This window comes from Armigeres subalbatus, chromosome 1 (assembly GCF_024139115.2).
Source record: "Armigeres subalbatus isolate Guangzhou_Male chromosome 1, GZ_Asu_2, whole genome shotgun sequence".
NCBI lineage: Eukaryota > Metazoa > Arthropoda > Insecta > Diptera > Culicidae > Armigeres > Armigeres subalbatus.
This window is the reverse complement of record NC_085139.1, coordinates 233,098,738-233,206,416: the sequence shown is the minus strand read 5'-3', so window position 1 is coordinate 233,206,416 and position 107,679 is coordinate 233,098,738. Positions and strand designations below refer to the sequence as shown.

The following is a 107,679-nucleotide window of genomic DNA, read 5'->3' as shown; positions in this document are numbered from 1 at the left end:
TGCAGACATATGATGAATTCAACAAAATTTGAAAGTCGTTTGTTGTAAGCATCAAATATCATAATATTATGATTTAATTTATGTTTTGTTCGAACGACTTGCTTGAAGAAATCCTAACGTGCAAATTTATTACAAATGTTCAGCTTCTGAATAATAAAATAATAAATTAACAATCATTTGTCATAAACTCAAGAATTTTGTAGAACAACGACTTTTGGGGGAAACAGTATTTTTATGCACTTAAAACGTTGAAAATCACTTTAACATGGACAAAACGTGAACGGAACGAATCGCAATGTTCACAAGACTTGTAGAGCACACCAAAAGCTTCCGTATAGAGGTTGTTGCGATAGTTTTCGACGTTTATATCTCTTGTTAGATTTTTTCTAAAATTGAAAATAGCCCAAAAACACTAAATCAACTTGAGCCACCTCGAAATTTTATCCGAATTAGCTAAAAAAAATTTGACAGGAGACTTATTTTAGCATAAGAATTGTGATTCTTGGCTGACCGGTTGAATTTTTGATACTATTTGAAAACATGAAGAGGTATAATATTTTTGTACGTTGCGTTGTATCATCCCTCGGAAACATGTTTGCTTCGGTTAGCAACTAACAACATATAAAGGTACTAGCAGTAACTCATGAGGTGGTGGTGTTAACATGACAACAAAAATGAACTCTAGTTAGACAGTGGATAAGCCTTCGATTAGCGATTAACAATTTGCATATGTAGATGAGCTTTTAGTTGTCATTCAGCAACAGCTACAGTTGTGAGGGGTGGATACCAGCCCATAGGCATTTCATAACAGTAAATATTATTGCAGAATAGAAAAACTGGTATATTGTAATATATACCGCGTGCTGCAAAAATATCGTAAATACGTTGTTGATATCGTTGTAATATTTATCATTGGCCAGAGCTGCTAATTCCAAGCGACATAAGATTAATGTCATAATAATGTTGATCTGAAAAACTTTGATAAAATTAACAATTAGATATTCACCTCTCATCATTTTGATATTGATTTTCGATAACAAAATAAAAACACAGTTCTATATTATATCTTATGTCATACAATTTAAAAACGAGATCGAAATATTTGATGAATCATGATGATTCATATTTGAACACAAATTATTAATTCAATTTGATTTCAACATTTAAATATGTTTTCTATATGCTCTCATATTGTTTCCAGACATGTTTTGCTGTATAGTAATGGAAGTTATGTAATTTATATCTGTGATGGTACATAATCAGATCGTGGATTTCTAAATTGATATGACATCAAACTGATAACTTATTTTGTTAACGAAAACTAACATCATTGGTTTTAAATTGGCTTTCATCGACAGCAGAAATAGTTTTTGATTTGATGTGACAGTAATATTTTTCTGCTATAGATTTTGATCTTTTAACCGTTAAAACGACTAAACGGATATCATTATTATTTTTCATTTATTTAGTCTACATCTAAACAGATAACACTGAATCAACAATTTGACGCCACAATACACGGTTCGAGGCCGCTCCACGCTCGCCAAGTCGTTTTGTATCTGGTCTGCCCATCTCGCTCGCTGCGCTCCACGTCGTATCGTACCTGCCGGATCGGAAGCGAACACCATCTTTGCAGGGTTGCTGTCCGGCATTCTTACAACATGCCCTGCCCATCGTACCTTTCCGGTGGCCGTCTACGAAGCCGGCTTGATAACTTCTTACAAACTCATTCACTAATGGTGACAGACGACGGAAGATGATCTGGGATATCACTTTGTAGGCGGCATTAAGGATGGTGATCGCTCGAAAGTTCTCACACTCCAGCTTGTTGCCTTTCTTGTAGATGGGGCATTAGGGTGCGGCTTATTTTTCGAATGTTTCCGAAACCTGGAATTCGTTTGCTTAAACACTTTTTTATGGCAAAAAAAAGAGTAGCCTCAGAATCTCAGGCCAAAATATTGAAGTTTAGAGGTCGCGCAAAGGCCTTTAAGGTGATTTTTTGTCCATCAACTTAAGACTTTCATAAAAATAATCATAACTTTGTCAATTTTCATCAAATTTACAATCTATTGTAATTTATCTCTTCAGTATTAAATTTATGAAAACTTTGTGGAACATCATATTTCTTGAAATCAGCTCCAAATGATGGTAATATGCAGATTTTGATAATAATTTCTTTTTTTTTTAGGAAAATCAGTTTTACAAATATCAGCCGAATCCGGATATTTTTATATGAAATCAAAGAGAAATTTGTATTCTAATTTTTCGTAGAACAAACTGAGTTTCTAAAAACATTATTTGGCAATGTTTTAGACCAAATGCTGTACCAATTTTTCAATTGAACAAAAACGCCCCATAGTAGGCCATAATTTTATTATTTTTAAATCAAATTTTATAGTTTCTTTCCATATGAAATTATACCGTTGTCGTATAAAACTGTTTTAGCATTGTTAATTTACTAGAAAACTGCATTACCTGTAAAAATTTCATTATGTTTTATTGCTTTGACGTATTAACAATGTTATGCCATAATGAAAAGCTGTTTAGAATGAGAGCTTACCCTTATAATAATTACCGTTCTTCAATCAGTTAAAAATTAGAAGACCTGTTTACTATTTTCAAGTATTCCAGATTCAAAGTGTCACCCCTCCATTTTAATGGTCGGGCAGCTTGAAAGAAATCTCGCGGACAATTTTAAGCCAATTCCATGAAGATTTAAAGGTGCATTACATGAGATTTGTGTTTTTTAGACTTTCAAGTTCTTCGAACACCTACATGTTTCAGCGATTACATCTACCTTAATAAATCTAGACCAACTGATTATTCGTCTACATATAAAGCTATATATGTGAACAAAGAATCAGAAGGAATAATTTTTGGCTATTACGCCCTTTTCAAATGTTAGTCTAGAAATGAGGATAACTTATTATTGACGGTCAATCTTATATTGATAGAATTCTTCCTATAAAATATATGTCAAAATTACCTTTTCAAACGGAGAACATTCTTAACAAACCGTTGCTCATACAGTCCGGCTTATTGAAACAGTAGTCACTATGATCAAAACATTGCCGAAATACAATGCAGTTCAGTAAACATTTTTGATTAAGGTACAACTATTATGAATCTACTGTCCCGGATCTACCATGAGTAAATCGAGCCTTCCAGCATAATTATTTACCGTTCTTCGTACAGCTACAAATAGAACGCGGATATGTTTGACCTATTAACACTAAGAACAATAAACGGTTGTCCACAAGGGGGTGTGCTTTCTCCTCTATTGTGGTCATTACTAGTGGACGAACTACTATCAAACCTTGAAGCGCTTGGATTCGAAATAATAGGATTTGCAGATGATATAGTAATTATAGTACGTGGTAAATTCGAACAAGTGATTAGAGATAGGATGCAATACGCTTTAAATTTAACTCTTGCATAGTGTAAAAACGAGGGGTTATCCATAGATCCTCATTTCATTTCATTTATTTAGTTAACATCTAAACAGATAACACTGAATCAACAATTTGACGCCACAATGCACGGTTCGAGGCCGCATCTCTCCATCCTCGGATACGCCCCACGCTCGCCAAGTCGTTCTGCACCTGGTCTGCCCATCTCGCTCGCTGCGCTCCACGCCGTCTCGTACCTGCCGGATCGGAAGCGAACACCATCTTTGCAGGGTTGCTGTCCGGCATTCTTGCAACATGTCCTGCCCATCGTACCCTTCCGGCTTTAGCTACCTTCTGGATACTGGGTTCGCCGTAGAGTTGGGCGAGCTCATGGTTCATTCTTCGCCGCCACACACCGTCTTCTTGCACACCGCCAAAGATGGTCCTAAGCACCCGTCTCTCGAATACTCCGAGTGCTTGCAAGTCCTCCTCGAGCATTGTCCATGTTTCATGTCCGTAGAGGACTACCGGTCTTATTAACGTCTTGTACATGACACATTTGGTGCGGTGGCGAATCTTTTCGACCGCAGTTTCTTCTGGAGCCCGTAGTAGGCCCGACTTCCACAGATGATGCGCCTTCGTATTTCACGACTAACGTTGTTGTCAGCCGTTAGCAAGGATCCTAGGTAGACGAATTCCTCGACCACCTCGAAGGTATCCCCGTCTATCGTAACACTGCTTCCCAGGCGGGCCCTGTCGCGCTCGGTTCCGCCCACAAGCATGTACTTTGTCTTTGACGCATTCACCACCAGTCCAACTTTTGTTGCTTCACGTTTCAGGCGGGTGTACAGTTCTGCCACCTTTGCAAATGTTCGGCCGACAATGTCCATGTCATCCGCGAAGCAAATAAATTGACTGGATCTGTTGAAAATCGTACCCCGGCTGTTACACCCGGCTCTCCGCATGACACCTTCTAGCGCAATGTTGAACAACAGGCACGAAAGTCCATCACCTTGTCTTAGTCCCCGGCGCGATTCGAACGAACTGGAGTGTTCGCCCGAAATCTTCACACAGTTTTGCACACCATCCACCGTTGCTTTGATCAGTCTGGTAAGCTTCCCAGGGAAGCTGTTCTCGTCCATAATTTTCCTCCTTTCCATAATAGATCCTCATAAAACTGCTATTATTCCTTTTACACAACAAAGGAAAGATAACATACCTGATATTTTCATAGAAGACACAAAAATTCTGCTGTGTTTAAAGGTTCAATATCTGGGAGTTACTCTTGATAGCAAACTAAACTGGAACGCACACTTAGATCAAATATTGAGTAAGGCCACAAACGCTTAATAGATAAATAAGAAAACCTTTGGTAATACATGGGGACTTAAGCCAAAAATGATCCACTGGATATATACGGCTATTGTAAGACCCAGAATAACATATGCATCATTAATTTGGTGGCCAAAAACTAAAGCTAAATTCATTCAAAAGAAGTTGGAAAAGCTCCAAAGATTGGTCATCTTAGTATTTTGAAAGATTTTAAAATCAATCCTTTAGTCACTCATGAAGACTGGCTGAAGAGGAGATATAATTTCGAACGACTCTTTAATGTGACTTTCCCAAGTCGTGCTGAGTGGGAATCTGGGGGGCCCACTGTTCGACCAGGTTCAGTAATTTTTTTACAGATGGCTCCAAAATGAATGACAGGGTTGGAGCTGGTGTCACAGGCCCTGGAGTTACCATATCAATATCTATGGGTAGATATCCGACTGTATTTCAGGAAGAAATACAAGCAATTATTGAATGTGCCTCTGTCTGTTTACAGCGTAACTATAGAAATGCAAACGTATGTATATATTGTGACAGTCAAGCTGCCCTAGAAGCATTAAAATCTTTTACATGTACTTCTAAACTAGTTTGGGAATGTATTCAATTACTACACCAGGTGGCTAAGAATAGTTCAGTAAATCTATTTTGGGTACCTGGGCACTGTGGAATTGAAAGTAACGAAAAAGCAGATTGTTTAGCAAGACTTGGATCATCAAAACCTTTCCTAGAATCAGAACCATTTTGTGGGGCCTCAAAATGTACCCTCAAAATGAAACTAAAAACCTGGGAAAAAAATGTGATTGATGAAATCTGGGAAAAAACAATAACAGCAAGACAACATAAAAGGTTTATATCACCCAACAAAACTGTTACTCAAAAACTGCTAAGTCTATCTAAAAAAGATTTAAATACCTTCTGCGGTTTAATAACAGGACACTGCCCGAGTAAATATTATTTGAAACAACTATGTAAAGTTCAAGATGATACCTGTCGTTTCTGCGAAAGGGACACGGAAGATTCGGAACATTTATTGTGTACCTGGGAAGCACTTTTCCAAAAAAGGCGCAAATTTTTCGATAAAGGACTAATACAACCATCAGATGTATGGATGACTTCTCCCAGTAAGGCAATACATTTCATAAGATATGTTATACCTTATTGGGAAAATGCCTACAATCAGCAAGTGAAAGTCACTCAAATTCATAGTGATATGACACACTGACAAGGCACAAACATTAAAACATGGCCTGCCACAATAGATCAACCAACTGGTCGCAGTGGAAAATGTACCCAACAAGGAAAAAAAAAACACTGAGTTCTTCAAACAATACAAATTTATGGAAAACTCTTGCATTAATCTAAACCAATGAGGTTTACGGTCTTCTTCCAAAAATGTATAAAGAAAATCAGACTACAACGAAAATCAGACTACAGCGTGGAATGTAAACTACATTGTGGAATGTAAACCGTTTCTATCATAGTTAAGCTATCGCTTTAAATTGCGAGCTTACGACCTTTATGAAATAAAGACTTCCAGAGAGGGCTATTTGTTGATTTTAATTCAAATGGTAAGTAGATTTACTTCAAAAGATTTTTCAGAAAAATAGTTCGTCACCAATTTAATAAGATTATTTATAATTACAATTAACTCGTTTCAAAATTTCACTCGTGCTATAATCATCATTGTAGATAACATTTCATTATATCATATAACATTGTTAAAACTGCAAAACAGTGAAGCATAATGAAATTCTTACAGATAATTCAGTTTTCTGCTAATTTACTGTAATTTTTTTTTTGACGTAGGACTTACGTCTCTCTTTACTATACCGGGTGTCATTTCAAATTTTTCAAATCGACCGCGTTACGCTGTGTTGAAAGATTTCAAACGTAAATAGCTTGTGCCCTATTGAACAGTTTTCTGCAGTTAACCACTCAATCAACAGCTTTCAAGTATGCCTTTCATATTCATGCTTGATAATATCCGAAAACTTGTTTCAATAGGCCGAAAACTGTTTTCAAAGCAAAATATTGCATTCACGAGAACCTATAAATATGAGTACCGCATCATTCTTGCATCATTCCATTGCCACGCTCTGATTGGTGCAGACGTCAGCGAATGAGCTCTCGCTAGGTCAGGAAGGCATAAAAAAGCGCAGCACGATTTTTTTCCTCTCAATCTGACCCTGAGATCTGACAAGAACAGGCAAAGCAACCGCATCGCCAGAACTTTTGAAGTGTTGCTCCATCGTCTCAGCCACGCAATCGCAAACTTAAGCTTTCTCCAGAGCAAGGCAGAATCGTCAGCATCATCGGCATTTTCGGTCCGGCATTGTCGAGGCCACCGCACAAAGGAGAAGCCTACCGGACAGTAAGCGCGGCTCGGCGGTGTGACGATAGACTGTCAATGACAACACTGATCAAGATGAATTATTGACAGTGGCTGATTTTCTACCCACCACTTTCACAGCCAGGCGCTATCGTATATACGCAAATAGCCGGCATGAGTTAACCTCCAGAAATTGATATGGCGATTGGCGAAAGACATCTAACGCGGGTTTTCTCAAAATTAGGAACTTTTCATGAAAAACTTTATGGTACCGGTTATGATGGATGGTGTTCGCTAGTACGCCTACCAAATATTTTTGACGTAGGACTTACGTCTATCTTTACTATACCGGATGTCATTTTAAAATATTCAAATCGACCGCGTTACGCTGTGTTGAAAGATTTTAAACGTTAATAGCGTTCGTCTCAGTGGACGAATTTCTGCGGTTAGCCCCTCAATCGACAGATTTCAAGTATGCCTTTCATGTCCATGCTTGATAAGACCCGAAAAACTTGTTTCAATAGGCATGAAACTGTTTTCAATGAAAAACATTGAGCTTAAGGGAACCTATAAATATGGGTACCGCATAATTCTTGCATTATTCCATTACCACGTTCTGATTGGTGCAGACACCAGCGAATGAGCAGCCGGTGGGTCTGCCGAGAAGCCATAAAATAGCGCAACGCGATTTTTTCCTTTCATTCTGCCCGGGACAAGCGAAGCAACTGCATCATTGATTGAACAGCACTTTTAATAGGTAATGAAGTGTGCACCGACCGCTTTTCGGCTCGTCACCATCGAAGCGACCATCATCATCCGAAACCTAGCCAGCACATCAGCAGTCCACCCTACAGACCCGACAAAGCAGCAATGCTGAGCAGATACCGGCAGCAGCAGCAGAGTCGAGACGAGACCGGCTGGCATCGGTGCTGAGCCGAGACAGGCTGAAGAAAGCCACATGATGCAGCATGTATGTCCAAAAACAAACGGTTTTTCAGAGAGCCAATAATAGTGATCAATATCAATGCTTTCAATACCCTTCAGGATAGAAATTGTACTTGGGTGCCAAATCCAATATTCTAGAGATAAAATTTTATGCGTGATTTTCATAAATAGCGTCAAAACTAACAGTAGATAATTTTTCTGATTTAACCGCGAAGTGGACGAAGGACTTCGCTTGACCATGCCTTTAAAGATTCATAAGATGTCCAAATCTCTCACATAATCTTATTTGGATAAAGAAAACACCGATTACAGCTAAAACATTAATAAACTATCAATCGATTTTTCATCAAATGTTGGATTTTTTGGCATTGATCAAGAAATATCTAGATAAACATTGTTTGCTACTGACCGCACACAAAGCGAACGTGACTGAATGATCGTCCCATGTTACCAATTCTAAATCTTATCACTCGAAATCCCATGTCCGGGTGTTTCCTTCCTTCTACTACTAACAATGTTGTCTCAGAAAAGAACACGTACTTCTCACCTGAACTGCAATTCCAAGCTCGCTTTCCCGGCTTATTGGCCTATATCTAGCGAAAAGTCCCGTTAGGAAATAGACGCCAGCAGCGAGCAACAAGCGTAAAAAAGAAGAAGCCCTTCTCGAACGCGTTGATGATGATGACGCTTTGGCTGACAAAGAAGCGGGATACAAGACACTAGCTGATTGGCCCACCAATTGGGAAGCAGAGAAGATTCAAAATAAGGTATAAAAGAAAAGTGCATTCGCTCGCAGAGCATTCAGTCTTTTTTATACCACCACTAGAAATTTGCGGTTATTTGAAAAGATCGTTTTCTTACTTTTTGCACTTAGCTGAAGCAAACAGCCTTTTTCAAGGCTCTAAGCGTGAAAAATAATGTTCTCCTCCAGTCGCTATCGCTTTTGGATTAGAGGGCCCTTCAGTGGAAGGGCTGAGATACAGTCTACATCCCCTGCTGAGCCAACTTCAGTTGGTTTATTTCAGGCAGTCCTGAGAAGGTTGCCAGATACTTCCTGAATTTTGTTTGATGATTCTTGTTCGAGGTAGATTTGATTTCTGTGTCGGTTTGATGAGAAGATTTTGCCAAGGAATGGTATGCAACGCCGATTATTTATCCAAAATAGTTGATGTGATAAATTTGGACATATTATGTATCTTAAAGGCATGGTCAAGTCAAATCCTACGTCCACTTAGCGGTTATGTCATAGACATTACCCACTGTTCGTTTTTAACTAATTCTATTTGCTAATTATCTAATACATGCATTCATCTCTTAGACTAGGTGTTCCGTGTCTTCTTAACACTATCATCCTTATTTGCTATGTCATATTTTTAGTTATTATTAATACATTTCAATTGCCTCTGGCAGTTAGATTTTTTTCCTCTGGTTGAATTGAACCATGTATGGAATTACAATGTTTTCAACTTAAACTAAACTTAACCTATTTTATACTAAGGGTACAAGGAGTTAATCATTGCAATAGAAGATTGCAACGATTTTTGTCTAAAATTGGAAATTATTTTGTTGGACATTTGTTGCAATGTCTCAATATTAGAAATTCTATGAAGTTCATTGGTACTATACCACGGAGGCAACTTCATTTTCAAAATTTTATTTTGAATCCTCTGAAGTGCCTTCTTTCTGGTATTGCAGCAACTAGTCCATATTGGTACAGCATACAACATGGCAGGTCTAAAAATTTGTTTGTAAATCAAAAGTTTGTTCTTAAGACAAAGTTTTGATTTTCTGTTTATAAATGGATATATACACTTAATATATTTGTTACATTTGGCTTGAAGGCCTTCAATGTGATTTTTAAAAGTTAATTTTTGATCTAGTAGAAGTCCTAAATATTTAGCTTCGCTAGACCAATTAATTGGAACTCCATTCATAGTGACAATATGTCTGCTAGAAGGTTTCAAATAAGAAGCTCTCGGCTTATGTGGAAAAATTATAAGCTGAGTTTTGGAAGCATTCGAGGAAACTTTCCATTTTTGCAAGTAAGTGGAGAAAATATCCAAACTTTTTTGCAATCTACTACAAATGACACGAAGGCTTCGCCCTTTGGCTGAGAGACCTGTGTCATCTGCGAACAAAGATTTTTGACACCCTGGTGGTAAATCAGGTAAGTCAGAAGTAAAAATGTTATACAATATGAACCCCAGTATGCTGCCTTGGGGGACACCAGCCCTTACAGGTAGTCTATCAGATTTAGAATTCTGATAGTTTAGTGAGCGATCTGATAAATAATTTTGGATCAGTTTAATGATGTACAGAGGAAAATTAAAATTCATCAATTTTACAATCAAACCTTCATGCCAAACACTGTCAAATACTTTCTCTATATCAAGAAGAGCAACTCCAGTCGAATATCCTTCAGATTTGTTGAGCCGAATTAAATTCGTTACTCTTAATAGCTGATGGGTGGTTGAATGCCCATGGCGAAAACCAAATTGCTCATCAGCAAAAATAGAATTGTCATTAATATGAACCATCATTCTATTTAAAATAATCTTTTCAAACAGTTTGCTCATTGAAGAAAGCAAACTGATTGGGCGATAACTAGAAGCCTCAGCTGGATTTTTGTCCGGCTTCAAAATTGGAACAACTTTGGCGTTTTTCCATTTATCTGGGAAGTATGCCAATTGAAAACATTTGTTAAATAAATTTAACAAAAAGGATAAAGAGCTCTCAGGAAGTTTTTTGATAAATATGTAGAAAATACCATCATCACCCGGGGCTTTCATGTTTTTAAATTTTCTAGTAATAGATCTCATTTCATCCAAATTAGTTCCCAACGAAGGGTCAAAAACATTCTCTTGATTGAGAATGTCTTCGAAGCTCCGTGTAACCTGATCCTCAATTGGACTAGTGAGACCTAGACTAAAATTATGGGCACTCTCGAACTGCTGAGCAAGTTTTTGAGCCTTTTCGCCATTTGTTAATAAAATTTTATTTCTCTCTTTAAGTGCTGGAATTGGCTTTTGAGGTTGTTTAAGAATTTTTGTTAATTTCCAAAAGGGTTTCGAACTGGGATCCAACTTCGAGACATTATTCTCAAAGTTGGTATTTCTCAGAATAGCGAAACGTTTTTTAATTTCATTTTGCAAATCTCGCCAAATAACTTTCAACGCGGGATCGCGAGTTCTTTGGTATTGCCTTCGCCTCACATTTTTAGGACGGATCAGTAGCTGAAGATCGTCGTCAATAATAATGGAGTTGAATTTAATGTCACATTTAGGAATTGCAATGCCTCTGGCTTCGACAATTATATTTGTCAAAGATACGAGAGCATTATCAATATCACTTTTGGTATCGAGAGGAATATCAACATCAAAATTCCTATCGATATACGTTTTATATAAATCCCAATCAGCTCTATGATAATTAAAAGTAGAGCTGATTGGATTATAAATGGTTTTACTGTACTTAATCAGTTCTATACGACTACGGTATAATTACATATGAAAAGGAACTATTATATTCAAAATGTTCTATAAAAATAATAAAATTATGGCCTACTATGTGACGTCCTTGTTCAATAGAAAAATTGTTTTGCAGTATTTGGTCTAAAACATTGACAAATAATGGTTTTAGAAACTCAGTTTGTTCTAAGAAAAATTAGAATACAAATTTCTCTTTGATTTCATATAAAAATATCGTAATTCGGCTGATTTTTGACAAAAAGCGTTTGTAAAACTGCTTTTCCTTAAAAAAGAAGAAATTTTTATCAAAATCTGCATATTAACAACATTTGGAGCTGATTTCAAGAAATATGAAATTCCACAAAGTTTTCATAAATTTAATACTGAAGAGATTAATAATGATAGATTGTAAATCGGATGAAAATTGCCAAAGTTATGATTATTTTTATGAATGGTGATGGTTGACTTGATGGTCAACAAATCACTTTAAGGGCCTTTGCGCGACCTCTAAACTTCAATATTTTGGCCTGAAATTCTGAGGCTACTCTTTTTTTGCCATAAAAAAACGTTTGGGCACATGAATTCAAGGTTTCGAAAACATTCGAAAAATAAGCCGCACCCTTTGGAGCACTCCTTCCACTCCTCCGGTAGCTGTGGGCGCAGTTTAACCATCACCAGATAGTGGTCAGAGTCGATGTTAGCGCCACGATATGTCCTGACGTCGATAATGTCGGAGAAGTGCCGTCCATCAATCAAAACGTGGTCGATTCTCACCCTTATTCTTGTTTACGTACGAACGCGTTTTCGAACGAAAGCTGATGCGCATTCTCGTTTACGCCAGCAAAATCAAATGGGGAGACGATTCGAACGAACCGCATTCGTTCGAAAGTTTCGTTCGTCCGTAAACAAGAATAGGGGTGTCTGTCTGCAGTGGTGATCTCCAGGTGTACCGATACGGGAGGCTATGTTGGAAGTAGGTGCTGCGAATGGCCATATTCTTGGAGGCGGCGAAATCAATTAGTCGTAGGCCGTTTTCGTTCGTCAGCCGGTGAGCGCTGAACTTTCCAATAGTCGGTCTAAACTCCTCCTCTTGGCCAACCTGAGCGTTCAAATCTCCTATGATGATTTTGACGGCGTGGCTTGGGCAGCTGTCGTACTCACGTTCCAGCTGCGCGTGGAATGCGTCTTTATCATCATCAGTGCTTCCGGAGTGTGGGCTATGGACGTTGATTATGCTGAAGTTGAAGAACCGGCCTTTGATCCTCAACCTGCACATTCACTCGTTGATCGGCCTCCACCCGATCACGCGCCTTTGCATATCGCCCATCACTATGAAAGTTGTTCCCAGATCGTGTGTGTTGCCGTAGCTCTGGTAGATGATATGATTACCTCTAAACGTTCGCGCAATTGATCCCTTCCAACAAAGCTCCTGCAGCGCTACGATGCCGAATCCACGGTCCTTGAGCACATCGGCGAGTATGCGTGTGCTCCCGATGAAGTTGAGAGATTTGCAGTTCCACGAACCGAGTTTCCAATCTTCCCTAAGGTTGCTCGGAGTTGCTATTCAGAGACGCATCATGGCAGGAAATCGTACGTACTTTGGACTCCGCAAAACGCTCCGATCGAATAGAGTTCGCCGCCTTACCAAACTGACTATCTACAAAACGCTTATTAGACCGGTAGTTCTCTACGGACACGAGACCTGGACGATGCTCGTGGAGGACCAACGCGCACTGGGAGTTTTCGAAAGGAAAGTGCTGCGTACAATCTATGGTGGAGTGCAGATGGCCGACGGTACGTGGTGGAGGCGAATGAACCACGAGTTGCATCAGCTGTTGGGAGAACCATCCATCGTTCACGCCGCGAAAATCGGAAGACTGCAGTGGGCCGGGCACGTAACCAGAATGTCGGACAGTAATCCGGTGAAAATGGTTCTCGACAACGATCCGGCGGGAACAAGAAGGCGAGATGCACAGCGAGCAAGGTGGATCGATCAGGTCGAGGATGATTTGCGGACCCTCCGCAGACTGCGTGGTTAGCAAAGTGCAGCCATGGACCGAGCTGAATGAAGAACACACTCCGACCTGTCTGGTTTCCGGTCTGGTAAAAAATAAATCATCCATCTTTGAACGACATTATAAAACAGAGAGAATAGTCGTTCTATAGAGTTTGAGATCTTCCGGATGAGTACCCTGTCGTGCTGTCTGCGACTCAAACCACAAAATTAAAACTCAAACCGCAAACACTCAATACGGAAGTAACGCACAACTGTAATTTTTATTATTTCACGCATGCTGCGACGCAGCAAAGCAGAAATAATTAAAAAAATGACAGTTGTGCGTTGCTTCCGTATTGAGTGGTGTGCCCTTGAACACGCGAGTACTTTTGAGTTTGGATTCCGTGAGTAGTGTTCTTAGGCTACTTTAGTTATTCGAGCCGTTATTCGAGGTTATTGGCGCCATAATGCGAGAGTCGACACACAGAATACCACAGTTCGATGGTGGATTAGGATTCCAGAACTGGTGCTACAGAGTGAAGATGTTTCTAGATTCAGTCATCGTGTTGAACACTGTAACAGAGAAATCTCTGGCGGCTGATGCTGAAAGATCGAAGTTTGACGAAGCGAATAAAAACGCTAAGGCCTATATTGTGAGTTTCTTGGCAAACGAAGTACTGGAAGCTGTACCCGAGAAGACCTCAGCAAAAGAGATGTGGAAGGCGCTTAAAAATACATTCACAAAAAAGTCCATTGGCACTCAGAATTTACTACTCCGGAAGCAGTTAAATCGATTGAAGCTATAAGAAGGGAAATCCATGCGAGTCCATTTGTTAGTTTTCGAAGATCTCATCATGCAGTTGAAGACCGCAGGTGCAAAGATCGTTAAAGCAGATGCAGTAATCTCTTTATTTCAAACTCATCCGGTTTCATATGACTTATTAGTAACGGCTTTTTAAAATCGCACTGAGGAAGATCTTACCCTTGAAATTATCAAGCAACGATCATTGGCTGAGGAAATGAAGCAAACCGAACGTCAGGAAGATTATGGAAGACAGCAGCGTTCTCGGGACAAAAAATTATCAAGCCCAAGTATGAACCTAAGAAGTTTCAGGGAAAATGCCACAAATGCGGTATTGTGTACTCTACCTGTACTCGCAATGCACATTGATATTGTGCTCATATATACATAAGCAGTGATGTACTAGACTGAGCCGAGAAGCTATCAATATGAAGATTAATAAATATACTTCAATCTGATTTATAAGTTGAAACCACGCGGTTCATTTAATTTCACCACCTAATACGCTACCTTTACTTATCACGGTTTGAGTCTCCAGCCTTCGGCAAAGAATCTCCATTAACTCCTAAATGCGGACATAAAATGCGGAAAACGTGAAGATTTCAAAAGAAACTGCATGTCAAAACGGGACAATGAAGCAAATGTTGCAATAAAGAACGCAGTGGTTTTTACTGTAGATCGTTCAAATTCAATGGTATGGAAGTGATGATTCGCAATGATTTGGTGAAGGGCATCGAATGCAAACCAGACAATTTGGATTTCTGTGACGTATGTGTTCAAGCGAAGCAGTGTCGTGATCCATTCAATAGAACTCGTGAACGAGCAACAAGACCTTTAGAGCGAATTCATTCAGACGTCTGTGAGCCGGTTCAAGATATTGCGTCTCGTTTATGATGACCATACTCACTTTCCCGTGATATACACATTGAAGAAGAAGAGTGAAGTTTCGAGAGTACGAAGCGATGGTATCAAATACATTCTGGATAAAGATATTGCAGTAGAGCAGCGGTTCTCAACCTGGGGTACATGTACCCCTGGGGGTACCTTTGCCGAACCCAGGGGGTACCTCGGGTAAAAATGCGTAATGGCGGATGAATTACAATTTTAATTAAAACCTGGAAGACTCCTTTCGAGTGACCCGGAAGCCTAAATTTAAGCTGGAAGGGAGCTCTCGATACTGCACATCAAATTAATTATATACTGTCGTCATGCAACAAGTAAATTTTCAACAAGAAAGAACAATCAACGTAGGCGTCACCTGAAAAGACTAAATTCTGTTTTGCGTGTTATTGGTGTTATATTGCTTTCAAAAAATTGCTTGCTAAGAGTTTCATTTTCGGCTCACACTGACAGCTAGATTTCGGTTCGGCTTGACACACACATTTTTCGTATCGGTTTCTCCCTCCCAGATTTCGGTTTCGGTTCGAAAACTTTCTTCCAAGAGGCCCGGAAGCCTTCTTTTTAGCTTTTTCTTTAAACTTTTTTTTTCTTTTATCCTTTTTTTGAGAACCCTCGGAAGACTTTTTTCAAGAGATTCGAAAGGCTCTTTTCAACAGTCTCTAAAGCCCCCTTTTAAGAGACTCGGAAAGCCTGAAAGACTCCTTTCAATGGGTCTGGAAGCCCCCTTTCAAGAAGTTCGGAGGTCTTCTTTTAAGCATTTTCTTTAAACTTTATTTCTTCTTTTCTCCTTTTTTTAAAATCCTCGAAAGGGTGTTTCCAAGAGGCTCGGCTCCTATCAACATGCTCGAAAGCCTTCTCGAAATCCTCCTTTCAAGAGGTTTGGAAGCCTCATTTTAAGAGGTTTGGAAGCCTCCTTTCAAGAGGCCCGGAAGCCTCCTTTCAAGAGGCCCGGAAGCCTCCTTTCAATAGGCCCGGAAGCCTCCTTTAAGAGGCCCGGAAGCCTCCTTTCGAGAGGCCCGGAAGCCTCCTTTCAAGAGGCCCGGAAGCCTCCTTTCAAGAGGCCCGGAAGCCTCCTTTCAAGAGGCCTGGAAGCCTCCTTTCAAGAGGCCCGGAAGCCTCCTTTCAAGAGGCCCGGAAGCCTCCTTTCAAGAGGCCCGGAAGCCTCCTTTCAAGAGGCCCGGAAGCCTCCTTTCAAGAGGCCCGGAAGCCTCCTTTCAAGAGGCCGGAAGCCTCCTTTCAAGAGGCCCGGAAGCCTCCTTTCAAGAGACCCGGAAGCCTCTTTCAAGAGGCCCGGAAGCCTCCTTTCAAGAGGCCGGAAGCCCCCTTCCAAGAGGCCGGAAGCCTCCTTTCAAGAGGGCCGGAAGCCTCCTTTCAAGAGGCCCGGAAGCCTCCTTTCAAGAGGCCGGAAGCCTCCTTTCAAGAGGCCCGTAAGCCTCCTTTCAAGAGGCCCGGAAGCCTCCTTTCAAGAGGCCTGGAAGCCTCCTTTCAAGAGGCCCGGAAGCCTCCTTTCAAGAGCCAGAAGCCTCCTTTCAAGAGGCCCGGAAGCCTCCTTTCAAAGGGCCTGGAAGCCTCCTTTCAAGAGGCCCGGAAGCCTCCTTTCAAGAGGCCTGGAAGCCTCCTTTCAAGAGGCCCGGAAGCCTCCTTTCAAGAGGCCCGGAAGCCTCCTTTCAAGAGGCCCGGAAGCCTCCTTTCAAGAGGCCCGGAAGCCTCCTTTCAAGAGGCCCGGAAGCCTCCTTTCAAGAGGCCCGGAAGCCTCCTTTCAAGAGGCCCGGAAGCCTCCTTTCAAGAGGCCCGGAAGCCTCCTTTCAAGGGGCCCGGAAGCCTCCTTTCAAGGGGCCCGGAAGCCTCCTTTCAAGAGGCCCGGAAGCCTCCTTTCAAGGGGCCCGGAAGTCTCCTTTCAAGAGGACCGAAAACCTTCTTTTAAGCTTATTTCTTTAATCTTTCTTTTTTCTTTTCTCTTTTTTAAGAGGCTCGGTAAGCTCTTTTCAACAGGTTCGAAAAACTCCTTTTAAGAGGCTTGGTTGTCTCATTTCAAGAAGTTCGAAAACCTCCTTTCGGAAGCCACCTTTCAAGATGCTAGGAAACTCTTCCTTAAAGAGGCTCGGAATTATTTTTCCAAGAGGCTTGGAAACATACTTTCAAGCGGCTCATAGGCATCCTTTCATGCTCCTTTTAAGTGACTCGAGAACCGCCTTTCAAGAGACTTGGAAGGTTATTTTTAAGAGGCGTGGAATCTCACTTTCAAAAGGCTCGGAAGCCTCCATTAGCCAAAAAAGTTCTGTAGGAAGCTCGATGTATGACCTTAATTTGAATTGAGAAGTTCCACAAAAAATGAAAATTTCAGCAAAGTTTATGAAGAGCCATATATTTCGTAAGTTTTCATTTTTCATATACAGTAGCCGTTCGATAACTGCAACGCATTCTAGACGTCAAACGGTTGTCAATCGACGTCAGATGCAATAAAAGTGCATCTAAATGTGCATCCCAATGCAGCTGTCATCAAGTCTGACATCAGTTTGAAGTTTAGCGGTCCGATAACTGCAAAACTGTTGCAACTATCGAATTGCAGTTAAAAAGCATTGCAGTTAAATGACTTGCAGTTATCGAACGTCTACTGTACTTATCTTATGAGTTACGCTTTTTTGCATTTACAGCATAAAAACAGAGGGGGTACCTCAATTAATGCAAAAGTTGGAAGGGGTACCTCTCAAGAAAAAGGTTGAGAACCGCTGCAGTAGAGAATCGGTCAAGGGTGTGAGTAACTGTCAAATGTCCAGAAACAATATTATGTGCGGAAAGGAATTCAACTTGAGACGACCGTGGCGTATACACCTCAACAAAATGGGGTTTCTGAACGGTTCAACCGAACCGTTGTGGAGAAGATACGAGCAATGCTGTTTGAATCCAAGGTACCGAAATACATGGTTTATCTTATTAACCGAAGTCCAACCGCCGCTCTTCCGAAGTCTGTATGTCCTACCGAATGCTGGTGCAAACAGAAGCCATTGAGAAGTTCAGAGTTTTTGACTGCAAAGTATTTGCCTGGATCCCAAGTCACCAACAAGGAAAACTAGACCTCATAGGTCGTGAGACTATTATAATCGGGTATGCAGCAAATGGTTACCGTTTATGGGACAAGTCATCAAGACGAATGATTATCGCTCGTGACGTCAAATTCGATGGAACTTGCTTTCCGTACAGCGTAAATATCGAAGATAAACCTGATGCTCCTCTAGCAATTCTACTACTCGACGAACAAGAGGGGGAGAAGTCTCAGATAAACGTGGCAATTACAAATTATGTAACCAATGAAGTAGAAACGGATGAAAGTATTCCTGAAAATAATGAAAGTCTTGAGTCGATCTAAACTCCGTTTATGACTAAGTGTTAATTGGTCGAGGTTCTGTCAATCCGCACCAAGCGGCTTTTTGACTGACTTGTGATATTTTGTTAGCAAAAGGAAAACGGAAAAATATTTCAAGTCAATTCATGAATACATTTGTTGTAGGAGATCTTCAGTTATAGCGTTGAACGATGCCCGACATGATTTGTGATTAAGTGAATCTGTTACACGAAAAGTTTGTTATCTAGTCGACCAAAAAAATCATTTGAACACACAAGCATCCACCACGAGGTCATCCGACCAAATATTTTGCGATTGAACAGTTTTTCACAAACTATGAACACAAAGCGGATGTCAAATTTTCTTACAATTCTGCATCTGACATTCCACTCCCCTTTCTCACAAAAGGGGTTTTCAGCGTCCCGTAAAATCTGTAAGCTAGCGCTGAATTGGAATCCAAATTGTTATTTCATGGCATTTCTTTGGCAAAAAAATACTTAGAATTCAAAGGCAAGAACCAGTTGGAGCAAGTCAAAGATTATTGCGAGCGAAAATATAAGAAATATATTTTTTATTTTTTGTTCAACATTTACAGCAACACAACAGATTTTGCAGCATACAACAGAAAAAGAGCCAGTCTCAAGCAATTGTGCCAAAAATCTTGTCATACAGGTTCGATCGATCTATGCGCAATTTAAAATTCAAATTCCCGTGTGCAGCGAAACCAAAATGAAAATCATAATTTAGACACACCTCTATTTCTAAAGTAAGCCCAAAATCGCATTTAAAGACGCATTTTGAACTGGTTTCCAAAGTTCAAAACCTATCCAACATATTCGGGACCCGATTTTCTTCGGCACACTAACACCAGGGAACTTCAATGAAAGCTTTCTATTTAGGTGAGCTTTTCACCCATCTCCAACGATCCAAACGACGTCGGCCATAACAACACGATCATCCGATCGTGCCGCCCCCACAAGTCCCATCGCGTCCGTTCACATCTCGCTTCTTAAAATCTCCTGTCGTTCCCTCGGGTCCGGTCTGGTCCGGATCAGCGCGCGCGTCGCCCATCGAAACGACGACGACGACGACGAAGTGTGGGCCTTTAAAAGCGCAGCCCGGCTTCGGACGGTGGATTAGTTCAACAGTGGATAGCATCGAAGCGTGTAACGGAAATAGTAGAGCTTTATTTCTTTCGCATCAAGCGGCTCTCAGCTGAAGGAAATTGACAACTATTGACTGTTTCAGTAGCAGTGGTGTATGGTCATCGGAAGGATTGAGGACTGAGTCGCTGATCGCTCAACCAGAAGTGGCGAATTAATTGAACAAGGACTATAAAATGCTAGAGGTTTTCCTGTGTAGCCGAGAATTGTCGGATATTGTAGTAGCTGTCGTCCTCCCTCAATGAATAGTGGATTATTCAGTGATATCTAATTTATGTGAGGCATTCTACGCGTCATTTGTGGCTCGGAAGAGAAAAGTGACTCTGATTAGGAGAAACAAGAGAAAGGTGCAATAGACTGAGCGCAAGCAGTGTAGTGAAGTATATCTGAGGTGCACAATAAAGTCTAAACACCTCGTTAAAAAAGGACCTAGAACTTTTTTAAATTATAAGTTGGTAGACGGAAACCGGCCTAAACAAAACCAGTGTTGGTGACTATGAAAGATTTGAAAGATCTTTCCTCGCTTCAGTTAAATACTCACAACGCAGTCAAAAGCAGTGGAAGCGGTAGTAGCAGCGCCAAACGCACCAAATGGAACGTTCCCATTACTGACTTCGCCCGGCTCACTCACAATCCAATCAGAGCCATTGTCGAAGGTTTGAAGATTGTGCCGAATCCGGACAAGCAACTTATTGCCCTCTCGATTGGTAAGTCTTTACTGCACTGTATCATCAATCTATGTATAATGTGACACCGGCCACACCAGGTAATCACCACTGACGAGTCGGTTCCTCAAAGCTACCGACCGATCGGTCGCAGTCATAATGGTTTCCAGAATGTTCGATCGGCTGGAGGGTACCCCTATAGCAACACATTTATCGGGTGGGCGCTTGGGTCTCGGACATCTCGAAAATATTCCATCCAAACACGACCGGTTTTTATCGATACAAGTAGGTAAATGAGCGACACTCAGCTGGTTGTTCAGTTGATGTCATTTTGATTAGTCCGGTTGAACAGAAAATGCAGTGAATTCGTTTCTACATTAGAAAATACAGAATGTAGATGTAGATTCACAGAATTAAATCTTAACCATCTCTCAACAAGAGTTTCCGATTTTAATGTGGATAGTTGATCCATGTCCTTGAATATTAAAATTTAATTAATGATGCAGTTGTATAACAATTTTATGGGTGTAAAAGGATTAAGAAACAGATTTACTGTTGTGAGACGATCATTGGTTTCCAAGGCGGTCCACATTATACGATAATTATAGAATCTCAATAATCTCCACTGATTTCATGGTATTTTCACATTTGAATAGAAATTCATCAAAGTGATTATCAAAGGATTCGGTTGGATAAGTTTATAGAATATCCCCAAGAAGAATTTACATACGTTATGAAAAAATATTAGCAAATAAATTTTAGCAAAAATATACGCAATCTTCTTCTTCTTATTGGGATTACATCCCCCACTGAGACATTGCCACATCTCAGCTCGAACCCAATCATTGTCAACATAGTCGTGCGCGTATTTTACCGCACGGCTAAAAAGGCTCCACATGACGAAGTATTTCTTTACTTTTCCAATCTTTGCATGATTTAATCAAACAAAACATGGTATATAATACCATACTGGACAATTAGATAATTAGATTAGAATTAGATAACACCTACCTTCAATAATTCTGTGTGCCAAAAATGTCTTCAATGTGGAAAACAAAAGTCTAATTGTTTTTTTAAGAAAACTTGTATAAAATATCAGGAAAAAAAAGTCAGGGAATATGATGAAATAATAGCAGCACGGAAAAATCCGTATATGGATATCAAACTTCATGGCTTGGCGAGACAATGATTACAGAAATATTTTCAATATGATAGTGTCCATTTGCTTTCCTTATATTGGCAGCCTCTGATAAAGGGGTCAGTTTTGAAACCGACCGGAACCATGTGTAACATTTTATGTTTCTGCATATGCATACGCATCAAAGAAATATTTTAGGGACTTACAGCAGACTCTCTCAAATTTACTCAAATTTGTAACAGGTTCCGGATGTCGGGGCCCTCCTTAGCCGTGCGGTAAGACGTGCGGCTACAAAGCAAGACCATGCTGGGGGTGGCTGGGTTCGATTCCCGGTGCCGGTCTAGGCAATTTTTGGATTGGAAATTGTCTCGACTTCCCTGGGCATAAAAGTATCATCGTGTTAGCCTCATGATATACGAATGCAAGAATGGTAACCTGGCTTAAAAACCTCGCAGTTAATAACTGTGGAAGTGCTTAATGAATACTAAGCTGCGAGGCGGCTCTGTCCCAGTGTTGGGGATATAATGCCAATAAGAAGATAAGAAGAAGTCTGTCAAAGTTGCTGAAAATCAACAAATAATTTGCCGAAACCCAGCTAACAAACCTCATTTTTGACGGTATATCAGTTTTTTATTTTGCTGGGCACACGGCTGTGCAGATTTTGCCGAGCTGCAGAAATAAAAACTAGGTATGTGGACTCAGAAGTTATGGCCAAAATACTGTTTTTATACAGTCAACACGCTAAAAAATCTCACTAAATTTATTTTATTAATTCAATACACGAGAATGGCACTTACGCCGCTGGGTAGATTAATCAGGATTTTATGCTGTTTATGGTCAAAAAATGTATTAGTTATTAATGTTTAGACATAAACATAGCCATCTGCTGACATGATTTGTGTGTTATTCCTGAAATGTAAAATTTAACGCAGTTCGAAAAGTTAACAGCAATTACCTCACCATATTTGTTGCCGATTAAATGGAACGCAACATTGTCTTCATCATAGGAGTGTACGGTAGCGTAGTTGCACATAACATATGGGCATCTTTGCCGCAAAATGTGGTCCTTCCATGATTTTGGAACGCTAGCGAACCTAGCAGTGGAAGTCAAGCTTTACTGAACAACGTGCATGAGACAGAGCAGTATCGCATGCTTTGCTGTTTCTTTCTTTCACCTTGGATAAACGGGAGTGCCGTTCGTTGATTGTTGATACATAAAAGCCTACTTTGAAAATTCCAGTTTGTTCTATGATGCCTTCTATGTTGCTTCGTGGGAAATATCAGTGCAACAATGGTCGAAAATTTCAAACGAGCTTTATTATATTTTTCCCCGATAAAATATTTTGAAACAACTCTTAATTGATAGTTTGGAATGTAAACTAACGTTTGGTGAGGAAAAATCCGAGGTGCATTGAAGTTACATAAATAATTTTCCGCTTCGGACACGGCGTGCGCTGTCGATCTTGTGCTGATAACGAATGTAATCAATGTGCGAACAACTGTGCGGCGCTGTGCATTTGTTTCCACATTCGTCAAATTTTAATGATTTTATCACGCCACGTTGACATCACTAGTTGCGTTACCGATGAAATTGAATACGTCTTTTTGCCTTTCTCGTATACTAAGTATACGGAAAGGCTATAGAACTGCTTCAAAACCGAACTTTTTATAGAAGGCTCGGAGACCCATAGTGTTATATACCAATCGACTCAGCTCGACGAATTGAGGTGATGTCTGTATGTGTGTATGTATGTGTGTGTGTGTACAAAAATATGAGACACGTTTTTGGGCATTTAGCATCATCCGATTTGCTCGCAACAAGTTGTAACATGTGGTGTGTCTGTCATTTCGAGATGTGTGAGATTTTCGCGTTTTTGTTCCGTATTATAAATGTAGTAAGACACCAAAAAAACATTTGAATATGCGTGAAGCATCACAACCATCCATCACCCACCGGAAAGGATGCAGCCACACCACAAACCAGTTCCGCTATTAACTACCAGTCGCAGCATCACGGAAAAATGGGCGGCCATTGGGGGGTGGCGTAGAAGGCGCCATGATAAGCGAAAAGTTCGGAGGGGAAATTAACTTGGTCGAGGGTTCTGGAAGGATATGCGCCATTGCTTGGAATCATTTTGAAAGCGATATCCAAACACGACAGACGTCTAAACATTTATAGAAAGCATCAATTAGAAGCACTTTCCCTAATGTGCTCGCAGGACCCCTTTTTGTTCTTCGGTTGGATTTTCCTTACTTGTTACCTGTGTCTCCGGACCGTGTGGACTCGAAGAACGTCCAGTGACGCGTTAGAGTTCCGGCCACAAGTGCGGTAGTAAGTTCCGAGCCGCTATTCCTGCTCGAGAAGGTCCGAAGCAGCCTTGTCCGTGGGAGCCGCCATTTTGCTTGAAGGGCCGTGACGCCGTCGAACCCATCCGCGAGCGACTCGGTCAAGGAGCAGCTCCGCTGCGAAGAGACAAGCGATCATCGCCTGCTTGGAGGAGAAACGGAGGAAAGGCGTGTGAAGGTGGTGAAACGGTGAAGGGGCCCCTTCAACAGAAGAAGCGTAGCAAGAAAGGATAGTGAGAAGGTATGAGATAGCTATTAAGAAAGTGGAAGTTAAGGTACCTGTGTGCTGAATAAAGTGGGTGAATTTGCTAACGGTATTCAGGTGTTTTCTTGGTCGCGAGAGAATCAAGCGCGTATGCCGACCCTGAGGTTATGAGGAGGGGAGTCTCATGTGTGCCGAATTGAGGGCTGCCCCACTAGTTACAAAGTTGCATTCGACGCGTAATGCAGTCCCATTGGATCCTATTTAAAATTAGATCGATCGAACTTTGCGTTTCAGAGTTATGGCCAAAAAACTGTTTTAACGTGCAACAAAAAAAGCAAAATGCTCTGCTCTAGATTCGAACTCGGGACCTCTGAAACGGGAAGCGGTTACTACACCACTGTACCATCGATACACATAACATGTGAGAAGATACGTACAAATATAAATCATCGAATTAGGCATATATTCATTGCCTCTATAAGCAACAAAATTTATCATGCTAGGGTATCGTTTCCTATACTGGAAGTATTAATGGATCGAGAAAAGAAAATATTATTTTTTTCTCGTTGGTTATTAAAATATACAGTTTCAATACATTAACTTAGAACAAAATGCCGTGGTGAGTATAAACCGTTTGGCAGCGCAGTATCATTACCGTCGTTCGGGGTGACATTGGGCCTAGGGGGTAAGATTGGGCCAAAAACGAAAAATGTTTCAACTCCTAATATCTCAGAAACTGTTACGAATTTTGATGAAAACTTCAAACGGTTCGAAAATATATTAAAATTCACGTCTAGGAAATCACAAAACAAATTCCAAGGATTAATTGTGCTTGTACCATAATGCTTGGAATTTGAAGGTAAAACTATTGATCGAATGAACCCGTATTAAAATAGTGTCAGTAATGCCCAACAAATCTATTACATGACTAAATTTTAGATCGATGGATACCTGGTGATCATGTTACGATAATCTGTTTGTTGTTTTATCGAATTTTATGAATATTTATTTAGCGGTCTTGCTTTTTCGTAGCAACGAGCAATGCATGCTAAAAAGGGGTGAGATTGGGCCAAGCCTTTGGTTGATTTGCCATACATAGTTGGTAAAAGCCGTAATGTAGGCAATTATTTTTTTTTTGAACGATTGAATCGTTGCATCGTCACCGCTGAACTTTATTGTATGTGGCCCAATGTCACCCCCTGTGAGGGGTGAGAATGGGCCAATTTTAAACAACATATAACTTTGAAGAATTTCTCTCATTTATTATTTTTTCTCCACACAGTGGTAAATTTATTGTTCAAGCTTGTACCTAACTAATTACAACTTGATTCCAATATTAACTACTAGAGCTTTGTAACATTTACTTGGAGCATACCACATTTTGGCCCAATGACACCCCCGTAGACGGTACTTGACACTTTACCGGTCGCTATTAACGCGCTGCTAAAACAGTAGCGCAACTGACAGGTGATCAAATTTGGTAGCGCGATAACAGCGCTGCTATTTGATGGGCTATTAAACGTCACCGGTACGGAATGCAGCCACCAAAATGATAACCGAAAATAGCGGCACCGGTCGAAAAAGAGTGACTAAACTAAAATGCTAGAGCAGCGAGGGTGATCAAAACACTCGCACCCAGTAATGATGCTCTAATATATAAACTATTGAAACCGCTTGGATATGCTGTTCATTTATTGGAGATAAAAGTAGATTCACTATGATGCGAGGAAATCAATGCAAAATTATAATAACATAATTACATCCAAACTTAAATAAACATATGTGTATAATAATGTGAAATATCAATAAGAAACCCACAGGTTACGGGTGCCCTATGGAAATTACTATCAAGCGCTAAGAAAAGCACAAATACCCTATATAACAGCCTGTAAATAATCCTCATGTAGCAATTTCAAAAAGCATCGTGTTTTGTTCAACACGTTCAACGCTCTCCCGTACGAATGCGCCTAAAAGAAGGAATGGCAATGTGCCGTCGCGCAGTGGTGGTCCCTCATACAAATGCTCGACTAAACCTACGATTGCGCTTAAAATTTAGCAACAGTAAATTTTGTAACGCTGAATTCATTTTGAAATTTAAATAGTTATCCGACATATGCTATGCTATCCAAAGACTTACGGAAGCCCATGACTTAGGATCTGCAGCCACAGTAGCGTCTTAGTTCTAACCTTGAAACAGTAAATCCGCTTTGATGCAGCAAGGCGCAATTCGCCAAACTAACCACTGTTAAGTAGATAAAATATATTTCAATGCATGATATCAGTTTTTTCCGAATCTTTCCCGATAACAAATTTAGTCAAATTTGATTTTCCCATACATATATGTTTAGGAGATACTTTACAGCATCAACTTGAACCAAGTCAGCAAAAATTAAATTTACCAACTACAATTAACAAATTGAGGAATTATCCTTGACTAAATGTGCAAAATTAAAATAATATCAGCTTCACGAAAGAACGATTTGTTTTAGGTTTTGTCTGGGTTTCCGCCACTGTGGATGGATCGGCTTAACCATCGTAGCATCAGCGGCAAGCCGTGCTCCTGTTCTATTTTTACGCAAAGGCGTGCTTCATCCTTTGTGGCGTTCAATCGGTTCAATCAGCATATTGGAGCGCAGCTGGTGTGCGTGAGGACGCTATGCAAGCACATTTCGGCGGGGACGAACGGCACTGCATTCGCTTCAGTATTGCGAGAAAATCAGCCTATTGACATCCTATTGTTTAGCCCATCGCCAAATCGTAGCCAGGATGTCCCGGGCAGCCCGGTGGCATCCCTATCTCACACAATAGGTTTGTTTTGCAGCCAACATTGCGCGACCGTATCCCACTGACAGTTCTGTATCCTAATGAGAATCAAATGTGATGTTTGTAAACAAAACACATACTATCATGAATTTTACACTGAGATGTTGGCTGCAAAAACATGGCGTCGTGCCACCCACCTGGTCCCGGGCTATAATTTTTTTCATACTGCGTTTCAATGATGACAGCGGTCTATGTCTATTGATGATGATGACACCGCGCTTGTCACCGGCTCGGAGAAAATAGAAAAATTCGAACGAGGGTCCGACGGTCGACCGTCGGAAAGTTGTTCCGCAAACGTCAAATCACTTGATGCAAGGAAAATAATGTTGGTTGATTTTTTCGGTGTGAATGTTGATTATTGAAATCAAAGAAAATATGTAACTTTAAACGAGTGTTACGTGCCGCTATACACTACCCGCCAAAAGTATGGAAGCGCAAAAATAAGTATTGCAACACCTGCTTTGAATATTGCAACACTTCGAAAAGTTTAGCATCACTCCGGAACTAACACATTCGTGAAGATTTATCGTCGGATCCATTACATTTAGAATGGTGGAACCTTCCACAAAATTTATCACGGCGATAAGTGCATTGCGAAAGAGGACAATTTAGCTCTTTGGAGTGCCCTGGCCACCAGGTAGACCGCGGATTATCCGGATTCTGAACCACGTGTGAAGTCACCGCTTAATACATTTATTCATTCTAGCGACATGCCAAATGTTCATCATCTTTCGTAATCACAATATGACAGAAAAATCTATTTTGTTTCTGCTAACAATCATTAAAGAAAACTGTTGAGTACATATCGATTCTCAACTTATGTATTTATGTTTCATTTCCTACCTCCATCATCTAAAGTTCAGACCTGAATTCTTTCAAATATTCCAAATAATCAGATGGATTCAATTGCAGAAATGTCATGAATATAAAAAAAACAATACACAGCATTAGGTTCCATTGATTATTAGCATGGGAAATATTAAATACAAAATTTTTTTTGGAGGCGCTTTGAATTTTCTAGTATTCAAAATTTTTCTTGCAATGCGTATTATACCACACACCTAGAAAATATGAGTTTTGAAAAAAAAAAGTAACACGAGGATCGAACGTAAATCCTCTGAATGAGAGCCTATCACGTTACCACTGAGCTATCTTTGTTTCTTGAGAGAGTAGTGTTCGAAGAACAAGAGGCTACGCGATTTGCAATAAATAACTATTTCACTACATCAAGATATAGGCTGCTTGTGCATACGTGCGGTAACGCACCGGGTGCTGTGCTTTGGTTCGGTAGCATATAATCTGACGTTGAAAAATATAAACCGTTTTGACTCAAGTCCCGAAAATGACTCATATTCCGAACACTCGAATTTAAATGGCTATATCAACCTTATTCCCGTGGTTCTTTCCATAGGATATTAATTTCGTTTGTAAAGCACTCGGATTCTGTAGGAGAAACTGAGTTTTGGAAGGATTCTGAGAAAATTTTCTATTTTAGGAAGTCAGTAGAAAAAGTATCCACACTTTTCTATAATCCAAATATGTTTTAGATCATTTAATAGTCTTAGTTCGATCATTGACAAACTACAGTACACTGAAGTTTTTTTTACGCGGTTTTTTTTTGCGCGGTTTTTTTTTACGCGGATATTTTTACGCGGTACCGACGTAAAAAAAAACCGCGTTATTTCAAAAAAACGACGTAAAAAAAAACCGCGCTATTTTAAAAAAACGACGTAAAAAAAAACCTATTGGGGGACTTAGAAAATTTTATATGTTGGTGCCTACTGGGGACTTAGAAGATTTTTTTATGCCGGTGCCTACTGGGGACTTAGAAAATTTTAAATTGGGACTTATAATGGACGGGGCTTCTTCCTATTTGTTTGCTAGGTGTTGTTTGTAGGTCATAGTACGCTAGTATGGATCGTTATATGGTACATGGTTTTTGTGATATGAAACCAAGAATGTGTTCCGATCTATGCTCAAGCTCATCCAAGAATCTCCTGAAATAAGGCCTTGAGATCTATGAAATAAGGCCTTGAGATCTATAAAGATCTGTCCTCTTGTTTCAAATATTTTGCTTGCTCTGTGTGACTAATAGAACAGATTGTGTTCAAAGCCTAAGTTATTGGTCATCCAAATAAATCCCGAAGCAAGGCCTTTAGATCTACACGCGTAACCAAAGATCTGTCCGCCTGTTTCAAATATGGCACATGCTCTGTGTGACTCATAGAATAGATTGTGTTCAGAGCATAAGTTCTTGATCATCCAAAATTTTCCGAAGTAAGAGAGTTCTGGGTCATCCAAAAAAATTCTGTAGTAAGGCCTTTAGATCTATACGCGTAACCAAAGATCTATCAGCCTGTTTCAAATATGGTACAAGCTCTGCGCGACTCATATAATAGATTGAGTTCAAAGCATAAGTTCTAGGTAATCCAAAATTTTCCGAAGTAAGACCTTTGGATCTCTGGATTCTGGAACCCATTTTGATGAGCTCAGCTGCGACACCATCCTTACCAGCTGCTTTATTGGTCTTTAGCTTTCTGATGGCATCCTTAACTTCCCTCAGGGTATGGGCAGAATTCCGGTGTGTAGGCGAAACGGTGATTATGCTTAAGCTGAAGAACCGGTCTTTGATCCTCAACCTGCACATTCTCTCATGAATCCGTCACCACCAGATCGCGCCTTTGAATATCGCCCATCACTATGGGGACAAGAAGGCGAGGTACGCAGCGAGCAAGATAAATCGATCAGTTGAAGATAATTTGACGACCCTCCGTGAACTGTAAGGCTGGCGACGTGCATCTACTGACCGAACTGAATGTAGAAGGATTTTGTGTACATACAATACTTTGTGAACCACAAAAAGACGAGTGGCCTAGTGGCTACCGCTTCTGCCTTATAAGCAGGACGACATGTGTGCATTTCCAGGTTCTTTCGTTTCCGACTGTATTTCTATCTTAGCTGTTTCTGTGTTTCACGTTTTACCAAAACGATTCCTACTGTTATAATCTTCCACATTAACAATTCCAAAAACCGCAAGTGACACACATGGGAGGTCGTCGCTGCATCTTTCTTAAGTAGGTGTTCAACATACCGTCCATCCCCTTCCTCAGCATTCGCAAGGACGTGGCCAAGACAGATCTCGACTATTGGAGAGTGCATTGCTTCCATATAAGAGATAGTGATTAGCCCCAAATCAATATATGTGGTAACGGATGAATGTGAAAGTGCTACTCCTATACAATAGTCCAGGCTTGTACCACCTACGAATTTGTCCGAATTGCTCAATAATAATGCTGATGCTAATAATAAAGCTAATACTACACCACTAAGAGCATGTACCATATATTAAACATGCCGATAGATCTTTGGTTACGCATGTAGATGTCAAGGCCTTACATCGGTACTTTATTGGATGGCCAATAACTTATGCTTTGAACACAGTCTATTCTATGAACCACACAGAGCATGTACCATATTTGAAAGAAGCCGATAGATCTTTGGTTACTCGTGTAAATGTAAAGGACTTACTTTGGAAGTTTTTTGGATGACCAAGAACTTATGCCCTCCTTAGCCGTGCGGTAAGACGCGCACGGCTGGGTTCGATTCCCGGTGCCGGTCTAGACAATTTTCGGATTGGAAATTGTCTCGACTTCCCTGGGCATAAAAGTATCATCGTGTTAGCCTCATGATATACGAATGCAAAAATGGTAACTTGGCTTAGAAACCTCGCAGTTGATAACTGTGGAAGTGCTTAATGAACACTAAGCTGCGAGGCGGCTCTGTCCCAGTGTGGGGATGTAATGCCAATAAGAAGAAGAAGAAGAACTTATGCTTTATACGAGGCGAACCGGTCCAAGGCCGAAAACCTCATTAATAAAGATAATAATAATAAAGAACTTATGCTTTGAAGACAGTCTATTTTATGAACCACGAAAGGCATGTACCATATTTAAAACAGGCTGATAGATCTTTGGTTACGCATGTAGATCTAAAGGCCTTACTTCAAGGATCTCTTGGATGACCAAGAACTTATGCTTTGATTACAATCTATCTTATGAGTCACATATAGCATGTAGCATATTTGAAATAGGTGGTTAAATCTTTGGTTACACGTGTAGATCTGAAGGCCTTACTTCGGAAGTTTTTTGGATGACCAAGAGCTTATGCTTTGAACACAATCTTTTCTATGAGTCACACAGAGCATGTACCGTATTTGAAACAGGCGGACAGATCTTTGGTTACGCGTGTAGATCTAAAGGCCTTGCTTCGGGATTTTTTGGATGACCAAGAACTTAGGCTTTGAACACAATCTATTCTATGAGTCACACAGAGCATGTACCATATTTGAAACAGGCTGATAGATCTTTGGTTACGCGTATAGATCTAAAGGCCTTACTTCGGATTTTTTTTTTGATGATCAATAACTTAGGCTTTGAACACAATCTATTCTATGAGTCACGTAGAGCATGTACCATATTTGAAACAGGCGAACAGATCTTTGGTTATCCGAGTAGATCTAAAGGCCTTGCTTCGGGTTTTTTTTGGATGACCAATAACTTTGGCTTTGAACACAATCTGTTCTATGAGTCACACAGAGCATGTACCATATTTGCAACCGGCGGACGGATCTTTGGTTACGCGTATAGATCCAAAGGCCTTACTTCGGAATTTTTTTGGATGACCATAACTTATGCTTTGAATACAATCTATTCTATGAGTCACGTAGAGCATGTACCATATTTGAAACAGACGGACAGATCTTTGGTTACGCGTGTAGATCTAAAGGCCTTGTTTCGGATTTTTTTTGGATGACCAATAACTTAGGCTTTGAACACAATCTTTTCTATGAGTCACTCAGAGCATGTACCATATTTGAAACAGGCTGATAGATCTTTGGTTACGCGTATAGATCTAAAGGCCTTGTTTCGGATTTTTTTTGTATGACCCAGAACGTATGCTCTGAACACAATCTATTCTATGAGTCACACAGAGCATGTACCATATTTGAAACAGGCGGACAGATCTTTGTTTACGCGTGTAGATCTAAAGGCCTTGCTTCGGGATTTATTTGGATGACCAATAACTTAGGCTTTGAACATAATCTGTTCTATGAGTCACACAGAGCATGAACCATATTTGCAACCGGCGGACGGATCTTTGGTTACGCGTATATATCCAAAGGCCTTGTTTCGGAATTTTTTTGGATGACCATGAACTTATGCTTTGAACACAATCTATTCTATGAGTCACGTAGAGCATGTACACTATTTGAAACAGGCGGACAGATCTTTGGTTACGCGTGTAGATCTAAAGGCCTTGTTTCGGAATTTTTTTGGATGACCAAGAACTTAGGCTTTGAACACAATCTTTTCTATGAGTCACTCAGAGCATGTACCTTATTTGAAACAGGCGGACAGATCTTTGGTTACGCGTGTAGATCTAAAGGCCTTGTTTCGGAATTTATTTGGATGACCAATAACTTAGGCTTTGAACACAATCTGTTCTATGAGTCACACAGAGCAAGCACCATATTTGAAACAAGAGGACAGATCTTTATAGATCTCAAGGCCTTATTTCATAGATCTCAAGGCCTTATTTCAGGAGATTCTTGGATGAGCTTGAGCATAGATCGGAACACATTCTTGGTTTCATATCACAAAAACCATGTACCATATAACGATCCATACTAGCGTACTATGACCTACAAACAACACCTAGCAAACAAATAGGAAGAAGCCCCGTCCATTATAAGTCCCAATTTAAAATTTTCTAAGTCCCCAGTAGGCACCGGCATAAAAAAATCTTCTAGGTTCCCAGTAGGCACCAACATATAAAATTTTCTAAGTCCCCCAATAGGTTTTTTTTACGTCGTTTTTTTAAAATAGCGCGGTTTTTTTTACGTCGTTTTTTTGAAATAACGCGGTTTTTTTTTGCGCGGTTTTTTTTACGCGGTACATGGAGCGACGTAAAAAAAAACCTTAGTGTATACCCCCGCTGATCCGACAAATGTATGGCCGGACTATTGAGGCCCTCCTTAGCCGTGCGGTAAGATGCGCGGCTACAAAGCAAGACCATGCTGAGGGTGGCTGGGTTCGATTCCCGGTGTCGGTCTAGGCAATTTTCGGATTGGAAATTGTCTTGACTTCCCTGGGCATAAAAGTATCATCGTGTTAGCCTCATGATATCTTCTTCTTCTTCTTCTTATTGGCATTACATCCCCACACTGGGACAGAGCCGCCTCGCAGCTTAGTGTTCATTAATCACTTCCACAGTTATTAACTGCGAGGTTTCTTAGCCAGGTTACCATTTTTGCATTCGTATATCATGAGGCTAACACGATGATACTTTTATGCCCAGGGAAGTCGAGACAATTTCCAATCCGAAAATTGCCTAGACCGGCACCGGGAATCGAACCCAGCCACCCTCAGCATGGTCTTGCTTTGTAGCCGTGCGTCTTATCGCACGGCTAAGGAGGGCCCCGAGCCTCATGATATACGAATGCAAAAATGGTAACCTGGCTTAGAAACCTCGCAGTTAATAACTGTGGAAGTGCTTAATGAACACTAAGCTGCGAGGCGGCTCTGTCCCAGTGTGGGGATGTAATGCCAATAAGAAGAAGAAGAAGATGGCCGGACAACCGGGGTTTCTCTCGTTAATCCGACTGTCAAATCCATACAAATGAACCAAAACAAAATCACAGCACAAATTTGAAAACTGACAGCATAATGTGTTTAAATGGGTGTTGATACTTTTTAATCCGGAAAATTCCGAATTAGCGAGATCCGGACTAACGAGTCGTCGGACTAGCGAGGTCCGGATAAGTGGGGGGATACTGTACAATGATTCATTCCAGAGGTTAAATGTCAAAACGTGTTACAGCGGAGTTCTAGTGCGAATATTTTTCTACAGCTCTGCTTAATAGCTCTGTGTTAATAGTTTGTTGTTTTGATTCAACTAATAACAGAGTTAAAGCACTAGTTACTAATACTAAATGATAACAAAATTTCGATCAGTCTCTGTTATAACGCTATAACTCTGTTATTAGTACAGTAGAAACAACAATTAGGCGGAGTTGGAAAAACCTTCGCTCTAGAAGTCCTCCACATATCACGTTTGAAATTTAACCTCTGGAATTAGTTATTGTCAAACTACTAAATTATCGAACCTATATTACTGTACAGCTCATAAAAAATCTACGCCTTCGCGTAGATTTTGGTCGCAACGAAAAATACGCGCCAGGTAGTCGTCTAAGAAAAACATACCTCCAGAAAAAAAGCCAATTCGATATGCTTGGATAGCACGTGCTATTTGTACTGCGGAGAAATTTTTCACATCTTTGAGAGCGTTGGAAAATAATCACGAAAGTTGTCATTTTGTTGCAAGGCATAATACTAAATGATCGAAAACATCCTTGCCACAATCCATAACAAATTACACGAAGGCAAGCAACGATTTTCGATTACTATCAGGTATGTTATCATTACGATATAAATTATTGCATAATATGACCTCAAGAATGCTGCTCGTAATCTATCAGATTTTATACTTGGATAGTTTACCTGTAGAGTGATCTGATTAATATCTTTGGATCAGTTAAGAAATAATAATTTTAAATCAATCATAATCAATTTTAAATATACATTCATACTAATTACTGCGAAATGATTTCCATATAAAGAAAAGCAACCCCAGTAGAATTGTGATCAGATTTTTTTTAAGTTGGATCAAATTTATAAATCTTATTGAAAAGTGTTTGAATGATGATGACAAAAACGGAACTGCTCATCAGCAAAAATTGACCATTCCCGTCAAAAATTTTTATTCGCTTAATCGATTCTTTGGCTTATTTAAGGTCAACATTCCCAATTAACCTATATTTTTTTACGCCTCTAAGTATTTTTTAAATTTAAAACAAAAATCGAAAAAGTGGTGTTTTTTAAGATTGGCCCGATTTTGAACGAACATCGAGTGATTTTTTCCAAGCCGGTTCACACGTGCACATGTTTTCGGTTTTTGTTTTCGATTTAATAGCTAGAGGCTTCAAAAAACCCATATTTTCTTTGGGAAAGTTGACCTTAAATAAGCCAAAGAATCGAGTGAAACAATGAAACGAAATACAATTTTTGACAGGGAAGGTCAACTGAATTTTTATCTATATGAAGAATTATTTTATTCAAAACAACAATTTCAGCTGGATACTGGCTTCAAAACGGAAAGCACTCAAAAGTTAGATAACTGGAAACATTTGTTTTTTCTCACCACCGTTTTTTTGTTTTCTCGTATTCAAAGCAAACGAAACAAACTTTCAGAAGAAGTGTGTGTATGTGCATGTGTGTGTGTGTGTGTGTGTGTGTGTGTGTGTGTGTGTGTGTGTGTGTGTGTGTGTGTGTGTGTGTGTGTGTGTGTGTGTGTTTTTTTTTTCTTCCTAAACAATGGAGGGGGATTCTGCTCAACAGACATCCTGGGTTGACCAGGAAGTGCTGGGTTAGGGGCCACCTCCAATGAGGGAGGCAGGACTGCATCCCCGACCAGCTAAACCGTTTCCATTGCCGCTGCCCATCGTCCCTTCGGTACAACCAGAAAGTAATGCTTCAAAGGGGGCCAGTGCATGACGCACCCTCGAGGTTAGCTGCGTGTCCTTGCAGCTTCGAACATCGTGACTCGCTTTTTTAGAAGAACACCATGGTATCGTGCCAGCGCATTGCCGGCTTTCCAGGTGGCCTTACCACGCCCTATGTCCTCGGAAGGTGGGCAGGGTCGACTTCGCGCCTGCTTCCCTCTGCACGACTGGTATCAAGAATGATGATGCCGCGTGCACCCCAAATTGACCTTTCTGCGATAGGGCCTATTCGCCAGCACACAGAGGGACTTGCTGACGCGAGGCCTACGCCTGCCCCAGCCTTGACGAGAACCCCTTTCCGTCCTCGGGCTCGGAACCCGCCCGGTTGACCGACGCCGCGAAAGCGACGATACCATGTTGTTCTTCGCGCGGCCACTTGTTCGATAAAAGGATCGAGTTCGACCACAGAGCATGACCACCGGTATGACCCATGAAGCCGACTCCGATCCCTTGGACCACCTCTTATTTGCGCCTGAACTAGCCATCCTTGAGTCCACGCGCCACCTTCTGTGTAGCTCCGAGACGATTTGGGCGATAGCCGATAAAACGGCGTTCCAGCCAATTTCATCTTTACACATCCTCCGAACTAGGTTGTCCGGGGTAGTGTCCAGACCACATGTGGCAAGCATGTGGTCACGCATTGCGCGAAAACGTGAGCACACGAACAACACGTGTTCCGCCGTTTCCTCTAAACCTGCGCACACCAAACACTTGGGCGAGGCCGAGCAAGCCAGCTGCGTTACCTGCACTTTGATTTTGCAGCACGCTTAAACGCCGGGCACATCGAACCCCCCATGGGGTGCTTGCTGTTCACAGCTTTGCTGGAACAAATCAAACAATTGGGAGGGTTCGTGCAGCATTGTGCCTTATGTCCCTCAATCCGCAGCGTCGGCAGAGATTGCTTCTGTCAGGGCCTTTGCAGTCCCATTGCTTGTGCCCCGGTTCCAGGCACTTGAAGCAAACTTCGGGTTGCTCGTATATGCGCACAGGGCATACCGACCATCCCACCTTGACGCTCCCTAACTTGACTACCTTGGAGGCGTCCGCTGCAGATAGCCGAGCCAATGCTACCTGCGTCCCTGCCGGACCTTTCCGTAGCCGAACGGCTGCGGTGGTCGTCTCCACTTCACACTGTCGCCGCAGTGCCGTGACGAGCTCTTCGACTTCAGTGATCTCGTCCAGGTCTTTAACCCTTAGATTCACCTCCGTCGTGAGTGCCCTCACCTTGACCGTCTCGCCTAGGACCTCCTCCGTGTGTGTGTGTGTGTGTGTGTGTGTGTGTGTGTTTTTTTTTTTTTTTTTACAAGGGTTAAAGGCCATCAAAAATCTGCGCGACAGACACCTCGAGCATCCACACTATGCTCGAAGGCGAACAGGGATGGGCTCCTCCCGACCTGCTAAAAATGTGCCTCCCGGATAAACCGGGTCCCTTATCTTCCTTGCCTCGATCCCCCCGGGACCACGGGATGCTGCGACTACTTCGGGGGGGGGCTGTGCTCATGCACTTCTTCTAAAATTCCGGCCCTAGCTTAGGCTAGTTCGCCGACTGGCTGACTAATCCACTGCTCCACTGCAACGTAGTCTCGATCCCTCGACGGTCATGCACCGAACTTCCTGACTCGAATCCTCCTGACTCCCCCCGGCGTCGAGGGTGGTCCACCAGTTCCGGTGAAGGAAACTTCCGCACTGGTGGTGCCCCGACTACCGGCGGCTATCGCAGGGGACGCTTTCACGCATTTTCTCGACATCGTCCTCGTCCTTTCTTCTTCTTTCTTCTGCAGGTTGGCTGTTCAAGTGCCGAGGTCGGTCCGACGATTCCGGTTGGCAGAAAACTTCCGGTTCACCGGCGCCGCGACGACCCGAAGCCAAACACTGCTCACTGCGCTGAATACTCCCCAGAATTGGCACTTATTCGCTGATCCCGCCTCCACCTACGCTGCAGCTCCGACAGTATTTGCGTCACCACTCTGTTTACCGAATTCCACGTGTTTTCCTCGTGACACATTTGCTCTGCGATATTATCCGCCCTTGAGACAGGCATTTCTCTACGAATTTCCGCAAACCGCGGACAATAGAACACCACGTGCTCCGGCGTCTCTTCAACATTCTCACATTCTGGACACAGCGGGGAATTGGTGTGTCCGAACCGATGTAAATACTTCCGAAAGCATCCGTGGCCCGACAGGAACTGCGTCATGTAGAAGTTTACTTCGCCATGCTTTCTGTTCATCCACGTCGACAGATTTGGAATGAGCCGGTGGGTCCACCTTCCTTTCTCAGTACTGTCCCACTTCTGCTGCCAAATCGCCATCGAGCGAATTTTCGCCACCTTTCTCATGTTTCCGGTGTCTCTGCACTGGTAGCACTCGATGTCTTCCGCCAGGGTGATGCAAATGGGTACCATCCCGGCGATAACGCATACTGCCTCCGACGATATCGTTCTATACGCACTTGCAACTCGTATGGCCATCAGCCGGAACACACTTTTCAGCTTTTCCCGGTTCCGCTTGGTTTGCAGTGCTTTGCCCCAGGCAGGAACCCCATACCGCAGTATCGATGACGAGACACTAACTAGCAGACGCCTCGTGCTGCTTCGTGGGCCGCCAACGTTTGGCATGATCCTCGCTATTGCGTTCATTGCCTTCGCCGACTTTTCACAGGCGTAGTCAACGTGGCTGTTGAAATTTAGCCGATCGTCGATCATCACTCCCAGGTGCTTCAGTGATCGCTTCGAAGCAATCGCATGTCCTCCGACGACGATTTCCATCCGCTGGATAGCCTTGCAGTTGCTGACTAATAGCACCTGCGTTTTGTGGTGAGCTATTTGTAGCTTAACTCCATTCATCCAGCTCTCGATCGTGGCTATTGCCTCTGTCACAGACGCCTCCACTTCTTCGAGTGTCTCGCCCATCACTGTTAATGACACGTCGTCCGCAAAACCCACGATTTTCACTTTCCTGGGCAGCCGCAATGTCAGGACTCCATCATACATTCCGTTCCAGAGGGTTGGGCCGAGTATGGAGCTCTGAGGAACACCCGCTGTAACACGCATAGACTTTTTCCCTTGGTTCGTGTCGTACACCAGGACTCTGCTCTCAAAGTAGCTCTTCAGGATGCGGCAAAGATATTCAGGAACCCGCATTCTATGCAGCGCAGCGGCAATGGCTTCAAAGCTGGCACTGTTGAACGCGTTCTTTACGTCTATCGTAACCACTGCGCAGTATCGATCTCCTCTTCGCTTCTGTTTAGATGCTTTGTCAGCACTCTCGAGCATCTAAACAGAAGCGAAGAGGAGATCGATACTGCGCAGTGGTTACGATAGACGTAAAGAACGCGTTCAACAGTGCCAGCTTTGAAGCCATTGCCGAATTGCATCCACTGTCGATACTCCTTTGCGGAATCCAAACTGCATGTTGGACAGTCCACGCTCACCCTCCATACACTTCGTCAGTCTGTTTAGGATGATCCTCTCCAGAAGTTTCCCAACTGTGTCTATCAGGCAAATAGGCCTGTACGAGGCCGTATGTCCCGGCGGCTTTCCTGGTTTTGGCAGCAATACCAGCTTCTGGGTCTTCCACATTTCTGGAAAGTTACCCTCGTCTAGGCACTTCTGGAGTACCGTTCTGAACATATCCGGATATGCCAAAATTGCAGCTTTCAGGGCCACGTTTGGTATTCCATCTGGACCGGGTGCTTTCTTCATTTTCAGGCGCTTCGCAGCATCTGCCAGCTCATCATTGGACACTTGCCGACCCTCGGAAATTGCTTCTTCTTCTCCGTACGGTATCGGTGGCCACGTAGTCGGATTGTGTTTCGGGAAGAGACCCTCCACGATTTCCTTCAGCATGTATGGGCACGTTTCAGCTGGCGTCGACGGGCCTTTAATCTTCGCCATTACAACGCGGTACGCGTCGCCCCAGGGATTGGCGTCTGCTTCTCGGCATAGCTCATGGAAGCAATCTGACTTGCTAATCTTGATTGCCCGTTTCAATGCGGTTCTAGCTTCCCGGAACGCCGCCTTGCGCTCCTCTCTCTCTGGTTCCGTCCTCGCTCTCTGTGCCCGCCTCCTGGATCTGAGACAAGCAGCGCGTAGTGCACTGAGCCTCTCGTTCCACCAGTAGGCTGGACGCCGATTGCTCCTAGGCTCCAGTTTTCGCGGCATTGCGGCATCACAAGCCGCTACCATCCTTCTTATCAGTTCGGCCGCATCGTCGTTCTCGAAACTGTTGGCCGGTCGAAGTGCCTCTATAAAGAGGTCCTTGTCGAAGGCTTTCGTCTTCCACTTCTGCTCAGCGGTCACTCTTCTCTGTGTTGTCGCATGGTTTCGTTGCCCAATACAATAGCGAATCGCCTGGTGATCGCTATGGGTGTACTCTTCGCTAACTCTCCAGTTCATGTTCGCCATCAACGAAGGACTGCAGAACGTGACATCGATAATAGACTCCTTCCCGTCTCTCCGAAATGTGCTTACGGAGCCTTCATTGCACAGTCGTACATCTAGCTTCGCCAGAGCTTCCAGGAGAATATACCCTCTCGTATTGGTGACTCTGCTGCCCCACTCCACAGCCCAGGCATTGAAATCACCCCCATAATTACCGGCCTTCTTCCGATCAGGTTGTCGGTTAACCGCTCTAGCATCTGGCTAAACTGCTCCACTGTCCATCTTGGAGGCGCATAGCAACTGCATACGTAAACGCTGCTGATTTTGACGATCACGAATCCTCACATGAACTCTCTACCACTTCTTGGATAGGAAATCTGCCCATAACTTGTATTGCAGCCATTCCCGTTCTATCAGCCACCCAGTTTCCGTTATCAGGAGGAACTCTATACGGCTCTGCAATTATCGCTACGTCACACATCGTTTCTGTTGTTGACTGCCATAACAGTTGCTGTGCGGTATCGCAGTGATTCAGGTTAATCTGAATTATGTCCACTACTGATGACCTGCGATCGCCTTCTGATATACAGGGCATTTGTAGCCACCCGTCTGATGGTCATTTCCGTCCTCTGGTGCAAAGCATGCACTTGGGTCTTTGCGTGCAGTCTTTCGCAAAATGACCTGCTTCTCCGCATTTCCAACACTTGTTGGATCTGTCCGGACCTTTGCAAGCTCCTGCCCGGTGTCCATAGCCCAAACATTTGAAGCATCTCTCCATTTGTTTGTTCACTGGCGGGCGGCTTTCAATGGGCATTTTGACCATCCAACAGTCAGTTTGCCTACCTCCAGAACTTTTTAACAGCGGTTACCGGCAGACGAATCATCGCTGTTTGTGTGCCTCCGTATGCTTTCCTTATTCGGATAGTCATTTGCACCTCACCCAGATTACACTGTGACTTTAGTGCATCCTTGAGCTCCTCTTCCGACGTGATCTCATCTAGATCCCTGCACATTATTACCATCTCTGGAGTCAGGGATTTAACTTCCGCCTCTGCGCCCAGCGATTTTGCAATACGCTCTTGCATAACCGAGCTATCAACCGTAGGGTCCTTCTTTAGCTCGAAGAGCATCTCTCCGGTTTGAGTGCGCCTGGTCCTTACTACGTTCTCGCCTAAGTCCCTCAACTCCGGATCCTCTCTAACCTTCTTCAGGAGCGCTGCATACATCGTAGCGTAGCGGTTTCTGACGCAACGGAGGCTTTCCTTTCTTGTACTGCTCCATTTTTCTCGCCTCTTTTCGCTTCAACTTTCTATTTCTTTTCTCCTTCTGGCCTACTACGGTACTCCACCCTTCTCCCTGTGAAGTAGTGTCTGTTTCTTCGACTGCGTCCTCCCGCGTTTGCCGCTTGAGTCCGCCTGGCCTCCCATCTCCAGGCGAGGTTCTGGCCCTTTTGGGAGTCATGGAGGCTGATGTACTCCCTACTCCTGCCAGTTTCTCTTTCCCTTGCTTTTTGGAGTACAACGGAATTGTGCCGATATGGCCCTGTTCTGGCGGAGCTAAGACAGCAGGAGCCTTAGTCAGCGCTAATGCGCACTCCGCTTCGTCGGCCCTCAGCGCTGCTACATCGAATTCAATCGCTGCCGATACCAGCGCCTTCCGGATCTTGTGAACCATGTCCTTAATCTCCTTATGGACGTTGTTCCTCCCATCCACGAAAGTGTGGAGCTCTTCTACCAATTTCTTCGCTGCCACTATTTTCGGCTTTTGTGAGGGCTTGTTTAACTCACTTTGCCCAGGCCGCTGCTGCTGTTGTTGCTGTAGCACTATTGTCGCTGGTGGCGGTGATCTCACCAACCCACTACTGGCGAACGGGTTCGCCGCTCCTGCATTTGCTTCTGTTTTGTATGTCGAATTACTCATTCTATAAGGTCCTCCTCCAAACCGTTATCTCCACCCGTCGTACGTAGTCGCTTATGATCCATGGATTGTCTTTGAAAGCAGTGAGGTCCATGCTAGGGTTGACACGGGCGCACTTATATGGCCGTGTTCAAAGCCGATCGCGCAATCGGGAGAATCTCAACCGAGCCTAGTACTCACCAATAAGATTGGACGAGTATTGAACGTATTCGGAGGACTGCTAGTTTTTACCGGGACGGAGGCTTCCGTACTGTTAGCCCACTCGCCATTTCAAGCCGGTGTCTCCCTTCCTTACTCAGTAGAACAGCACGACCGTCAGCCCAATGTCGTCGTTTCCAATCCACTATCCAAATTCTGTCCGTTGTCGTAAGCCGTAACCAGTATATCGTAATTAGGACCTTACTGGTATCGATCCTAATGTGCCGGTTGGCACTCCTGTTGATGGGCTGAAGTGCTTTGGAAGCGGCACGGGTCGCTTGTACAGAGCTGCTTATAGACTTGTGGTTTTTTGTAGAGATTCAACAGAGCCCACTGTCAAACCCCCGCCACGTCCCCTAGGCAGATTCCGCTTGGGCTGGCTGGGAACCAGTGAACTGGTACCAGGGCCCGGTCATCTCCCGAGAGAAACGCCGATTGGTGGTTTTTCATTGGCGCTCGGGAACAAGTCCCGAGCTCCCACCTGTGTGTGTGTGTGTGTGTGTGTGTGTGTGTGTGTGTGTGTGTGTGTGTGTGTGTGTGTGTGTGTGTGTGTGTGTGTGTGTGTGTGTGTGTGTGTGTGTGTGTGTGTGTGTGTGTGTGTGTGTGTGTGTATAAAAAAAATCTAACTCGTATTTTGAAATCTTATCCTGAACCGATTTTTCAAACGGGGAATCCTGTCCCATTGTTTCACATAAAAAATCAGGCCGAACTCACTATGGGCTCAAAAGTTATGGCCAAAATACAAATTTTTATACTATGTCTGAAACTCAATTTGTGCAATTGCACAACCTCATCACATTTTCCGGGCACTTAACCTCATCCGATTTGCTTGCAACAAATTGCATCCGGCAGCAATTATTACAATGTGTACAATCTATCTTTTACGAGATTTTCGACCCTAGGCCGGTTCATCTGGTATAAACAAATGTGAAAAATAAGTCTTATTCACCAATTGTTATTTTAGACTTTTCATATATGTTTATCAACCATTTTGAACGAGCGAGAAAGGCATCATCACCGCTAGGTGGATTAATCAGGGTTTTTTAAATAAATCCTGCAGGGCGACGAATTGTTCCACGGCATCAATCTCTGGTTTTTCCTGATCAAACCAATTTCGCAACTCGTCAAGTGCCCGCCCATGTTCTTCGTGCAGTATTCCTTGGCACGCAATTGAGTTCGATAGAGTCAACGACTGTAAACTGCTTTGAAAAGATTGAAAACACTCCTGCAGCATTGTCTGGTAAAAACTGCTCGTCGGTAAAAACTGGACATCCGGATGGTTCCTCATACTGTAGACCTACCTCCTCGAACGATAGAGAGAGCAGAAACCCAGATCCAGATGGTTGATTGTGTTTCACATCCGCCTCGTCGACATTCCCTTTGGTGCACCTGGAGCCACTAGCGTGCTCTCTCACGACAATCGCCGGTGTCTGAGAGGAGAAATCGCATATCATTGAGTTTTGGAACAAACATGACAACATAGGACAAACGGACCAAAGGTTTTCTGGGATATTCAGAATTGCTACCACAATAGCATAAGGATGTTCTTCGGCCTGGAAAATATTGCACCCATCCGGAAGTTTTCCATGGACCTCTTCACTTCATGATGAAATGACGTATTCTTCCAGTTCATTAACCATCATTATTGGCATTTTCTGGCTGTTATTTCGGAAAACATAGTTTTTTTTCCTTAGTGGTTGTTGGCTCACTTCAACGTTTCCTTTCAAGGCCCAATCTATAGACCTACACGATGGTCGGTTTCTTGATCGATTAGCGGCTATTGAACTTAAAAGATATGTGTTCATATATTTCCATAGTGTGTAATTTTCAGAACTCTGTCATCGTCACCGTCTCCCCCCACTCGAAACCCCCGAAGCATGTTTTACCTAAGAATTGTAAAATCATCCTCAGTGGCACGACAGGGAATATGCCAATAAGGCTGACTATCTTGGCTTGACCCTCGACAGCAAACTTATTTTCCGGCAACAGTTTGACAAAACAGTGACGAAGTGTAACGTTTTGTTTAAATTATTGTACTCACTGATCAACAATTGGTCGTCATTTTCCCTGAAAAATAAGCTTGCTATCTACAAGTATATCATCATACCTGTGATCGAATACAGCATGTCGGTCTGTTAAAGCTGTGCAAAATTAATCATCTAAGACTCCAACGTGCTCAAAACAAGTTGCTGAGGGTGTTTCTCAATACTTCTCCCAGGACACAAATTACTGAGGTCCACCGTTTGTCCGAGATCAAAACACTACAAGAGCGCTTTGATGAGTGCACAGATAGGTTTAGGGAGGATTCGTATTTCATTCGTATTTTGTTCCATTCTGTATTCAACCGGGTATCTGACCAGACTTCTACACTCCACATCAAACCTATCGGCTCTGGGTTGCCTCTGTGCAGTGCCTGCAATGTTAGCATTCCTTGTTCCAATCAATTCAGCTGGTCACAAATAATCTGGAGAATGTAACCTTTTCTACATAAATCCCATAGGATTACGATATAGTGGAAAATGGGGCTGATGATAATAACACTGGTCGATTCGGTGCTTTAATTATAATTACATGTACAGTAGAAAATTACAGTTACGAAAAAGTAGATTTGGAACATATTTGCATGCTGCTCATCCAGGGCGTCAAACAAAAAAAAATCGGTGAGCACTTTCACAACACTCTTTGACGAGCTAAAGAGCGATTTGATAGTAGACTTCCAATCGAAATAAAAAGTAAAGAGACCTGAATAAGCACAAATAAAGATGAATCAATTACAAAAGATTTCCATCTTCAAGTGAAAACCAACATGGCTTATACACGCGCACTTCGAAATATTATAGGCGCAAACAAACCTCGAACGACATTCCTTTCGTCTGCTACTAAATTGACCTTCTCCCAACTCTATCAAAGTTGTTTTTCGCATTAAACAACAGCCAGTAACAGCGCCATTTCGCAGTTCGAAAACAAAATCCGCTTATCCTTCGATGCAAATGTTTATAACGTCATCGTCGATCTGTTGACGCCAACATCCACGCGCCGAAGCGCGATTAATATTTGACATCAGGCAAATCATTGCCTTTTCCACCTAACCTCACCTAACCCCTCCGATCCGCAACGCAGCCCGTCACAACAGTGAGAGTGCCGATGAACTCTGATTGGTTGAACTCGAGACGAGCCACCACCCGAGGACCAATGAAAAACGATCAATTTGGACGGGCTCGAGTCTTACGCCAGCACAAAACAGGAATAAAGCATTTCGGAAAAAAAAATTAGCAAACTGGCGAGCACAAGAAACAGGTTCGTTGCCAAAAAAGCATTGAAATCACTGCCCGAGCAACGCAGATGCTTGGTCGGCGAACGAGAAAGCAAAGCGAACGATGTGAACATGTGTGTGCCAAAACACATTCGGCGCCGCCGCAACGCAATGTGAAGCTTTTTTGCCCCAAGTGACAAACATACGAAAGCTCGGGTAAACAAAATACCAGTCGTCTCCACTTGGGAACGGCGGACGCTTGGTAGCTTCCGGATGCTAAATTAAAATCGATTCGTAATAGAACAAGAATTTTGTTGATCTCATGTTGCACTGACTGGAGGAGGCCAATAACAAAATATGTGACCGAGATGTTTACTTGCTACACGCATTCATTGTCCAGATGTGCACCAGCGAGTGTTGTATTCGAAGTAGTATCAATCGACTGGTTATGATAATGAAAGCGACTTGTTTGAATACTACTTTGTCGGGTTTCCGTGAGGCCCTGTGAGGATTTTTTCCATGAACTTCGATCGATGGAAAATTTTTGCACCATTAATTTGTTTACAACAACGGTTTTCTGACTCTGTTTGTGTGCCCTTTGACCTCGATATAGAGTTGTTTATTTATCTTTACAGTAGTTTCTATTCAAATTATTAATATCGATCTCCAAGGTATTCGTTTTTTACCGATCTTATATACATATTTTACGAATGTAGACCTCTATATCTACTTTCATCATTTGAATTGATATTTGGTACTGTCCTGGAACGCAGAAAGATTTTGACTCATTCGTAAGAAACTTATCACGCTAAAAAATAGAAAGTTCGCTGAAGGGAATTAATGAAATTTAAACCGAATCAACAATTATCCCGACAAACAACATCATTATTCAATCTCGGATGAACTTTTTGCTGTCAACCAAAATACATATTTGCATCCCCAAGATGCACTACAAAAAATATCACAAGCAAGCCCCACATCACTATCCCCGAGGAACTTGTTCCCTAAAAACGATGATTCTGCAAGTCATCAAACTTCTGGTCCCGGCTGACGATGGAACTTGTTTTCCTGCGTAAGTGTACCTGTTCGATTTGCGCATCAGGTCATTGGAAGACCTTACTGAATTGGCGTTCGCCTCAGGTAGGTGTAGGTGTCGCCTGGGATCGTGTCGTGCCGTTTTGGCTAGCCGGTTGTCGGGTTGATGCGCGAATCACGCCACTACTGACTGGGAAGTCGGTAGGTACATATGTGCGAAGTGATGCAGCCCATAAGATAGCACCAGCAGAGCTCCATCAACCGGGCTTGATATTTGATTATGGTGATGCGATGGCGGCCAACAGGTTATTAGGCTGGGGACGTCAACCAGACAGAAAACCAAGGCACGTGGAGATTTTTTTTTCTAAATTATATTCCCTGGCAAGATAAATTTACGTAAACCCGAATAACCTGTTCAACACCGAACATCGTCTGCATAGTTTGGCTAGTTGAAATGTATTCAATACGATAAAACAAAAAAAAAAACTTCGTATGCTGCGACAGATAGCTTTTCCATATTTATGCATATTCCTTTGGTAGGTATTCCAATGTTCAAAATGTCAGATAGCGCTAGATGGAATAGTTTCTGGCTCTGGCACACTATGAGAAAGTATTTTTTGGAGAACGAGAAAAGAACCAGTTCTTCGCGGAATGATACCGGTCCCATCCAGTTTGGGGCAACGATTTGCTTAGAATGTCTATTCAGTTCTAAATATGTCCGTCGAAAGCATTATAAGTATCAATCTTGATTCAGATATCCAATGTATTCTAATTACTATAGCAATAGTGGTTGTTACCGGCTAGCAACATACCTTATCAAATAATTCTATACAGTTGAAATTGGTCAAAACTATATATATATAACCTGGGCTGAATAAAATTGATAACATAAATAAGGAAGTGTCTCCGGTTGTGGGCCTAGTTGCGTGTTTCGCTCATAACTTTTTTTTTCATGTCAATATTATGCAGCAATATGAACACCAATGGAAAGCTACAACAGACCTTAGCAAATTTTTCTCCGAAATAACTATATTATTTTTATACAAACGGAAAAAAAATGTGGCTACTTAAATATAAAGTAAAATGCATATGATTCGATGAAAAAACGTTCATTCATTTTAGAAGCCTTCAGTAGTGGTAAAAAACCCATTTCAATGTAGGGAAGTAGGCTCTGAAATTAAAATAACACAATTTTAAAAAAGGGATGAGCCATCCCCGGGCTGAGAGAATAAAAAAAAATTAAAAAACAAACTGCTGCCCAGCAAACCCGAAACTTCAGGTGCCATTTATTCGCGTGTTGGACATAATTGTACCGAAAGTGACTGTGTTTAAATTGCAAATCGCGATCAATAGAGAGGGATCAGCAGAATAAAAGCATAGATATAAATTATATATTGACAAAAGTCATAGGGATCGCTACTCATGGTACGTATTGAATTATTTACAGTGGTAGTCTGGTCAATCGGTTTGCTTCAATTCAAATAATTATTTCAAAAATAGCTGCACGGATTAGGAAGTGCTGATTTTGCTCGTAATGTTATCATAGTTTTGGTTGTTTTCAATGCAATACAGTAGAGCACATAAAAAATAGAGGCTCTCTTGCTCCTGTCTCAATGACGAACGTTCAAAAGGGGTTGGACAGAATGATTGGGACAGGCGAAATTTTTCCAAAATTTAAAAAATGATCATAACTCTGTGAGACATAAACCGATTTCTTTGGTTCGGCCAAGGTTTGACGGGTAAATTTATCTAGTTTTGGGAAACTGTTTTCAATTCATGTTCAGATCGCCGCCGCCCGGATATCGAAAATATTCCGTAATATTTGAGCGCATGTGTAAAAGGCTATTTTTGGTCGTTTTCATTTTCATCATGAAATCCATGAAATCGGTTATGAGCAAAGTTTAGTCCAGCTTAGTTTATTGTGTCTTCAATCAATTTTGTAGACCTAGTTCTAACATTTCATTTGTAGCCTTTCCTAATAATATCTTTGTAAAATAATATTCATGATTAGAAATATTGTAATACATTTGCCTCTCCACATGTCGATATTGAAGGGATCATCGAGATAGTGAGATATCGAGGAATCGAAGAAAACTTGGAAGCCATGAACAGAATAACAAAACATCATATGGACTTGATTGATATAAGGCAGTGGTTCTCAACATTTTTCTTGAATGGTACCCCTTCGAAATTTTGCATTGATTGAGGTACCCACTCTCGAAAGTAGGCTTCCAAGCCTCTTGACGGAAAAAGCTGAGCCCTTTGAAATGAACCTATTCAGAACCTTGAAAGAAGCTTCTGGATATCTTGAAAGTAGGCTTTCGCACCTCTTGATAAGAGCCTTCTAAGTCTCTTGTAGAAAGGCTTTCAAGCCTCTTGAATGGCGGATTTCGAGACACTTAAAAGGAGGCTTCCTTTGAGTCTTAAAAGGACGCATCTGAGCCTCTTGAATATGCTAAAAGCCTCTTGAAAGAAGACTTCAGAGTTTCTTGGAGGGAGGCTTCCAAGCATCTTGAAAGAAAGCTTCCGAACCAGTTGAAAGTAGGCTTCCAAGTCTCTTGAAAGGAGGCTTCCAACCCTCTTGCAAGGAAGCTTCCAAGCCTCTTAAAAGGATGTTTCCAAGCCTCTTGAAAGGAGGCTTCCAAGCTTCTTGAAGGGAGGCTACCAAGCCTCTTGAAAAAAGGCTTCCAAACCTTGAAAGGAGGCTTTCAAGCCTCTTGAAAGAAGGCTTCCAAGGCTCTTGAAAGGAAGCTTCCAAGGCTCTTGAAAGGAGGCTACGAAACCTCTTGAAAGAAGGCATTCAAGCTTCTTTAACGGAGGCTTCCAAGCCTCTTGAAAGTAGAAGGATGCTTCTAATCCTCTTGCAACAAAGCAACCGGGGTCATCTGATAACCTTGCGTGCAAAGGCGTAGGATTGCCAATTCGAAGATGGTGAGTACTCATGAAATGGGGGACATAGAGAGCTTTCAGTTAATAACTGAGGAAATGCTAATAAAATACTAAGTTGAAAACCAGGCCAAGTTCCAGTCCGGAAAAAAATCTTCATGCCTCTTAAACGGAGGCTTCCGAACCTTTAGATTCTAAATTTTAGTTCAAAAGCATAATCTCAACATATTATTCAACATTTCGCTTAGATCAGGTAGATTGCACTGAAGATTTTTAAAATTTGCGCGTTCTACATTTTGTCCGTTTGTTCTTTTGTTCCGCAGCCCTTCATGCACTGTGCTGGTTGTGGAAAGCAGGATTCATTGGCTTTGATTTGCTGATCGACATAAAAAATACACAATTATCAAAACTTTACCAATAAGTTTCCTTTAGAATTGAGGGGGTTAGAAGCAGAGAGATGTAAGTGACATTTTGGTTAAATTTGAGTTGACTATAGCCAAATATGCTCTGGTTTTAGAGCTTTGCGGTATTATGTTGATACAGTTTGTACGTTATTTGTAAACAAATGTGAAAATTCACGGAAAATAAGTAATTTTTTGAAGTTCCATGCGATTTGTATGGGACGAAAAAATATTGAAAAACTTTGCACCCATTTTTCTCAAAACTAAGTTTTTGCCCCTTATACCCCTTTGCGTTTGACCCCCTCAATTGTAATAGTCCGCCATTACGCATTTTTCTCCCAGGTACCCCCTAGGGGGGTATACCCCGTTAGGCATAAGGACGATAGGCATAAGTACGTTAGGCATAATGGACGTTAGGCATAAAATGACCCAAAGAACAGCCTATGACATAAAAAAGTCAGAATTATGCCAAACGTCCATTATGCCTAACGTACATTATGCCTAACGTCCGTTATGCCTAACGTCCATTATGCCTAACGTACTTATGCCAAACGTCTTTATGCCTAACGTACTTATGCCTAACGTCGCGGACCACCTAGGGCCAGCGAAGGTATCCCCAGGGGTACATGTACCCCAGGTTGAGAACCGCTGATATAAGAGATAAAAAGTCAAAAATATCAAAAATTCGCACCAAAATATCATTTAAATATTAAGATATGATATGAATAAGAACTAACTTATGGCACATGCTATTGGTCACTTCTTACAAGAAGCATAACTTGATCTCCTTATGATATTTTAGTGCAAAATTTTGATATTGTCATCTGATCTTTTATCTCTTATATCAATCATGTTCATATCTCATTTTGCTATCTAATCAACATTTGATATTATTGAGCTATTTTCGTATACTCAGGTACTAGATCCAAAAAAGCTCGTTGCTATAAAAATTGACAAAACTATTGTTGTTTATATTTTTGTCTTTGTCCATAATGTTTGAACATATTGACATAGGAGTAAAATCAGCAGTGATTCAAATCGTTCGGGGCTGTACTGTCAGTTTGAATATGAATTTGAAACATTCGTTTTCTGTGCTGCTGTTCTATACGGAACCGCGAAACAACTCACTTTACGGTTCCTTTCATTCAAACCCGCCATCGCATGGAAGACGCCAAAAATAAGTAAAGGTGAGAAATGCGAAAAAAATCGGTGAGTATTTCACCTTTACTCCCGTGTTGAATTTTCACCCACTATGAAGCTCCACCAACTCAAATTTAAGTTATTTTCACTCAACCGGGACTATGGTGAAAACAACTCAAATTTGGCTTCTTCCACGGAACAGCACACGTTGAGTCGGTGCAGCTCTGTTTGTTTATAATAACATTCAAAAGAGAGAGAGTGAGAAAACTACCTACTTTTGAGCTAAAAATTTGAGCTTTGAACTCAAAGTTGAGTTCTTAAAACTTTTTTTTAGGTTCTTTATTTTTTCTGTGTAGATTTATTTTTTGTACCAGTCAACTGTCAAAAAATAAATTAAACTGATATAACGCTCAGTTCTCTTTTCTGCAGATTTGAACTACGAATGAATCACGAGATTCGAATATTTTTCAATTATTTTGGTGTATGAATGCGTCACATTATCTACGGATCAAGCAACGTTGCAATTACTGCACCTTTTTTGACAGCAACATTATTTTTTTCCTTTTTTGTTTGGAAAAGAAGTTTACCATTTTAAGGTGTTTTATGAGATATTGCGAAAAAAGATTCGGCTGCCGGTGGGACTCGAACCCACACTATTCCATTTAGTACACGGACGTATTACGTGGTATTTCCGTAGGTCAGCGATTCTTAACCTGGGGTACATGTACCCCTGGGGTACCATCGATGGCCTCAGGGGGTACCTCGAACAAAAATGCGTAATGGCGGATGCATTACAATCAGGGTAGAAATATTGCACAGTCAATGCAGTAAAAAACATGGATCTCAATATAATCTGCTGTCGCCTTCATCGTCGCCGTGTTGAGTGCGACTGGGTGCAGCCGAAAAATCATTTCCAACACCGACCATTCAATTTCGCATTCAGCTACTCACAAGTCGCTCTGACATGCTGCTCAGTTCGCGCCTTACAGTATGACTGTGAGTGTCCCATTTTCAATTTGCTGGGTGAATGTGTACATTTTGCTGTGGTAAATTTCATCTTCGCGGCGCTGTGGGTGATGTGAGTTATGTTGTTTACTTTTCTGCCTCTCCGGGAATGTGAGGTTGATTTCAAAGCAGGAAGAAAATAAAAAAATATATAAAAACATCACCTTCATTCAGTGCTGCCGAATATTTACAACCCTGATTACAATTCCAATAAAAACTTAAAGTTTGAAAATTTCTTGTTCCAAAAATTTGGGAAAAAAGATCAAAAAGACAAAACGTCGAATGATCAAATTAAAATCTTCAATATAATCTACCTGATCGACACAAAATATTGAATAATATGTTTCAAAACTAAAATCAAGAATCTAAAGGTTCGGAAGCATCCAGTTGAGAGACATGAAGGCCTTTTCCCGAAAAGCTCAGTAGTTTCGTTGCAAGAAGCTTGGAAGCCTCCTTTCAAAAGGCTCCTTCCGAAGCAGCTCGTAAGCCTCTTTTCGTTTCCTGCCAATAGGTTTAGAAGTCTCCGTTCAAGATGCTAGGAAACTTCGTTTCAAGAATTTTTCGGGAATTCTTCTTTCAAGGGGCTTGGAAGCCTCGGAAGTCTCCTTGCTTCTAGGTTTCATGAGGCTAGGATTCTTTTTTTTTTCAAAAGGCTTTCTTCCAAGATGCTCGGAAGCCGCCTTTCAAGAGGCTCAGAAGCTTCCTTTCAAGAAGCTCAGAAGCGTCCTTTCAAAATACTCGAAAGCCATAAGGTTTGGAAGCCTCCTTCCAAGATGCTCGGAATTAATTCAAGATCCTTTCAAAATGCTCCGAAGCCTCCTCTCAAGATGCTCAAAAGCTCTCTTCTAGAAACTCGGAGACCCCTATCAAGAGGCTCGTAATCCTACTTTCAGAAGGCTTGGAAGCCTCCAAAAGTCTTGTGGGAATCTAAGTGTTCGTTTTTAATATATCTTATGAAATACTCTATACCTCAATGAAAACATAAGTTTGAAGGGGTACCTTTCAAGAAAAAGGTTGAGAACCGCTGCGTTAGGTGGTCTGGTCAATCGGTTTGCTTCAATTCAAATAATTATTTCGAAAATAGCTGTTATACAACAGCTGACCTTGCGATAAGTTGTTCCATAACCAGCTAATAACGATGGGATAGCAGTCAATTCATTTCACACCTTTTATCTCTACCCAACAATGTGTATCAGGATTGAACAACAGTCGGTTGCGTTTGAATCATAAACATGTGCTTCTATTTGTCGTATTGAGACGGGTTTGCTTCTGCAACGACAATAGAGGCTCGTTTGCCACTTTGCGTCCGACCAGCTACGGTGTGTGATACTGCATCGTTTGTTATTGATTATACCGTGGAGTAAGAGGGAACTCTACAGTATTGTTTGTTCTTTGTGAGGGGGTTCCCTTGTTTTTCCAACAGGTTATGGGCCCAGCACGGTTCTGGATCTACATCTCAGTGGGATGGATTGACCGTAGACGTTACAGCAGTGGGATATTGGATGAGCCGCTTGATACTAATGACACACTGGTGGTATTCGTACCATGGTACAAGTTGTACCACTAGTGTGTCACCTTGTACCATGCTGGTACAACGTGGAAAACCTTGGTACAATATGTACTAGGTCAGGGTTTGCAGAAATCGCTCTTAATAGATAACGAACAACGATTGAAGAGAGGCAAAAACTGTTCCGAATCATAACAAACCATGATAACAAATTTATCAAACTTGTATACAAGTGCGAAAAAACAAAATCGGATAGACAGCCCTCACAGAAAAATGGTGATTCTCGCTTTGTTTTCGCTCATTCCGTGTGGGTTACTGCACAGCTGTGTAGAACAAGTTGAAATGCATCATCAGAGCCAGTGCTCCCTGAATTTGGAGCTTTCTAAAAGAAATTTATCATGGGGTATAGCCTCCCGAATCAGTTCTCTATCATGACAGCTTGCGAACAAAGTCTCTCGCGGTATGCTACATATCGTATATGTATACAGAGATGATATGTGAGAGACTTGTTCATTCTCTTTAGGATTCAATGCCTGACTATAACCGTGGAACTTGTACACTGGTCAGTGTGTCTTTAGTATAAGTCGTCTGGCGTAGTGGGATCATGGATCAGGCACGTAAGTCGTGTGTAGCGCCGGACGGAATTCATCATCAGGTCGGAACATTCGGTAGGATGTTAGCTGGTCAGCAGGAGTTCAGGAGGAGCTACGAATCGAAACAGGAGCTGATCGGTAAAGCATCGAGAGGCGTCGTATAAGCATCGAAGTCGGGTCACTTGTACGGGCGCATGTACTAGAGAGGTTGGCGTACAGCGAGGGCCATTTGTACGAGGAATTGGACCAGGAATTTCGGCAAAAAGGACAGGAAGTGTGCAACGCTTCGCAGAAGATCTCAGATGAATAAAAAGCAGGCGCCATTTAGTTGTAGTTGCTCTTTGGTATAGATTAAGAAAGTTTGTTATTGATGATTGCATATACCTGTTGTTGAAATAAAGAGAGCTGCAGCTGCTGGCAGAAGTAACTGATACTGATACGGCAGTAGCCTGGTCAACAAAACAGGACAAAGGTCATCAATCTCGGTAGGGGTGAGGGTGAGTTAGTTATCTTCCGCGGTAGGAGTAAACTTTGGACGAGTGGGCAACTGTGACTGTACGGATGTCTTTGAATCCAATGGTTGAGTCGCATTGTTCTCCAGAGTTCTGTCACTGTAGCCAGATAGGAACCCTAACCTTAGCGCATAACATCGATCTATAAAACCGACCGAAAGGGAAACGAAGGACTTCCACAAAAAAACTGTTCGGAGCGGAGGATTTCCGCAATGAACAGATCAGAACGTCAGTTAAACGATGACAATTTGATGACAACGATGACAGGACTTAGTCTGTTGGTATCAAGATGAGGAGACAATGTTATCGAAGTTGGGAAGAAACACCCCCCCCCCTCACCTGACCTTGTTTAGATTATGGTTGACGAGCAGAGGACTTAGGACCCGGTATGGGGAATCGGGTGTGGTCGGTGCGGAGGCGGGAGATAACTTGATGGTCCTTGAGACTGAGCATGTCATTCCAAACTGCCGTAGATGCTTTGAACTTCCGCAATTGTGTGGTTCTGGAAGCAGCGAAATGGGAGGACATCTGCTTCGGCGCAGGCAGTCTCAGTGGGTGTAGAAGGAAGAAGTCCGGAAGCTTTGCGGAGGTATTGGTTGAATACTGGGGAGAGTATGTTGACAAGTTCACAACGTGCTACACAAGTCAGTTCCAGACCGTATAGCAGTCTGCTGTCAATCAGCGCTTGGTCGATACGATACCGAGTTTGAAGGATTTGCCGTACAGTACAGATCTGGTCCGTTGTCGAGCGGCCGTCAACGAAGCTGGCTTGGTAACTTCCCACGAACTCATTCGCTAATGGTGACAGACGACGGAAGATGATCTGGGTATCGCTTTGTAGGCGGCATTAACGATGGTGATCACTCGAAAGTTCTCACACTCTTGTAGATGGGGCATATAACCCCTTCCTTCCACTCCTCCGGTAGCTGTTCATTTTCCCAAATTCTAACGATCAGTTTGTGCAGGCAAGTGGTCAGCTTTTCCGGGCCCATCTTAAAGAGCTCAGCTCCGATACCATCCTCTCCAGCTGCTTTATTGGTCTTTAGCTGTTCGATGGCATCCTCAACTTCCCTTAAGAGGGGGGGCTGGTTGGCTTCCATCATCCGCTGAACTGACGTAGTCATCTCCTCCGCTGCCTTGACGTTCACTTCCTGTACTCTCAGTGCCATTTAAATGTTCCTCATGTTTATATTTTATTAATATTATAGATGTATGATATTCTACAACTTTCTATTAAGGGTCTGTCTCAATTGGATAATTAAACTGAAATTAAACTTAAAAGTGACATTTCAATAATTATCGAATAACCCTGCTCGCAGAGCAAGATCACTTTTGACAGATATCGAATCATTTTCCATCGATGTCCTATTGGAATTGCTGGGTAGCACCAGCCATTCTTATAACGGGGTGATTTTTTAATTTTCGAACTGTCACTTTTAAGTTTGATTCTCCAAATGAGACAGACCCTAAGAACTTGTCAATATAATCACATAGAATATTAAGTTGAAAAGCAAGCAAAGTTCTAGTTGTAATGTCGAGCCATTGAAGAAGATAAAGAATACAAGATAACGAATTTGCTTGTAACCCTTTCTCGCGAATTCATACCACTAATAGAACCTTTTTTTCCTTTATGCTTTCAGGCGATCCCACCACCTTCGGTAACCTCAAACCAGCGCCGGAGATCATCGACGCACTACGCAGCGTGGTAGAGGACGGTTCCCACAACGGTTACGGTCCCAGCACTGGATTCCCGGAGGCTCGTCAAGCCGTCGCCAATTACGTCTCGCATCAGGGAAATGTCACGGCCAACGATGTCATCCTGTGCAGTGGTGCCAGCTGTGCGCTGGACTTGTGTCTCTCCGTTCTAGCTGGACCGGGCCAAAACATACTGATCCCTAGGCCGGGTTTCTCTATCTATCGCACCCTGGCTGAGGGCTTCGGAGTCGAATGCCGCTACTATGACTTGATGCCGGATAGGAACTGGGAAGTGGACCTGGTGCAACTGGAATCGCTGATTGATGCCAACACGGCCGCCTTGATCGTGACAAACCCGAGTAACCCGTGCGGAAGCGTGTTTAGCAAGACCCATCTGGAAGGCATCTTGGACATTGCCGAGAAACATTATTTGCCTATCATTGCCGACGAAATTTACGAACATTTCGTATTCCCGGGCCAGGAGTTCTACGCTGTCAGTTCGTTATCCAAGAAGGTACCGGTACTGTCATGCGGTGGACTGACCAAACGTTTTCTGGTTCCCGGATGGCGCATGGGGTGGATTGTGATTCACGATCGGGATAACTTGTTCAAGGACGTTCGCAAGGGACTGGCTAATCTGTCCGCGCGAATCCTCGGGGCCAACACACTGGTCCAGGGTGCCTTACCGGATATCCTGAAGAACACTCCTCCAGCGTTCTACGATGATTTGGTTTCAACACTTTATGTAAGTATTCTACAATCCAGTTTCATAGTCCATGCCAACTCTTACGCTTCCATTGTTCTCCTCCATAGCGACATGCCGAACTGGCATACAAGTCGATCAAACAAATTCGCGGACTGCACCCCGTCATGCCCGGTGGTGCCATGTACATGATGATTGGCATAGACATCAAACGGTTCCCCGAGTACGAGACAGATCTAGAGTTCGTGCAGGCTCTTGTTGCCGAGCAAAGTGTGTTCTGCCTGCCGGGCCAGTGCTTCGAGTATCCGAACTACATCCGTATCGTGCTCACCGTCCCGGAAGAGATGATCGTCGAAGCGTGTAAGCGCGTGGGAGAGTTCTGCCAGAAGCACTACAAGCTGGACGATGCCATTATGGAACAACAACAGCAAGGTTTTCTTACCAATCTGGAGGAATATTGACGGGCCGCATATTGATCATGAGTGCCATAATGTCTCGGATGGTTTTTTACAACGAATGAACAAATTTTACCCATATTTCTATAGTGCCTTTCAAGATCAATTTTATTAACCTATTACAAATGATTGTAAAACATTTTATTAACTCACAGCATTTTATATTTTTTGTTCAATAAAGGATTTGCACCATCTGGTGTTGTTTTTATTCTTCATATCGTCTGACCATTTATTCATTTAATTTATTTAGCTTACATCTAAACAGATAACACTGAATCAACAATTTGACGCCACAATACACGGTTCGAGGCCGTATCTATCCATCCTCGAATGCGCCCCACGCTCGCTAAGTCGTTTTGCACCTGGTCTGCCAACCTCTCTCGCTGCGCTCCACGCCGTTTCGTACCTGGTGGATCGGAAGCGGACACCATGTTTGCATGGCTGCTGTCCGGCATTCTTGCAACATGCCCTATGTCCTGCTCATCATATCCTTCCGGCTTTAGCTACCTACTGGATATTGGGTTCGCCATAGAGCTGGGCAAGCTCGTGGTCCAACCTTCACCGCCACACACCGTCTTCTTGTACACCGCCAAATATGGCCCTAAGCACCCGTATCTTGAATACTTTGAGTGCTTGCAAGTCCTTTTCGACCATTTTCCAAGTTTCATGTCCGTCGTAGGCCCGACTTCCACAGATGATGCGCCCTCGTATTTCTCGACTAACATTATTGTCAGCCGTTAGTAAGGATCCAAGGTAACGAATTCATCGACCACCTCAAAGGTATCCCCATCTATCGTAATGGGCCAAGCACAATAGATACGTTTGCGTGCGTTTTGACCTTTGTTTTGACAGTTTTTCCATGGAATTCTGTGTGGCTCTTATTACTGCTACCCAGGCGGACCTGTCGTGCTCGGTTCCGCCCACAAGCATGTACATTGTCTTCGCGCATTCGCTACCAATTCAACTTTTGTTGCTTCACGTTTCAGGCAGGTGTGCAGTTCTGCCACCTTTGCTAATGTTCGGCCAACAATGTCCATGTCATCTGAGAAACAAATAAATTGACTGGATCTGTTGAAAATCGTACCACGGTGGTTGCACCCGGTTCTTCGCATGACAACTTCCAGTGCAATGTTGAACAACAGGCACGAAAGTTCGTTACCTTGTCTTAGTCCCGGCGCGAACTGGAGTGTCCGCCCGAGATCTTTACACAATTTTGCACACCACTCAACGTTTTTTTTTTCAGTCTGGTAAGAGCTTCCCAGAGAAGCTGTTCTTGGTCATAATTTTCCATAGCTCTACGCGATCTATATACTGTCGTACTTACTTGATACTTGATGGGCTACAGCTCTTCGATGAACCTACGCCGAATGGAGTATCCTTCTCCACTGGACTCGATCCTGGGCCAATCGCTTCCAGTCGCCCTGAACATTGAGCGCCCTCAGGTCCTCTTCAACTGCAAAAAGCCATCGTGTATGCGGTCTTCCACGGAGCCTGCGGCCTCTTCCGGGTTCTCTACTAAATATTATCTTCACTTGTCGTTCTTCCGGCATACGAACAACGTGACCAGCCCACCGTAGTCTGCCGTGCTGTATAAGCTTAATAATATCCATCCCTTTATACACCTGGTACAATTCGTGATTCATGCGACGCCGCCAGATACCGTTCTTCTGTTTACCGCCGATTATTGTTCGCAGCACCTTACGCTCAAACACCCCGAGAGCTCTCCGATCAGCCTCCTTTAACGTCCATGTCTCATGGCCGTATAAAGCCACCGGAAGAATCAGAGTAGTATACAGCGCGAGTTTTGTTTTCGTTTGTAGACTACGGGACTTATGCTGGTTATGAAGTGCATAATAAGCCCTATTTGCAGCTGCGATTCGCCTTTTCACCTCGCGGGTAACATCATTATCGCACGTCACTAATGCTTCAAGATACACAAATTCTTCTACAACTTCAAATTTTTCACCATCCTGCACCATTTCGCTATCCACGTTGAATCCACGTTGATTGCCAGCGACCATGTCGTTCGTTTTGCTGGCATTGATCGTAAGTCCAATCCACGCTGTCTCCCTCTTAAAAGGCACAAAAGCCTCTTCCACGGCACGGCGACCAATCCCGATAATATCGTCCGCAAATCCCAGGAGCATATGCGATCTTGTGATAATGGTACCGGTTCATTGCACACCAGCTCTCCTATTCGCTCCCTCAAGCGCTATATTGAACAGTAGATTCGAGAGTGCATCACCCTGCTTTAATCCATCTAAGGTAACAAATGACGTCGATATTTCATCCGCAACCCTTACACTTGATTTCGATCCGTCCAACGTTATACGAATCAGCCGTATCATTTTCGCCGGAAAACCATGTTCAAGCATAATTTGCCATAATTCATTCCGTTTCACTGAATCGTACGCCGCCTTGAAATCAATAAACAGATGATGTGTCTGCAAGTTGTACTCCCGGAATTTATCAAGGATTCGTCTCAGGGTAAACATTTGATCCGTCGTTGAACGGCCTTAAGAAAACCTGCTTGGTATTCGCCGACGAAGGACTCTTCAAGCGGTCTCAATCTGTTGAACAGAATACGGGACATAATTTTGTACGCCGAATTAAGGAGGGTTATTCCTCGGTAATTGGCGCACTCCAGTCTGTGCCCTTTCTTAAAGAGAGGGCAAATGAGGCCGTCCAACCAGCTAGCAGGCATTTCCTCGTCTTCCCATATTTTCGACATAATATGGTGCAGAACTTCATAAAGCTGCTCACTGCCATGTTTGAGAAGTTCAGCCGGGAGCTGGTCCTTCCCCGCAGCCTTATTGTTTTTCAGCTCTTTGACAGCTTTTTAACCTCATCTAGTGTAGGTGACTCCACAGCTTGTCCATCGTCGCTAATATTTATTCTGTTCACCGATGCACCGTCACTTCCTCCATTCAACAAAGTCTCGAAGTGTTGCTTCCACCTGGCAGCCACTTCAGTTTTATCTGTCAGCAAATTCCCTTGTTGGTCGTTGCACATGACGGTAGACGGCGCTGTCTTTCTCCGCACGCCATTGACAGACTCATAAAACCTCCACATATCGTTCTGCTCCATTTTTTCCTGCGCCTCACTAATCACTTGTTCTTCGTACTCTTTTTTCTTCCTGCGGTGGGTTCGTTTTTCGGCTGCTCTTGCTTCCTTGTACCGATCTCTATTGGATCGGGTACCTGACACCAACATCCGGCTTCTGGCAACGTTCTTCTCGTCTGTCACTCTCTGGCACTCTACATCGAACCAACCCGTCCTGGGTCGCCTCTGTGCAGTGCCTACCACTTCTCGTGCTGTTGTGCTCACCACTCCATGGATCGACTCCCATAGATCGTTGATGTTGTCGCTAACGTTGATTGCACTTATCCGTTCGTCGAGCTTCTGGCGGTACTCAGCCGATACTCCTTCCGCCGACAATCGCTGGATATTGTAACGCATCGTTCGCTGTGATCTTTCGTTCGATACAGTTGACAACCGTGATCGAATTTTTCTGACAACGAGGTAGTGATCAGAGTCAATGTTCGGACCTCTGAATGTCCGCACATCGATAACATCCGAGAAATGGCGCCCATCCACCAGAACATGGTCTATCTTGTTGTTTGCAAGTTTCACCATTTGGGTGTCTCCAGGTGTGCTTTCGGATGTTCTTTCGTGCAAAGTAGGTGCTACTGATGGCCATCCCTCTGGCAGCAGCAAAATTTACTAGCCGTAGGCCGTTGTCATTGGTAGCGGAGTGAAGGCTCTCCCTACCGATTATGGGACGGAAAAAGTCCTCTCTACCGACCTGGGCGTTAGCGTCTCCGATAACAATTTTCACGTCATGCTTTGGGCACTCTCCATAGGCTTTATCAAGATATTCATAAAACGTGTCCTTCACGTCGTCGGATTTATCGTTTGTTATCAGTTATTGATAAATCAGTGAAATTTGATATTTTCTGAAATGAAAATATTCTTCGTTTTGGACAGTGCAACATATTTTGGACCCCCAAATGTACACATTTTGGACACCCCCAATTTAGTCTCTTCAAAGTCGAATTTCCAATTTACCCTGGCCAATTGAGCCGAAGCCAAGTCTTATCTTTCGATTGGCATCCATCAATGAGAAGATTCCTGCGTTTTAAATTCACAATTTCGACAAAAACTTATTGTGTACGTTCTGAGATTTTCAGTGATGTATACTTTTAAGCGTAACGCATTGTAACGCTCGCCTTCTTGAACAAACTATTTTTTTCGAAATTTCATCTAAATATCGCTTTTTCGCACGGGAAACCAGTGGAACAGATGCTGAACAATATTAATTTCCTGAAGCCAATGGGGGAATTAGCAGCGGCATTGTTTCTAGTTCAGAAATCAGAAAAATGTCGCCAGGAGGGTCCAAAATGTGTAGGGGTCCAAATCAAGTTGGTTACCCTATAACATTTACAACGTAAGACGCTTGTATCGCTTAATATACGAAATGATGATAAGTGTTATTATCATTTAGTATATTAAACAATACTAGCGCTTCACGCTGTAAATATTAGACAAGAAGCAATGCACTGTTAGACAAAGTTGAAAATAAAAATATTGCTAGAAGTTTATCATAAACCATGTCTTGGATTCCAGTTTCGACCTCTGAAATGAGTTTTTGCCTACATACTACATGATAATGAAAAATGAACAGATAAGTTCAATATCCGGTCTATCGTCATGTCATAACGTTGTTTCCATTATGTTTATAAAAACATTGAAAATGCACGTGGTTACCATAATGGTTGAACTTTGGCTTTGTTATATATTCACTATAATTTTCGAATTGCATAGTTGTAAAGTAAGTATTCATTGACGTAATTTTGTTAATATGTACTTATATTTCAAAGCAATACCTAAACTTACTTTAAAACTAATAACTTTGAAAACGTTTAATCTAATTATATCACGTATATTTACCTCTCTGCAAATTATCGGTGGATCCAGATCGACTTGCGTTGATTTGGTGTTAGTTTCAACAGCTTTCAAAAAATCAATCCTGTCTCTTAGTTTAGGAAGTAATTGTTGTAGTTCCGCGGGATTGTTTCGAAGAAATGAAAAGTCGGACAGCTGTATTTCTTGTTGAGCAAAAATGGTCACAAGTCGGTCAAGTCCGTGTAGTTTGAGATAGGAAGATGTTGGAGTCTCAGCCATGGTGATGATTCTAAGAAAAGAATAACGTGAAAAATGGTATGCTATTGTTATAACGATAGTGCGTACATGAACTAAACTAGCATTCATAATGTCCACAGTATACAAAAAAATTATGTCAAATTGTGTGTATGTTAAACTATCTCGAATCAATCAAGGGAACCCGGTTTATAAGAATAAAGTGAACAAAACGCAAAAACCCTGATTAATCTACCTAGCGGTGTTGGTGCCTTTTTCGTGCAAAAAATACTAAAAAAATATAAATGAGTATTTTTTAGCGTGTTCTGGCATACATTTTTTTTTATTTTGGCCACAACTTCTGATCCTATAGTCCGATCTGGCCAATTTTTAATAGCGAACAATGGAACAGGACAAAAAAGTGTTTATACCAAAAACACACACATACACACACAAACACAAACACACACACAGTCGGGGTGACTGCTCCAACGGAGTAGACACAAGAACGGGGAAGACAGTCTCTAGGGGATGAGCTCCCTGGGGGCCGCTCCAAAACGCGGAGGGTTACTACCCCGAACAAGGGTAGTGGGGCTGGGAAGCTGAACCCCGACCAGGTACGTCCAAAACCGGGGGAGGAAGGACCTGGAAAGGTCCGTCCAGCCAGGAAAGACGGTGATAAGGGGTTACGGCAGGCTGAGAGCTCTCAGCCGCACCAGACCAGGGAAATAGAGGGAGATGACGCCTCCTGGACGCAGGTCAAGAACAAGAGGAAACCGAAGACGTCAAGGGCCGAAAAGAAGGCCCAGGCGAATGAGGGTAGCAAGAAAATTAGGGTAGGCGCCAATCGCTCCAGGGGCGATGCCCTAGTCATCAAGACGGACGAGGCTAAGTACTCGGACATCCTGAAGGCAATGAGGAGTGACGTCAAGCTCGGTGAACTCGGCGCCGACGTACGTCGAATAAGACGTATCATGATGGGCGAGATGATTCTCGAGCTGAAGCGGGGCGTCTCGCAAAAGGGCGCCGCCTACAAGAAGTTGGCGGAGGAAGTCCTTGGCGGGACGGTCAAGGTGAGGGCACTCTGGGCAGCCGTTCGGCTACGGAAAGGTCCGGCAGGGACGCAGGTAGCATTGGTTCGGCTATCTGCAGCGGACGCCTCCAAGGTAGCCAAGTTTCGCGAAATCATGAAGTTTGAGACATCGCAAGATGGGTTTCGGATCAAATAAAATAGTGGCCACTTATCCGGGGGAACCAGGTCACCGGAATGTCACGGAACCTGACCAGAACCACTTAGGTACCTCAAATTAGACTCTACTGAGCTTGTTTCACGAAATCATGATGTTTGAGACGTCGCAAGATGGGTTTCGGATCAAATCAAAAAGTGGCCACTCTACCGGGGGAACCAGGTCACCGGAATGCCACGGAACCTGACCAGAACCACTTAGGTACCTCAAATTAGACTCTACTGAGCTTGTTTCGCAAAATCATGAAGTTTGAGACGTCGCAAGATGGGCTTCGGATCAAATCGATAAGTGGCCACTCTACCGGGGGAACCAGGTCACCGGAACCACGGAACCTGACCAGAACCACTTATATACCTCAAATTAGACTCTACTGAGCTTATTTCGCAAAATCATGAAGTTTGAGTCATCGCAAGATGGGTTTCGGATCAAATAAAATAGTGGCCACTTCTCCGGGGAAACCAGGTCCCCGGAATGCCACGGAACCTGACCAGAACCACTTAGGTACCTCAAATTAGACTCTACTGAGCTTGTTTCGCGAAATCATGAAGTTTGAGACGTCGGAAGATGGGTTTCAGATCAAATCGATAAGTGGCCACTCTACCGGGGGAACCAGGTCACCGGAATACCACGGAACCTGACCTGACCTGGCCACTCTACCGGGGGTACCAGGTCCCCGAAATGCCACCTAACCTGACCAGAACCACTTAGGTACCTCAAGTTAGACTCTAATGAGCTTGTTTTGCAAAATCATGAAGTTTGAGACTTCGCAAGATGGATTTCGGATCAAATAAAATAGTGGCCACTTCTCCGGGGAAACCAGGTCACCGGAATACCACGGAACCTGACCAGAACCACTTAGGTACCTCAAATTAGACTCTACTGAGCTTGTTTCGCAAAATCATGAAGTTTGAGACGTCGGAAGATGGGTTTCAGATCAAATCGATAAGTGGCCACTCTACCGGGGGAACCAGGTAACCGGAATACCACGGAACCTGACCAGAACCACTTATATACCCCAAATTAGACTCTACTGAGCTTGTTTCGCAAAATCATGAAGTTTGAGACATCGCAAGATGGGTTTCGGATCAAATAAAAAAGTGGCCACTTCTCCGGGGAAACCAGGTCCCCGGAATGCCGCGGAACCTGACCAGAACCACTTAGGTACCTCAAATTAGACTATATTGAGCTCGTTTCGCAATTTCATGAAATTTGAGACGTCGCAAGATGGGTTTCGGATCAAATCGAAAAGTGGCCACTTCTCCGGGGGAACCAAGCCCCCGGAATGTCACGGAACCTGACCACAACCACTTAGGTACCTCTAGCTCTACTGAGCTTGTTTCGCGAAATCATGAAGTTTGAGACATCGCAAGATGGGTTTCGGATCAAATAAAATAGTGACCACTTCTCCGGGGAAACCAAGTCCCCGGAATGCCACGGAACCTGACCAGAACAACTTAGGGACCTCAAATTAGACTCTACTGAACTTGTTTCACGAAATCATGATGTTTGAGACGTCGCAAGATGGGTTTCGGATCAAATCAAAAAGTGGCCACTCTACCGGGGGAACCAGGTAACCGGAATACCACGGAACCTGACCAGAACCACTTATATACCTCAAATTAGACTCTACTGACCTTGTTTCGCAAAATCATGAAGTTTGAGACATCGCAAGATGGGTTTCGGATCAAATAAAAAAGTGGCCAATTCTCCGGGGAAACCAGATCCCCGGAATGCCACGGAACCTGACCAGAACCACTTAGGTACCTCAAATTAGACTCTACTGAGCTTGTTTCGCAAAATCATGAAGTTTGAGACATCGCAAGATGGGTTTCGGATCAAATAAAAAAGTGGCCACTTATCCGGGGAAACCAGGTCCCCGGAATGCCACGGAACCTGACCAGAACCACTTAGGTACCTCAAATTAGACTATATTGAGCTCGTTTCGCAATTTCATGAAATTTGAGACATCGCAAGATGGGTTTCGGATCAAATCGAAAAGTGGCCACTTCCCGGGGGAACCAAGTCCCCGGAATGTCACGGAACCTGACCAGAACCACTTAGGTACCTCTAGCTCTACTGAGCTTGTTTCGCGAAATCATGAAGTTTGAGGCATCGCAAGATGGGTTTCGGATCAAATAAAATAGTGACCACTTCTCCGGGGAAACCAGGTCCCCGGAATGCCACGGAACCTGACCAGAACCACTTAGGGACCTCAAATTAGACTCTACTGAACTTGTTTCACGAAATCATGATGTTTGAGACGTCGCAAGATGGGTTTCGGATCAAATCAAAAAGTGGCCACTCTACCGGGGGAACCAGGTAACCGGAATACCACGGAACCTGACCAGAACCACTTAGGTACCTCAAATTAGACTCTACTGAGCTTGTTTCGCAAAATCATGAAGTTTGAGACATCGCAAGATGGGTTTCGGATCAAATAGAAAAGTGGCCAATTCTCCGGGGAAACCAGATCCCCGGAATGCCACGGAACCTGACCAGAACCACTTAGGTACCTCAAATTAGACTATATTGAGCTCTTTTCGCAATTTCATGAAGTTTGAGACATCGCACATAGTAGTATCAACTGAAATTATAGTAAAACTCGACAAGAAGTGTCAAAAAGACTCCATAGTAAAATCGACCGCAGTCATGGTCGATTTAAGTATAAGATGTAGTCTGCACAAATCAAGTGGTAAAATGTTTTTAATTTTACCCTCGATTCGGTAGATATTACCATGCCGCTTCTTTCAGTGTAGTTTTTTGCCATAACATTCAAGGTTATTTTTTTACGTGTAAATCGTTTGGAAAAGTATTCGCTCATCTCTCAATATAGGATCCCTATACGGACCACCGGTAATCTTGCTCTTAGAGTGCCATCTAGTTTCAAAATTAGGAAACTACTCTGCCTTTTCCCGCTCTCTCCTTTTCCAAATCGCTTTGCGCTTACACTTTCAAAATCAAAACAAACACATCTTGGGTCAGTAGCATTGAAATTTCAGCTGGTGATATAATACAAATAAATTAGAAAATAAAAACGTATCTATTAAATTGTAGAATATTATTAGTTAAGATTCAACATTATCAAAATGTATAATTGTTTGAATTCTGTTCGAAATCGATTAGTTCTTACCATCCCTTGCTTACGATATGCTTCAAGTGCTGCAAAAGAATCCACTATAGCCCAAAACTACTGCTTGAATCTGGTCAGGTGAAGGTTGTGATCTATTTATAAGAAACGTAAGTTCAAATAATCTTTATCCACTTTTAGGCAATACGATAAGGAAAACTTTCTTTGTACATTGCTGCTGAAAAATCCGGAACGTCGCAGTGCACTGGCTATTCGGGCGTTCAATGTGGAGATCGCTCGAATCACTGGCACCGTATCGGACGACAAGATTGGCCAGATGAGGCTGAAGTTCTGGGAGGAAACAATCGATAAGCTGTTCAAAAATGATCTTAAACACGTTCCGGAGCAGCCGGTCATTCAAGAGTTGAAAACTGCAATCGATGCTCAAAAGTTAACGAAACGCTATTTCCAAAGGTTGATTTCCGCTCGATTAAATGCCAATTTGCGATTTGTGACCACCAAACAAATGGAAGAATATGCGGAGAACTCGGTTTGCAGCGTATTGTATTTGTTGCTGGAAGCTCACGGAGTGCGAAACGTACACGCGGACCATGCGGCCTCACACTTGGGAAAAGCGCAAGGAATCGTAAACTTGCTGCGATCGATTCCCCATCAGGAAAGGCGGAATGTGGTTCCTGTCCCGCAGGAAGTGCTCATGCAGCATGGAGTGAGCCAGGAACGAGTTCTGAGGAATCGAAAGGAAGACAAGGGTGTGGAGGAGGTGATCTTTCAGTTAGCAGGATTGGCGCACCAACATCTGGAAAAGGCGCGAAAATTGGCCGGGTCCGTTCCGAAGCAAGCGAGGCCGGTTCTGTTGCCAGGTGTGGCAGTCGGGCGATACTTAGAGCGACTGAGGAAGGCCAAGTTCCACCTGACAGATTCTAAGTTGCTGCAAAGCGACACGATGCTTCCACTAGTCATTTATTGGAGCCACTTCCTAGGAAAATTTTAATACGGTACGTACATATAATCGACTAATTAAATTACAATCTGTTAGATGATAAGCCAAGGTATTGCTTAGAAAGAATGTCCTTTGCAACTTGGCGTAATTAGCGCCGCGCGTTAATAAATAAAAAAAAAAAAAAATTTAGTTCACCTAGAAGTAATACTACCTTTCTCGCATTTAGCCAAAACACCAACCTTTTTGCATCACACCTACATAATTTTCATGACTTTTTAAAGCAATGGCCGATCGTTATCAAATTCAATATCGATCTATACAAGGCTTTACCATTTTTCAACTGCAACTTGTTGCAAGAAATTCGGTTTACTGTATGCAAAGGTCGTCGAGCTGAGTCGATTGGTATATGAGCCTTCTATCAAAAGTTCGTTTTCGAAGTGAAATGATAGTCTTTTGGTACAACTTTATTGTACGCGAAAGGCAAAAAAAAAACAAATACAGCGAGAATGTTTTGAAAACTTATAAATAGATGAGAGGCAAATATAAATGAGGTATTATGCATTTTATTCGTTGCATACGCATTAAAAGTATTTCTTCAACTTGTAATTTCACTATTATTCTTTTCTTCGTTTCCTCCATTTAGTTCTTCCTGATCCGTTGAATCATTATTTCTATTACAATCTTCTAAAGTTGTGCTGTCAGTAATCATATCACCTTCTTTAGGTTTTGCCCCTTTCCTCATCGGCAGAACCTCCAGTAACGTTTCCTGCCACGGCTTTCCCAGTTGAACTTTCATTAAAATTTCGAACACTAAAATGTACAAAACATTAAATTGGGAAAGATTTGAGTAAAACTAGAAATCAAACATTATACCTTGATTAATAGTCAAAATAGTCCTAGTTTTGATCACAATGTGCTCACTCAGCGGCAACCTCGCATGGCGTATTCCCATGTCAGTAGCCAACCCGTGGCAATGGCCTTTATACTGATTGTGGTCCACCAGCCCGCCAATAACGTAGACATGATCCTTCTCCAACGCGCTCAGCACATTGTCCGACTCGCTGCTCAGGTAAACCAGCTTTTCCTTCTCAAACAAATCAACGAACGATTTCTCACTAAACTTAACATCCCAGTGTTGATAGCCATCGTTCCGCTTCAGGTGCTTCTCGACGGCACCGCCCGCTCGTATACCCGTAAAGTGCAACGGTATTGGCCTCTCCGAGCGTCTGTTCAGCGTGTAGATTCGCAGAAGCTGCTTCACACATTTGGCTACATCCTTGTCGATCATCATTTCGTCAAAGCTCAGATCCACCGCGATCGTAATGTCCGATTTGCTGTAATCGATTTTATTCCGTTTCAGTTCCTTCCTGCTCGGTCCGTTTCGAGTGGGAAGACCTGCTTGGATGGCTTCCAGCTTTCGTTGCTTCATTTTTTCCTTCTCTTTGAGCCGTTTTTCCTTTTTCTTTACTTCCCATTGCTGCAACTTTCTCAGCTTCTTTTGCTTTCGCTTAGACATTGGCTCGTCTGCAGTGACGTTTTCATTTGCTGGCTCGTGGTCTTCCTGGATCGTAGTCCGGTCATCGATGGAACCTAACTCTTCGCCGTCTTCGGTCATTTCCAACAATAATAATCGCAATTAGGTAGAATCTAATAAAAATTTTAAGGAATTGCAAGTTTAATCACACGTGTAGATATCGGCTTGTTTACGAATATTCCCATAAAAATATAGTGCTGTCCAATGAGAGCTCGAAGTAGCTCGAAGTTTCTCCCTGTCCTGCTCATGCCCATTTGTTGACAAAAAAGAACGAGCAGGACGGGAACAACTTCGAGCTACTTCGAGTTGCTCATTGGACAGCCTTTATGTATGTGCATCCAAGGAACTGACTAGACTTTAAAGTCTAGCTCATTGATTGGCCTTTCGCTCTCTTCTCTCTTAAATTTTTGACATCTGTTAGTTCTCTTTAACAATAATCGCGTCACCTAGCGTGAACAGCGTGAATAAGGTACCAGTCAAAACGATTAATGCAAGAGATGGCGTTTTTTTAATGGTAGTAAAATCACAGAGAACAGACGTTCATCGCAGACAGACGTTCAAGCTCGACCAATCAACATGTGTAAAACACATGGCGACCATGTCAGCAAGTGGCAATAAGCAATCAGGTGGCGCCACTGAGCCTACAGAGCAATAGAGGTAATAAACTAGTTTATTACCTCTATTAACAGAGCAGATGTCAAAAGTTTGTTTTGTTTTGATTTTGTTTTTTTTTTCACTTTTCAAAATAAGCACTGCTGGAAGTGTGAATTTTATTTTTGTGGAAATCATCAAGGTATTGTGGATTTACTTGACCAATAGATTCGAAGGTCGGTTCACTTGCCTATTTCAAACGTTCCCTTTTGCAGCAAGGTTTGCCAAAGTCAATAAATGTTTGGTAGATTACCTTGTTTTTTGCTCCTTGTCTATCAAAACAGATGTCAAAACATCGGAAAAAGAAAGAGAAGTCAGCGAAGAAAGGAAACAGCAAAAAGCACGTGGTAGACTTGTCAGTTTTGACAGATTTTACTATGAAAACCGGTGTGAAGGTGAAAACGGCGATTCCAACGACCGTTCAAGGAGCGACTATTTCGAACGGTCGGGTCCAATAGGGAAATCCACGTACAATATTCTATTAAAATAAAGACCTCTTTTTAAAAAAATAGCATGCGTTACGCATAGGGGTGGGGGTGGTTCTGAAAATTGTTACGGATTGATACGAGGGGGGTTCTTAAAAACAACGTTTTTTGCGTTACGTAATATTTGAACAGGCCCAAAACAAAAGTGTGCATAAATTGACTCGCCATAGCAAAAACTCAAAGGTACAGCCCATTCAGGTTGTTCGCAAAGGTGACGTTGAACTACGTAGCTGTATGTAATGTACAGGTTTTCGACTTTTCTGTGCGATGAGACCAAAGCAAGCCTTTGTCAAGCCCAGGATGAATCGCTTCTTTCGTTGTTTATCCTGTGCTCCTGAGGTTGAGTGAGCATTACGAACCCTGGTTATGTATATAATTTTCAGACCATCATTTGAAAAGGAAGATAAAAACAAACAAAAAATTGAATTTTCAAATAATCGAGGATGAACAACACTCTCAAGCGTTCACATATCCAAATTATCAATTGATAAAAACTCGCTAGAGAGTAATGGGTCAAACACAATTGATACGTTTGCGTGCGTTTTGACAGTTTTCCCATGGGAAAACTGTCAAAACGCACGCAAACGTATCAATTGTGTTTGGCCCATAAGAATTGTTCGATAATTGTATCTTGATTCGAAATATTGGTAAATGCTACTTTTAAACTTATTTTCCTATAACACTTATAACACCTAAACACAATGAAAACATCCGATTGAACTTCATTGTTGACATTAAATTGGAGTTAGGTTTACAATAAAATGATAAATTTGTGTTTTTAATCAATGGATTCCAAAAATTGAAAAATGTCGCCGATGACAACTCGCCTACTTTCCACACCTGAGAAGTTATAAAATTAAAATTCCAACAATTATCGTTTGAGAATGATTCAGCACAACCCTGACTGATAAAGCCTCTCCACTAGACTGACCAGCTTAGAATGGGGAGTAAAAAAATTGTCGAATTCCACGGGGCACCCCCAGGATTGTGTCTTAGGTGAGAAAATCAATCTCTCAAAATTTCTGCTCAATCGATTGTTGCATAAGCTGGCGCAATTGATTTGAAGTTTGTATTGGGATTTCAGTCAAAATGTATAAGAAAATACACCTCCGTCACTTTATTCGATCTGGAAATTGGTTCTGATTGCTCGATTGAGCTCAAATTTGCAAAAAGGGCAGTTGGTATGCTACAGAACAATTTCACAGAACGTTGTACGGTGACTAAATGAACTTTTACTTTACTTTCGGCTAATTTATTAAAAGCTGAATTGTGTATTTTTTATTGATAGAATCTTATCAGCCGAAAACTATATAAAAGTTAATTTAATCATCATACAATGTTCTGTAAAAACGTTCTGTAGCATACCAACAGCCGTTTTTGCAATTCTGAGCTCAATCGAGCAATCAGAACCAATTTCCAGATCGAATGATTGACGGAGATGTATTTATCTATACATTTTGACTGAAATCCCCATACAAACTTCAAATCAATTGCGCCAGCTTATGCAACAAGCGATTGAGCTGAAATTTTGAGAGATTGATTTTCTCACCCAAAGACACAATCCTGGGGGGTGCCCCGTGGAATTCGACAACTTTTTGTTAATAAATTAACGTCCAAGTCGGCTGGTTTAATCCCCGGAAATAGGCAATTAACTTTGATTGAACTGAACTTTTTGTTTCCTGGGCCAGTCTACTCTCCACGTTAAATCTCGGAAATCCATCTTCCAGTACGAATTTTTCAAAATTTCAAAAACCACTGACACGATTCAATTTTATAACAGTTGAATCTCTACAATTCATGGGATGTTTTGAGCATGTTTTAGCTCTCGTCCAAATTGATAAAATTGCAACAAATCTCATGGACATTAACAACGTTAACTGGAACAGAAACTAAGCGCCGGCCACTAAGTCAGTCTAAAGCCCCGGTGGCTCATTACAGAAAAGCCCATCGTGAGAGATGGGTTGTCAACGGCGTTTGGTGCTAATCCTATGGAGTAAGTCAGAGCAGACGCAGTAAACAAGTTATAATTATTATTGCTTCACGTGAGTTCCGTCGGACTATGCGTTTACTCCGGTAGACACCTAGGAATCAGCAAAAACGTGCCGAAGTTTCACAGAAAGCATCCACTGCAGCAGCGAAGAAGATTCCGAGCCCCTCTACTGGCATCAATAGACGTAAGCGAGAAGTTGCCGTCAAACGCCACCAAGCTTTCGAGAGAAAACGCGCGTAGCAGAAACGAACTGCACCAGCTAAAAGCCTTGGAAGTTGCATTAATTTGACGTCTAAGCTGGCTTGAAGTTTCCTGTTAGCCTTGCGAACAAAGGCGCAGAATCCAGAGATTGTGAGATAGATTTTTGATTTGATCTAGGATGTTTTCGAGTGGGAAACATTCTCGACACTCTGGGCATAGTGTTTCCATTGACTTTGTCACATACTCATGCAAAGCTTTCAATTTATAACTAAAGAAATGCTAATAGATAATTAAGTTGAAAAGCAGGCCAAGTTTCAGCTGGAATGTAGTGCAATGGGAGCCTGCGAATTGCGATGCACGTACGAGATTTAGCAAGTTTTCAATAGTAAATATTATCATACATAAATATTGTAACACACTGAAGTCGGTTTTTACGCAGGGATATGGACCGCGTAAATTAAAACAACGTGAAAACCCGCGAAATCCCAAAATATGCCTGAATGAACCACGGAAATCCCAAGATTCGAGTGAAAAAAATCGTATAAAAAGCGATTCAAGTAAAAATAACCGCGTAAAAAGCGACTTCAGTGTACATTGGGTATGAAGCGTTGACTCTTCCTTAATCGAATGGTCCAAGAAAATTGAAAATCCACCGAGAAACGGCTGAGATATTAACAGTCAAAGTCTATCATATTTTCGTGACGTTTTTCGATTTTTTGCAATCGTAAAGTGTACCCCAATATAGAAAAGACAGACGTAGTTCTACGTCAAAAGGTGGTCACTCAAGACAAAATGGTCATTCGATTCATGTGCAAACCCACATGGATTTTTGCAATGGGGTTAAACTTATGAAAGGTATGTGTGAATTCAATGGATTACCTCCAATCTTCATTTTCATCAAATTCATTAGTGTAGTAAATGGGATTCATGAAGATGACACATACTTTTGATAGAATCTATAAATGAAATATATTTATTTATCAAATCATTTTAATCGCTGAGTTTTGTTGTATATTTACTATTTTATTATGCAATATACGTTTATGAAAGAACGAACAATATAAACACAGAGAAAAATTTCAATGAATGCAAGACGCATGCTTATTAATGAAAATGAAAAATAAAAGTGTAAAGCCTCAAACACAATGTCAGCGGAACGGAAACGGCAAATTTGACAGTTAGCCCATATATTTTCTGTCAAATTTGCCGTTTCCGTTGCCGTTCCGCTGACATTGTGTTTGGGCCTTAACGCTAATGGTTAAACTTTTTGAATCCGATGAGCACTTCGATCCTCTGGATCAGCTACTGAGGAATTCGGAACAATTTACTGGCAATCCGGAAGTATGACGACGAAACCGAAATTTGGAATACGGTGATTGTGCTTTGCATGATCTGCAAAATGGAAACACGTTTTTTGTTTCCAGCATCCGGGGCAGGAGCTCTTTCTCCGGATCAGCAGCATATTTCAGGACAGAAACATTGGACGATGGAATTCCGAAGTGCTTCCTGTTTACCAACAGCTAACTCCATCGGCGGATTTTCACGAAGCACTGTGTGAGTACAATTGTATATTATGGTCGCTTCCTTCATAATAATAATACCTGTTGGAATTTCAGAAACTCTTTTAGTCAAACTCGTTATTGTAGTTGGAGTTGCTTCAAAGCTATATTTCATTAAAAAAGTGAACATTAATAGTTACATAAACATTACGCTACAAATAAAATCTGACATTTTAGTTCCTCCTTCCATACAGTCTATTTAATCGTCTTCAAGCACTGAAAACTTAACTGCGACTTCTCATGTACAAAGATCGATTTGAACAAAATAAAAAATGGCGAATTTTCTTCACTTCCTGTTCATCTCGCTCTGGGTAACGTAGCAATAGGCGACCTCGGAAACAAATGTTTAACATTGGGCATATTCATTATCATTTCGTTCCAACATTCCCCGACTCGTAACACTGGTCCGCCCCTCCAGTTTTACCAATAACATCTAACACCGCTACTTTGGAGACCGCCCTTCTCATAATTCCGGATGACGTCCGCACCTCCACTTGTCTAACACGACCGTCCACGGCTGCAATCACTTTGGCAACTCTACCTCGTATCCATTCATTGCGCTTCTTCTCACCGACAAGCACAACTAGATCTCTAGGTTTCACTGGTTTTCCGTCATTAAACCACTTGGTTCGTCGAGTCAGATCAGGCAGATATTCCCGCGTCCAACGTCTCCAAAAATAATCCAGCATACACCTGTGCCAGCTCGTAATCGTATTTTAAGCCCATTCTGTCTTCTGTAAATGTTTTGGGTGGTTGCTTAACACCACTAGAGCTGAGCAATAAAAAGTGGTTGGGGGTAATTGCTTCTTGGTCCTCTGTATCTAACGGCACATATGTCAAAGGGCGAGAATTGACAATGGACTCAGCTTCAACTATTACGGTAGCTAAGGTTTCTTCGGTTGGCTTCCTGTATGCTGGCATAGTTTCAAGTGCAGTTTTAACCGACCGAACCATGCGTTCCCAGATTCCTCCCATATGAGGGGCTTCGGGAGGATTGAAACCCCATTTGGTGTTTGCATTGGTAAATGTTTCGGCGATTTCGTTTTGATCCAGTTGTTGTAGCAATTCGTTATTTGCACCACGAAAATTAGTTCCATTATCGGAATAAAATTCCAACGGCGCACCCTGTCTGGCAAACGGAGCGCCTGATTGCCATTTTGCATGATGCCGTAGACAACGAGTGTGCCACTTCGAGATGGATCGCTCGAATTGTCAAACAGGTGAATAAACATATCCATCTTTTCTCGTTACGTCGGCCCACTTTCACAAGAATCGGTTCAAAATAATCGATACCGACGAAACTGAACGGTCTTACATTTGGAGTCAATCTTACCACCGGTAAGGATGCCATTCTCGGTACAACCGGCACCGATTTATATACTCTGCACCAAACACAACGTTTCACAATTCGGTCGACTTGTGACCTTAGCTTTGACACGTGATAACGTTATCGTACCTCATTTAAAACTGTTTTTGTTGGCATACAGGTAAAGACGATGGTAATAGTCTAAAACCAATGCTGTTACGGCGTGATCCTTTGGAAGTATCACTGGAAATTTGGTGTCCTTCATCAGAGTAGGTGCGTTTCCAATGCGCCCATCCACGCGAATGAGTCCATTCTCATCTATAACTTATATTGTTGACTTGATTTCTCCAGCACACCTGTTTTACGTGTAAGCGTAGTCACTTCATCTGGAAATCCAGTTCTCTGGGCCATTCTTACGAGAAAATTTGCAGAATAGCAAAGTTCTTCTTGGGTCAGGGGTCCCTTCATTCCTGCTTCTTTCTTACACTTTTTCTTGCAGTTGGTAACAAAACGATAGACATATCCAACCGTTCGCCAAATGCGTTCCCACTTTGAAAACCTTTTGCAATCGATTACTACACTTGCATCTTTCACCTGGTGGACAAAGCAAACTCTTAATTCTTCTTGGGACTCCTTGGTAGACTGTGCTATTTTTTCCATTGGCAATGATTTGGGGTTGGTCTGTTGTAAAAAATCCGGCCCTGTAAACCATCGGCTCTGTGGGTTAAAAGATGGTATCTTGGTCCACTTCGTTGCATCGTCAGCCACATTGCACGTATTTGGTACATATCGCCATTCATGAACTTCGGATTTGTTTAGGATTTCTCCGATGCGAAAGTCCACAAATTGTCGATATCTTCTGCTATCCGAACGTATCCATGCCAATACCGTTTGCGAATCACTCCAGAAATACCTTTTGTTTATTCGCAATGTATGGCTCTCACATATACTTTTAGCCAATCTCACGCCCAAAACTGCGGCTTGTAACTCTAGCCTTGGGATCGATATTGCTTTCAAAGGGGATACTTTAGATTTTCCTGCAACCAAGGTGCATTGCACTGTGCCTTCCACAACAGCTCTGAAGTAGGCGACGCAAGCGTAGGCCAATTCACTCGCATCCACGAACACATGTAGTTCAATTTCTGTTGGTTCCTTAGCAACAGAAAAATAACAACGATCCACACTCACTGTGTCGAGTTCTGCAAATAGTTGTGTCCACATCTTCCAATGCTCCAGAATATTTATCGGTATCTCATCGTCCCATCTTATTCCCGATCGCCATACATCTTGGAGGATGACTTTGCCAAAAAACGTGAAAAAGGACACTACTCCTAGTGGATCGAAAACGCTCATTACGCATCGTAACAATTCTCTTTTTGTTGGAACTTTACGCCAAAGACAATATCTTGAAGATCCGGTCTAACTTCCTTAGAAAACGTTAATATATCCGTGTTGGGGATCCAGATCATTCCCAATACTCTTTCAAAATTATTTGTAGTTTAGTCGAAGCTCAATTTTCTCTCCATTTCAGCGCAAGTTTCCCCGACTCGTTCGAGCACATCCAGACTGTTAGACATCCAATTCCTCATATGGAACCCTCCTGCAGCGTGGACTCTTTTCACTTGAAGAATAAGATCTACCGCTTCATCGACGGTATCACAGCTGTCGAGCATGTCATCGACATAATGGCTCTCAGTGATTGATTCCACAGCTCTTGGGAAAATACTAGTGTATTCAGCTGCATTTTTATTTTTGATAAACTGGGCTGAACTGGGGGAGCAGCACGAACCAAAAGTTGCAACGTCCATAATGTATGTTTCTGGATGTTCCTTCGGAGAGTTTCGGAAAAGGAAGCACTGCGCTGACTTGTCCTGATCCCTAATGTAGAACTGGTGATACATTTCTTGAATGTCTCCTACCACAGCTACACATTTTTGTCGAAAACGAGCCATGACAGCAGGTAACGGCTTCAGGAAATCGGGCCCTTTTAACAGCATACTGTTCAAGCTAACACCATCAACGGAAGCACTAGCATCCCAAATCAAGCGAATTTTGTTAGGCTTCTTTGGATTGATCACAACTCCTAAGGGCAGGTACCAAGTGCGCTTTGGATCCATTTCTGCTAACTCGCTTGACGTAGCTTTATGCGCATAACCTTTGCGTTGATAATCTTCTATTTGTTTACGCACATTATCGTAGAGAAACTCATTGTTATTCAATCTGTTTTTCCAGGCACTGTAATCTACGAAAATCCATCTTGTAACTTTGGGGGAAATTGATATTGTCATAGCGCCAGAGTAGCCCAGTTGAGAATCGATTCTCGACGCGTACCGTTGTTGCATTCATAATGCTTTTTGCACGCTTTTCTTCATCTGATTCCGGTCGGAAGCTTTCTACACCGCTCGCATCTGCAGCAAAACATGTTTTGACCAGTGCATGTAATTTCTCATCGGCTTGACAGTTACACAATGACAGAGCATGATAGTTGACGAAGCTTTGATCCTTACTACCGCCTCCAAATAACGACCATCCGAGACGGGACTTGACTGCGATAGGTTCACCGATCTGGCCATCTCTGCTTCGCATGGCCACTAAGAGATGAGTGTTATTTGATCCAATTAACACTCGAGGAGCGACGTTTGTATAATCCATTATTGGCAATCCATTGAAATGCGCAAATCGCTTGAACAACTCACTGGTATGTACTGACTGCTTGGGAAGTGCCAATTCTGCAACTGTTCTAACATCAACTAATGGATACTTTTCCGTTGTGTTGTAGCCCGAGATTTGAAGGTTAACTCTACGAGAATTTATCTCCGATCTTGACATGTTTGCAGTCCAAATCAAGCATAAGGGATCTAAATCACCGCTTATACCCATTTCATTAACCACATTTTCTTCAATTAATGTAGCCGATGATCCATCATCCAACATGGCATACGTATCAACCACCGAGCAGGGTCCGTGTAGTCTTACGGGAATGATGCGGAAAAGGGTACTGTTCAACAGTGGTTTTTGTACAACTATTCGTTCCACATATGATTCCACTGGGACAGTTCCATTGCCCTTCGATTTTTCCATGTCGACCCAAACACTGGCGGCATAGTTTCAACTTATGCATCATCCTCCAACGCTCCTGCACATTGAGCCTCTGGAATGCTTGACAGTGTGCGACACCATGTTTTTCATTCTTACATCCCACACAGAATAGGAATTCCTTAGCTGCAGCTGCAGCATCGTTGTCTTGTGATCCCATGTCGTGTTTAACGCCATGCACGTTAGCAAACGGCTTGTTTCTAGGAAGTTGGTGATCTCGCATCGCTCTGAATTCGGGAAACACTTGCATCGTGACTGAGTTGGCTTCCAGGACAAGTATCTCCATAAAATCTCCAAATGTCCGTAGATTAACAGTAGAATATTGCTTCCGATATCTTGCCCAGTCCATCTTGTATCCAGCGGGTAGCTTGTCAATCAGCTCTTGCAATAGAACAGGATTGCACATATGCGACGGCAAGCTCTGCTGCTTCGAGGTGATCGCATAAATTTTGCACCGCCATACCAAATGCTATCAACATATCCAGACGTTCCGGCTTGGGAGATGGCACTTCACGAACCTTCCTCAGCAGCATGCTTACTACGAGTTCGGTACAGCCGATGGAATCAGCAGGCGGCTTCGCACAGCTTCTAATGCAGGACCTCGAAGACTACGTTGTAGTCGCATGAGATTTTCCACTTCAGTAAAGCCACATGCTTCTGTCGTCATCTTATAGCAGCTCAAGAAAACGGGCCATTCCTCCGGGTTTCCATCAAACACTGGTAAGTCCTTGGGCATTACCTGACGAGCAGCGATTTTATGGCGAGTCAATTCCACTGAATGTCTAAGCACATCTTCTTGATGGGCCTGTGTCCTCTTATCAAACCTGAAATCCTGTCGTTCTACATTGTTACCAGTTGATGGTTGACGAACGTTCTGCGGCGTTTTAACTCCTACATAGTAGGGACCGTTGCTCCTATCGGCTAGACTCAGCTTCGACACACGACTGATGACCGGGTGGAAGTCCTGTTGTACTAGCTTACCTCCTCCTGGAGGCCCACGATCGAAATTCGAATTAAACGTTCGTTGCGCTAAATTACCCCCGATTGTTTCAGTGTTAGTTCCTGTATAATGCGGAGCAAATCTCCTGTCGGTTAGGCTCAACTTCGACACACGATCCACATTCGAGTGGAAGTCCTGTTGCTCTAACTTACCTCCGGATGAAGGAAACGAAAGATAATTTGTATGTTCACTAACACTACTCAAATTCGATCGTTTATCTGATTCCCTGATAATCTGTGCTACAGACCCAACTGTTTCTTTATTAACGCAACCCAAAAACGATCCCTTACCTTCAACGCCTTGATGCTGATCACAAGGCTCCGTCATTATTTGGGTTATCGGTTGTGGTTCCTGATGACGTGTGATTTGACGTTCGAGGCCGATTGGATCCGTCAAACGAAACTCCTCCAATTCGTCCAGCTTAGCGGCCGACTGATGCTCCAGACCAGCTTCTTCTCCACTAACCTGCACTTGTTTCGAGATCCACTCTTCGACCTTGCTTACACTGCTCCTCACACTTACATGGCTTCGATTCTCTCTTTCCTCCAGTTCTTCCAACTCCAGGTCATGCTTCTGGGATAGGTACGTTGCTTCTAGTTCGATGTTTCGTAGCCGTTGTTCTTCCTCTTCCTCTAACAACTTTAAACGAGCTTCACGGATTGAACGTTGCACATCTTCATGTTTCATCCTCATCGCTTTTGCTTCTTCCAGTTGTTGCATTTTCAAGAGAAGCTTTTCCGTTCGTGTGGAGGACGAGGTGCTTCGCACACTTCTTTCTCGTTTTCTCTCGGGAAAAACGGGCTGGCATGGGACACAGATGAACTCTTCGGATTGCACCGTAGTAGGGTTGATCGATGCACACGAGTAATGCAACCATTTATCGCACTTATCGCATGCCACCATGTCTTCCGCACTGTCCGGTTTGTCACATCCTGCGCAGTTATACTCCTCCGGGACCTGACTTCCTCTTGCTTCCATTTTTTTTGGAGACGACGTTCAGTGCAAAATAAAATCTTTGAAGATTGTTGGAATTTCAGAAACTCTTTTAGTCAAACTCGTTATTGTAGTTGGAGTTGCTTCAAAGCTATATTTCATTAAAAAAGTGAACATTAATAGTTACATAAACATTACGCTACAAATAAAATCTGACATTTTAGTTCCTCCTTCCATACAGTCTATTTAATCGTCCTCAAGCACTGAAAACTTAACTGCAGTGTTGGGAAATGTACATTAAAACACTCTGATTATGCGAATATTTACATTTTATCCAGTCAAATTTCATGCACCAAACAAGCCGAAACAGTTTGCAAAAACAAAATGTCCGCGACATCGTGACATTTTTTTTACCGATGAAGCAAACTGTTTGTTTGGTGCTACGTTATAGTCGTGCCGGCGTGCGGTAAGCATTTGCATGAGATTTTTTGTATCGGCTCGTGCGGAGCGCAAACAGCACAGAATCGAGTTTAATTACATGTGGCGCAGAGCCTAGAAGGAGTGCTATCCGTAGGGACTGAATTATTTGTTCTTATCTCTAAAATGAGCGAGGAGTAATGAAATGAATATTTCCCACCAAAAACGGTTATACGGTGTGAAATTATTGTACGAAAACATTAATTGTGGGGAGAGAAAATAAAAAACCATGAGCTGACCGTCGTCTGCTTGGCGTGGCTGCTGCTGCGGCTGTCGTGGCTTTGTTTTTATTTTTTTGCATGGAAGAATGAATGGTAAAAAGAAATGTCAACCATTCCCGTCTCTGCTTAACTGCGACTTCTCATGTACAAAGATCGATTTGAACAAAATAAAAAATGGCGAATTTTCTTCACTTCCTGTTCATCTCGCTCTCGGTAACGTAGCAATAGGCGACCTCGGAAACAAATGTTTAACATTGGGCATATTCATTATCATTTCGTTCCAACAATACCTCATTTACTTACCAATTCAAAGTAAGAAGCTATAGAATTGAATGCTAACTCGCATTTTTCCCAACGCAGTAGAAATGTGTGGAACAGCAGCAGCCGCAACTAAAATCTAAAAGCGCCATTTTTTGTTTGACTTGATTCCACCAGATCTGTTGGTCGGCGAATGCTCGGGGTACATTTAATAATGCTGTCCAATGAGCAACTCGAAGTAGCTCGAAGTTGTTCCCGTCCTGCTCGTTGTTTTTTGTCAACAAATGGGCATGAGCAGGACAGGGAGAAACTTCGAGCTACTTCAAGCTATCATTGGACAGCACTAATGAAGCATTTTATTTAAGTCCAGCGCATGTACAAGGTATGTGCCACAAGTATGATGAATATAAGAAACAAATAAAATCAATGAGAATGAAAATATGAGCCACGTATATCGGGACCGCTTTGCGATTTGGGCGTAACTTATTTTGTAAACAAACATTGGAAGGCGAATTCCTGCTAAAACAAGCATTTCATGAGGAAACCACGGTATGGATCCGATAGATTAAGCTTTCCTCTACCAGATAAGGGAATTAGTTTAGGATGAAAACGCTTGCATTCTCCGGAATTCATGAAGCAATGTTTATTTACAAAATAAGTTACGCCCAAATCGCAAAGCGGTCCCGATATGTCGTTCCACATACATTTAAGGAGTCAATTTTCTTGCGTGACCTTAGTATTTTATTTTCATTGATCGAAACGGGTGGGCATTTTTCAGGTTTCCTCAATGATCCGCAATGTGGCAGCACAGTTGAAAAGAAAATAATACCGCATGTTCGATCGAGAGACCCCCGGTGCGCTATAAATTTTGACTGATTGATTTTGACATTTCGCCATAAAATTTAATTAAAGTGTTTTTCCTCGGACCATCAGCAGAGCAGAATAAGGTACATCGCAGAAGCCATCGGTCAGGGTTTTCTTTTCTACGCCGTTTGCCAGTTCCTTGAAATATTTTCAAACCGTTCCCGTTCCTCGGAGGAGCGGAAAAAGATCCGCACCGTGGATAGTTTAAAAGTGCTGTGAGTAAATAGAACGCCGCGTTTGTTTATATAATCTCGGCTTAGTGACGCACGCAAAAGATAAAAAAAAATCAGAATAGTGTCCCGTCGTTAAGAAGCGGACCTCTGTGCGTCGACCCCGGATCACAGAAAGCTGATAAGCGGATAGTCCGTCGTGCAAGTGGTGGCCTTCGGTGTTTGTGTGCGAAAAGCAAGAAGAATCTAATCAAAGTCACTGATATTTTTGGGTACGACTGAGTAACGAATTTTTGCCTCAAGTTTGAAAGTAGTCCGATAAGGAGAACAGAAGCCAGGCAAGAAGTTGAACCATGGTGGAACCAATCTTCGATTACCAATTCCGTCACATTCTAATCGGAGACAGTACGGTGGGCAAATCGTCGCTGCTGAAATACTTCACCGATGGAAAATTTGCGGAAGTAAGTAATACGCATAATAGGTATGTTATTTGATGAGCGATGAGTCAATGAGTCAGATGGAAATTTGGAATGTGATATCGCATCGCCTCTGAAGGAAGCGGATGGCAGTCAGTGGACGACCTTGACACTGCTACAACAGTCGCTATCATGTAGGGGCAGTGTTTGTTTATTGTGTTTGCTTCGTAGAATAGCGTTTGGTGTCATGTTGGTATGATATTGTGAGCGGATTTCACCATCCACTAGACAACAGCACACTTAGGAAACAAAATAATTAATTACAATGGATACTAATTACTCAAATTGGCCGTTTTCGACGTATTTATTTGAACTACTTAATCTTATTGACACGCAATATTCGCTTGAAAAGAAATAAACGAAAAAAATAAAACGTAGTACCATGCTGAGATTCTATTCAAAATTCTCTATACCTTCGTAAACCACACGATGCATACTCCAGTAGTTGGTTAGACGAAATTACATCCATTCCATTGCCTTGTTTTACACTTTTCAGGGATGGATGTTGAAACTTATCTGCTTCATGATAGAATTACAGCCATTTATGGTCCTGCTAAATGGCTAAATAAGAGCACGTAGCATCTGTACTGTGTCGCAACAACTCCAAATTTATCATCAGACATCGCACTTTGTAATGTGGTGGACGTATTCAATCCCTGCTTTCAATGGCGTATTGTTGAGTCGCTTTCACAGTGATTAGTTGAGTTAGCAACATTTTCGGAAAGCATTGGAGATAAATAATTTAAATTCGGCATCGTCGTATTCTGAACATGGGAGAATACATCAAGCAAAGCATGCTTGCTTAACTTTTCAAAAGGACCTAAGTAACATTTTTTTCATGAATTAACTTAAATATTGCAATCAACAGACCAATATGAAAGCTTTTGATTGCAGTACTCAAATTAATTCATGAAAAAAATGTTACTTAGTTCCTTTTGATAAGTTAAGCGAGAATGATTGAAAGCTCCTAGATGCCATTGATATGGGTTTTATCTAATGAAAATTTAATGGTTTCCATTGGATTAAGCTTTTCACTGATCCTTAAACTATCTGACCAAAATACATATCAGCAGCTGAGGTGCAAAGCTGTATCTTTGACTTTGAGCACGCAAAGAATGCCGCCAATATAACCATCTTAGACCAACGTACACTAAAAGGCTGATAACGCTAAAGTAAAGTTGCACTTGCGCTATCTGCATATCAAGTTCCAACACACTCGAATGAAACCTAAATAAATTAGGAGTATGGCGCGGTTCGTCACACTCGCCTTGTAATAATAATCAACGAGACACGGAAAGGTAAACAAGCTGTTCCATTTTGCTCTTCTTATTCTGTCTGGTTTGACATGCTTGAATACGTATCAGTTAGCATAATTTGCATATTCAATTAGATTAGCTGTGTTTGGACTTGGACAAAAAGCAAAACATATTGAATATATTCTATGCGTATAAAGTTCGTCTTTCTCGTGCGATCTTATAGTGCAATGGTGCAATCGATCGGAACATTAACATTTGAAGTATTTTGGTTTTTCAAGTGTTCGTGGATGGTGCCTGATTAATGAAAGAATATGCCGGTTGAGAATCAAATACTGGTTCTTCAACTTTAGCATAATCAACGTCTATAGCCCACACTCTGGAAACATTGATGATGGTTGAGGGCATCTACGCGGCCCTCGAACATTAAGCTGCTCAAGCCATGATAGGAGATTTAAACGCGGTTGGCCAGAAGAAGGAGTTTATCGATTAATCAACCACGTCCTGATTGATGGACGGCACTTCTCTGACATTAACGACATCAGGACCTATTGTTGCGCTATTAACAAAGATTCTGGCCACTATATGGTGATGTTTAAACTGCTCCCAACTATCCGTCATCAACAATGTTGGGTACCATGGCCGTATGGCCGGCTCGGTACGACTTAGCAAAGGGACTGAACCAACCTGAGGATGCCACTACTGACGCGGGTATGTTGGACGAAGTTGACAAAGTGCTGGCAGTCTTACTGCAGAAAGTAAAGCGATCGACAGAACGTGGAGTAATATAGACGGTCTTCAGCCGACCGGATTTTTTTTAGTAGAAGAAACGCCGAGGAGAGGAGATGGAACTATGCTGACTCATCTTTAGTTCATTTAGTCAATTTTTACTGTACACAGTATTCTGTTTTACAATGTTTTATCGTATTTTTGATCGTGTGGTCGTCTGCGAGTTGTGGGGCTTGCCTAGGATGTGGTGGGGTTTGACAGTGGGCCCTGTTAAACTCCTATAAAAAGCTGCATGTATCCGCAAGTGGGCCGGGCACGTAGCCAGAATGTCGGACAGTAATCCGGTGAAAATGGTTCTCGACAACGATCCGACGGGAATAAGTACGCGAGGTGCGCAGCGGGCAAGGTGGATCGATCAGGTGGAGGACGATTTGCGGACCCTCCGCAGACTGCGTGGTTGGCGAAGTGCAGCTGAATGGAGAAGACTGTTATGTCCAGCACAGGCCACTCCGGCCTTAGTCTGGTAATAAATAAATAAATAAAATGTATCCGCAAGTAGGCCCCACCAAAGCGACCGTGTGCCGCTCAAAGCGCACAAGCCCAAGTCCTGGTGTTAGGTGGGACGCTAAACATCCCTGACGATGAGACAGGAGGCTTGCGCAGGCCCAATAAGCCGCCTGGAAAACCAATAACTGCGAACAATATAAGAGATAATGCGACTTGATATAATCGGAAAAGACCTAAGCGACGAATAAAGGATCACGATTGGAAGCTTGGAACATGGAACTGCAAGTCGCTAGGTTTCGCAGGTTGAGACAGAATGATCTACGATGAATTACATCCCCGCAACTTCGACGTCGTGGCGCTGCAGGAGATTTGCTGGACAGGACAGAAAGTGTGGAAAAGCGGGCATCGAGCGGATATCTTCTACCAAAGCTGTGGCACCACCAACGAGCTGGGAACCGGCTTTACAGTGCTGGGTACACACTAACTTTTTCTATTTCGAGCTCGGCAAAATTGGGCACCGCTCAAAACTGAACTTCGGCAGAAAATTTCGTTTATTACTGATTCTCAGCAAAATATTTGCTGCATCTCAGCCAGGGATGCCAGATGATATTTTCAAATATCTTCACAGTCGTTTAAAAATGTCTTCAAATGTCTTCAATATCAAAATTATGATTTTCAGCGATAAATTTCAAAATCCGATAGATTTGTGAATTCCATCATCTCCTTGTTTTACTGATGTGGAATAATGTTTGTTTTTTTAACATTCAAATTGTTAGAATTCAAGAGAATATTATTTAAAAATTTCACGATATAGTGTATAACGAGATTCCCTTGGATTTTCTACTGAGTCTTTGATTAAAATTCTACCGTATTTTTCAATTGAATTTCCGCACGTGAAATTTTTTTTAGGAAGAATTACTTGCAGGGATTCAAAATTTACCGTGAAACACTTGGAGAAACATCCATAGAGTTTTCTGAAGGAACTTCCAGTCTAGAAGTTCCAGATAAATTTCTGGAGCAACTTCCGAATAAATTCCTGATGGAGCTTCTTATTACTTTTACGATTTTTTCTGGGTGGAGCTTCTAATTACTTTTGGAAGATTCCAGAAGAAATTTCCAGAGGAATTCCTGTTGGAACATCCATGAAACAAATTTCTGAAGGAGCTTCAGAAGAAATTGCAGGAGGAATTCTTGGAGACACTTGAGAAAGAATTCTTGTAGAAACTTCGAGATGAATTCCGGATAGATTTTCTGGAGGAATTCCTGAAGGATTTGTCTGATGAATTTTTAAATATTCCTGAGGAATTACTAAAGAAATTTCTGAAAAAAAAACTTCTGGAGGAATTCTTGAAGGTAGTGCTGGATGAATTCTTGGAGGAGCTTCTTGAGGTATTACTGCAAAATTTTTCGAAAGAAATCCTGGAGGAAGTCTCAGAGAAATTCCATAGTATACTTTCGAAAGCATTCTTGAAGAATATTTCAGCAACATATACTTGTAGAATCTTACAGAGGAATTCCTGAAGAAACTTCCTGGAAGAACATTCGGTAAGTTCCTTGTAGGAGCTTCTACAGGAATTCCTATAAGAACTGCTGGAGGATTTCGTGAAGGAACTACCGGAGGAGGACTAAAGGAACGCATGGAGTATCTTCCGAAGGAATTCTTGGATGCAGGAAATTCTGGACGATATTACGGAGGTAGAACAGCATGTTCATTCCAAAGCAATTCATGGAGGATTTTCAAGGGAAATACCTGAAACTTCCGGACGAATTCCTCGAGAAAATACAGGAGGAATTTCAGTAAGAATACCAGAACGATTTTTTGGAGAAATTTTCAGAGAAAATACTGGAATAATCTCCAAAGATACTTCTAGAAAAAATACCAAAGGAATTCAAGGAAGAATTTTAATGAAAGTGTGTAGTGAATTTTCTATTAAGTCTTTAAATTAAAATTCCACCGATTTTTTGTGGAATTTCTCAGAATTTGTTTTAAGAAGATATTCCTGTAAAAATTTACCATGTAAATTCTGAGTAATATCCTTTCAACATCATAATAATTTCAACTTGTTCAGAGTTCAGAAGAACTCGTGGAAATTAAGAAGAATTTTCTGTTTAAATTTTGGAGGATTTCAGCGATGGATTTTTCAGAAAAATGTTCAAGCTGTTACGTCTGTTTGTCTGTGCTTCAAGTATCGAATAAGTATACAGGGGTGAGACAAAAAAGTTGAGATAGGCAAAGTTTTGCCGAAGTTCAAGTTAGCATAATTTCGCGTAGAATGATCCGATTTTGATGAAATTGGGACTATTGGACGCGGAAACTCTTCTAGTATACTATCTACATGCAAAACCTGAGATTGGTTCTCGGCCACCGGTGATGTTCCGGGTTTTCCGAGGGTACGTTAAAGATGCATTTTTTCAACTGCTTGTCATTTTATATGACGTTTAATTTCATCTTGTTTTATGCTTTTTCCAGAAACTAGAACTAATATGCCGACCAATGGTGCCTGTAGATCGTGAATCTATCAAAACTACGCAGAGATATGGCCATTTCTGTAAAAACGGTCCCGGGAACATGATGAAATGATAACAAATCGAAATAATGCAAATATGAGTATCTAACTTCATGGCTTTGGGAGACGATAATTACAGAAACAATGATAGTGTCCACTGCCACCCTTATGGCAGGTTCCAAGGGCCTTCCCGGAAGAGTCGGTTCTGGCACCATCTGGAACCATGCATATATTGCTGTCAAAATTCATGTTTTCTCAAGATGATGAATATAGGATCTTTTTAAAGATATATTTTGATATATTTAGGTTCCGGATGTTCTGCGAAAGTGATATTTATTCAGGGTGTATAGCCAATCCCGTACCGTTTTCACGAAAATGGCCATATCTCTGCGTATACCTAATGGATTTTGGATCTGCAGTCAGCTTTGGTCAGCATATAAGTTCTAGTTTCTGGGGAAAGCATAAAGCGAGATGTCAGTAAACGTCACATGAAATGACAAGCAGAAGAAAAAATGCATTTTTAACACACTCTCGGAAAACCCGGAACATCTCCGGTGGCCAAGAATTTATCTCTGGTTTTGCATGGGTACAGTATACTAGAAGAGTTTCCGCGTCCGATGGTCCCAATTTCATCGAAATCGGATTTTCTAGGCTAAGTTATGCTGATTTGAACTTCGACAAAATTTTGCCTATCTCAACCCTTTTGGCTAACCTCTGTATATGTCTTCAAATATTTTGAAAAGTCTTCAAAATGTCTTCACGAAATAAATGTCTTCACAGAAATTCAAATGTCTTCCAATTGAAGACATGTCTTCAAATCTGGCATCTCTGATCTCAGCAACCGAAACGTCACTTTTACTGAGATCTCGGCAAAAATCATGTTTGCTGAAACTCGGCGGTGCCCACCTCGGGAAAATAAACAAAAAATGCTGAGATGCGCCATCATGTGATTGAGTGGCAGCCAATCAATGCAAGGATGTGCAAGCTGAGCATAAAAGGCCGTTTGTTCAACTATAGCATCATCAACGTGCCCCACACGAAGGGAGACCCGACGACAAGAAAGAAGCGTTCTGCGCACAGCTGGAGCAGACATACGATGGATGCCCACTGCGGGACGTCAAAATCGTCATCGGTGACATGAACGCACAGGTAGGAAGGTAGGAAATGTATAGACCGGTCATCGGACCGGATAGTCTACACACTGTATTGAATAATAACCGCCAACGATGCATGAACTTTGCAGCCTCCCGCGGAATGGTAGTCCGAAGCAGGGATGCCAGATTTGAAGACATGTCTTCAATTTGAAGACATTTGAATCTCTGTGAAGACATTTATTTCATGAAGACATTTTGAAGACTTTTCAAAATATTTGAAGACTTGCCTTCTTATTTAAAGATACTTGAAGACAATCAATAAGCCAGCGAATAGAAAATATAATTTGATTACTAACTTATAAATTTTGCGACTTCTAAATGCAGATAATATAAATATTACATAAGTTATACATAAAAGACTAATGTTTCGGGCTTAAAATTTCTAACCTAAAAATACGTTTACACTAGATAAGGTTGTTAATTGCAACACATTTTAGACGTCAAACGTACATTTTTTAGTTATGTGCTGGTTAAAAAATTCCCGAAGGGAGCATTTGTTTAAATTTTCCTTTGTGGCATGGCGTTTTCGAAGTGGTTAAAAGGTATTTCGATCATTGTATCAGAACGCAATGACCGATCTAATTTATTTCAAACGGCAAAAAAAGGATTCTATTATGATCTTTTGGATAGAACCAATTTTTTAAAATTTCTTTATAATTCATCAGATCTTTTCGGTATTTCCAGAATACCCGTCGAGAATGAGAATAAATTTTGAAGAGCTCGATGAATTTTCCGTGGATTTTGGAAATAATTTTCAGTGAAAATTCGTTATATAATTCATTCGTGTAAAAAAGGGAGAATTAACCATGAAAATTCTGAGGAATTTTTCATGAAAATTCAAGAGAATTGAAATTGAAAATTCTTCTAAAATTATCTTGGAAATTTATAACAATTTCAGTATGGGAAAATAAAGGGGTTCCCCCAAAATTGAAACGGGAAATTCATATTTATTTCCACAAAGAAATTTCTAAGTTCTTGCGGGAAAATCATCTGAACTCCCACATAGAATTCATTTTCATTTCCGCAAGAAATTTGTCTTGAATTTTCGTGGGATGTACTCCGGACTTGTATTTGAAATTTTAGGGATGTCTCTTCGGATTTTCCATGAACCACATTTTTACGGAAAGTTCTAAATTTCCACAGGAAATTATTTTCTATTTTCTCAGAAAATTTTCTTTAGTTTCCATAGAAAATTCTTACGAATGTCGACAAGAAATTGAAATTGTTTTGGTTTTTAATGGATATTTTTCAGAATAGCCACGGTAAATTATTTTTAATTTGTACAGGAAAATCTTTTGAAAAAAAATTAGAAGAATTTCATAAACAAATCCGCCAGAGTTTTTATTAAAGACTCAGTAGAAACTCGTTACACTTTCTTGTTGAATTCTTCCTTGACTTCCTTTGGTATTTTTTCAAGAAATATCTTTGGGCACTCTTCCAGTATTTTAACTGGAAATCCCTCTATGAATTTCTCCAGTAAATCTATCTCTGGTATTTTTTTGAAATTCCCCTAAACTTCCTCCAGGGATTCGTCCAGCAATTCCCTCAGAGATATTTCAGAAAATTTCTCCAGATTTTCCTTTGGAAGTACATCTAGGAGCTCCTCCATAAGTTCGTCCAGAAATTTCTCCGTAGGATCCTTCAAGAATTCCGTCGGAAAGTCCTCCAGTCGTTCCTCTAGAAATTCCTTAGTTTGTTTCCTCACGATTTTCTCCAGTAGTTCTTCCAAGAATCCCTTCGGAAGTTTCTCCAGGAATTCCTCTTGATGATGCTCCAAGAATGTTGCCGAAAGATTCTCCAATAATACCTCTGGAATTATACTCTGAAATTTCTCTGTTATTTCCTCCAGGAATTCTTTCGGAAATTCCTGCAGCAATACCTCAGGAAGTTCCTCCAAAAAGTTATCCAGAAGATCCTTCGGAAATTTCTTCAGAAATTTCTTCGGTAACTTCACTGCAAACTCTTTCAGTAATTGCTCAGGAAAACCCTCCAGGAATTCTTCAAATTCCTCCTGTAATTCTTCCGGAAGTTCCATTAGCATTTCACCTGGAAGTTCCTCCAGAAATTTATCTGGAAGTTCCTTCAGAAAATATTTGGATGTTCCAACAGCAATTCCTTCGGAAATTCCTTCCGGAGTTCCATTAGGAAAAAATCATCAGGCATTTATCCTGCAGCGCTGCAGCTGGAAGTGGCACTCGCAACGGAAGAGCAGCTAGGCGCAGTGTCTCTTGAAGATGGCTGGAGAGATATTCGATCCGCTATTGGTAGCACCGCAACCGCTGCACTTGGCACGGTGCCCCCGGATCAGAGAAACGGCTGGTATGACGGTGAATGTGAGCAGTTAGTGGAAGAGAAGAATGCAGCATGGGCGAGATTGCTGCAACACCGCACGAGGGCGAACGAGGCACGATATAAACAGGCGCGGAACAGACAAAACTCGATTTTCCGGAGGAAAAAGCGTCAGCAGGAAGATCGAGACCGTGAAGAGACGGAGCAACTGTATCGCGCTAATAACACACGAAAGTTCTATGAGAAGTTGAACCGTTCACGTAAGGGCCACGTGCCACAGCCTGATATGTGTAAGGACATAAACGGGAACCTTCTTACGAACGAGCGTGAGGTGATCCAAAGGTGACGGCAGCACTATGAAGAACCAATTCAGACTAAGGCCGAAGTGGCCTGTGCGGTATATAAGAGTTTTCTCCAATCGGCTCGGTCCATGGCTACACGCAGTCTACGGAGGGTCCGCAAGTCATCTTCCACCTGATCGATCCACCTTGCCCGCTGCGCACTCGCCTTCTTGTGCCCATCGGATCGTTGTCTAGAACCATTTTCACCGGGTTACTGTCCGACATTCTGGCTACGTGCCCGGCCCAACGCAGTCGTTCGATGATGGTTATACCAGCAGCTCATGCAACTCGTGGTTTATTCGCCTCCTCCACGTACCGTCCGCCATCTGCACCTCACCATAGATGGTACGCAGCGCTTTTCTTTCGAAAACTTTAAGTGCGCGTTGGTCCTCCACGAGCATCGTCCAGGTCTCGTGTCCGTAGAGGACTACTGGTCTAATGAGCGGACACGAAAAAAGACACGAAAAACCATCACCTTGCCGTAACCCTCTGCGCGTTTCGAAGGAACTCGAGAATGCTCCTGAAACTCGAACTACGCACATCACCCGATCCATCGTCGCTTTGATCAACCGTGTCAGTTTATCCGGAAATCCGTGTTCGTGCATTAGCTGCCATCCCCATCGATTGTATCATATGCGGCGGCTTTGAAGTCGATAAATAGATGATGTGTGGGCACGTTGTATTCGCGGCATTTCTGCAATTCTGTGGTAGAGCGTTCATCCATAAATCCCGCCTGGTATTGCCCCACGAACTCTCTTACAATTGGTGTTAGTCGGCGGCATAAAGTTTGGAAGAGTACCTTGTAGGCGGCGTAGTTGCTGCAACCCAGCTTATCGCCCTTTTTGTAGATGGGACACACGACACCTTCCATCCACTCCTGTGGCAGAACCTCATCCTCCCAAACCAGTAATCACCCAGTGCAGCTCCAGGGGCTTTGTTGTTTTTCAGCCGGCCGATCTCCTCTTGGATTTCCGGAGCCGGAAGTCGCATGTCCTGCGCGCGTACTCCTAGGCTCATTACCATACCGCCACCGTTGTCTGCCATATCGCCATTCAGGTGCTCTTCGTAGTGCTGCCGCCACCTTTGGATCACCTCATGCTCGTTTGTAAGAAGGTTCCCGTTTATGTCCTTACACATATCGGGCTGTGGCACGTGGCCCTTACGTGAACGGTTCAACTTCTCATAGAACTTTCGTGCGTTATTAGCGCGGTACAGTTCCTCCATCTCTTCACGGTCTCGATCTTCCTGCTGGCGCTTTTTCCTCCGGAAAATCGAGTTTTGTCTGTTCCGCGCCCGTTTGTATCGTGCTTCGTTCGCCCTCGTGCGGTGTTGCAGCAATCTCGCCCATGCTGCATTCTTCTCCTCAACTAACTGCTCACATTCGCCGTCATACCAGTCGTTTCTCTGATCTGGAGCCACCGTGCCTAGTGCAGCGGTTGCGGTGCTTCCAATGGCGGATCGAATATCTCTCCAGCCATCTTCAAGAGATGCTGCGTCTAGCTGCTCTTCCGTTGGGAGTGCCACTTCCAGCTGCTGCGCGTAGTCTTGTGCTAGTCTACCGTCTTGTAACCGCCCAATGTTTAGCCGCGGCGGACGACTCCGACGCGTGTTGTACACCATCGAGAGTTTTGAGCGCAGGCATACTGCAACGAGGTAGTGGTCGGATTCAATATTCGCACTGCGGTAGGTGCGTACGTTCGTGATGTCGGAGAAGAATTTACCGTCGATTAGAATGTGGTCGATTTGGTTTTCCGTTACTTGATTAGGTTTTTTCCATGTGGCCTTGTGGATATTCTTGCGAGATAATGCTTCGGACTACCATTCCGCGTGAGGCTGCAAAGTTTATGCATCGTTGGCCATTGTCGTTCGATACGGTATGCAGACTATCCGGTCCGATAACCGATCTATACATTTCCTCCCTACCTACCTGAGCGTTCATGTCACCGATGACGCTCGATGCCCGCTTTTCCACACTTTCTGTCCTGTCCAGCAGATTTCCTGCAGCGCTACGACGTCGAAGTTGCGGGGATGTAATTCATCGTAGATTATCCTGTCGCAACTTGCGAAGCCTAGCGACTTGCAGTTCCATGTTCCAAGCTTCCAATCGTGATCCTTTAATCGTCGGGTCTTTGCCGATTGTATCGAGTCGTATTATCTTCTATTACATTACGTCGTATTATCTTCTATTATCTTCTCTTCATTACGATCGACAATGGTTGGTTTTAGAGGCAGCTTATTGGGCCTGCGCAAATCGTCGGAGGGCCGTCGTGTCAGGTCTGTTCAGCGTCCCACCTAACACCAGGACTTGGACTTGAGCGCTTTGAGCGGCACACGGTCGTTTTGGCGGAGCTCACTTGCGAATACATGCAGCTTTTTATAGAAGTTTAACAAAGCCCACTGTCAAACCCCTCCACATCCTAGGCAGGCACCACAACTCGCAGATGGCCTGGGGAGGAATCGTCACGCCCTTGGACATAGTCCCTGCTGCCCCCAACACACAGTCATAGCTGTCGTGAATAGCAAGTAAGTCCCATCTGTATATGGCATCCAGATACAGATAGGACTGACTTATGATTTACGGCAATACATACTAAGTCTTAGAAACTGATAAATGGGAAGTTCTGAGCACCTTCCGAATTTGACTTGAGCCGTTGTATGGCACATGGTCTTGATCATCCACATATCACTTATATGAAAACATTGCAAAATAGCTTAATTCGTGAAAAAAAATCCAAAAACCTACAGTTCTACTGCCATGGTATTCGTGCTACTTTTTTTTGGAATTAAGTTGATTTTTCAACAAACAAACAACAGAAACTTAGTTGCGCGCTTAAAATTTTTCAGAACCAATGCTAATGAGAGTGAATATTATTTATGACAGCAGATAGATATCTCAATAGAGAGCATATACTTTCGTTTTCATTGTCAATTTGCAAATCTGATACTGTTAGTAGATTGCTACGGAAAACATCATTAATCTAATCGCTCTTACATGCTCCGCCGTTCACTTGATTTGCCTCGGGGAAGCGTGCCTTTTCCGCTAGAATGAACACCGCATCAAAGATTCACCCTATTACCATTCAAATCGCAACATGTTGCGCCAATCTTGTCGGCTCATCACCCATGCTAATTGAAGCTTACATTTTCTTCAATCCATCTTAACTAAAACCACGTTTTCGCTTTTTTTTATCATTTCAGCTATCAGATCCCACCGTGGGCGTTGACTTTTTTGCACACCTTATCGAAGTGAAAGACGGCACTCGCATCAAGCTGCAGCTTTGGGACACAGCCGGCCAGGAACGGTTCCGTTCCATTACCAAGTCCTATTATCGCAACTCGGTAGGAGTGCTGCTAGTATATGACATCACCAACCACGCCAGTTTTGAACACATCCCCCTCTGGATGATGGAGGCCAAGCGGCACATTGAACCCCACCGGCCGGTATTCGCTCTGGTGGGCTGCAAGTTGGATCTAGTCAATAATGGGGTGCAGAGGCGCGAGGTCAGTGTCGAGGAGGCACGATCATTCGCCGAACAGAACGGACTGATATTCGTTGAAACTTCGGCGCGGACCGGTGTGAACGTTCGGGAAGCGTTCAGTTTAGTCACCCAGGAAGTCTACAACCGGATCCAGTCCGGGGAGTACAAGGTCGAAGATGGGTGGGACGGCATCAAGAAGGGCTTCCCGAGGCCCAGCAATCTAGACTTTAATCTGGTGGTAGCGGAATCGGCTCGGAGTTCTTGTTGCTAGGTCGCCCGCAATATCCCATTTACTGTACGGTAGTTGCTAGATGGTGCAGATTAGTTTTCACATTGTCTCGTGTTTATCTAGGGTTTTAACGACGACCGAGTTGCGCAGAATTTGGTCTAGAACCGATATTTTTTTTTCAAGAAAGACAGCCGCAACCGAATTAAATTGGTTAAACGGACAAGATTGCTGCACTTAGAACACAATTGTGATAGATTAATTTGGAATGAACTGATCTGATCGATGCAAAGAAGCGGAACACACGAAACTAGGAATTCAAAATTACTCTTGAATAATTTTAAATAAAAAAAAAACAAAGACTCGGTGGCATGTTTTCCAAAGGTTAACTTTCAGTTTGTATAACATTACGTAAAATGAAAAGTTTATATTACTTGTCGATCCATTGGTGCTTTTGCTCAATGTGAATTTGTTTAATCTAAAAGGTAGATATCCTATTATCTTCTGTTCCATTGTGTTGAACATAGAATGAATATTTGCTAAGAAATGCTAGTTGATTCTTTCTGTTTAGGATGTTTTATTTTTCTCATTAAAAAGTCAGTTTTTATTAATAAAATAACAAAGAATGATTACGAGAACACATTTTTATATGTATATAGTATAATAATCATTAATTTAGTAATGTAATCGAAAAACAGAAAATGTTTACTTTAAGAATGAAAAATACTGGATAAATTTAAATAAATTGTGTAACCTCAGAGACTTGTGTTGTTTATTTTGATAATACCTACTACTGTTTAAAACTAGACACGTGTGCTGTTGTACAGCATGAACAAGTCCACATAAAAGATCCAAAGCCGGGCGCGTGCTGAAGGGTTAAGATTCTGGGTGTTCTTAATAATATCCAACTGACACGAATCAACTATCAGCCTCTCAGTTTGTAGGTTATGTAAGCATTCGAGCCAATCATTATGATAACAATGGCATGGTTTCATTACATAGAAAGGCTTTAAAAACTTGATAAACTATACAGGGGCTGTCCAATAGAGTGATTCAAATTTTAACTTCTTTGCCCCCCGATGCTTAAACGATTGCATTTGCCATTTTAATAATCCTCCTAAATTTTTAGCTAATTCGGATGTAATTTGAGTGAGCACGCGCGGTTTGCAGTTTGTATGAAAATTACTATGAAAACAGTAACTTTTATGGAAAATCGTTCCCCAACGCTTCCCTTTAAGATCTAAAAACATATTAGTACATCAGCAATAGGAAATTTTACAAGGAAACATGCCGATTTTGTTGCGAAACAATTTGATGCTCACAAGAAAAGTTATTAAAGAAATACTGAATCGTGGGAAATTCAATTTAACAAGTAAAAGAATAACATCAATATCAATAATGAGCCTGTGCAATTCAACATCGCGCATATTAATCACCCATCATGTTTGCACTACCTGCACTCGCGAGAAAGATGGGATCGACTGACTGCGAATGTGTATACTCACGATGACAAACAGGATCTGTCATTTGACACATGCTTGCTAGGCCTGTTTATGATAATAGGCCTGTCCAATGCCACACATCTCCCCTCCCCAAAAAAAAAAAAAATGCTGTCACCCTTTTTTTTGCATGGAAATAAATAACACCTACGACATATTGTGTATCATTCGGTTGCTCTCTCATCATGATACGAAAGCATCTTGCAGCAAACAACCATTCCTGGCACACCATTGTATTGTCAGCATCTCATTTCATAAACGAAGAACATAAATAGTGGCACACCTAAATATGGAAAGCACTCTCAATGAACTCCCGTGCAGTGGGCGTCTCGACTCGCAGTTGTACTCGCAACTCGTGAAGTAACATTTCACTTGTACTTCAAATCACTACCACTACTTCTACTTTTCTCGAATACATGTCCAATCCACTGTGCATTCACAGTTGTCAAACAACCAGCAACAAAAACCATACCGCAAGTAAAAAAACAGCTATAAATCATGGCCGAATATCTATTCTCAGTTGAATCAAACCTCTCGTGTACCTGTGACCTTTCGGATTCGCAGCACCAAACTACTTGTAGGCCATCGACCATCGATGAGAAAGAGGCTCTTGGATAAACTGTGATCACTCCAATCCACAATAACACGGTTCTTCTTGCGAGAGTCCCACCAACGCAGAGGAAGAAACACTAGAATGCGGGCGTTCCACCACGCAGAATTGTGATCATTCCGATCCACAATAACACCGTCCCACCAAGCAGAATTGTGATCATTCCGATCCACAATAACACCGTTCTTCTTGCGGGCGTCCCACCAACGCAGAGGAAGAAACACTTGAATGCGGGCGTCCCACCACGCAGAATTGTGATCATCTCGATCCACAATAACACTATTCTTCTGGCGGCACATTCACCACGCAGAACTGTGATTCGTCTACAGCCACAACAATCAAACTCTTCTTATTAAACTCTATCGCTCGCCGAGACAACGCATGCGAAAACGATTCTCCTTTTTCATGGTTTGTCTTCTATTCTTCTTCTTATCACAGTTGACCGACTTTTCATAACGATATAAGTGTTTCCAATTCGTGAAAGGGTAATTTATATTCCATATGGGGATAAAACACATTCATAACTATATAATAACAGGAATCACGGCTATGTTGGAATACTCCTCAAAGGGGAGAAGTCTTCGATAATCAAAGGTAATTCAAAATATTTTATTCGAGATGCTAGATGCATCTGATCACATTTTCTCTTCGCAAGTTCCATTCAAAATTGCACCTTAATTTTTCCCAAAAGATTGTTGAAAAACATTCAAAGAGTACCCCGATCTTTCGAAACTTAGCCAACCTTGTGGCCGACACTAGCTATCAACAAAGTAGAAAATTTCTGTCACATATTCCAATCCATTGCACTTATATTCAAAGAACAGTACGAATACGTGTTTTTGTTAATTAAAACAATTGTAATAAAAAAAAAACCCAGATCAATCCACCTAGCGTTGGTGGTGCCTTTCTCGCGCTTAATGCGCGAGAAAGGCACCACCAACGAAAAACGCATAAGAGAGGTCGAAAAAGCACTTTAGAGGAAGAGATTTTACTTTTTCCATCAATTCATATGTATTTGCGGCCATTTAAATGCATTGCTGCAATCTTTGAAAAAATTTTTTTTTTCGTTTTTGAAATTTTTTTTCCAAGGGTGGACCCTTGGCAGAAATACAATGTTTTTTCAATAACTTTGGAACGCAATGACCGATCGGGCCAATTTTCAATAGGAAACAACTAGACCGCAATCCGCGTCAACTGCAACTTGTTGCGAGCAAATCGAATAATGCTAAGTACCAAAAAGTGTGTCACATTTTTGTACACACACACATACATACACACATACAGACATCACCTCAATTCGTCGAACTGAGTCGATTGGTATATAACACTATGGGTCTCCGAGCCTTCTATCAAAAGTTCGGTTTTGGAGTGATCCTATAGCCTTTACGTATACTTTGTATACGAGAAAGGCAAAACCTCTTAAACATTATAACATTTAGTTTTCAAAATGAACTTGTTTTGAAAATAAAACCTTTAAGTCTATCGCCAATCACACACTTGGTTAATCCATTACCAATCGAATCAAATTAGCGAGATCTGATCTAAGAAACTACTTCTCTTAACAAATTGAAAGAGACTTTGGCCAACAAGCATATCTGTTTGCGTTCCAACAAAAACGATACAAACCTACTTCATTCAATAAATTTGTGCATCATTACCCATCAGCCGACCAAAGTACACTAAGATAGTGAGATAGTCCCGCAGAAATAACTCTTTTGGCATGTAATAAAGAGTGTTTACAAAAACTAAAACATAATCGTCACAAAGCTTCAAAGCTTCAAAGTGCTTTGAAGGCGAAACATACGGACAACTCCATAGGGATGACAAGCTACGCCATCCATGTCACATCCTAACAAACAATTTAGGCTGAACTAGCTAGTTTTTTTTAGCCTCTTCCAATGTTTGTTGGGGTCTTATCTGAGTCACCAATATGCGAATGCAACGTATACAACTCTGATGGTGAAAATTATGCAAAACGTGCAAATGTTTAAACAGTGCCATCTGTAAGTTACATTCTGATTAATTAGGCAAATTAGTTGGATTTTCTTTTAAGTTTTAAACATGATATTAGGCGCAAAATTGTTTTAATTGTATCATGTAGCATTATTCAGTGGTGTGAGCGTTTTGCATCATTTTGTCCTGTAACATTCAAAATTTGCGCACACACTTTCGCAAAAGAATAATCAATGTTAAGGTAATTTGACACTGGGCACAATAGGAAAAAAGGAGGTATTTTTGGCCAAAATTATGAATCCTGCAATAAACGGTTGTATTCATCATAAAAACATAGATAGAGAAGAAAAATATTTTTTCTGAGCCTTCAATGGGGTATGGGGCTAATTTTCGGCATAGCATCGATTTTTGTCATATTCTACAAAACCAACGGAATTTGGTCACTTTTTCGCTTGCAATAAGCCTGTTTGATGCTAGATAAAATATTAATGGTCATAAACTGTTTATTCGTGTCACAGACAAATGGACGCACCACAGATTTCCTAAAATGATCAAAAAAGCACTATTAGCTTCTGGCGTTGAAAATTCGCTGAGTAGAACTTATTAAACCAACAAAGGAGGGCAGAACAGATTCAATTACCGTCATATTGTGACATCAACGAAATGGAATTTCATTTATTTGATATTTCATTAAGATTTCTTTCATAATTATAAAAAGGTATTGTGGCAAAGAGTTATTCACACTACTCATCCAACACGTTATGACACGTTATGGTTAAATCTATAATTTGCTCCAATAATGTAGTAATGTAAAAAATTTAAATTTTGAACAACTTCCCTTCTCAACGCTTTAACGCTGCGTAACGCTTTTTATATGATAGATGATTTTTTCTTGAATTATGCGAAACGTTAAGGCATAACCCTTTCCCTTAAAATGTTATGTGAATTGTGTTCGTCATCAAATTCAATTTAAGTGGCATTATTGAGTTACTCAGATTAAAATTTGAAAATAAGAAGTTTACCAAAATACCTGATTAATCCCCCTAGCGGTAATGTTGTCTTTCTCGTACATTATACGAAAATGTATTTTGGCCATAACTTTTGAGAGAATAGTCCGATCAAGCCTATTTTTAATAGGGAACAATGGACCAACGTTCTCTGACGAATGAAACTGGTTGCGAGTAAATCGGTTTAGAGTAAGTGCTTAAAAAAGAGTTAACACCATTTTTGCTCACACACATACAGACATTCACACACCGTACACACAGACATCACCTCAATTCTTCGAACTGAGTCAATCAGTATCCAACACTATTAGTTTTTGGGCTATTTTAAATGCTTTTAGAGCGACCATATAGCTTCTACGTATACTTAGTACAGGAGAAAGGCAAAAATGGGCAATTTTTTAAATTCGTGTATCTTACAAAGTTGTGAATTTGGGCAGAATTTTATTCATGGTCCTCAAAGCTTAAGAGTTCAATAGTGTAGTGCATGATGTTTTACTGCGGGGTATTGCGGGGTACCAAACTGTTTTGTTCGTTAAATATTGCGTAAAATATGCTTTTACAAAACTATTAAAAACTGAATTCTGGACGGATCTATCATTACATTATCAAGCCTATTGCATAGATCTGTTTAAGAGCTTTGTAACGATATATAAATATGTTACTTTTGAGACGAAAACATGGCAAAGCTGTCTGTTTTCCCAAAAAACGTAAAAATATAATTTCTAGGAGGGGCTAGTTTGAACGCCCCCCACCCCTCCCTAAAAAATCTAAAAAATAAAAACCCACCTGATTATAGAAATATCAGTTATTAGCTGTGTATTCATCACATTTTACTCGCCCAAATCGAAAACTGGCCTTTTGGTAGTTTTGGCCACACCTTTATATGGGGCTGTCCTATTGTGCTGGGGGATGAATTTATCCCCCAAATAAGAGCGAGCAAACAAAACTGTAAAAACCATTGTGAAAAAAAACGGTGTTGGGTTCTCGGACAACACCCTAAAAGTAGAATCCCTCTCTTTCACAAAGATACATTTATCGTCACTCTTCTTACCGGTGCAAAAATCTCCGCTGCTTTAACTTTTTCGGCTACGTCCGAAATTGTTTTCTTTCACTTACTTCTATAAACATGATGGGTGATTTCATGCGAAATATGTTTATACACTCCTGGCAGGATCGCCAAATGTGCAATTCAACATCGCGCATATTAATCACCCATCATGTTTGCACTACCTGCACTCGCGAGAAAGATGGGATCGACTGACTGCGAATGTGTATACTCAGGATGACAAACAGGATCTGTCATTTGACACATGCTTGCTAGGCCTGTTTATGATAATAGGCCTGTCCAATGCCACACAGAGCCGTTTTGTTTTCTTCATAACATTGCTTCCAAACGACAAATCGCTTCACAACAACAACTACCTTTTAGCTTGACAAGTATCCTGTGTAGTCAATATGTGGATTTTATTTAAATAGTTCATGGGGGCCCTTCTTAGCCGTGCGGTAAGACGCGCGGCTACAAAGCAAGACCATGCTGAGGGTGGCTGGGTTCGATTCCCGGTGCCGGTCTAGGCAATTTTCGGATTGGAAATTGTCTCAACTTCCCTGGGCATAAAAGTATCATCGTGTTAGCCTCATGATATACGAATGCAAAAATGGTAACCTGGCTTAGAAACCTCGCAGTTAATAACTGTGGAAGTGCTTAATGAACACTAAGCTGCGAGGCGGCTCTGTCCCAGTGTGGGGATGTAATGCCAATAAGAAGAAGAAGAAGAAGAAGATGGGACACTCCACGGAACTGTCTTTCACATAAAGGTCAGTTTTCACAGTAATTTCCATACAAACTTTAAATGAAGTGTGCATAATCAAGTAAAATCCAAATTTGCTAAAAACTTAGGAGGATTATTAAAATGGCAAATGCAAACATTTAAGCACAGACAAACAGACGTAACACTAGATAAATTACTATCGTCCATGACTTCAACGATCAATTTGAATTTGATTGATTGCGCGCTTCACAACTAGAGGCGCTAGTGTCGTAATCCTTCGAGTTTGACATTTCACTCCAGCGCCTTCTGGCGACAATGTCTTACGAAACATTGTTTCGTGTAACATGCTCGCAAGATGGTGGTAGAGGAGTTGGGCGATGATTTTTTCAGGAAAATGTTCAAGCTGTTACGTCTGTTTGTCTGTGATTTAAGCATCGGGGAGCAAAAAAGTCAACATTTGAATCAGTCTACTGTCCATACACCACGCTAAATTTTAAAAAAATTACGTGACCTATTCTGCCATGAATCACAAGTCAGTCCCATCTGTATATGGATGTCATATACAGATGGGACTGACTTGCAATTCACGGCAATATTGCTCACGCTGGAGGATGGTAGTATCAAAAACTGATCAAAACCAGTCGTTGACTGGAAACCGTGCAACGCGACGTGACGGTGACACACTGTAACAATTTTCGGCGTGACAACCGGAAATGTCACTAACACTGCAACAAGTGTGGCGAACCCCACCAGACGGACGAGTGCGACAAGCTGGAGGTTGCTGACCCCAAATGCGCCAACTGTGGCGATACTGATCGAACTACCATCAATGGCAGCTCAAAGTGGACGGAGTTCCTGGACATTCGGAAGAAGGCCTGCGCCAGGACAAAGAAGAACCGTGCACCATTGATCAGTGAGGTAAACTTTCCTGCCATTCCGGTTAACCGTCTAGCAATTACAGTCTTCCTACAGTTTCAACCGCACAAACGACTGGCGGCGGTGATCGCGTCGGTTCAAGCTCCATCTTCACCTGCTCTAACCACCAGTGAATAGATCTCACTCCCTCCTTCTGGATTCCGTCGGTTGCTGCATAACTCTTAGCGTGTTTGTCATTGAATATTACTGCTAGGGAGGGCCTATACAACTTGAACGCATGCTCGTTCGAAGCAAAACAATCGAGCTTAAGGATTCCCTCGAGGAGAAAGAAATAGACGTGGCGTCACTGGCGGAGACAGAGGTGGGGCACCACACGATGCAATCACACTATTGTTCTCATAGGCTATTGTTCTTGCGCCAAGTGGTGCCCCACCAAATAACAATAGCTGGCGCCGCCAATGCGTGGCGTTCACCACCGAAACGCATCTCAAACCGAAGGTGAACGTCAGTATAACGGACTTTCGTAAAATAAGACTAATACGGCTGACCTGGGGAGGTCATATGACCAGCGCTCTTCGCTGTAACATCAACTGTTGCCTGCTGGATGCCTCCACTCAGCTGAGTCGGTTGGGCACTCTTGAATCGTAAGCCCGAATAGGGGTACACAGCGCCAAAGTAAAAGATCAACATCCTGGGCGGCTGCTAGCTTCAGCCTTGGCATGGACCCAGCTCAGATTTCGTCGACTTCCTTTAGTTACTTGGTTAGGTATGATGTCATGCTGGATTCCAGTCCAGGCTTGCTTGAAGATCTCGTCTCCGCTCTTTCATAATGTGTGGCCGACCCAACTCAGCCCAGCATTCGGGATCCAATTGTGAGGGGACCATGCACGAATTATAAAACAACAACAACACATTTTACGTTTTAGTTGAATATTCGAAATTTGGTGCGTTGACTAATTTGATTGGATTTCCATACATTTTGTAAACTCCCAAAAGCAGCCCTAGAACCGTGCTCCTATGTCGATCTTGGTTCCACTGTCTGACGCTAAGTGGCTGCCAAGATATTCGCGGGCAGCAGGGACTATGTCCAAGGGCTTGACGATCCCTCCCCAGGCCATCTGCGAGTTGTGGGGCTCGCCTAGGATGTGGTGGGGTTTGACAGTGAGCCCTTTTAAATTCCTATAAAAAGTTGCATGTATCCGCAAGTAGGCCCCACCAAAGCGACCGTGTGCCGCTCAAAACGCACAAGGCCGAGTCCTGGTGTTAGGTGGGACGATAAACAGCCCTGACACGACGGCCGGCAGCCCTCCGACGAGACAGGAGGTTTGCGCAGGCCCAATAAGCCACCTGGAAAACCAATAATTACGAACAATATAAGAGATAATGCGACTCGATATATTATCAATTCAGTGCAAAACCGAATTATAGCCGCTAACGAAGCTGGATTTTTCTCACAATTCATACGTTAAACCTAACTTCGGAAGTGGTGCGCTGTTTTCATTTGGTGATGTGCTATACAGCGCACCACTTCCGAAATTAGGTTTAACGTATGGATTATGAGAAAAATCCAATTCCGATAGCGGCTTTAATTCGGTTTTCTACTAAATTTATAATACCTATCCGCGTTCTCTTATTCAGGCCTCTAGTCTGCACTATAGATAGTGGAATATATAGATGAGCGAAGATAAATCCTCTGTCTCCAAACAATCTGTCAAACGTGTCTCCAAACGAGCATGACGTCACGATTTCAATGGAAATGTTAAGGACTGTGACGTCATATGTGCGTGTGCAGGGTCAAAAGAAGCGACTCAGCCATGCTTTCGCTCATCTATAGATTCTACTATCTATAGATTCTACTATCTATAGTCTGCACACCGTATCGAATGACAATGGCCAACGATGCATAAACTTTGCATAAACTACTCCCGCGGAATGGTAGTCCGAAGCACTTTCTTCCTTCACAAGAATATCCACAAGGCCACATGGAAATCAGCTAATCAAGAAACGGAAAACCAAATCGACCACGTTCTAATCGACGGTAAATTCTTTTCCGACATCACGAACGTACGCACTTACCGCAGTGTGAATATTGAATCCGACCAGCCTGATATGTGTAAGGACATAAACGGGAACCTTTTTACGAACGAGCGTGAGGTGATCCAATAGTGGCGGCAGCACTACGAAGAACACCCGAATGGTGATGTGGCAGACGAAGATGGCGTACTGACCCAGTGCAGCGCTCTAGCCAGTGCCTCACCACCGTGTTTAAATAGCTCTCCTGGTAGTTGGTCAACCCCAGGGGCTTTGTTGTTCTTCAGCCGGCCAATCTCCTCCTGGATTTCCTGAAGATCCGGAGCTGGTAAAGTTATGTCCTGCGCGCGTTCTCCCAGGTCCATCACCATACCGAAGATTTGGAAGGAGGAAGTTTTGCCGCAGGTTTGGATGGAAGGTGTCGTGTGTCCTCCAAAAGGGCGATAAGCTGGATTGTAGCAACTACCGCGTAATCACATTGTTGAACGCCGCCTACAAGGTACTCTCCCAAATTTTATGCCGTCGACTAGCACCAATTGCAAGGGAGTTCGTGGGGCAGTACCAGGAGGGTTTTATGGGCGAACGCTCTACCAGGTGTTCGTCATTTGCCAAGTGCTGCAGAAATGCCGGGAATACAACGTGCCTACACATCATCTTTTTATTTACTTCAAAGCCGCATATGATAAAATCGATCGGGTCCAGCTATGGCAGCTAATGCACGAACACGGATTTCCGGATAAACTGACACGGTTGATCAAAGCGACGATGGATCGGGTGATGTGCGTAGTTCGAGTTTCATGGGCATTCTCGAGTCCCTTCAAAACGCGCAGATGGTTACGGTAAGGGGATGATCTTTCGTGTCTGCTATTCAACATCGCTTTGGAAGGGGTAATACGAAGAGCAGGGATTAACACGAGTGGTACAACTTCCAATAAGTCCGTTCAGAAAATTATTTTGAGCTTTTTAGTGGAATGTCTTCACTTGTCATAAGACGAGTTAATACAATCCCATTGAATTCCACCACTTAATTGTATCTTGACAGATACGTATTTCGACCTCAAATGTAAGGCCGTCTTCAGTGTCTCGTTCAGAGTCAAGTACGAGACACTGAAGACGGCCTTACATTTGAGGTCGAAATACGTATCTGTCAAGATACAATTAAGTGGTGGAATTCAATGGGATTGTATTAACTCGTCTTATGACAAGTGAAGTCCGTTCAGCTATTTGGCTTCGCCGACGACATAGATAATATGGCACGTAACTTTTAGAAGATGACGAGGGAAGCTAAGCGGATTGGACTAGTCATCAACACGTCGAAGACGAAGTACATGATAGGAAGAGGTTCAAGAGAAGACAATGTGAGCCACACATCGCGAGTTTGCAGTAGTAGGTGGTAGATGAATTTGTGTACCTGGGCTCACTGGTGACTGCCGAAAATGATGCCAGCAGAGAAATTCGGAGACCCATAATTGCTGGAAATCATACGTACTTTGGACTCCGCAATACGCTCCGATCGAATAGAGTTCGCCGCCGTACCAAACTGACAATCTACAAAAGCTCATTATACCAGTAGTCCTCTACGGACAGAAGACCTGGACGATGCTCCTGGAGGACCAACGCGCACTTGAAGTTTTCGAAAGGAAAGTGCTACGTACCATCTATGGTGGGGTGCAGATGGCGGACGGTACATGGAGGAGGCGAATGAACCACGAGTTGCATGAGCTACTGGGAGAACCATCCATAGTTCACAACGCGAAAATCGGACAACTGCGGTGGGCCGGGCACGTAGCCAGAATGTCAAACAGTAATCCAGTTAAAATGGTTCTCGACAACGATCCGACGGGCACCAGAAGGCGAGGTGCGCAGTGGGCAGGGTGGATCGATCAGGTGGAAGATGATTTGCGGACCTTTTTCGGCCTTGGTCTGATTAAATAATAATAATAATAATTTTGCACAGGTGAATTTCAGCATCCACTGCAACTTACAGACTGTGGAGGAGAAGATTGCAGCATGGAAAGCTAAAGAAGTGCACGGTGCCCACCCTCATCAACTTGAACAACGAACATGTGGCTGATCCGAGGTGAACTCTCGCCGGTAATGATAGCCATTCAGGACAGAGCAATGCCAACGAGAAATTGCAGGCGGTATGTTTTGCACAAAAATGTTGATGACATCTGTCGGATGTGTCCCCAACCACCCGAAACCATAGATCATGTTATGGCAGGCTGCCCAGTACTCGCAAATGCAGCCTACACCGAACGACACAATGCTGTTGCAAAGATTGTGCATTAGCAGCTGGCGTTGCAATCTGGTCTTTTGGAGCAGTTTGTATCAAATAACCGGTACACGTAGAAGAATCTTGCAAGATTAAAACAACTATTCCGATTGTTGCATCAAATAACACGGATATTGTTGTTTTAATCTTCAATGTTGTTGTTCCAGCATGTTCACATGCTTTATTCAATTGAAGATTATTCTTGTTTTAATCTTGCATCGCATGATTGAAACAATAATATTGTCGGCGTAGCACCAAGTTAGAATTCGGAAGTTGGGACTTCCGAACCGAACTTTCTTCCGAAGTTTTATTTGTCAAACTAATTGATGCGTTGTTTAGCGCATCTTTAGGCGAATCCAGCACACTACTTCCGAAGTTGGGAAAGTTGCCTGTAT

At 42.2% G+C, this 107,679-nt stretch overlaps 4 protein-coding genes across 4 annotated transcripts; 3 read left to right on the top strand and 1 right to left on the bottom strand.

Annotated features, from left to right (window-relative positions):
* Positions 1 to 19,624: 19,624 nt before the first annotated feature.
* Positions 19,625 to 57,359, top strand: LOC134205871 (tyrosine aminotransferase). The gene is made up of 3 exons (XM_062681531.1): positions 19,625 to 20,373; positions 55,932 to 56,731; positions 56,800 to 57,359. Exons 1-3 carry the CDS (start codon positions 20,163 to 20,165, stop codon positions 57,148 to 57,150), a joined length of 1,362 nt encoding a protein of 453 aa, XP_062537515.1. The 5' UTR covers positions 19,625 to 20,162; the 3' UTR covers positions 57,151 to 57,359.
* A 9,121-nt stretch (positions 57,360 to 66,480) lies between these two features.
* LOC134211792 (NADH dehydrogenase (ubiquinone) complex I, assembly factor 6 homolog) lies at positions 66,481 to 67,661 on the top strand. The gene is made up of 2 exons (XM_062689024.1): positions 66,481 to 66,738; positions 66,799 to 67,661. The coding sequence occupies exons 1-2, from the start codon at positions 66,617 to 66,619 to the stop codon at positions 67,607 to 67,609; spliced, it is 933 nt and encodes a 310-aa protein (XP_062545008.1). The 5' UTR covers positions 66,481 to 66,616; the 3' UTR covers positions 67,610 to 67,661.
* Positions 67,662 to 68,101: 440 nt separating this feature from the next.
* LOC134211787 (tRNA methyltransferase 10 homolog A) lies at positions 68,102 to 69,270 on the bottom strand. The gene is made up of 2 exons (XM_062689010.1): positions 68,432 to 69,270; positions 68,102 to 68,368 (listed from the first exon to the last, which is right to left on the bottom strand). Exons 1-2 carry the CDS (start codon positions 69,171 to 69,173, stop codon positions 68,154 to 68,156), a joined length of 957 nt encoding a protein of 318 aa, XP_062544994.1. The 5' UTR covers positions 69,174 to 69,270; the 3' UTR covers positions 68,102 to 68,153.
* Positions 69,271 to 82,186: 12,916 nt separating this feature from the next.
* On the top strand, positions 82,187 to 95,445 carry LOC134205870 (ras-related protein Rab-39B). Its single transcript, XM_062681530.1, has 2 exons — positions 82,187 to 82,764; positions 94,758 to 95,445. The coding sequence occupies exons 1-2, from the start codon at positions 82,657 to 82,659 to the stop codon at positions 95,307 to 95,309; spliced, it is 660 nt and encodes a 219-aa protein (XP_062537514.1). The 5' UTR covers positions 82,187 to 82,656; the 3' UTR covers positions 95,310 to 95,445.
* The last annotated feature ends 12,234 nt before the right edge of the window (positions 95,446 to 107,679 follow it).

Bases quoted from the DNA above. Each gene is read 5' to 3' on its own strand.
- LOC134211792 (XM_062689024.1), top strand. From the start codon at position 66,617: ATGTATAATTGTTTGAATTCTGTTCGAAATCGATTAGTTCTTACCATC. The intron at 66,739-66,798 runs GTGAAGGTTGTG...ATCCACTTTTAG, and splicing joins TACTGCTTGAATCTGGTCAG to GCAATACGATAAGGAAAACT.
- LOC134205870 (XM_062681530.1), top strand. From the start codon at position 82,657: ATGGTGGAACCAATCTTCGATTACCAATTCCGTCACATTCTAATCGGA. The intron at 82,765-94,757 runs GTAAGTAATACG...TTATCATTTCAG, and splicing joins CCGATGGAAAATTTGCGGAA to CTATCAGATCCCACCGTGGG.
- LOC134211787 (XM_062689010.1), bottom strand. From the start codon at position 69,173: ATGACCGAAGACGGCGAAGAGTTAGGTTCCATCGATGACCGGACTACG. The intron at 68,369-68,431 runs GTATAATGTTTG...TGTACATTTTAG, and splicing joins TATTTTGACTATTAATCAAG to TGTTCGAAATTTTAATGAAA.
- LOC134205871 (XM_062681531.1), top strand. From the start codon at position 20,163: ATGAAAGATTTGAAAGATCTTTCCTCGCTTCAGTTAAATACTCACAAC. The intron at 20,374-55,931 runs GTAAGTCTTTAC...TTATGCTTTCAG, and splicing joins ACTTATTGCCCTCTCGATTG to GCGATCCCACCACCTTCGGT. The intron at 56,732-56,799 runs GTAAGTATTCTA...TCTCCTCCATAG, and splicing joins ATTTGGTTTCAACACTTTAT to CGACATGCCGAACTGGCATA.